The sequence below is a fragment of the Lingula anatina genome, chromosome 1, assembly GCF_051362555.1.
Source record: "Lingula anatina isolate TDL-2025a chromosome 1, LinAna3.0, whole genome shotgun sequence".
Lineage (NCBI taxonomy): Eukaryota > Metazoa > Brachiopoda > Lingulata > Lingulida > Lingulidae > Lingula > Lingula anatina.
The window spans coordinates 47,828,569-47,944,871 of record NC_141767.1 but is presented as its reverse complement, the minus strand read 5'-3'; the positions used below and the strand labels follow the sequence as shown (position 1 = coordinate 47,944,871).

The 116,303-nt window shown below is 35.3% G+C and overlaps 7 protein-coding genes and 1 long non-coding RNA gene across 19 annotated transcripts; 3 read left to right on the top strand and 5 right to left on the bottom strand.

Moving 5' to 3' along the window:
- Positions 1-16,428: 16,428 nt before the first annotated feature.
- LOC106151263 (uncharacterized) lies at positions 16,429-23,223 on the bottom strand. Of its 2 annotated transcripts, none has more exons than XM_013524416.2 (3): positions 22,464-22,782; positions 22,136-22,314; positions 16,429-18,638 (listed from the first exon to the last, which is right to left on the bottom strand). In XM_013524416.2, the coding sequence occupies exons 2-3, from the start codon at positions 22,296-22,298 to the stop codon at positions 17,473-17,475; spliced, it is 1,329 nt and encodes a 442-aa protein (XP_013379870.2). In that variant the 5' UTR covers positions 22,299-22,314; positions 22,464-22,782; the 3' UTR covers positions 16,429-17,472. The 2 variants fall into 2 exon arrangements, with proteins under 2 accessions (XP_013379870.2, XP_013379871.2); XM_013524417.2 differs by lacking the exon at positions 22,464-22,782 and adding an exon at positions 23,069-23,223 and having other exon boundaries at positions 16,430-18,638.
- An 8,450-nt stretch (positions 23,224-31,673) lies between these two features.
- On the bottom strand, positions 31,674-42,270 carry LOC106151271 (uncharacterized). 3 transcript variants are annotated; one of them, XM_087002063.1, is made up of 7 exons: positions 41,874-42,270; positions 39,871-39,945; positions 39,437-39,505; positions 38,962-39,012; positions 35,936-36,259; positions 34,711-34,782; positions 31,674-34,070 (listed from the first exon to the last, which is right to left on the bottom strand). In XM_087002063.1, exons 1-7 carry the CDS (start codon positions 41,995-41,997, stop codon positions 34,024-34,026), a joined length of 762 nt encoding a protein of 253 aa, XP_086858189.1. In that variant the 5' UTR covers positions 41,998-42,270; the 3' UTR covers positions 31,674-34,023. The 3 variants fall into 3 exon arrangements, with proteins under 3 accessions (XP_086858189.1, XP_086858190.1, XP_013379893.2); XM_087002064.1 differs by lacking the exon at positions 38,962-39,012; XM_013524439.2 differs by lacking the exons at positions 38,962-39,012; positions 39,437-39,505 and having other exon boundaries at positions 41,874-42,269.
- Positions 42,271-44,431: 2,161 nt separating this feature from the next.
- On the bottom strand, positions 44,432-54,620 carry LOC106151274 (fatty-acid amide hydrolase 1). 2 transcript variants are annotated; one of them, XM_013524450.2, is made up of 17 exons: positions 54,450-54,620; positions 53,548-53,661; positions 53,072-53,128; positions 52,709-52,795; positions 52,107-52,178; positions 51,601-51,662; positions 51,122-51,328; positions 50,852-50,892; positions 50,269-50,393; positions 49,828-49,956; positions 49,347-49,444; positions 48,904-49,000; positions 48,604-48,647; positions 48,309-48,348; positions 47,967-48,078; positions 47,399-47,538; positions 44,432-47,039 (listed from the first exon to the last, which is right to left on the bottom strand). In XM_013524450.2, exons 1-17 carry the CDS (start codon positions 54,534-54,536, stop codon positions 46,902-46,904), a joined length of 1,650 nt encoding a protein of 549 aa, XP_013379904.1. In that variant the 5' UTR covers positions 54,537-54,620; the 3' UTR covers positions 44,432-46,901. The 2 variants fall into 2 exon arrangements, with proteins under 2 accessions (XP_013379904.1, XP_013379905.1); XM_013524451.2 differs by lacking the exon at positions 54,450-54,620 and adding an exon at positions 53,932-54,102.
- Positions 54,621-59,106: 4,486 nt separating this feature from the next.
- On the top strand, positions 59,107-64,206 carry LOC106151272 (uncharacterized). Of its 6 annotated transcripts, XM_087002061.1 has the most exons (10): positions 59,221-59,305; positions 59,650-59,739; positions 60,188-60,337; positions 61,090-61,209; positions 61,755-61,859; positions 62,007-62,108; positions 62,151-62,225; positions 62,354-62,539; positions 63,360-63,476; positions 63,880-64,206. In XM_087002061.1, exons 3-10 carry the CDS (start codon positions 60,209-60,211, stop codon positions 63,922-63,924), a joined length of 879 nt encoding a protein of 292 aa, XP_086858187.1. In that variant the 5' UTR covers positions 59,221-59,305; positions 59,650-59,739; positions 60,188-60,208; the 3' UTR covers positions 63,925-64,206. The 6 variants fall into 6 exon arrangements, with proteins under 6 accessions (XP_086858183.1, XP_086858184.1, XP_086858188.1 ...); XM_087002057.1 differs by having other exon boundaries at positions 59,107-59,305; positions 62,007-62,225; XM_087002060.1 differs by having other exon boundaries at positions 62,007-62,225; positions 62,363-62,539.
- Positions 64,207-64,372: 166 nt separating this feature from the next.
- LOC106151273 (uncharacterized) lies at positions 64,373-86,265 on the top strand. Of its 2 annotated transcripts, XM_087002055.1 has the most exons (22): positions 64,373-65,724; positions 66,322-67,238; positions 68,851-68,901; positions 69,836-69,936; positions 70,192-70,417; positions 70,789-70,905; positions 71,347-71,397; positions 71,685-71,928; positions 72,088-72,185; positions 72,442-72,576; positions 77,614-77,720; positions 77,875-78,037; positions 78,595-78,727; positions 79,013-79,073; positions 79,290-79,373; positions 79,567-79,665; positions 80,380-80,487; positions 80,690-80,859; positions 81,096-81,308; positions 81,547-81,622; positions 84,376-84,498; positions 84,986-86,265. In XM_087002055.1, the coding sequence occupies exons 2-22, from the start codon at positions 66,329-66,331 to the stop codon at positions 85,136-85,138; spliced, it is 3,423 nt and encodes a 1,140-aa protein (XP_086858181.1). In that variant the 5' UTR covers positions 64,373-65,724; positions 66,322-66,328; the 3' UTR covers positions 85,139-86,265. The 2 variants fall into 2 exon arrangements, with proteins under 2 accessions (XP_086858181.1, XP_086858182.1); XM_087002056.1 differs by lacking the exons at positions 64,373-65,724; positions 66,322-67,238; positions 69,836-69,936 and having other exon boundaries at positions 68,849-68,901.
- LOC106151261 (beta-1,3-galactosyltransferase 1) lies at positions 86,102-87,465 on the bottom strand. The gene has a single exon (XM_013524415.2). It carries the CDS (start codon positions 87,188-87,190, stop codon positions 86,102-86,104), a length of 1,089 nt encoding a protein of 362 aa, XP_013379869.2. The 5' UTR covers positions 87,191-87,465.
- Positions 87,466-88,918: 1,453 nt separating this feature from the next.
- On the top strand, positions 88,919-93,441 carry LOC106151262 (uncharacterized). Its single transcript, XR_001237207.3, has 3 exons — positions 88,919-90,271; positions 90,668-90,817; positions 91,585-93,441. It is a non-coding gene; the product is annotated as an uncharacterized LOC106151262 (long non-coding RNA).
- Positions 93,442-93,534: 93 nt separating this feature from the next.
- Positions 93,535-115,950, bottom strand: LOC106151257 (HEAT repeat-containing protein 1-like). 2 transcript variants are annotated; one of them, XM_087002053.1, is made up of 43 exons: positions 115,800-115,950; positions 115,174-115,322; positions 114,752-114,968; positions 114,361-114,502; positions 113,945-114,046; positions 113,470-113,730; positions 113,127-113,212; positions 112,603-112,860; positions 112,219-112,326; positions 111,714-111,939; positions 111,324-111,416; positions 111,025-111,107; positions 110,611-110,813; positions 110,218-110,342; positions 109,882-110,061; positions 109,454-109,646; positions 109,011-109,165; positions 108,512-108,701; positions 108,092-108,273; positions 107,552-107,758; positions 107,006-107,248; positions 106,243-106,374; positions 105,140-105,393; positions 104,717-104,829; positions 104,341-104,462; positions 103,807-103,935; positions 103,441-103,659; positions 103,099-103,234; positions 99,804-99,973; positions 99,324-99,500; positions 98,766-98,909; positions 98,275-98,445; positions 97,806-97,990; positions 97,284-97,457; positions 96,939-97,023; positions 96,497-96,631; positions 95,937-96,041; positions 95,705-95,775; positions 95,457-95,554; positions 95,114-95,271; positions 94,605-94,763; positions 94,251-94,359; positions 93,535-93,798 (listed from the first exon to the last, which is right to left on the bottom strand). In XM_087002053.1, exons 2-43 carry the CDS (start codon positions 115,313-115,315, stop codon positions 93,710-93,712), a joined length of 6,531 nt encoding a protein of 2,176 aa, XP_086858179.1. In that variant the 5' UTR covers positions 115,316-115,322; positions 115,800-115,950; the 3' UTR covers positions 93,535-93,709. The 2 variants fall into 2 exon arrangements, with proteins under 2 accessions (XP_086858179.1, XP_086858180.1); XM_087002054.1 differs by having other exon boundaries at positions 115,867-115,928.
- Positions 115,951-116,303: the final 353 nt, after the last annotated feature.

The following is a 116,303-nucleotide window of genomic DNA, read 5'->3' as shown; positions in this document are numbered from 1 at the left end:
ATACCCCGTGGTCTCTCTACTTTTGGATGTATGCATTCCTTGTGACCGTTGCTTACCTGTTGCTTCAATTGTATCATTCTTCAGGAATCAAAGCAAAGAAGACACTTTTACTCTGATGGATAACTTATAGGGGTTAGGTGTATATTTGAGGTACACATTTAGTTATATATTATATAAAATTATGGTGCGTTTCATAAACCCTCCTCTTACCTGTTAAATATTGAAATTAGTCAGGCAATTCTTCATTGGCCATGCGTTTTACGTCATACTTTTTTGTAGTGATGATATTTTTCTCATTTGATTTTTCTATCTAGTATTACTATATATACATTTATATGCATGCCCAACAGGAGGACATCTGGAAGTATAAGCCATTATTCAACTAAGCTCACCAATGTTGACGAATTTATCAGTGTAAGGAATATAGTTGGTTTCAGGCAATTGACGTGTGCAGACCTTGCCATTTTTATGGTTTATATTATTTGGTTTTGAACATGTCTTGATGGATGATTTAAATTTAAACTGCTTCGTTGGTTTTGCAAAAAAAACTAATAGGCCTATTTGGTCATTGCTTTAATTCTATTTATTAACACAACAAAAGTAATTGGACCATCAGGTCTCAAGAATGATCGATCTGGATTATTACCATCATTTCAAATAATTTTGGATAATTGTTAGTAAAAGACCCTTCAATATACATGTATATGATTAATTCCATCAAAATCTCTACATATTAAAATTAAGAACACAAAATGATTGTTTTGATACAAAAATCCAAGATGCAATCACTTGTTCAATATTTTTAGACACCAAATTAAAATACTTATTGCCTAATAGACTTTAATTCAACCTGGTTTGGAATAATAACACAAATGTTTAAAACTTACGTAGAACAGATACTGATCCTAATTTTCAAATCAAATTATCTCGTTTACACTTCAGTAGCTCATGCCTTATGCGCCACCTTCAGATATCCCAGCAAATTTCACTAATAGTTTCTATGAATCTGTGAAAATTGAAACTTTCGTAGATTTTCAAGAAAATACCTGAAGGTTTATATTCAAGTAAGATCATATCTTAATCAAAACTTTTTTTATTTACGGAGAAAACTATTTCAAGTAGGTAAAGGAGCCATGCGGACAGGAAGAGCCTAGGGCGCGTAGTAGAGATAAGACTGTTTGTAGAATCCCGCTGTTAGTCGAGTATTGTGTGGGATTGAATGTTGACGCTAGCCGCTTTCTGATGGTCACTGTCATTTCGAGATGAAATAATGCACACTTTTTGACTTTTTTCTAATTTATGGGCATCGTTGGCGTACCATTTGAATTTTTAATTACAATGGCTGGAGACAAGGTGAAGGAATTTTCTTTCAAGTATTGCTTGTTTTGTTTTTACTCTAGCGGAATTTTATCCGTACATTTGGCGAATTTTTGTCAAAATTGTGAAAGACAATGTGGTCCACCAAGATTAAAACGTATATTATATATGACTTATGTCGAAAATGGCATTTAGTCCGGTGCGATACCGCTTCTTAGACACCAAAAATCTATAAGGCTAGAGTTTAGTGCCACCAACGAATAGGCCTTACTCAAGGTATTTTGATTTACGTGGGTACTTATTTATAATAATAATAATAATTTATTCAGCTTATTATGTTACATGTTAACATTGTTGGCTGCTTATGCTACTTTTAATGCCACTGTTTTTTATATAATATAAGAAAGAAAAGGAACTAAATAAAATGTTAATATGGCAGATACTTGTCTATCAGTATATACAGGTTAAAATTTGAGATGGGCGCATTTTGCCTGTGTTTGCTAATAGTATATATCGAGGTGATGCGTTAAGGGATTTGTCATTCTGTGAGTTTAGTTGGATGGAATATTGACTTGATTTGCATTGTAATGTTCATTACAAATGAATTTCAGTCCTCCAAAAGAAAAACAGGAGAAATAGTCAAAGGACAAAAGTATTTCCCCAACATCAATCTGGTTATATGAGATAGAACGGTACCATAGGCATGGTATCAGGCATGGTAATGTGATCAACGGTCCTAAAGATGATCCTATCATGTATACCGACCCCAAATTTTTTTTCAAGTCGTTACAAAAATTAGGGACCGATTTGATACGTTCCATTGACCAAACAAAGTTATGTGTGAAATGATACACTGTCACCCGAGCGATATATGCCAGAGAACTTTGATCATCAGCGAGTAGGTGTCAGTGTATTATTTAACATACGTACCGCGAGAAAGTTCCGCAATTCTTAAAAAAAAAAGTGGAATAGAGCGTATATCGCCACATAACGTCTCTAGATTGTATAAAAATAAACAGGGGTCTTTAACAAATGGCAGGTATCGTCTGACGCGAAGAACCTAACTGATCTGGCACTGTTACATTTATGTAAAGGAGAGGTTCGCACTATAAATCAAATTTACCGTCTTGATACAACATGTATTACCACGTCAGGGACTCAAATCGCTAAACAAACCGCAGGAACTGTGACTCCACGATCCTTCTGAAAAGAAAATGACTTGATTTGAGTTTGTCATTTATCACATTGGCCGCGGGATTTACTTTTACAAATAACTGCACAAATATGTATAAAATTACACTTCAGAATTACTGGTCTTTCCGGATCAAAATTTAATTCTTTAGAAAAATATAACATAGTATGGATGAAAATATGATAAAAAAAACTATGACTCTGATTATGATATTTTTTTTAATGCATTATTTTGGTGATAGGCAACTGAGATGCTTGTCCTATGAAAAGCTGTTTCGTCATAAATTACGCCTACGTCATATAGTCAACATAACGTAGAATACCCACTTAGCAATGTAGACACTTGTGTAAGGGCATTGCAATCCCTTTCACTAAACATAAACCACATCGGGGATATTTGTTTAGAAATACACACTAAATGACCATTGCTTGCCATCATATGCTTATTTTTGCATCACGGCTGGTATTCCTCATTTTTTCCGACTTGATGTCAAGTGTCTGACAACAAAATAAAACAGTTATTAGTTTAATTCTTATGTCAAGAGCAGAAGGGTCTACCTTTGAGTTATAAGAGTGTAAATAAATGATTCTTCAAAATTGGACACAATCATGTATTACTACTCTCTAATTTGTGAAAAAAACACACCCAGTCTAAATGATCGGTTAATAATCAGTCCCTTATAGACAGCACATAAACAAAAAAAGGAAGATAAGACTTTGCAATGGTCTGGGTTGTATCTTATCTGTTATCCACTCCGTTATAAAAATATCACAACAAACAGAACTTAAATATATACCTGGCCCTAGATACAGTCATAACTGCCATCATTAGGTTTGTTAAAGGTGGCAGCGAAAGGTTCTGAAAATACTAAGGAGAGATACTCAGTATTAAATGAACGAAGTCAGTTTTTCTAAACCATTAATTATCCGGGCTAAAGGGCGTTTTTGTTTATAAAAGCAGTAATGAAGGGTGGTCCACGCGATGATTCTTTCCGTAGGTTTCGACTGGGTTAGTCTATAAAAAGACATTCTGATGTAACTGTCAATTGTGCTGAAATCACTGGATGTCTATATTGTGAAAATAAACATATATATATTTTGTGGTTTTCATTTTTTTTTTTTTTTTGCATCATCAAATGCTGATTGCTGATATTTCCTTTAAATCGTCAAAAAAGACTTCTAATAAATTTAAAATCGAAATTTAAAATGATCCATTAATGCAGTAGCTTAAAATACAAAATATGATAATAATAAAAATGAAAAATAGAAATAAATTAATGAGAAATACCGAAGAAAGTAACAGTAACAGCAATTACATGAGTAGTTTTACAACAGTAGCCTTAACAAATTCATGATTTAATTTGATTAGGCTTTAATTTGATAGGGCCAATGTTTCCTAGGATAGAAAGTTTGAATTTTTAATGCTGAAATAACGTCATTCTTCTGACTGGCAGAATGTTTCATTAAATAAGACTAATTAACTCAAATCTGCAAACTATTATCTACAAAAACATAAAACTTATGACTACAATATTAAATTTTTTACCTTTTCGCTCCATGCATAAAAAGAGGAACTTTAACTATTGGATTTCATTTAAAAGTGTTTTTTCCATAAAATTAAGAGTCAAAACTTTTGTATTGATACAGCAGGCACTGGTTCTTATAATTCTACAATCCAAAACATAATGAAAAACCTCTAACATTTACGCAATTCATCTGACTAATTTCTATGTCTATGCAATCGTTAATGACACGATAACAGGTATAGTAAATTCTTTAACTCTTTGTAAACGAAAATATTTAAGTGTTTGTTGTATAATCAAAGTTAAGAGCATTGACAATAAGCAAAAACCAATTAAGAAAAGATAGACCAGAAAATTAAAGTTAATACCCTTCCTTAAAACTAATAAAAAAGTGAGAAAAGCACAAATGGATGCGAATGTTTTGCCTTACATAAACTCATATGGGAACCACTAAAATTGGCGCCACACATTCGGAGGCAATAATCGTAACAGTACTGTTGCCCATCTATGTCAACAATTTTTTCCACGATGACAAATAATATTACTGCTTTGATAACTGTTGATGCATAAAAAGAATTGAGGAGGGGCCAATTTTCCTTCAAGAATCAAGACGAGGGATTGATGTCATCTATTCGTACATTTCTTGATAAGATGTGCGCTGGGCACAACTTTGCCGTTATTTTCAATAAGCCTTGCATTCATTTTGTGAGGCGCAGTGTAATATGTGTCTCAATCTAAGACTCTTGATGTCAAAGCAGTTGGTCTATTGAACGAATTTCAATATCCTTAACCGCATGTAACAGGAAGAGTAAAATAGTATTTTGATTATTAATTAGCACAACCTTTTAACTATGGGAAATCTAGTGAAATTAAAAAAAAAACAAAAAACGGTATATGTTAACTTGTTGTATGTGAATTATAGCTTTTCAATTCCCAATGTTGAAGCTTGTAGAAATGCCACGATTCTTTTTTTTTCAAGTCGTGGAACCATACCGAAGCGATTAAACTAAACAATGGAACAGAGTTTCAAAATTACATGTGGTTTCAAAAGTAAAAAATAGCACTGCTTTGATTAAAAGCCCCTAGCACGTCAAGGTACCGAAATCAATAGTGGCGACTTATGACAGGTACAGATTTGTAAGAAAACGATGATGCGCAAGATAAGACTTACACATCTCTTTCATCTTTCAAGGTTAATAGTGTTTTATTTTAAAAAGATATTCTACACATGAAAAAAGAGAGAGAGTGTAGAATCATTGTTCGAGTTGGCCAAAGCACGCAACTACATACAATGGCCACGTCATTTCAAGCTACACAATCGCAGTTTGGGATTTTAAGCAAACCTATCAAAAACAGAAGAAATTCAATAATCAATGATTTATTAAATCGGGGAATTATTAAATCAGGGATTTATTAAATTGAGGATTTATTGAAGAATTAATTGGCATCAAACTGCCTCGACCGTTGTCCACTGTGAAGTGATAAAGATAAACTGTTGTACATCCCACACATACTAGTGCCATATATTTTGGTGGGGGGGGGGGGGGGTGGGGGGGGGGGGGGCAATCATAAAAAAGAGATCTCTGTAGTTTATGATAAACCATCTTTAAGATACAAGAAATATGTTTATTACCTACATAATCTTAGATATTTTGTTTTGTCAGATATTTGTAATTTTAAGATGGATCAAAATTTAAGACAAACGCAATGCTTTTAAATAATAAGCCTATTTTATAATCATTTTAATAAGGAATCAGCCCAAGAGTATCAGGGAGACAAGCTATCCATGCACCTAACTAGAATAAGATGAACTCTATGCACCAAATGACACGTACTCGTAACATAACACATGTAACACAGCTTTGTAAAGTGACATTTATATCACATAAATATTTTAGCTATTATAGATAACAAAGCTCATGTAAAGAAAATATAGAAAAAATATTCTACAGAAATAAAAAAAGTTTCTTGATGAGGAGTGGCCATTTTCTTTTCTTTTTCTTTTCTATATACTTATGTGACCAAAACGCTTGTTGCTACGATGACCCCCGCGCACCAAATGGCACGAATCAGGTAGGAAGGAATATTTCACACGAGGCGCACCTTTGAAACGGGTGCCAAAGTCAACGATTGTGAGCGTTTGCTGCGGCCTCAGCTTTATTGTTTTACCAACATGAAATGCATTCTTATGAAAGGAACCGATCTATGCACTAAGATACAGACCTATGCACCCCTCCTTTTTCAAAAACAAAATGGCGGAACAAATCCCCCTGTCTAACGAAAAGAAAAAAAAAAATAAATGTGTCTCAATGTACTGAAGACAGTATCTCAAGATGAACAAATAAATAAACAGTGTGATATTTTCTTCTCATATATCTTGTGTCACGGATTTTCATTTGTCAACTGGAAAATCCATACTGAAAAATTTTTCTTCGTTTAAACACTTAAAGTGGTGTAGCTAAAAGGTGTGGTGTGACGTAACGAAACAGTCCTGTTCTCAATCCGTCTTGGTCTCAGACTGATTCAAGTCTAATGAAAAAAATCTTTCTTTGAGTCAATAAAGATTAGATTTAGAACAGAGGCATATTTTTCATTTGGATTTTACGAGTATATAAAAATATTTATGCAAAAGAAGTATGATCTTATTCAAGAAAGGTATCACCTCACGAAACCAAAGTCAAGTAAGATCGCTCTTTGCCACACTTATACATGTATGGTCGCAAACAAAAAGTTTTGTTTGATTTAACATTTAATGTGCAAATTATAAAGGATTTTGCCTTAAAATATATCTTAACGACAACTTTCAAATTTATTAACGCAGGTGATTTTGAATGCCTTATCTTTTCTCGAAACTACGCAAGACGCTCCATGTCCGTGTTCTTGATAGAAAAAAAATTTTTGACGTTCATCGGCTTTTGCAACACCAGTAGCCAATTTCTTGCACCTATGTTCCACTAGCTTTGTGATGATTTTGTCAGTCGATCTGTTAGTTTAAACATATTCTATTTCTCTTTATTCGAATGACTAAAACTTATGTGACAAAGTAACAGAGTGATGTCTTCCTATAACCCTTAATCGTGAAACTGAAGATGTTTATTGATATTGAAGACATATTCTGAAGACATGTATAGTTTCATTCAGTTGAACTGTTTTGAGAAAGAAAAATCCGTTTGCCCCTTTTGAAATGCAAATGCTAACTTAAGACATGCACTTAATGATTTTCCATATCGTGACGTTCGTACCATCTAGAGTTTGAGTTGAAATGATAAGGTGTGGTTAGTGCAAATCACCTGATGCATTGTTCTTGCGCAATATAACAGGTCTTTTTGGCATAAAACGTATACAACAAATACAGTATCCAATATAAACTGACGTAAAGTCTTCCCGGCTAGTGGGACCTACATTAAAGTCTGCAATCAATTTGTTTGTGTTTGTCTTGCTTTCTATTTTTAGCGGAAATTAGATATAATCCTTGCTTTGAAAAGAACTCCGTAAATCTGATACATAAATTGTTGTTTTTATACCATGAAATTGACAATAATTGGTTCTCAGAAATTGGTTGTTATAATGAAACCACATTTGATGCATGACGAGGACCTCGACGCATTACTGGTTATATACTGTTACTTTATAAAATTGCAAGAAGTTTTTAACTAGTATTACCATGAAAATATAACACGATATATTACCATGGTTTTACTAGAATATAAAGAAATAATATTTTCTATATAGTCCGTTTCTTTATGCAAAAGGAGTAAAATCAATAAAAACTAGATAGTTAAACTATAGATAAGACAGCAAATAAATAAGTAAACAACATTTTTTCATATTTCAACGTCTGACGAGTCACTGTCATTTGCAAAGTTATGTTTTGTGCTCATCAAAATTTCTTGGGCAATGTGTAAAAGAAATGTCAGTACGTGTTCCCAAGGTATCTTATATTGTTCTTTGGGGTTTAAATGTTTCTTATCGCTTAAGTTATACAACAGGCCAACTGAGTGTTGACATTTATTCCATACCAAGATTCTCTCCTGTAATAATCTCTTGCATTTAGTCACAGGATCACTGTACAAAAATGTCATGAATTAGCATATCTGTGAATATAAAGTGAAAAGAATCCCCTGGTCCTGGTAGAGGGTACATATTGATGGTGCACCACATTTAATCTTATTTCAGAGTTGTATGGTATACATTTGTGTACGTAACGTTTCCATTGCCTTCCCTGTGTAGTGTCGCCCCACCCATTCAGGTGGTCTTGTTCCTATTCGGAAGCTTGCCCCCTGGCACTGATCGCCACGGTCCAGAAAAAAAGATAAGATAAGAAATATCAAAAACATTAACCGATCAATTAGTTGTGTTGTGTACCACAAGTAATATGTTTGAAAAAAAAATGCCAAATTGTAATCTTTAGTTTCTTGACGAAAGCAACTTTTCTCTGAGTAATCTAAATCATTGAGCACTTAATAATCGTCAATTCTTGTCCCTGTGACGTTAGATGGTATCATGGGTTATTTAAAAAATATATCTATGTTCCCTTAAGGAAATTGCCTTGCAAAAAAGAAAGTTGTCAGCAAAGAATACTATTACTAATGATTCCGGTTGTGCCTTTGGCGGAGTTGCATAAGTGCTACGTGAAGTGATAACATATCTTTTAGGCTTCTCAATTTTACATTTTTTGTTGCTTTTCCAATTTCCACCACTGTAGACATGATATACATCAGTGCGTTTAATCACATACAGACTTTAATTCTTACTAGTAGGCTACCAGACCTTTATTACGTATCCAAGGTTGGTGCTACATTGCTCCTTCTGACATTGTCTTACCCGATATTGCACAATATTGTGTGCTTTAATGGTAGAGAGCATGCAAGCTATTTATCAATTTACTGGCACGTACTGTAGATCTGAATCACTTTCGTCTCATTCAAAGTAATGAACGATGTAATGCGAAGATTGGCGAAACATGCCCGGTATAAGTTAGTTATTTTTCGGGGCACACTGCAGTTATTTCCCAGTCAGATACTGTGAAAAAGGTTTAATTTATCAGATCACTTCAGTGAGAATTGTGGCTTTTATGTATCATTCCATAAATTCAATTTTCACAACCGTGAAAAAATTGCAACGAGCTTGTTGGTTAGAGGTGGCTAAGCATACACCGTGGATTGAATTAGCGGTTTGATTTATTCCTTTACTTAAGGGCGATTACTCTTACGACTCATATGCAACATATGCTGTGGTTTTCAAAAGTAAAATTCTGCAAGTACACTTCAAACAAATTTCGGTCTGTGTCCAAAACATTACCTAAACAGCTTTGTTTTCTTTGGATGATAACCCGTTTGCGGCATCTTTTATAAATGTGGTCTCCCATGTAAAAGTATGCCATGTGAGAAAACACGCAGAAAACAACAATGAAAATAGAAATATACACATGTGAATGAGAAAAAAATCAGTGGTCAATACAGGATGTTGTACCTACGACCTTCAACAGATCATAAATTGAGTGATTGAAAGGAATGTGAGATGAAAAGATTTTTACAAATCGAATTTTTGATAATCGTAAAATTGTTTAAAAGCAGCCAGTTATATCTATTGTAAATCATTTTAACGTGTCATTGCTTTCATTTGAAACACTTTCGAATAATACATGCTTGAACAATCGTTCAGTTCGTATTTACATGGATTTGGATTGATTTTTTTAATATGGGTTATTTACCGGGATCCATGGTTTCTACGCCTTTTGGTTTCCCTAAAATCTTTTAGACATGCACCCATGCCGAGCACAGTATATCGGACACTGTTGCTTCCCCAGTGGCCCCCACCCCCTTTCAATTTAATCAGATAATGTTCCCCTCAACTTGATGCTCGGGTCAGTTGCGATTTGAACCACGCATTCACTTCAATTAAAGTATCAAAACACTTCGTATAAATGTCTGAAATACAAAAGACGGTACTACTATTTACGTCCGAAAACGTCTTAATTCTCTTCTCGGTATGGTGAGCAGACCGACCCACTATAAAAAGCATTAAGTTTAGCCAAGTTGTTTACCTAACAGAAAGTAATTAAATCTCATTACTTATGATCCCGATATGATTAATTTCCATGATGAATTCATATCTAAGTTTATTGGTTTATTCGATAATTGTTTTTGTAACATCGTATTCTTCATATGCTCTTGATCTAGTCCAGTTACTAAATTATGGGTGATTTTCTCTGGCTTATTCGGGGGCCGTGTTGGTAACCCCTTGAACTGTAACACTTGGTAATTCAGCACAGAAACAAAACAGTCAAACTCTCTCCCAACGCGTGTCCCTATGCATGATAGAATTTTCACCATCCACCTCTATTTGTTTTCCTGATTGAAAAATATGGTTTCGGTCTTTGATATAATGCAAGCCATCCATTTCGAAGGGCTGTTCGTCTGCTCCTGCCGGCGTATAAACAGAGTTGTTGTAAGAGCAATATTTTGAAAACCTGGCATTTTCGGAAAATGAACCCCTCTAGTTGCTCTTTTAATGTTTCAGAAGCATGTTGGAGTAAGCAGCGCCCGGTTGAGCTTGATTAATTATAATTAATATCACCCTACTCTCAGCAGCGTCTAAGTTTGCGTTCTAGTGACGATACACTCCAGCAAACGTTCAAAATGCTGAGAGCGCTAAGAAAACAGATCAAGTTTCAGTTGGCCGCAATGTTCAAAAGAGACCCGATTGGCTAACAAGGCTTCACAGTCCAGAAATAATGTTTAGTAACAGCGTGAGGGTGGAAAAAACTGCAGCAGCCACCACCGTTACGTGTACGTCAGAGCTCTGTTAACAATTGCAAATTTGTAAAATATCCGCCAAATCTACGACAAATGTCTTTTCGCCACTTTCACCAATCAAAATAATTATTACGGCCTGTGAAAACCCTGTTCCTCAACTTTTGTCTGCCTCGGACTGCTGTCTGATAATAAAAGCCATGTTTCCTGCCATTTTTCTTGCTCCTAAGGAAATGTTCAAGAGGTAGAAAAAATAGAAGCTCGCCCGTGTTCAAAAGAAACGTGAACAATTGTTGGTCATTTCCCAAATCAAGCAGAAAAAAATGCTCCCCTGTACAGGTAAATAAATAGAAGTGAGAAGGCTTGGTTTAGGGAGGGAAAATGCTTTACTGTAGGTCAGAGGAAATTTGATCATTTATGACTTTGAAAGTTTAGATATACCTGTCAATATATCGTTAAATAAACTAAAAAGAAAAGAAAAGAAAAAAATAGACTTATGGATACGACGTACATGAACAAAAACTAATATAATCTATTCCACTTTTCTTCCAACGTTTAACTCATTATGCAGAGTATGCCATCAAATTCTTAAATACAAAGGAACCAAAATACTTTATTACTTCTCAGGCTGTTTCAAAATATAGAAAATTGTAAATATTCAACGATGATGCCTTATGAAAATCAATTATTGGCTTTACCGGATAGAAAATAAACCATTAAATACGCATAGATAATGAACATGTATCTGTTAATTTGATCCAACCTGAGTTGTGTTTATTTCCAATAGTTTCTTGTTGGCATTGATTACAGTGTATGCTCAACGCTGTGGCAGCTTCCATTGGCCTTCTACAGCTCCATATGGAATCCATGATTAACAGTACAAACACTGCTGCAAACCATCTACCAAGTTTATTCTAGTTTGGATAACTTATTGGTCAAATATGAATTATGAGGGAATTGCAAGTTATGATAATATGCAACAAATGTTGAGTATCTGGACTGCGCATTGTTATTTCAGGTCTGAGTGCTTTCAGAAGGACCGGCTACCACAATCTCTGTCAACTCTACTGCAATAAGTACATTGTAATTCACCGACGTATCAAAGTTTTTTCTTACGAGAAAGGGCATGGGTGTCAGAGAGAAAACGTCCCATTTTTTTGCTCCTTGGAAATAAAATGTATCTATACTAAAGGTGGGAGACAAGTACCTTGTGACTCCTATACGTACCCCTCAATAATTTTTTTAGATTTTTTAACTTTATGTTTAAATTAATATTTTATGTTTGAATTCAGATTTTTTTCTTGACATAAAATAATGTTGTAGACTTTAACACACTATTTTGGCTATTTTGCAAAGTCAACACCACATCGCAAAGAAATCGACTACTGCTTTAGACCGAGTGTGATTGGTTGCGTTCAACGTGTCATATTCTGTATGAGGGTAGTTATTGACGTACAACTTGTGGTCTAGGTAAGGGACAGTCTGTCTCTATGTCCTGTATTCGATGTCTTTTACGTCTTCATTTTGTCCTAAACGATTGCAGTACCATTGCCCATTGGAGCCTGTGCGTGCGTCTTTCAGATGGCCCTCAACATGCGAAATGCAACGTGCGACGTGCACCATGTCAATTTGCACTTTGCTCGGCCTCATAGACGCGAAATTCTGAGCCCCGAAATCGACATGACGTTACATGTCGTGCTGCTTTGCGCCGTCATAACGGTAAAAATCCGGATTATCCGTGTACCATATATTCTATTTCTATTTCATCTTGAAGCTTAACCATAGCTGTGCTACTAATGAAAACCTGGAGATTTCTGAGAACTGAAACTAATTGTAATATTTGAACTCATAGCAGTTGCACCACCGTTCAAAGGTGACAATCTGAAATTCAAGATCTTAGCTAACCTTTTGGGTCTTGAATGATCAAAAAAGTTCGCATCAAGTACTATAATGCTAATTTCCATAACAATTAACGGATGCAAACAACATCACACTAGTTTTTTTTTCGCGCTGACATTAAAACAACCCCGCACAAAAAATTATACATAAATAGCGCACTTAACAACGATGGCTTTTTTTTCTTTTGTTGCAGATGTGGCACGACGTTTATGACTTACTTATTTCATTAAAGTTGATATCCTGTTATTGCATGCAATACCACTAAAAACGAGCTTCAATATGATAATTCTGAAATACTATGGCAAAGTAGGAATCATAACCTGGGTCTAAGATACCTTCAAATCTACCAACATTTTATTAGATGATTGAATAATTTGAAAAAATCATTGGTAAATAGCCTGAATTATTACTTCATATTATTTAGCTGTTTTCTACGGTAATCAAGAAAAAATATGTATCAAGTACACATTCTTAATAACAGGATTGTTTTCAGAAAAAGCTTTTTCTCCACTCCTGTTCATTACATAATCCGGGGGCGATGTGGCAGCCCACGATGTGCATACTACCAATCATCCATCATGCATCAAGTCGATGATTACAATGTTCCGTAACATTTTTCAACGCAGATTGTTCAATCACTGAGTCCAAAAACATTTTCAACGAGACTAGTATCTGCCTTACGAAAGCAATTTTACATCCAAAACCCCAAAGGGCACATAGGTATCTCCGGTGAGTTACATGACGCAACTGAAGGATCGTTGAATCAATAAGAAAAGGCGTACGAGAGATGAGAATTCGGTTCCCATGCGAAAACAAGGCATGGCTTGATTTCACTGCAATTTTCTCAGCAACTTTATCTGTTTAACCCCGTTGTTTAGTTTTTAACGTGTTTTTAACGTGGTCTATTTCGATACTTACCTGATAAAAGGCTAATGAGAGGGTAATTCTAATGGAATTGATCAGGCAAATACATGGCTCATTACATTACGTAACAGCCACATCAAGACCTAATTCCAAGCATTATACGAAATGCTAAATTGCCTGTTAACGCAAAGCTGCAGTGTGTGGTTATTACGTTGTGAAATGAAATCGGGGAAATGGACACCTTGTGCTAACGCATTGCAGTAATTGCATGTATTATATAAACTAAAAATGGAACCGTTTTCCCTCATCGGGACATATTCTCAGTGGTTCTAGTGAAACTACGCTATTCTCTGCATTTTAGAATTAACTCATTGTTCATGGTTGAGCCCATGTTTTTTTCTGAGGTGGCATTTTACATATTTCATACTTTATATGAAAGCATTAGTCTGACCGTCCAACTGTCTGACTGTCCGCCCGTCTTTCGATTTAGTTTGACTCAGACTGAGCACACCCGTTGACAGGGGGTTCAGGGGTTCAGAAAAAAAATTTTTTGGTCAGAAAAGGTCTGCTCTGAATCAAATTGATCTAGGTTCTACGCCATTTCTCAAATTGGATCAAATAAGGTGCATAAAGTTTTTTCGTAATAAAGGGCCCCTCTTTGAAATTGCTGGCTACAGACTTCGTGAGTTATGGCGGCCGCTATCGAAAACACTGAAAACTGTCAGGTACGCCTACTTTGTATCCTACTTCTTAGATGTTGGCCAAATTGTAAACTTAATTATAAATTAGTTGACGGCTTTTAAGCTTCCACATGCGTCTTCGTTTACTTCGGACTTGAATATTTAATAGCTTTGTTATGTAATTGCTCTTGGCCCATTATGCAACCGAAGTCTCACGGGCAGGAGTGATTGAATTGAGAATTAAGTTTAGAGATTTTGATTTAGTAAAATGGCCTATTGGTCTTTGACAATCTTCATTTGGTCAGTGCTTCGACAAAGTGGTTTCGATTAACCTGCTGCATTGGAGGGTAAATGCGTCGAGGTTTTTAAAGTCAGGAGTTTATAGCACGTGTTTGAGAATGTTCCAATGTTATATTTTCTATGTCTTAAGTCCCCGCGTAGCTAAATTTCTTTCCTAATCCAGACCTTTAAAATGATAAAGCCCTCGAATAAAAGCACATGGCATCGGTATTTCCTTCTAATATGTCAGGCAAACATGGTGGTACAAAAACTCCAATACAAGTGCAGGGACAGGAATTTTTATATTCATTGCTAAATTTGTGCGGATCCAGACAAAGTCGAGCAAGGATTCGTGCTTTTTTTCTCGAGAAAAAGCAGGTTTGGCACAAAAATCCCGGATCGGTTCCTTCCTTAAAACAAGCTTCGTTTCTAGTCTAAGTTCCCGCCTCTTGTATGTTGTTGGAGACCGTCAGTGGACGTGTCCGGAATGTTGTAATCTGTTCAAAACATCGGACTTGAATTTCTGTCATTGTATTTTCTCATTTTCGATAACCTATGAGCTTTTTCTTAATTCCAGATTGTAGCATTACGAAAATACTGCACTTGCATTATAAATGTATACCTGTATGGCATGATCTTACATGTGTGTTTTATACGAGCCAGGCCTATTTTACACTAATACTCATCAACTACGATTCAACTTTCTAATGTGTTTATTAATCAAAGGACAGCAATAAATTATTAAATACTGTAAAAAACATTTCTAGACCCCCCATAAAATAATTAAATGAAATCCACAAAATAATAATAATAATAATAATAATAATAATAATAATAATAATAATAATAATAATAATAATAATAAAAATAATAATGATAATTAAAGAGAAAGTTTTTGCAAGCACTGAAGGATATGGATATTGCTTAACATGGTTCAAGTAATAAACAACAAAGAGGACTTTAATTTGAAGACGTTCGTAATAGCAGGAATCCTATGTAAGATACCCCAAAAGTAACATATTTCCACACGTGCCTACAAGGCTTTATTTTGTTTTCAGAACAAACTCGGCACTGTTATATGGGCTTACAGGCCCCATACCTTGGCTTTTTAATTAGAACAATCACCTGTTTAGCAGATTTTCCAAGATGCTCTTTACACCATGTTTCAACCAGGATTTGACGGTTCGATTTATAAGCGGTCTAAATAGCGTTGGCAGTTCTTGCTGTAAACGAGGCAGCACCCAAGAAGCATTCTTTGCAAGTCGGACATGAAAACTGTTGCAAAGTTTGATGCAGTGTTTGTTTTGCTGTGCGGGAACCTGTTTGATTACAATAAAGAGGGCTAACGTCACTTAGATCAAATTGAATTCGAACCATTTGGCCCTAGTCTGATCACGGCCCGGCGCTAGAATACACACGTATGCTATGTTTTGAAACAATATTTAACCTAAGGCAGAGGAATTCAGACTTCTTATCACTACAAAGGATACTTCGTGGTGCCCTGCAGTTTTAAATGTTTCAGTAAAGAGACCAGAAGTGTTATGATAATTCTGTTTGAACTCTTTGTAAATATCTATTACAAAGGACGCCCAGAGTTGTTGAAGACCCAAGTGAAGCACTATGTGAAGTTGCTTTCAAATATTTCCGTATTGTACCTCATGCAGCTTAGAAGAGCCTCGGTTGCATGGAGACAACGTATTTCTGATCATTTCCTGGATTATATATATATATATATATATATATATATATATACCATGCTGTGTTTATGATGATGAATTTGTTGACTAATGCACGGATTCTTATGTACCAATTCAAATTCCACTTAAATATGTATATATAAATACATTATTTTTTTGCTTCGTTATTTTTATTTATTTATTTATTTATTATTTTTTGTCTGTGTACGTTTCCTTCACAGAGTATATGTTTCCTGAAAGTACCTATGCAACCTGTCATAATTCTGCCTATAATAACCGTATTGCTCTTTTCTGACACAGTGTGTCCTGATGTTAATCTGATGAAATTCGTGCTTGGATAACAAGGATTTGAATTCCAATCTTCCAGCTTGATGTTACAGATTGACATTATCTACAGATCAAGAAGACTCATTACTTAAGCGGTGTCAATGCATTTCCCTTTAAAACATACTGTTTTATTGTCACCTTATATCAGACATTCAGTTTATATGTCTTTATATATATACATATGACAAATATATGCTATTATATGTCTTATTCTGCAGTTGAAGAATATTTAAACTTCGCTGAAATTTAGTGATCGAAGAGATTGGAAAAATCTTTCTCGTTGTACCAAATAAGTGAAACTAATGTTTGCATTTTATCACTGAAAAACGAAGCTTTTGTTCAATCCTGCAACAAAAAGATTTATTGACTCTCTGCATGGCTTTGACGTTATCATATTACGGCATCAAAAACGCTAATCAAACGATTCCATGTCATTGCTTTTTATTGTGCCCCAAAGAACCCAGAATTTAGTAAAATAAGTTTTATATTTAATGCCAGTTCAAAGCAACAAGGCAAAATGTTTGCAGCTCTTTTAAACAACCTGCGTCGGTAGATGAATCCATCGAACGCATACTGCGCCACCTATATGGTACACGACTAACTATCATTTGCGTTAAACCATGACGCTCTTATCACTTTTAACTACATAACTATATGTAATTTACAAAATAACACTGTACATATATGTATATATATATAACAACATATATAATCCAATACTGTTTTCAATAATAGGCTAATGTCATTGGCATCTAATTGAATTTTGCCTGTTAATCTTTTAATTACTTGATATGATTTAACTTTTGAAAATTGCTCAAAATTATCGTTCCTTTTTCACAGCTAAAATGTATGATCACATGAATGTTTTCAATACAAAAAATAATGATATGGAATTAACCCCCTCTTTGTCGTAAAATGAGTTCCTGGGTATCACAACTTATTACACTGTACTCTTTTTGCCGAAACGCATGTATCGTTTTTCGTTTTTGGCTGGTTGGTCTTTTTTTCCAAACCTCATGTACCTTTTGATTTCTGATAATTCTTTATCTTTTTTGCCAAATCTCATGTAACGTTTCTCCTCATTTTCGGTATCTGAGTCACTCTTTTTACCGAATCTCATGTATCTCTTTTCAGCATCATTGTCGTCCGCCTTTTTGCCAAACCTCATATATCTCTTGATGGCTTCTGATACGTCCGTCTTTTTGCCGAAGTGCATGTATCTCTTCAATGCCTTTTCGAAGTCTGGATCCATCTTTTTCCCAAAGCGCATGTATCGCTTAACTGCCTCCTCGGCGTCATCATCATCATCAGCATTATCCGACCTCTTGCCAAATCTCATATATCTCTTGTCTTCTTCTTGCTGCTCGGCAGATTTCTTTCCAAACCGCATGTACCGTTTGTCTTCTTCTGGTTGGTCGAGGGATTTCTTGCCGAAACGCATATATCTCTTGTCTTCGTCCGTTTGTTCCATAGATTTCTTTCCAAATCTCATATATCTTTTTTCGGGGTCTTCTCCATTGGGTTGCGACTTCTTTCCAAAGCGCATGTAACGTTTCTCCTCTTTTGCGTGAGTTTCTGGAGCCGAATCCTCAGTGGACTTTTTCCCGAAACGCATGTACCTTTTTTCGTCTCCTTCGCTGGATTTTTTGCCGAACCTCATATATCTCTTTTCACTGTTGGGGACTGCGGCTGATTTCATGGTGTTTTCTTTCGTTTTTGATTCGGTAGCCTCTTGTTTGACTGGGACTGACCGCTTTGAAAGATGATGGGGTTCGGCCGATCTTCCAAAGCGCATATAATTACTCATACCGCCGCTATTTGGGGTCCTCTTGTTGTCTACTGATCTACCGAATCGCAAATAGGCTCGTTTGCCGAATCTAAGATATGCTCTTTTGTTTTCGTCGATGTCATCAACGCCAGGCCATTCAGCACTTCGACCAAACCGTAAATATGCTCGTCTTTGCCGTGAAAGATGTGGGGCGAGCATTCCAACGAGATGTTCGAATTCCTCTTCGTCATCTTCGTCGTCACCCTCGTCTTCTCTTCGTCCTAGTCGCAGCTGGAAGCGGTGTTTCGTTCGCCACATGGAGTTGGAGTCGTCTGGTGCTAGAAACAATTAAACGTGAAAGATTAAGTTAACACAAGGGCATGTGTTTTGGTCTATGAGGTTAAATTCGTAATTTGGCCTTTGCATAGATATGTAATAAATCCATTTTCAAGTTTGTGTCAACATCATTATTATTATTACATGTACATGTATTTTCATTAAATTTTATATATAAAAGCATATACAGAAATGGTGGCAGGATCATCGCTTGCTGAGGCAACCAGAATTTAATTTGCTCTTTTGTTTAGAAATTCTGCACCTTCTAAACATCGGGTGATTTCGAGTTTTTATCTATTAATTTTTTTAACCAGTGAAAAGGTAAACGTTTATGATTTCTCCTATGCTTTTAACGATGCGATTTTGTCTGAAGGTAGCTTGCGATACACTAGTATACTGTCCTTGACTGGGTGGTTGCCATTTCATAGGTTGTAGAATTTGACATTCTCATAGACACATATTGACGATATTTAGAGACAAAAGTCAAGATAATTGTTCAATGAAAATCTTGCAAGATTACATTCCCCGAGTGTATAATTAGGTTGTCAATACCGGCCGTCAATAGTTATAACTCATCAGCAACTATGAATTATGTATAAACATATGCTTGACACATTGTTCCTGGTATCGGACATGTCATAGTGATTTGTATCGTAATTCAATGAGTCAGAGCGTGAATGACATACTCCTAGTTTGCACTATAGATATGCATCTAGATTATAGTACTATGCTTTTGTTCTGATTCCAGCATTTATCAGTACTGGGAAAGCACCATATGTGCTGCCAGCGTTAGGAATACCAGGTCACAACGCACCTGTAGCTGGACCAAGAGTGTTTCTGCTTGATTTCGTGACCCATTTCATTGTTAAAATAGGTCTATATTTTGTCGGTGTTTTTTTATTTTCAAAACGTATCTACTTCTTATTACTTTGGCCTAAGGTTGTCCTTTAGACGTAGCAGATAACAAATAGTCTAAGTCATTCAAGGACAGCTTTTTCGTTTTCTATCGTGCCGTTTTCTCTTTGTTGCCCTAAACCAGTGCTACCCTGAGGATATTTCTCCATCAACTTAGCGACCCAGTTTGGGAGTTAGTTTAAAATATATATGGCAATCACAAGAGAATAAGTCGTTGTTTGAATTCGTGGCGATTTATCATGAGAAAACATTTAATATGTGTATTCCCCTGACACAAATGCAATGTTTAAGATATTTCCTTGTACATTCTTAGTGAGTCATAACACACAGAATTTGTGTTGAGTCCACATAGAAAAGACATCAGTAGGATCTACGAAACCCATACAATTTGAGAGTAATAAGTCTTTTAAAAAGCTTGTTTTACTTCAAATTCTAATACTCACGTAATTATAACTTTTTTCTCTACAAATTTTGCTGTTGTTCAACATTTTCATTCTTTTGCCTGATATAACGAAAATGTGGTTCATATTTGTACCTTCTCATTCCTTGATACGTTTGGATTATGGTAGAGGATACCATGGGGTTTTCATTCCGGTTAATGATCATCCTTAATGACAAGCTAAAATTTGTTGACCCAAGGGGGGAAACTAAACAGTGAAAGCAGGCTAGCATCTCTTCCCCGGCGTATTTAATAGCGACCTTAACTTAATTTCAATCTGGGCATTTGCGACCGTGGGAGGCTCAATATTTGATTTTCATGAAAAAAGATTGAATAAACTATAGGACCTTGCATAATATGTATTGATAGATGTTACTAAAGTGACACAAACACTGCAAATGTTGTTGAATCTCTGCGGACCAGTAGTGGCGTTTTATCCTATAAAGAGCAACCAGAAGTGCCATATTATGAAAGGAGACTGAATATCGCCCGTAAGTTCCCCAATGTAATTTTAGTCATTGGTTTTACTATCAAACATTGCATTTTCGTATTCCCTAATCGTTTTTGCGACCAAACTTAAAATTCGTGAGTTAATTTGAGAATATTTGCTCAATAAACTTTTTTCCTTCATAAAATAAACAAAAAAAGAGCGATGTTAATTGGTCCCATGGTAAAAGGTTAAAAAGTTCCATAACGAACGAAACATACAAAAAATGTGATAAATTGTTAGGTAAATTCAGTTTTATGATATTTCCATCATGAAACATAATAACATTGAGCGTGTGGCGCGGAATAGGCAGCTTTCCTAGAGACGCTAAAAATCAATGCACCATGTGGCGAAGCCTATAATCGTGTAAAATACGTTATTTGAAACTATTTGGAGGTTACAATTAAATCATCAGGCCTCGGACACGTATCTAGTGACCAGCATTTTCCTCTTAATCAAATCTACACAAGGGAAACAACAGTTCACATTACTTGACATCGTCCAAGACAGTAGCGAGTATCACAGAAAGGTTTGAGATAAGTTTGGGATAAGAAGTTTAAGTCGACTTGCATTGAAAACGACTCAGAAGAATACGGACATTAGTTTTATTCACAGTTTATATCAACAACGATATATCAAATCAAAATGATTCAAGCTAAAACAGACGACTATATTCTAATTGAAATCTGTTCACCAAAACATAGGAAAATGTTACACGGACGTTGTTCTTTAAGAGATATTTCTATTAAAATTTTATCTTCGTTTTTGACCGTTGCATACTAGTTGTACGTTTTTGTAAGGGGAAAAGAGCGCAACGGAGAAAATATTCAATATTTTCAATCCAGATTTTTGCTTGTTTATAAGATTGATAAATGAGTTATTAGGCTACATAGAGTTTGGAAAGTCGCAAGTTCGGGAATTTTTTTTAAGTAACCCGATATGCTCTCTTAAGAAGGGAATGATAGCTGCAGAAAAATAAACGAGCTGCAATATAATTTATATAACGTTTTAAAATAAGATATATTAGTTTGGTTACGAAAATAATGTATAATATATAAAGGTAGTTGAAATGCAAATTATGAGCCCTAATCTGTTCATGTAGAATCCAATACTCGTTCATGCTATGGAAAAAAAAGGAGGAAAATTTTGAAAACAGACACCGAAAGATAATCGAATAAACACAGCCATTTAAAGAATTAGGGGATACAGTGTGTGAAAAAAAAATATATTCCCGAAATCCTAGATTTAATGAAACAAACCATTGTTCATCTACCAAGATGATCTTGCACTATGAAGAAATGATAGCACGTGCGTAAAAACGTGCATTATAGTTGCTGACATTTCTCTTTTCATTAGTGATTTCCTTATCTTACAATATTTCAGTTATTAAAAATTGGCAAGAATAACCAAACTCAGTCTTCTTGTTCCACCCTAGCTTAATTTATGTTAGACTTTGATTGGCTGAAAACTAAACCTTTCGACAGAACATGTATATACAGCCGCACAAGATGTCTGCTCTGTGAGAAAAATTAAAACTTACCAAAAGGATTTTTGTTGTAAAGGATTCTAGCGTTTTCTTTTTTTCAAAGAGAATCTTTTGTAGTTTTTATTAATGTGCACAAAAATGAAATCACGGCACCGTTTTATGAGTTACATACCTTGGAGGTCGGCTGAATCTTGAAATTCTTGCAGACGATTGCAGAGAGCGTTTAATTCTTGCCCATAGTTGCATAAGAAATTTCCATAGCCACTACATCGAATCAACTGTATTTGGTAGAGTGCGACAAAGGCAAGCAAGAAGATCCGCGAAGAAGTTTTCATACCTTATTATTCAGTCCTGAAAAGGGAAAACATTTATAGCTGAATGCATTGAGAATGAATAATAGCATCACGGAATTGAAGCATAAGCAATATATTGACCCTTTCGGTTCTTGGCCACAACTTACATCTGCAGTATCATACCACTGTCAGGATTTCAGAACTTACCTGAACCTTATTCACCAAACTCTTACAGTTTTCAAATAATCAAATCTTCGTTTTCACCAGCAATCTGTACTTGCATTTGTCCAATCACCAAGTAGCGCGCATTTGCTATATCTCGGTCAGAATAAGATTAAAGTTCCAGCAAAACGAGCAAATGCTCACTTAGCGAAAAATGATATCTGATGGTGAATTGATCATCAATATAAGCAAAGATGATCATTCTCTTCAGCTTTAGATTGATGATCCTTTTAAAGGCAAGTTGGTGACTTTTCTGTGCAATTGAATTAAACAGTAATATTTATGAAGAAAAAGGAGACACTGGACTGAAAATATTCTAGCGCATGGGATTATATTTCGTCTACAACAGTTTCCGAACATTCTACGCAAAAAATAAAGCATACATGATGCATATAGGATTTCTATATTTTAATTGAACTCAACAGTTATTAATTTGTTCATTTTAAGTTACCAACCGTCAGTTAATACAGCGATTTTAACTTCCATAAAAAAATTCCCAGTGACCAAGAAAAAAAGAAAGAACCAAAAAAGTATTCAAAATCGTGAAATATCAATTCACTCAAAAATATGAACCTGAGCTATCCACCTACCGTGCGAGGATGAAAAAACGAATGCCAACCTTCTATGGACAAGCTGGGGGTATTTCCAAGCTTAAAAATAGTGCACTGCCAGAGTCATACAGATTCGTAGTTTTGTCACCTGTTGGTTGCCGATTTTCCTTCTGACTGCTCTCAGTTTGGTGTGCGTCTGCAGTTTATACCGCCACTGGCAATAAGTTAATTATTTAGCTCCCCTGTGAGGATGATAATCATGCAGTGCGCAGACGTCACAGGACGTTATCTCAGGCGGAAGGACCGTCAAACTCATTAGGTCTGAGTTTGTCGATGATTGCTTCATCCAACAGTTGTCATCTTTTATAAACCAGACACTCTGTTTAGCAGCAGATGACCAGCTGCATTTGGGAAATTGTTTAACTAACTTTTCTCTTTCCAAAATATTTTCAATAATAACTATTCCAATCATTGAACAATAATTGATCACCCACAAAAACGTTGTTAAAAGCGATTTGGTCCCGAGGTCTCGCACTGATTGTCAGGGAAATAGCAAATATGTAATTACTTTTCAGCAATGACTGTGCCAGTTTCGATTTATAACGGCATCTGTTGCGTCATTTTGAAAACTTGTGAGAGAGAGAGAGAGAGAGAGAGAGAGAGAGAGAGAGAAAATATGGGAAGGCAAACAATTACAACAATTATAAACAGTACAAACGGAAAAGGTACAGAAATTAAAAATTTTTTGCTATCCTGCCATTTGCTATACCCCCATAAGAAACATATTATTAAGGAGGTCTTATCTCCACGTCGGGTTTGATTCTATCCGGTATGGCAAATACTATGGGCGTTTGCAAAATGAAAGGTAAAGAGTATTTTGAAAGGCACGTGTAACATATTCGTAATTGTGTAGGTGTATCCCTCATGTGAACTAGCGACAATTCTGTTTCTTATCGAAATTGATTTTTGCAATTTCATAAATGGTGTTACATATTCTTCCCGCTGAAACAGAGACAAGAAGCGAAGGCGTATTTAATCAATTATCAAGTACCATGAAAACTGAGCTGTTTGTGACCGATAAATTTTTCAATAATTGCTGCTCGCATCTGCCCCGTTACGTGCGACAGGCCGACCTTTTCCGATACTCCTAGGGAGGTGCATGTTTGAAGTAAATATCAGTGCCTTTAATTACTTTTCTGTATTTTAAATACAATTTACCCTTCAAGTAGTGCCATGAAATTATCTGCAGTGGCCCGTATTATCTTTCCTATATCTATTCAATGAGCGTCCGTTCGAAATTACACAATAAATATTATAATTATCTATTTAACTTAGAGATAAAGTTAAAAACACATCGTAGTAATGATGTAGTTACCATAATGAATATTGTAAAACGCCAGCCTGTCCTTAGTTTTCCCTCTCACTAGTAAGTGCACACTGGCCAGGGAAGTAATAAATAGTTTTTCATAACTGTATTCCATCTTTTCTCTTCTTTTCCCTGCTTTGATAATACTAAGTTTAATTCATTAGAAGATTCTGCATTGCCAACGGAAATTTATCATATACACTTTACCTAAGAATAATATAAAATTCCGTTTTAAGGTATGTTTTACAATCGTACATTATATTTCCATACCAGTTTTAGAACAAAACTATTTGTTATACATGTATTGTCCATTATGCAATATTTAGTATGAAGCGTTATTCTCATAACAAAACACATTTCACATGTACACGATTGAGGCAAAAATAAATGAGTCAGTCTTTTGAAGGCCACCTACATGTAACATTAAACTCATTGCATAATCTTACATAACATTTGCCTTAAAAACGTCTATCATGTAAATTCCTGGTCGCTTTGTAACATTACATAAAAACCCAAGTGATAATTACGCCAAAAGCCATAAAACAGACTGATTTGTGTTTTAAAAAAGGACCTGAAAATTAAAATTGGTTGATATGCTAAAAAGAACAAAAACAAAGTAAACCATACAATTTCCCGACTTTGAGATAAGAAGCGATCAATCGGAGATCAGGCACTTAATGATAAATCATAATGGCGCAAAAGAATCAACCAAACAATCAATCATCAAGACTACAGACGGTACAAATTGTGCACTGTTATCTGTTTTTAGCAAAATAAAGATGAGATAATCTATCAATTTTAGATGAGTAGGTGTTGAAAGAGCTTTATAAGAAGGGCTTTATAGTTTAAGAATATTGCAACCCTTCGCCAAATACTCCTTGTTTACTGCCTTACATACATTCTTTTGGATAACAGATAAATCTTCAGTGTTCAGTGACTAAATTAATTAACATTTACACATATGTCATCTTACGGGTGAAGTCATAATTGCGATTTTGGGGTAAAAATGGAAAAATCGGTTTCTCAAATATCTTCTTTACCTGAGCATCCACAAACACTGTTTTAACGCCAATTTAATAACACCATTTAGTACTCAAAAACCCACCAGCGATTTTTCTTACTAGTCTTAGTTCAGATTTTGTTGTTGATAACGCAAAAAAATGTCTTTGTTTAATGAAAATCCGTAACATAACTCCATAACAAAAGCATTTAGATCAAAATGGCAGGACAGGATTGTAGCCCATACACTTGCGGTCAACTCTGCCAATTTTTGTGATAAAATCTTGTTTAGGGAAGACGTTACGCCCCATTCCGACTGCTATCTCACCTCAAAATAAAAAGGTGTTAAATTGACGATTAAAGCTTTGACTTGTCTGTGCTTATGCATTGCAACAAGAAATATAATCGACGATATCTTATATTTTCGAGGAGATTTTATTGTTTTAAATCCACACAAAGATAGAGGCATAATTGAATAATTAGATGCAGGAAAAACCTTATTTTTGGTATCTGGATGATAATAAAGGGTTACAATATCCTTAATCATGTATCAATCATCATAATGTGGTCAGTTCTATGGCCTATGAAATGCTATTAGGACTTGACGTCATTTCATAGCTTGAAATTCCTTTCATAATACTTATATATATATCTATATCAGTGTGAAAGCTATAATATCTCTTCTGGCTCTCAGTGCTTACAGTGCATTGTAACACCGCTGTTTCCGAACAACGTTGCGTGAGATCGTTCATTTGAACAATCGCTCTTTTGGAAGTTAAAATTGACACAACCACAGTTGAGTAATACCCATCTAACTGTTTGCCTGACGGCAACCTCCATATACGTATACGGACGCTCAAACTTCATACAGGATTGAAAAAAATTCTCTTTAGTAATATAATTTGTCAATTTTTATTGAATTTTGCTGTACCATTTTGAGCCTTTTGCGTTCTTTCAGTCAAGTCAATCTGCCCATTAAGAAAACAGAGGGTCATCAATGGGGCTTCATTGACCTCCTGCACAGACATTTGGTATCGTGGATGTTCAAAATGGTCGACATGCTTCTTTATATCTGTCATTGGGGTTACACTCTGTGTCAGTCAACAAGTAAATACAATAGAGTAATTCGTATAGACAGATTTAGCAAAAGTTCACCATGATTGTTTCTGAGTGTCTCTGACCATCCGTCTATCTGTACGTCTGACTGCAGAACCGTTTGGCAATCTGTCTGTTAGTCCTCCGTTTTGCCTTCGTGTATGCCTCTCTGTCCATCTTACTCTCTGTCTGTATATATTAATTGCCAGTCTCCGTTTTAGATAATATAGCAATGAAATAATTTTATCTAGGCTATTGCCGTGACGCGACCCTGAGTACTGGCTAACCCAAGAGATTTATTCGCTAAATAGCATTTCTAAATTTGACTGATGATTTTCACTTAAAGCTGTTCATTTCTTAATCTAGAAGGAAGATTAGCTGGTATATTTGGCATGCGATGATGCAGAAAAACAATTTTTACTTTATCCCAAGAGTCACACAGCGTTTCAATGTAAAATAACGACTTTTTAAAGATTAGTTCCTTAAATGGTTACGACTCCTTATTGAGGGGTAGGATGAATTCAAGGGGGGGTCATCAATGATTACACAATAACATTGCGAATCTGCCCTTTCCGTGGTCACATTCTATGAAACACAGACAATACGAGTAATCATGAGAAATGTCGCTTTTCTGTTTTGAATTTCAATATGAGTGATAAAAGATGCCCCAGTGACAAATAAAGAGATGATCTTAGTGATCTTCTATCCTTTGCCAAAGGATCAGGAACAGGGATTATGGGGTGATGTGTGACGCAAAGGGTGTGGAGCCTTTTTGTTGTGTTTTCACTGATTGAGTCACGGGGATGGTGGGGTGGGGTGGTGGTCTCCCCAAACATCTCCAAAATGCCGAATCCAGCACATTACTCGCTAGCCTTGTAATATCACACCAGAACGTTCCGAATCAGCACATTACCTAGAGTCTGTATTGGTTTTAACAGGTCTAGTCGATTGTATAGAAGCACAGTGTAGATGTAATTTTGTGAGAAGATTACGTTTACAGATAGGGAAATCCAAACTTCCCCTTCGAGATTCGATTCCAAAAGGGATTAGTTTTCACAGAAGCATTGTTTTGCGTGATGAGTTGTTGAGTTCAGTTCGACTCATATTAGCTACGACTACATAGATCATGTCTTCTGCTTTAGACATTTTTAAAGATCTTATAGATCAGAAAATCATTCCTGGTCTAACTTTTAAGAATGGTGTATACGTTTTTTTCTCAAAATGTTTTTTCGCGCATCATCTGAAAATATAAATAATAGAATGATATTGTGAAATACAACATAGAAACAAAGACAACAACTTTTGTATGAAATTAGTAGATGATAAGCCTTCCGCTTGCTTTTGATTGATATCATATAATATAGTGGATTTCGTACACTTAACACAGCAAATATGAAAATTACTTTATAGTGACTATTGAAACTGATGATGGAAATGGTATTCTTTTTGAAAATAGAGCTTGGAAGAAGGAATCTTATCATAAAATAACTATGAAATGTTAGTGATATACAGTGAAAAAAGGCAGCCCAGCGTGCCATCCGGTCGCTTTTCTTCTTGTCACAGCGATGGCTTTGTTTGCTTAAACACGTATGAACATGGAGAACATTTGAATGAGGATTTTATAAACCGAGGAAAGGGGTCATTCAAAGGAAATCAAGCTGTCGGTAAAACAGAACAGATGACCTTTTCCTGGAAACTTTTATTTATTTTCTCGGGGTGGGGACCAGTGTAAACAAAATGCAGCCTTCAATGATGAAAGCCCAATTGTCTGTGTCGTCCGAAATGCACCATACTTTGCCAGCGAGATACAATTTCCATAAACATGTAGATCCTCTTATGCCCTTACAGGTCGTGTTCGGCTTGGATAGGGTACGTGTCAATTATGACGATATCCAGTGTAGTTATCTTGAAACCAGTGTGATTGATAAACAGTGGTACTATGACCATTAACTGCCCATGGTTTTAGCTAGAATTGTGCTAAGACGAATGATGCGAAACGTTAATCATCAGAGCAAGTTACGTTAAATTTTATTGGCTTCCTAATACCACAGTGTGTCTTGAGAAGGGAAAAGCTCACAACCTCAAACAAACTAGATGAACTGAAGAATCGGAAGAAGCAGCTGTGAAAAAAGAAAAATGAACATTTTGGAGGCGTTCACCCACAGCGTTCCATGTATATTTCACAATGTAAACACGTGCTACCTTTATTAGATGAATTTATTTGTTATTTGCTATACTTAATCTAGTTTGTCTTATCCATCTTCCTCATGCCTTAGTGTTTTCATATTATCTACAGTATTAACTTATTTGATTTAGTAACTGATGTAATTGTTTTTAAACTGCACAAATAACTTTATCAAAATACCATATTTAGCTTTTCATAATGAATATTTCAAATCGTCCTCTAGACTACGCCTTCTTTTTTCATCTCCAGTATTATTGGCCAGGGAAGTAATAAAGATGCATTATAGCATACAAGCTAGCTGCGCAAAGCAAATGATAAATGTGCTAGACACCCAAGCTCCGATAACACAATTCAAAGTTTAATATCTATGTACAAATATAGAGAGAACAAGAATTTTGATTGTGACATTTCCTCGCTTAAAAACAAAAGAAATAAGAATTTTTAACTGATGAAAAATGATAAAACCGATTTTCTTTACTAACCCAATTCATTACTCAACATTCTGAAATTAACACCTGGATGTGACGTCTTCCACGTGGTGAAATGTCCAACTGCGAGATGACAATTGCAACACCTAGATAAACGATAACCCAGAGATAAGAGGATCAAACTTCTCTTCGTAGAAATTAATGATTAACCTAGATAGGTTTTAAACTTATCTTGTACATGTTACTCTTCATCAGTGCGCCTAGGCCTTTTGTACATACGTATGCTTGGAAACCAATAGGATTATTTTTCCAAGAAAAACTATAACGCAGTTACTAACGTGCAATGTGTGTTCTTTAAACCGAAAGTTCAACATATACATCAGTCTCGGAATGAAATGGTCTGTGTGTGCCTTTAGTAGTCCTAAATCGGTTAACATTGCACCTTTACCCAACCGACCTTGAAAATTAATTTATAGACCTTTGTAACTATTTTCATATTTGTACCTTCAATTGACAAATGATTATTTCAACGACTTATTCATTCAAAATGCAAAGTAAACATCACAGAAATATTTTAGAATTAAAACTATTTCGTTAATCGCAGTGGTGATAAAGACATATAGAAATATATTTATAAAGACAGAGTATTTTCAAGTATCATTGAAGTTTACATGACACCTGGGTGAAAGAACTTCAACTGAGTACAAAATGTGTGTATTGGAAAATTACAAAGATGAATTATATTCGAGGGGGCAGGGCTACACCAATTAATATTAATTATTAAAAAACGGTACCTAAACCCAAGTATATTATTTCCCCTCATGTCTTGCATGTCCACTATTCTAAAAAGAATGGTCTCGTAGACGTCTATTATATAATACCATAATAAACAATAAGCTAGACATTCATAAGGTCAATATTGATTTTTTTTCCAGTTTTTGCTGATCTGTTTTGCAGCTTAATTTACAAAAACCTAAATCTTTTTGTTGATGAAAAGAGTAGCTGGTATTGGAGATTGAATTAAATATAACTTGCTCGCGAATGTTCACTCTTGATATCCCATATATATCATTAGCAACAGGCGGCCTTTCAGGTAAGGATTTAATTAGTTTATACCTACAATCGTCTTTTTCTCGTCAAAACTACCGTTCTCCGGCAGTCTTTGGCTATCTTCTTGGAGCCATTTTTTATCTGTTACAGTTTTTAATCTTTAGTTCCTTTTTCCATCCTAAAAAATTATTAAGTTCCCCGTTAATTTCTGTTTATAAAAACTGCTTAAGCCCAATCAGGGACGCGAGTAACGGTAACAGGAGAGTCTGGAGCGGCAATGACTTGAGAAACGCGCCGTCATTTTTCGGAGTTGTCGGGGTGGGTTTTCTACTTTGTGTCGTATGAGATCCGGTAGTAGCACTCTTACTGGTGGTGCCTGTAGTCATAAATTTCGTGGCGGTTGCTTTCGTTACAACTTCGGTGGTCATACGCTGAGTTGTTTGCGTCATTGTGGTGGCCTTGCGTGACGTTTTGGTAGTAGGGGAAGCCGTTGTGGTTGACTTCTGGGTAGTTTGGGTGGTCTGTGAGGCAGTCGTAGTTGGCATTTTGGTGGTTTGGGTAGTTTGTGACGCTGTCGTGGTTGGTGTCTTGGTAGTTTGGGTAGTCGATGACGCCGTCGTGGTTGGTGTCTTGGTAGTTTGGGTAGTCGATGACGCTGTCGTGGTTGGCTTCTTTGTAGTCTGGGTAGTCTGTGACGATGTCGTGGTTGGTGTCTTGGTAGTTTGGGTGGTTTTTGACGCTGTCGTGGTTGTTTTCTGAGTAGTTTGAGTCGTCGGTGTCACAGTCGTACTTTTCGTTGTTTGAGTCGTCGGTGCTGGAGTAGTGGTAGAGTTATTAGTAGCGGTTGCTATGACATCCAGAGCGAAAACGGAAACGCACAAAAACACAACTGTAATCCTCATGTTCATGTTTAAAACAAAAAGAAACGCGGTCTTATGCCAAAGTATACGGTGTAAACGGTCCTGGTGGTTTTAATGACACCTGTTGATTAAAATGTTTGAAGTGATCTTTAGACGCCCCTACATTTGTATAAATACCATATGACCATGAGTATGGGCTCTTGACCCACATTATCAATCCAAGTGCAATCAACTATTACATAGGATTGGTGTGTGATAGCGCTATCTGGCTCTGTTCAGTAGGACCATCACTGTCCACGTGCAGTCACAGCAGTGGTGGAGGAACATTGAAAGCTGTTATAGATAACAATAGAATACCTGACAAAAATGGGGCAATCGACATGCCCGTCTTTGGTTACTGGTATCGTTGTAATATATTTTAACGGAGCAGCCATGTTAGTTCTCTTGTAGTTATATTAGCTGTGTATATCTTACACACAAGTTGTAAGAAGCCATAATGAGAATATTTGCTTCATCGTCCTTGTAAATATAAGCGCGAGTTAAGTTTACATCGTGTTCAAAAATGTTATTCTTTCAGAGAAAAAAGCAGTTTCTTTTTTCACTTTGAGGTTACTTTGTTTGACTACAAAATAAAAATATGAATGACAAGAAAGTACTATACTAAGAATACAATCATTTTATTTTAAAAATACTAGTCTATATATACAAAAACTGATCATGAAACAGCCTGACTTCAATGTTGACTTAACCATACAAACTCATTACACGAATTTGGTACTTCTCAAACTTGAACCTATTAAATAAAGACACATTTCAAAAGACTTGGGTCTTAAGCAACGTGTTCTGCCGTTTCAGTGACTCTCTCAGCACCCCAAGTTTCAGATAGTTATTTCATCAATCTTGACTTTACTTTGGAGCAGTCAAGTCCAAAACATTTTAGGATATTTCGCAAGAAGGTACTTAACCCAACTTTTACTTGTTATTTAGCCCAATTGAAATCAGATTTGAAAACCTTTAAAAACCTCGTGAAATGGACATTTGTTGTGTGCGAAATGAAACTGATAAATATTGAAAGTCGGGGTGCTGATGGAGAAACCGTCTCTATGATCCGTCAAACATTTAGTAAATAAACACAGTTTATAGTAGATGGAATTTACTTGAGACATGTCAGTTCAAAGGTCCATTTGAGACAACCCGGTCATTTCCGTATAGGTAATCAAATTAGTTGATTGATCTACGAAATCACCCCAGATTGTCCAAATGTTCACTGGTCATATTTTTCCTTTTTTTTGGACGGAATAGCTGTCTTTTTGTGCAGTTATGGCAAGATTTTCACATTTAAAAAATTAAACAAGGAAGACTATGGTAATCATGCAAAATCATAAATACATGTAATTGAAAATTGAGCAGTAGTGATAAATGTTACCAAATGATTCCATCGGGAGTTAAGTTCCATCACTAAACTGCAAAGCCCTTCATACATGTCCACCTTGAGATAGGTATCAATCTGTACACCATATAGAAGTTGATTGTTTTAACCTATATAGATACACTGTATATACACTTGCACTTACGGCCTACCCTAGATACAGCCTTGCACATGTCCCTCCCTCTATATGTGAACTCCATAAACCCTGGGCTCACGCTCACATAATTTTTGTCTTAGGAATTTTCCTGCCCAAATTACATTTACTCAGTGAAATCAATACTAAGTCATTTGAGATAATTTACATTTCTAGGTCACGTCGATGGCAACTTTGTTTTTAAAAAGATGTATATGTTAGAGTAAGCCCAGGTGCCTAAGAAATGCCAAGACCCTATGATTTATGATCTGACATGATTGCACAGAAAAATATTCTTAAATCATAAGAAAAATTCTACAACTAAAAGTTGCTAATTCATTATCTATGTGATGAAATGGTACCTAAATCCAAATGTAATAAGTTGAGTCATATTATGCAAGGCTTTGCAGTTGCCACAATGGAAACTATTGTTAGAAATAGGTAGGACTGTAAAAAAAATCAAAAATTTCTTAAACTGCTTTTCCAAAACAATCTATGCCCCTGACTGTAAAACTGTCATTTCCGTTATAAAGCTAAAAACTGACCAATTAAAAATGGAGTAAAAGAAATACGTGTTAATAAGTGTTACAGGACTAGATAAGGAATAAGTACCTGACTAAAATCTTCTTGAAATTAAAGTTAAGAAATAAAGGTATAAATTAAAAGAATTTCAAAACTGACTGAATTGCTAGACCTGAATATTTTGAAAAAATATTGGAAGTTGACATAGTCCAAATATAAAAATAAATGTATCTTAAAGATGCGCCCAGAAATGGGAGTCACAAATAGTAAAGTTGTTTAAAAACAGCAGTTACAGACCAGCCCAAAGCATTGTTTGGATAGTTAGTTTTGCAGACTATAAAATGATTAGAAAATATGTACATAAATCAATGATATTATGACTGTAAATCTACTCTAGAAATAAAAGGTGTATCATACATGCGCAGTATAAGCATTTTAATGAGATGTGATCACAGTGGTGAAGACGCCAACCATAACAACTATATTCATAATAATAATAATACACCATGTAATTGGCATGGTTGAGCTGCTTAAATATATATATGTTCATATTTATGTATATACTTACACACAATTACAACTTATATAAAAAATAGAGTCTATCCTACATATTTTACATATGCCATGTTTAAACAATGGAAGATTGGAGGGGGGAGGGCCAAACACTACATTTTACCAAAAAGGGTTTTATTCAGCAATAAGGGAGTAAAATGTTTGCTCCTCCGCCTCTGAAATTCACTGGGACTGTCTCATCACAACCACAAGATCATTTTATTCCAGTTCCTTTTTCTTTTCTTTTCTTTTTTTTTTTACTCCATCTTCAGATGTCTTTAGGCACACAAGCATGTTAACGATAGGAAACTATTTTCTGTGTCAAGGTTTGAGCAGTTGTAAATGTCTATAAAAAGTCTATACTTAAGGGAAGATTTATTCTGCAGCTGCTTGTTGTTGTTCACTATCTGCTGGGGCAGCTTCTGAAATAGAATAAGTGTAACTTTAGAGAAAAAAAAGGAATATAAATTTCTTTGTAAGTATGCACCATCTTTATGCATTTCAAGATAAGAGATGCACTGGTGCATCTATTCATTTTTCTAAAAAGATTTAAATGGGAAAAAGTTCAATTTTGAATATTCCCAGATTTTCAAAAAGACAAAAATGAAAGTATTGCACAATAGGGGATTCAAAAATAAAGCAATGTTCTAAATTAAAATCAAGGTGAAACATAGTCTGATTTCTCATCAGCCTCAGAGAATCCAAACACCATTAAATATTTGTATTGACCCCTTTGTAGAGATTATATACTTCTTTCAGCAAAATCAACAAGCCACTATGGATATGTCTATATAGTTAGGGTAAGTAGTAGTGCATATACTACTTGGTCTAGTAAATAATGACCCTTAAACAGAATGATACTGTTAAATCTTGTATCAATTATGTAATTTTTGCTGGCCAAAGAAAAGCACAAATGAGAAGGAGATGTTTGGTTAAAAAAAATTAATCAAAATCCTTCAACATTGGTAACAGGGGAAGAGAAAGGGTGTGATACCCTTCCAGCTGTTAGTCCATCTACTGATTTAATTACTTTAGAAAAGAGCATTTAACAGGACACTTTACCTTCAGCTGGCTTTGCTGCCTCTCCCTCCTCAGCAGGTTTCTGTGCTTCATCTTCAGCTGGCTTCTGTTCCCCTGTAAAGAGAAAAAAAAAACACAAATAAAACATTGGTTAATTCTTTAACTGGACTGCAAACAAAATGCAGTGAAAAAAGAGAACTACAAAATTTTAACAAACTTTTAATGTAGGTAATTAAGGTTACTGCCAATTTGAAAAATTTGTAGCAAAATGAACAAAAGTTGGAAAATATAACACATTATTATCGGCTCACACTAGCCAACACGTCTTTCCCCAAAAGCTAAAAATTCATTATGGCTCAGGAATTGAAACATCAAATTCATTGCTTATCTGATACTGTTTCCAAAATATAACAAAAATGTTAAGCAAACACACATAAAAATACTAAAATGAAGTGAGCTGATGCTACTTTACTATATGAAGTAATATCAGTTCCAATATTAAGCTTCTACAGAATTCATAGTACCCGGTAACATGCATTGATTTCATTTCCCTGAATTTCATCATGCATTTTACTACTATGTACTTGGAGCTATATATATAACACAACAAATCTAAAAGGTAAAATGACACAGGTACTGATTTAAATTTACTCCCATCACCTGACATAAATCACTAAATCTCACTTAAAATCTTTCAGACCACCATAAAAAGGAGAAATAAAACACAACATTAAATTTGAATTAAAATTTCAGAAGGATTTACTACAATTTGTACCTGTAGAAGTACCCAAATAGATCTTGTAATATTCATGCAGGCATGCATTTTTACACTGTGCTATCAAAGGGATCAAAAGAAATGATGCCCATCTTCCAATAAACTGGGATCAAATACACAATTGTACCAACAGCAAAACCATCCACCAAAAAAATCATAAGAAAGAGGTAATTAAAGAAACAATTTGATAATGAATAAAACAAAGTGGGTATTTGATCTGAAAGCTGGATAAAACCATCATGCTACATGCAAAATATGTCACCATTATAAGAGGAATTTCTTATAGGTTCATGTAGAGGGTTGAGAACTCAAATGCGACTGAGCACCTAATTTTTTGTTAGTCTGTTCTAACTATTAAAAGTGCAAGAGGTAGGATATTTGTTGGGATGAACAGAAAAATGTCATTAAGAGGTTGAATGATGCATTATGGTCTAGGTTTGACTACAGCGGGTGATTTCTGGGATACATGCAGAGGCGGCACGAGCATGTCACCTTCACTGGGTTCAGGCTGCACGTCATCTTGACACTCCTGAGCCATGATCCCAGTGTCTGCCTCTATGGATGGTGGCAGTATCACCTCTTCAGCTATTTTAGAATCATCTGTTTTATTTTCTACAGTCACAGATTCCTCTTTATTTTCATCTGGTTTCTCTGAATCCTCTCCAGCTTCCTCTTTATTTAGTTCAACTACTTCGTCTTTTTGTTCTGGATTTTCAGATAATTCTTTTTCCTCAGGTGTCTGCTGAGGACAGTCGTCCACTGGCTCAGTGTCTGTTCTATTTTCATCTTCCTCATTTGTTGTCACCTCTGTACTACCTTTAATTATGTTGATAAGATGAGGGGTGGATATTAATACTGGTTGTCATGGTGTACAATAAAATGTAGACAGATAGACAAGAAGTGTATATGAACATTTAGAGGTTAATAGCGTTATCAGAAAAAAGTAGTAAGGAAGTAAAAAGAATCTGACCTATCTTATATCAGAGGGTATGTTCTGTTGGATGGACACAATTGTACTACATGTACATACTAATATCTCATTTAATATTTCAATATCTAAAAGAGAGTTACTTAAATTTGCAGAATATAAATATCAAGCTTATGAATGTTATTAAATTGCACTATTTATTGGATAAGTATTTTAAGGGGACTGGTTAATGAGGTGCATAAATTACCAAGTTGACAAATATTAGAATTACAACATAACAGCTTCCCAAACAACTATAACATGACATGAATTTTCTAAAACAATGGCAGTCTATAAATTCTAATTGATTCTGCACTTACATTAACCTTGTTGATAAAATTATCATGTGTTATTCACTATGATATCATGTTGATTACATTATACAATAATGGATCAATAGTAAGATTAATTAATGTTTGTAATTGTAATTGTAATCTGTCTCTGCCCAACATTGCTCTTCGTATGTGTTAATAAAATATCACACCTGAAGCATGTCCCTGACACATTTGATTAATTATGTGCTCTTCAGTTATGGCAACGCTGCATTCTCATATGACCAAACAAACGAATACAGTGACAAATCATCACTAAAGCATTATCATGCTTTTCTCCCAATTAGACATCAAATTTAGTTGTGCCAATAATGCAGACTATTTTAATACATTGTATCAACTTAGAGACAAATATATGCGCAGTGATACATCATCAGATGCCTTTGAAGCATACCTTTTTAATTATATGTAAAGTTCATTATGGCAACAGCACGCAATGTTTTATTAAATATGAGCAACCCAGACAAATACAAGTGCAGCATGGGATATATCATTAAATAGCTCTCATGCATATCCAACCCACAGTGGGTATAATTTTACATGTAAACATTCAGAGCCAGACTGTCATTGATGGCTGTGTCAATACCCTCCCTTGGTTACCTGTATACAAATCATAATAACGTGGACAAGAGCCTGGCTGTTATTGGATCACGGCCTTGGTGTTTGTACGGCCTGATATGATCTGTTTGGGATTAGGCTCAGAGGGGGATTTTTACAAGTATCCACTCCAGAAATGGGTATCCAAGGGGGAATGTGTTATTAAATAGGTTCTTTTGGTTTTATTTTACATTTATCTTCCTTGGCTACTTGTTTTTTGTCAGGCATGTGGACATGGTTTCATATTCTATGAGATAACATTGGAAAAAAATTGCCAGTGTTTTGATATGTTTTGTAGAGTCTCCTTGTTTTAATGGGGTTTACATGGTGGAAGTGATAAAATTGGAATTACTAAATATATCTTGTTTTAATGGAGTTTACTTGGTGGGTGTGATGAAATTGAATTAATAAATGTTCCAAGGTACCAGGTACCACTAAGCACATTATTAACCTAAAAAGAATCTAATAAATGTGTGGTTATTTCCAATAAGCTAATTACTATGATTGGTTGGGAGGAATTTTATGACACACAGCAAAATATTTCACTTGTAATAACTACAAATGTACCTTTTAATAGGATACTTCATAACCAATTTGATTTAATCATCCAATACAAGTATGTGTTCAAGTGTCTATCTCTATGAAATATTCAGAAACATTTTTCTTGATTGATTTCTTGGAGCCCAATATTTCAATGGCAAAACGTGCAACTATGGCAAGTGCCATTGCACTCTCCTCCACAGGAATGGCAGGTTTTGTAAGAACACCAAGAACACAAAACAAAACTGCCAAGCTGTATTTAAGAGCAAAAGAAAAGGATTTTAGCTAGCATCTAAACTTGAATTGATTTTGAAGAGAGCTGATCTCAATTTTTGTATCACATTATAACTTTGGGGTATACATGTATAATACTCATTGAACAACAAATAACTGACTTTTTCACAAAGCACCAACAATTAAAGTACGTATACAGTCCAGTTGAAATGGCTTCACTTATTATGACAGTAACTCTATGTAACCATTGGGGTTCAATATGTTTTCTCTCTTGTCCAACCCACTACCATTTGTAATGGAGTTTTCTGGCATGCTACAGGTAAAATATGGTACTGAGTTAGGTAGCCACAACTCAACTGTAAAAGCACCTTTAGCATTTAAAATAATAATAATAAATTAACACATATATAAACAAAAAATAAAAATAAGTGCATGCATCAGTATAGAGAAAATGTTAGGAAATGTTCACATAAGGACAAAAATGGGACTGGACTAAACAACCAGACTGTCTTGAAATTGGACTGTAAAACCTTCCTTTGTTTGGGGACATCAAATAGACTATTTTCAGTCTATGTTAGGTGTTAGATGAACACAACTGTTTTTGCAGAACTATTTGATCTGGGACTAAGAATAGGTGGCCATAACTCAAAATGGTTATTACTGGAGTTTAATGAACTGAATCATATACAAGAAATAGTTATTCTAATTATCTATCACATGTCTTACTGCTTGTATCCTGATAAAACTGAAAATTGTCATTATTATCATCCTAAAAATAGTCTCAGATGTGCAAACAAAAAACAGTTGTGTTGTTGTACTTTGGGTCAAATTCTACAACATAAAAGTACCTTCTGTTGTCGTTTCTGTTTTTTCCTCTGTTGCAGGAGCAGCTGTTTCACCTTATATTTTTGAAAAAAAGCAATTCTTAGGCTAGTAAGCATTATGGCTTGGCTAATAACAAAGCATTATTGTACCAGAAATTGCAAGTTAAATGCTTAGATTATGCAGTTTGAGATGCGTGTTAATAAAAGCACTAGCAATTAAATATTGGTCACTGTTAGTCTTGTAGTCAATATCCCAACTATGGTGAAAAAAGTGTAATGCATCCCAGTTCTTAAAAACAAAGAATATGTTTTTTTTGTTCAAGTTGAAACATTTCTGTTTTTTAAAAGGAGAAAATTTTAAATCAAAAAGAAGGGAAAAACTGGATGAATCACTTGCATGTGCACATACCTATTTGGTCCAATTGGTTATGTATTACAAAACACTTCTCACTAAATATTTTCATTAACATTTGCACATTATATGGTGGTTAAATCTTACCACTGGTTTCTGTTGTTGCTGCTGTCTCTTCTGTTTTTTCTTCCGTAGCAGGTGCTGTTGAAGTGTCACCTTTAATTGGCAAAAATTGCATATGCAAAGCTAAATATGCCACACAAAGCACATTATCATGAAATGCTAACTGGCACCAAGCCTATGTGATTGCTGCATAAGCATGAAATACGTAACAAATTATTGACTGAACAATTACAGAGATCAATGCAAGATGTAAAGCAGTGAAAGTTAAACTATGCTTGCACAGATTTGGTTTGTATATCATTTTTAACTCCCTTGTCATAACTCCATACACTCCCCTTTTTAACTTCTTTGTCTGCTACATAAGAAAAACATGGGGGAAGTTTCTGAAAAATTTCATTTTCAGTTATTTGATGTATTGTTGAAGTAAACTGAAAGTAAAATAATTCTGATGATCTTACCTTCTGTTGGTTTTTCTTCGTCTTTCTTCTCTTCATTCTCTTTATTGATTTGTTCCTCTTTTGGAGAACTTTCCCCTGCAAATTGAAAGTAGAATACAGTTGGTGCTGTGTGTATTATTTTCAAGTTTGTTGCATAAAATCTGATTGCCACTCACTCTGGCCCATTCTCAAGGTCCAAAGCACTGGTGGATCCATGAAATTGGTGAGATCAGAGAGGGGAGTTTTAAAAATATTTGCATGACAATTAAAGAAATAAGATAATCTGGGGTGGGAGAAGGGGGGGGGGGCATGTGTCTAAAGTGCCCCATAGGCCTACCATGCTGGGGCATCTAGATAGTCTGAAGGTCCATTGGTCTGAAAAATGGTAACATTTTCCTAATTTTTTAAATCAATGGTTTATTGGTCCAAATGTTCACTTTAGAACATTTGGACCAATGAACATTCAGACTTTTGAACCTTCAGACTATTGCTACAGCCCCACTAGGGATGGTCAAATTTAAGCTAAGAAGGACATACCCCATGAAATGACCTTCATACTGGATATTTGTTTGTTGTCTTGTATGAGAAACAACTCACAAAAAGGTACTAGTAGGTTAACTATTTGATTAAGCTTTAACATATTTAGGATCATTTATTTTATTCCAGGTTTTAAGCTCAAGATAGATCCACTCAGATTGCCACTTAGAGTATTCCTGATATTGCCTTAACATTAATGAATGGGCCACAGATTTATATAAGTTTTTGAAAGAACAGCATGAACCAAACTGAATAAAAATGTATAATCTTAACACCATATTATACTTAATCAAGGGCAATGATACAATGTTTGTATTGTTGGTCAAGATTATAATCCCTGCATTATCTAAGCCTCTATTTGCTCTTACACTGATGTCCAATAAGTCAATAATATGAACAATGCTGAGTCTGTTATTCAAACAACCAGGTAAACAGACTGGTCTTTACTATAAATTTATAAGAATCTTTACTTAATTAGTTATTGATAAAGTTAACAAGTTATTTTAGACTTATTCAACAAGTTACATGAGCTTTGTTTTATTTTCTTTTACAGAGATTTACAGAGGGCAACTTACTTCTCTAATTAATCAGAGTGTTACATTTATATTCTACAAAGACTTGAATAGCTCTTTTAACTTACACCAAAAACAATCAGCTAAAAAATACAAAACTCACAAATAATTATATTTTTTTCTGATTTAATAAAATCTAATAACATTTTAATGTCATCATATGTATCTTATTCTTATTTCCTGACAAACAAACAGATACGAATGTATAACAGGTATTTGTTGTAGTTACATATTCGATCACAACAGCAAATTCACGGATGACTGAGTCTGACATTGTAAGAGCACACCTACCAGACGTGTATCAATGCTTATGCTACCTGATCTTCCTTAAAATAATCTACAAGTGAAAGTTGGATGTAACACTCAGAAAACTATATTTTATATTCATGTAATGGAATTATAGTGTTAATTGGCTAGATTTTTATTGAATCCATTCACTTCAAATACCTTTGTTTGTACTTTCACAAAAGAGATTTCCTATGAATGAAAGGTCAATAAGATCAATTTGGCTGAAATCGGTTAGGTTTATTGAAAAATGATATATACCGCAATACTAATATGCTCAGAATGTCTGAAATTACAGTCTGAAGATATCTTCTCTGGAATAAATTTAGTTTCTCTACTACATAAATTGCTCTTGGTTAAATCTATCTTTCAACTAGGGCCATACATTTGCATAACTTATCAAATCACATTAGTAACATATGGATATGAAAAAAAGAAACATAAAATTAAATTATAACAAAGTAACGTAACAATATTTTCAAATAAAATTATTCTTGGATCAAAACAAGGTTTAGTGAACACTCTCTAAACCCTGACGATCACTTGACTTAAATTATAGCACTCTTCCCAAGGAATTTAAGATTTTTATGCTATTTAATTAGTAGAACTTGATGAATTATAATTACAAACCTGTCTCAGCTGTGTCTTTTTGTGGCTCTTCAATGACTTTGTCCGCTGGCTTATCTTCGGCTTTTGGTGCGGGTTTCTGAGAGCCACCAGCGGTCTCTGTATTCTTACTGTTGTTACATCCCATGATGAATAAAATGTCTCCTTAAAAATTGACCCAAAAACTGTAAAGGTGAAGGATATCCCAAAATCAGCGGCCTTAATCGCGCTTTAATTAACTGCGTCTGAAAACTACTAGGCTCAAGTCGAAATGAAGACAGGACCCTCTTCAGGCACACTTACTACGTGTTTCGATACACAGTCGGAATGGACTGAACAAGCGAATACACGGATTGAATACACAGATTATTGAGGGCTGATTTGATATTTACATAGTCCCGAACAACACCATAATGTTTACTCGTTACCACTGGCGACGGTTGTATCGAACAACAGATATCACTCCGCTTTCCTTTTAAGTATTAATTCGAGATATCGGATACTTCGGTCATAAAACTTCGACAAACTCAGGCACAAAAGGAAAAGGGAGAGTAATAAGAGTTACTCAAGATGTGACAAATAAATTACAATTTGATAATTAGATTACCATGTTGTTAAGCGCATGAACATCATTCTGAAGTGAGAAGGTTTTTCACTACGTCAGCACGTGCGGTGTTTACCTGCAGTATCCCTAACACCACACGGAGTTTTAAGACTCAGCTTTAAACTATGTCCTTGGATTAGATTTAATTAATTTAATTCTAGTTTAATATGTAATTTATTTTTTAATTGTATTAGGCAATTTTACGATAACACAGTGCCAGGTTTGGTTGTATAGTAAGTTAAAGTGCGCCACAAGCGACTTTTTTGTGGAGGACGACATACAGAGAGCAACCCCATTTTATTATTTTTCTAATTGATACGCAGCTATGCCAGATACGAAAATGTTAACCACCTGACGTGTGTTTTAAAAAGGTGAACCTAAAACACATTTTAGATAGGGATTTGACAAATTCTTTAGGTTGGTACAAAGATAAAAGGGGAAGATAAAATAATCTAAACAGTCTAAACACACACAAACAAAGTAAAAACGGGGCTCCATTAACCCACACAAGGCCACTATTACAAATTAAATTAATAAAATTAATAAAATAAATCACATATACACAAACCTACTGTGGAAGCTGCAATGAACCATGATGGAATGACGGGAGACGAAAAAAAGGGATTTTGTAAGTGCCTGTACGGGTACCCTGCATAACATGTACTGTATATCCCTAAGACATATTTCACCCCCCTGAAATAAAGAAATTAATACCCCTAATCAAAACATTTAGAGCGCAAAGCGTAGAAAAAATCATGTAACATTGAAGACACATTGCTGGTATCAAAACAAAACGAGTTTTGTGATTGAAAATCATTACGCATAATAAATAACTTTTTAAAAAAATACATCAGGAAATATGTCATATTTGAACCAATTTAACGTCACTAAATCGGGGAAAATTAGAAACATAGCTTTAAAAATCTGAAAAATAAGACCGGATAAAGGCTTTAGAACTAATGAAATGGGTGAGGCTGACAGAAATATTATTAACGATCCACTGAGAGCTTTGTCCCATTACCTACAAGTTCAATTAACTATACAGTGTAGGTCTACGTGGCAAGTGTGTTGTGTGTACAGTGTGTACGGTGTCTCTGATTTTAACAGGTATGAATACCCAAAAAGTCTGCGAGCTGCACGCATTATTAAAAATAAAATAAAATACGTTCTTTATAGATGGCTATTTTGATCGGGTCGACAGAAATGGTCGCAAATTAACAAATAATATGTGCATCTAGACCTATGCATCGAATGGATGGAGTCAGCATTAGTCTTTCAAGGAAAATATTGGAAACATTGTCAAAATACGTTTCACGTCATATCTGATCATTTTTACAATTTCACCATCTTATTATAAATTTACACGTTTTAGCATTTCGTATTTTCCATACATCTATTGATCAAAAATATTAAGACTTTCAAAATAGACATAAAATGGTGTCTTCCATTAATTTTTTTAGAATGCATATATATGAATTCCGTAATTGGATTAGTTTGCCTTCAAATCCAAGTAGTATTTAGTGACTTTCTTATGTCAACATTCACACCAATTCATTCTATTTTGTACTATCGATTCCAATAATTCACAAGAGTCGCCTATAGAAATATATATGAATTCTTATTGTAATAGTTTATTTCACGTTCATCTAAGGCCAAATGTCCTTGGTCAAACTGAATTACCGTAGCAAATTACCAATAAGATGGTGGACACAGCACATGCGTATATATGCATGGGTGAAAGTTGTAAAAACTGAAAATCCTGCAAACGTATCGTGCATTTTGCATCGTATTTAGACCAAATAAAAAACAATCAAAATAATGACTGAAAATCCTAAAATTAGACATAATCCAGAAAACTTTCACCCATGTACATTTACCAACGGCTGGTTGTGCCCGAACGCATCTGTGGATAAGGTCAACGTAACAATACGTAACCCACTTCACTACATAACGATCAAACAACAATTGGTTATATTACTATTGTTTTACTCAGACATAACACGCATATTGATTTATTTACCTTCTTTTGTCATACATGACGTCATATGGCATAGACATATATACTGTGTACGTAATGCTGTATTCTGAATCGATCACCTTGGTGTTGGTGATGAACCAAAATCATCCATGTATTCAGAGTATTGATTACTTAAAACTTTAGATCTACAAGTGGAAGAGCTAAGGACACTACCTTTTGTACTGGCTAGAACTTCATTGTCGACTCATGAAGTACAAGACTAACTTGAATAGTAAAATTGTACTTTACTCAATTGGTCTGATTTTTATTTTTATGATTTTATCTATTAGCTGTTGATATAAATGATTAAGTCTGCACTCACTGCTTGTTTTATGTGACATTTCCATTTAGCTAAGCAAATGCCTAAGCAAAGAGTAAAACATCATACTACAAAATGTACATATTTCATTTTCCTTGCTGTTGATTTTTAAGCATCAAAATTTTCATATTTCAGCCTGAATAATTATAACACTTTTACACTTGATGACAGATAAAGTGTCTGTCACATAAAGGGAATAGATGCATGTTGTTGTTGTTGTTACTGATGTGATCTGAAAATGATAATCTGGATCTAGGGACAGATCCAGGATTTAAGAGAGGGGAGGAGAGTCGGGGGGGGGGGGGGGGGGGGGGGGGGCAGTGATACAGAAACCTAGTAGTGCAACCCTAGAATTTTTTCTAAATTTGAGAAATCCAGCTGCAAGCTCCACAAATCACCCCCTCCTTTCAACCTTCTCTGACTGTAAACCTCTGTGCTTTGTCCTAACACCAACCATCAATAACAGATAGCAAACATTTACAAACAAAACCATGGACAGGTTTTACCTGTACCTCAGGTGAAGGCACGTTGCCAGGTATAATCAGATGTATGTGGGTGCTTGCAAACAAAAGATGAATAGAAATGTTACAAACAATGTAAAGAGGGGGAAAACATAAAGTGACATACAATGTTACATACAGTTTGTATGACGTAAATCAATGAATTTTAATATTCTGTAGATTCTGAAGTCAGTAAGTATATAAATAATGCTGCTGGGAACACTCTACCTGTGTCTAGCCTTTTACAATAATTAAAAAATACCCATGGCACAATCTTTGTAATAGATCATCGTACATCACATCAATAATTAACAAGCCTCTGGTAATACTCCAATAGTTCTGATGTGATAATGATATGCAGTATTTAGCACTTGTACTTTTTGGTTATATTCTATTGTGTTACACAGATTCTTGTAAACAATCCTTCAACGGGTATGTGCTGCTTTGCCTATCAGAAAGATTTATGTGTAATGTGAATTAAAAACAATGTTTGATCAAGTTGATGGTGGAGGGCAATGGTTCTTTAATCCTCTTAACATTCTCTACAAATGTTTGTCTGGTCACTTTATATTTGGCTTACAATTACACAAATCTAAATTATAATGATAAGTTCTTCCTACAACTGCTGAAAATCAGAGTTTTTACCACTCCAATACTTCAATGTCTCACATGAAACCTGCATCATGGAAAGGTATGTCTTTATATAAAATAATAATTATTATACATATAAAATTATTATTATTGTTATTTTATATAAAAAATGCAACTATACTTGTTTTGGCAGTAACACAGACAGGCAGATTTTAACCTGAGGCTAGCACAGACAAATTAACACAGAAGGTGCAAATGAAATGAAAATTTTGCCTAGAAATAAAAAAGATAATTTATGAATAAAGTTACTTAATGCTAATTAAGTTGGAATGTTGGTTTTAGCATGTGCCTCTCTAAAAGACTTGAAAATCTATACTGCTATCAAAATCTTAGAAGAAACTCAACAACAAGGTTTCCTAGTTAATGTATTGAACAAAACAACAAAAAATATTTAAGAAATGAAAAAATATATATCCAATCACATAACAAGAAACATTGTATTCATATTTTATGTTACCATACATATCACCAAAATGCATTACACTGTAAATGCACTCTGAATTAAATCAATATTTTAACAGTATGATGTGTAATCATAGAAAATCTGATAATTATACATTGCCTGTATTCTTGTACCCTTGTTCACTTTTTTTGCAGAAACAAAATCTAATCTGTTCTCATCTGCCATTTATATTCCAAGAATATTTCATCCTTAGAAGCTTCTGTTTCTTACACTGATTAACCCAAGATGACTACTGAATAGAAGGCATATCAGGCCATCAGATGTATTGAATATGCTTCCACATAGTTAAAATAAAGTGCTATTATTATAAGTAATATAGTAATCACATTATAGCACTGTGAAATTAAATTAATTAACAACTGACTGCTTATGATCAATGACAACAAGACATTTATAAGCATAAATTCAAACCACACCTGCTTTCATAATTTTCTTGAAATTCATGCTTCAATCCCTTCATCATTTTAAACCATTTCCCTAATTCTACCCAATACTATCCTAATACTCTTCCATTTCATCATGTGCATATTGTAGTCCCTCTTGTAGCTCCTTCATCACACGTAGACACAGCTCCTCTTGGAATGGTAAGGTAACACATTGCACAGCCACGGGGAGACCTTTGCCACCTTCACAACCCTGGGGAAACAACAAATGACTGTCAAACTTAGTCAATACTAAGTTTTCAGGGATTTACTTTTTCATCACTATTTCTGCTGACCTTTAAGTTAGTAGATCTACCATAATACTGTATTACATAAAGTGTCTTTAACATATTAGTTTGATAATGTGTGAGATAACAAAAGTATTTTATAAGTATTTTAAAAGAGGACAGTTGTAAAACAGAGTGGATTTTCAAATAAGGATTTCATCATGAAAATCTTGAGGCATTAGTCAGCTTTCCTGGTATCATGTAATAATATCTGTCTGTCACCAGTGCCAAGTACTGCATTTAACTCATTCCAAATATATGCTGTTAGAGTGGCTGCATCAATTACCTTTTTCACAAGTTTCTGCCACGTATTAGGGGCCTTGTAATTTTTCAGTTCTTCCATGTCAGTGGCAGTGACCTTAGTAACAGGGACAACCCCAGCTGGAAAGTTCAGCACATTGTACAGTGTACAAAATGCCATGGAGGCTAAAAAGAATAATGTGAAAGATAAAAAACAATGGCAGAACATGGATTTATTACTATAAAATTCCAACAATGTTTGATTCGTTAAAAGAAATTCAATCAGTGGGCATCTCTGAATTTTTGGCACAGCCAAAAATCTTGTTGGGTATCACCTCAATTTTGTCAGAATATGAGACTAAAGATATTGCTATAACCTTCACTTCAATATAATTTCTTGTGGCTGTATAGGAACAAGGTACAGAATGTTGAACACTTAACATCAGCTAGAGGTTGAAGAAATGAGCAAAATTCATCTTTCTGTCAATGGAGCTGTTAGAACTGTACTGTGTCACTGTATCTACCAGTAACTACATTTGACTCTACACACCAATACTGCTGAAATACAGAGATAGGATATTTTAATAAATCTGCCCACAAGATAGAAATCTTACCATGAGCTCTCCCTGGATAGCCTAGTGGTAGGGCAGGAGCAGTCATGACTGGGCAGATAACAGCATCCATCTCATAATTCTGCCAATTGTCTTTAAAATCCATCTTCCACTTCTACAAGGTACAAATCTCTTGTCAAACATGTAATCCATGATCTATATAAATTATCTCCTCTGTGTGTGTGTGTGTTCGTGTGTAATATCTAAAATTATGTCACTGTCCATTCATGAAATTTTACAGAACACTTTGAAATTTCATTTTTAAAATTTTTGTTATGTACATTTTGATTAAACGGTAAATCCATTTATCTGAATAAATGACATTTAACTTATAGCCAAACATACCTCTACTTTGGTGTTGAAATTAAACCATTCATAAATAGACCTAAAAGTAAAAATAGTTTACAAAATATTTACAGCACATCTTACATCATAGCAAATATATTTTATAGTAGTCAAATGTCATCCTGAAAAGCCATTCGCTGTTATGTTACAGCAAAAAAGGGACACAAATTAGTCTACAAGATTGGTTAAAACATTTCAATTGCTTAAATATAAATTTTTAACCTTGAAACTGTAAATTGTATTAAAACAAGCTAAAATTCTGAAATTAACAGCTTCTACAAAAAAATTCCTCTACCTGAAGGGCTTAACTGCTAATAACATTCGGCTAGCAAAGCAATCCTGAAAATCATACCAAAACAATGGGCATAACATCTCCTAGGTACTTATTAGAGGATATCAGAATGCATCCTCTATCATAAAATAATCAATTAATAAAATCAATGATGTACTCAGTACTTCCTTCAGTATGGGTTTTGGTTGTACTTTAATACAGTGAATAATTTTACATAACACATTGCTAAATTGACTTATAGTTATTGTAACAAAAATCATAACAATATTTGAAAAAGGTATTATTTGATCTTTTTTAACTTACAAATGGTTTTATGAAGAATGATATAATCCTCTTTAAGAAGTAAGGAAGCCTAACTGAGTGAAAAACTTGCATACACTGATCTATGACATCCCCTTTCCTGAAAATAAAGAGATTAAATATAATATCATTTCAATATCCTGATTTGAATTCAGGTAAACAAACAAAACAAATAACTTAAAACAAATTTTGGACATAGAAACAACCCACCAAAGCAAAAATAGAGAAAAAATGTTATCTAATGCTACACTTACAATGTAATAAATCAACAATGCAACATGCCGATTCATAACAGGAATTTTCAGCAGGGAGATGAGTGTCAGTGACCCGATGGGCTGGTCACAAGACAAGTCAGACAGCTACATATTTGCTGGCAACGAGTGAGATAAATTAATTCTTAGTCCTCCTCTACACTTCAGTAAGAGGTTCTCTACCTGTGAACTTACAGCATTACTGCCAATGATTCCCCATAGTCAGCCAATATGTTTCTGCCATAGTAGGTAAAAAGATTATCTTTAACATTTGGAGGGGTCCATGGAATGAGCTGAAAATGTAGGTTCCAACTTGTTAAAGAAAGAAAAATATGTTAATGTTCAGTTCAAAACTACTGGTGCTTTTAAAAATAATGTGCATGTATTAAAGGGATAACAATGGTTCATTTTTGCCAAAAACGGGATTTTTCTGGGGTAAATGACAATTTTACCACAATTACGTATAGTTTATGAATCCATTCCCACGAAATTAGTCCATTGTTTTTTTTCTAAAAAAAATTATTTTTTGTAATTATCTCTTATAAGAAAAAAAACTGCAAAAGTTGATCTAAGTATAACGTTATTTAGTACAAATTAATTAAAAACATAATTTACAATTAAATTAATAAATAATATGTAATGACCTTATATCAATGAAATCCTCCCATACAATTACCTTATGGCCTTTCTGTTCCAGCACAGCCTTAGCAACCAACACAGCTCGCTGACAAGCTGGCACTGGTGTTATAAAGTCTTCAAACTCAGTATAGAAACCTATCTTCAGTGGCTTGGTACTTTCATATATCTGAGAGATAACATGTAAAACATTAAAAAATATCTTGGAATTTTCCTTAACACTGTAACATAAAAAAACATTACCAGAAGCAAGATAAACATGACTGCGAGATGTGCAACATCCTCCACACAACTGTTGATGATTGAAGATTAGTCAGCAAAGTTTTAATCTGATGTCTATTAAAGAAACTTTATCCACTGTACAGACTGTGTGCATGGGTCACTTAATGTGAAAACAAGTGACCAGACATGTGTAAAATGAGATTCCTAAAAACCTACATGACAAGAGTATGCATCTGGCTTAATTTTAGCTGAGAGTTACCTCTGACTGGAAAGGAATGGGAGGTACATATGGATCCAACTTGAACATGTAAGGACACAAGAGTGCCTTCATCATAATTGCCAAGCTATCTACATCTTGTCCAAGAACACCATAGCAGGTGCATACTGTAATAAAATATATCATAAATATATGTTTAAATGTATGTTAAAGCAAACTCCAGACTCAACTACTCCCATGCCATGATTAGGGAATATATGTTCTGTAGATTTTTTGTTCTGTATATCATAACCTGTTATGGTATTATACTATACTGGTGTTAAGGAATATCATTTTCATAAGAATGCATGGCCATTATGTTTTACTGATGAATGTTGAAATGAATTCATGACTAGGGCATAAACAATGTTTTATTCATTTTCACAAAGCCACCCACATTTTTGCTAGACTTATTTAAGTATAACAAATCTTATATTAAATGTATAATCCTAAAATACAATATCTGACAAACATAAATTTGTAACATTTGGCCACAAATCAATGAAATAGATGAAAACTTCGTCAAATTTACTAAACAAACTATTTGCATTTACTCAAAATTTGTCTGTGGACTTTTTGAACTTACACAATTTATTTCCAGAATAGAAAGGGGTATTTCCAGCAGAGCTAAAATGTACAAAGGGTTAAAATTTTAACTTTGAACAGTAAACCAACTGTGATCAAAATACAAAATCCTAAAAACACAGTACAACTAGTTAAAAGTCAACAGTTCACATGGAGTCAAGAACATTTGATTCTTATATTTCTACAGGTTTTATTTATGGAATTAAAAGGAAAAATAACGTAATAGATTAATCTTTTGGAAACTTTCTATTGCTTCCCATTTTCACCTTACCTTATCCTAAACCAGGTTGGTTTAAGCCCATAAACTCCGCAGCATGCAGCAGGTACTCTCACACTGCCCCCTATGTCTGTGCCTATGCCTACGAGAGAGGCACCTGACCCTACGGCTGCACCTTCGCCACCTGAGGAACCACCTGGTGACCTCGAGGGGTCATGGGGATTCTTTGTAGCACCAAATATTGGATTAGAACAGTCATACCTACAAAATACAAGAGAATCACACATTACACAAGATAAATATTTTTGTGTAAAACAAAAGAAAATTATGATGGTTACATTTCTTTTCCCTTTCTTCTTATCCCTATGACCTAATCTCTTATGCCTATTAATATCATGATAATTAGGCATGATACTCCTTAGCAGGTATTCTTAAATACTAAAATACCTATTTCATTTTAATTGTTCATTTTAAAGTTACAAATATACTGCTTTGAGGTATAAGTAGGTATTATGTTAGTACTCAGTACTTACGCCAGCATGGTTTGAGGAACATTTGTTTTAATAAAAGGAATAGCACCCTGTTTCTTCAAGACCTGTAAATAAAGATTCAAACAATTCCATTTAACTCAACATAATTGTCTAATATGTAAAGACAAAAACTATTAAAAGAATTCAAACAAGTAACTGCTGTCAATTCTATGCTATGTGTTTTGTCATGTGTTGTGTACATGCACAGTAAATGCCTCCAATTCTTAGACATCTAACTATTGCAAAACACTGCATTATTTCTATATTTATAATATTCAGTTCAATAAAATACAGAGAACATCCCAATTCAGGATTTAGATCATCTTAAATCAATATCATAAAAAGCAAATCAAAACATATTTAAGAAACATATCATATTCAAATTTACTGACAAATAACAGTATTATATTATATTATATTATATTATATTATATTATATTATATTATATTATAGTGAAAACATGTTTTTAGTAACTGGACTGTTAACTTAGTAGAATAAAAGTAAATACTTTGGTAAGCACAGAGTTTTCTTCCCATGGTTTGCCTATCCAGTTCACCAGACCACAAGTAGAGTCATAACCCTATAGAATAGAAAAGTATATCTGTGATGAAATTTCAAATTACTTAAAGACATTACAAGTGATAATTCTCCATACTATGCCAAAATAAACATTAAATAATTCTTACAGTCTTAAATATTCTAGGTGCCAGTGTAAAACCACAAGCTGAAAAATCAGATCTCTTTACCATCCCAATCCTAAATTTTGCTAGTTTGAGGCTTTGATGAAGTGCCTCAGTGCTGCAGACTGCTATATATATCAAAATATCAAATAATCCAGGTGTATATTTTCAATAAAGGGACTGGTTGGATCTCCGTTGCTTCTCTTGTTTTTGAATAGCTTGTTATAATGTCCTGGAGACCATTATTGTTACGTCTTTTTAAAGAAATGAAGTCACTACCCCAAAAAAGATATTTTCTATAATACATGAAAAAGCAGGAAAAGTAAATAATGCTTTAAATGCCTGAAACTTATCACAAGTTAAGTGCTCGTGCAATTCAAAAGATACAGGGGAAAGACATGCACATCAGAGTAAAAAGTGAATCCTCTACCTTTAGTCCAACACAATCTTTAATAGTGACAGGCAAACCATGAAGAGGCCCCTTCTCGCTAGCTGTATCACAGGCCACTGCATCATCCTGTAACCAGAAGCTGACATTCAAGTACTAATGCAGATAATTAGCCTTAAATACATACCTGTAGCCAGCAATTTTAATGGGGTTAAAATCGAAAAATTTTATATAATATAATCAATGCATATTTTTATTTACATATACATTACTCATTACTAGAAATGCTTATGTACTGTTGTCGGTGTTACATGTATAAGAATGAAATGGTCATAGGGGCTATTTAACAAAAAAAAAAAATTTAAAATACCCCACAGCAGAGGCTTTCATTTATCTGTCATGTACCTGTGCTTCCTTGATAACAGCAGTGATGAAATTGAGGTCTCTGTTCTTTTCCACAGCCTGTAAATTTTAAATTGAAAAAAAAAATTATATCATTTTATATTATAGATTATTATAAACATTACAGATTTACAGACGTTTTTTTCAACAATGCCCTCCCAGGATAAATAAATCCTTCTAAAAAAGCTTGAGCATGGGGTGCCTATTCACTATATTTTTACAACTATACCAGATACAAATACTCAATAGATTATATATGGATGTGTCATTAAGGCCAGTATTATACCAATGGATAAAAAGATTTCAAACTGAGTTTAAGGAGGAAAATATTACACCTGCATTGTACACAGTGCATGATCAGTGTGTGTGAAAGGTATCAGCAGCTCTGTAAAATTTATCCAAGTGTTGAATAGGTGCATAATATATATACTGTACCAATATTTCACAGACACACACACACACACACACATGTATATTACCTTGCATTGAAAGGCCTGTAGCACCTCTGCAGATTTCAATTCCCCAGAATTGAGTTTCTCCAGTAGCACTCTCAATTTTAGTCCAGTTATCTCCTCTATTCTCTCCCTGGATAACTGCAACAACGGAAAATAGGGATGTTAACAGTTAAGGTACACATTTATTCATCACTATTTATATGCTTAATTTACATGTTTCGTGGTAGTTTTTCATCTGCTTTAAGTCAATCACTTTCCTGTCTGTTGTTATTCCTTAGGTCTAGTGTAAACATGAAAAGTAGTCAAAATCTACATGTGCAGAGTGCATTTCTAAAAGGGTCAGAAGGTAAAAGCATTTTATGGGTTGTCCACGAGTATTAGTCTAGCACAAATATATGTAACCAGTACCTTAGACATAATACATTCGTAATATTGTCCATGCCGGTACTTGTGCAAATACTTGTAAATAGTGCCTTTATACACGTTTTATAACTACATGTACTACTGGTATATTGTAAGCACTACCATATACGTGTTCAAATTACTGATAAATGGTGCTAGTCCATGATTTTTCGTTCTATTAGGGCCGACTGTATCGGTGCCTTTGGTAATGTAATATATCGGTCAAAATAAATGAAGCAACACGGGAGTCACTGATGATGACCATCAATTAACCCAATGTCGAAAACTGGTTAATATCTGCTACAAGTAGTACTGGTACAGTATGTGCAGGACCCCACGCCCGAATACTGGGGCCTAGTTAACGGGCTCACAGGCAAGTAAAGTGTGAACAGCAAAACTATAAAGTAGGTTTGCCACCGTAATCTATTTGACCACGGTGGAACTCCTTGGTTATGACCCAATTAGACATTGGCCGTGATTGGGATTTCTTCAGCGAACAGGTGGGTAGACGAAGTGTCACATACGTTTTCCAGTCTGTTCTCCAAGATATTAAGGTCTCTTTCAAGTTCATCTCTCTTCTGTTGTCTTTTTCTGCTGTTATGATTCCCCATGACTTGATTTTCGCTCCATTTACAGGTATGAGTCCATTAGATAAGACGACAAATGGAGGAGAGCTAATGAACTTTAATCCGTGACCGGTATCTTACGCCTCTAACACAATCGTTACAGAGACCCTTTCAGTTATACAGTGCGAGTGCAGTGCATCAGCGGTGCGTACAGTCGCTCTGACACAGACCGCGTTCTACCAATCGTCTGTTAATGATGTGAGTTGTTAGCCCCAACACTACGGGAAAAAAATATGTTACTTTTGTAGTATACCCCCCTACCCTGTAAATTTCACTTTTCAAACATTTTTTTTTTTACATTTTCTTGTTAATCTATGTCAAACCTGTTTAAATAAAATACTTTTTTTTGTAATTACCTGTGGTCCTAGGTGGTCTCTTTTCGAGATTTAATCATGTTTAATCCAGCCCATTGAAACACAATGTGGGAATCTACCATGCATCCGCAGTCAATAACTTGCCGCGATGACCATTATTATTATTATTATTATTATTATTATTATTATAAAAGAGGTAACAGAGTATTGGTTGTCCGAGATTTGACGAGAAACTTATTTTTGTTATGTTACGCCACTAATGAATTGTCTTAATTACTTTATCAATGTTACAAATTAGCTAGGCCTGTATCAAGCCTTATAGCTATTATATAGGGGTAGGCCCTATATATATACTACATTTTTAATCTTTTTCAAAAGTTATAAATACAAGGAAATAAAAGAAGAAAAAATATTTTATCATCACTACTCATTGCTAAATACGTTTATTTTATACTGACAGTCAATGAAAACGCACCATTTATTTATCAAATAATATTTTAAGTTCCTTTGAAACATTAAGAAAATAACAGTTTTCGTGTGAAATATAACCTATTATTCAGTCAAACAAGGTGACTCTCTTATGATCAAACAAGTGCATTTGTACTCGTTTATATGGTTGGAAATCGATTCTCGGTAAAAAAAAGTACAAGAAAGTTTTCTGATGCGTTTTCATTAACTGTCAGTATAGTATACCAGTATATACCAGTACCAACCAGTATATACCGGTATATACCAGTACCAACCAGTATATACCAGTACCAACCAGTCAGCCCCGACTACATGTAGTTCCTCTTACAAGTTTAATCGTTTACGAGCTTCTGCGTACCCTCTGGTCGACAACCAGGCATTTTAATTGCATCATAATTAGTAAGCTTGTCAACTGTCAGCTTTTGATATGATCTAAACCACTCGTGGCGACCATAGTCATACTTATGACATCTATTGTCACCGAAGTTAGTAAGAAAGCCACGGAAGGGTGTCACAGACCAGGGAATTATATCCGATATAATTCCCTGCACAGACTAAGAAAGAAGATCGTCTTCCGGAAGACTCAGACGATGGCCTTCATCCGCCCATGGTCCCCTAATTGCACCGCAAATATTCCTCGATTATTTAAACTAGAGGCGCCATACCCATAAAGCGATTAAAACAAACATTGTAAATATTTTCAACGAATACGATGTCGCAGAATACATCTTCCTCTCTTTTACATGCTTCCCAGAGAGAGTAAACTGATGGCGGTTTCAAGTCATTACTGACCATGAATATACGTTCTTGTTATTCAAGGAAACATAATATAGGCCTAGCTAGGTCAAGTTTCCCTATATTTTACATAATTTCACTACTTTGTTGTAACATATTTTACAGTTCTTTATTGTACCTTCCGTATTGTGACAGCAGTTACAAAACGTTCATCCATTCTAGGATCCCCACAGGTACATGTACATGTAGGTCCATTCTATTCATACAAATCTAATCTAACAAATTTCGTAAGGTCCTAACACATGTACACGTAATAGTATTGCTTTGTTTCTCTTTCGTCTGTCGGAAATCATAACGGTTCACAACGCATTATTCAATTAAGGGTATTAAAACACGAGCAAGTTATATTGCGCAATCACTTCGAGGGCATCATCTTGAACATCGTGTTTTTTATTTAGTCTCAGTATTAGATGTCAGACCACTTGAAATATATTTAACATTTTCTTTTCATTTTCACGCACTGCATATCTTAGTTAAAATATACTCTGATAAAAGATGAAAACCTGTCAAAGGTACAGTGTATACTGGTAGTTCGGGAATAGAGGGCAGCTTAAAGCAAAAATAAAGTATTTAATTAAAATAAACATTGACATGTCATGGTCGTCGTACATGTGCATGTATATCTATGGCATTAAAGTTAGAGTAGAATTATTTCGTTTCAAAATATAAAAAAAAAGTAAGCCCTTTGGTCATTAAGACATGGGGGGGGGGGGGAGGGTCAAAGTTTTTATCTCAATGCCTGGTGGTAAGTTCGCACCCAAACTCTTTTTATAGATCATTTTTCGAAACAAGAACCTCCCTAACGACATTTTTATTATCTTCCGTATCTTTGAAATGTTCGTGTCTAACTTCTTCTTATTGTATGTTATTTTTTCTGCATATTATAGAGCCAATATGCTTTAAATGAATGCCATAAATATGTATATGTATAACCAATGTAGTTTTAATGCAAACATTGCCAGAGTACATGTACATGTAGTAGGCCTATGTCTTGAAACTAGGCCACCAAGCTCAAACACTGAAGTTAGACCTGGGTCCAAAATGTGCCAGCTTGATATGATCTAGGACGCTATAGATATGATCAAATGCACCTCAGTGGTCCACCCACTCCAGACAAGAATCAGGTGCGAATGTGCGAGGCTACTGTCAATGGATTTGATAAGGATTCAAGCATCTGGTTTCAAATAAAAACTCATATAGAATGCTGGTCTTAAAATTAACTTAAAAGGCCTGCATAGAAAACACTTCTCAAAAATTATGTTTATCACCCAAACCAAATATAGAGGTGCAATTGATGTCACAGGCATGCTCTTAAAATGATTTAGTGCTCAGATTGCAAACTATGTCTGATTATTTTAGGGTCCCACGTGAAGAAGTTTATATCAAAGTTTCACTCTCCTGGAACCATGATAAATAAAAAATAATTCAACTTCTATCCCAAAAAAGGGAACATGCGTTACTGTCACAAATACAAAACGTTCAACTACGAAACGTTTTACTCACTTCGAAAATTCAATCATCACTGGATTTTGTTCTTTGATTTATCTCCAACAAGTATAACCTTGTAAAAAATTATAATAATTTTCTGTACAGAGCAATTAATTGTCTTTGGGCTACCGGTACTTTATAATTAGTTTGCTTGTCACTGAATATTTAAAAAACTCGGAAAATACACCCTACCGACAGTAAAATAAGCATTAAATAAATTATTTTTCCCCTCGTGCTCCAAATATTATATAAGAAATGTCAAACTATCATGGAATCACAATATATTTCGGTCAGCAACAGAAAACATTGTTTTCTCTGCACACCAAGTACCTAATCAAAATGAAACATTGTAACAATTTTTCTAGGGAACATACGTTACCTAGTATTAGCCATGACACAAAGCCCCTTGGGTTATAGTTTTTTATATTTAAAAAAACGTCCTGCCTAGACGTCATGTCTAATTTACCATGACTGAACCACTACAAAATATATCGGAACGTGGTATAAAATTAAAATTAAATGACCCGGAACTTACGTTACTCTTTGCGTAATGTAAAAGACATAGTAAAAATCAAAATTTTAATTTAAATTGAGACAGTCGTGGATTTTTGTTCTATACACATATATGTTTTAAAAACTGAATACAACTTTGAATTCATTCAATTTTATTTTTTGACACTTCAACATGTGAAATGCATCTCTATATTGGGTTTGGGTGTTATACGAATTTAAGTTCACTTTGGTCGCGCATTCATGTAGGCCTTCATTTTCATCTTCATCATCTTCTTCTTCCTCTATCTCTCATTTTCTCTCAGTCAACATCTCTTTATACTTCATACTGTCTTAATAGTCAGATTAGCATGTCTTAAAACTAGGCCAACAATCTCAAACACTGAAGTTTGACTTGGGTCCAAATTGTGCCAGCTTGATATGATCTAGGACGCTATAGATATGATCAAATGCACCTCAGTGGTCCACCCACTCCAGACAAGAATCAGGTGCGAATGTGGGAGGCTACTGTCAATGGATTTGATAAGGATTCAAGCATCCTTTGTTCTGACAAGAGCTAGTTTCAATATATATTTTATTTATATATGCTGCATTTATTATGTGTTCGTAAAGAACCTCTATTTGAAAATAAGCTTGCCCTGTCTCTCTTGTGACGCAAAATCATGCATGCACTTAACCTACCGCAAAAACAACTTGCGATGGCATCTTGATTACAGGTATACTTCCTGATTGTTTCAGATATGCTGTTCTAAATGTAGGGATTGTGGGGTTAATTATTAGGTTCCATGGGTAAAGTTCTAAGAGACCGCATGCTGCCAATTCTTATCAAAGGTGTCATCTACCAGTACCATTAAAATTGCTACATTCACCATGTAATTATATAGTTACGTAGAAAAGCATTGAAAATTTTGAAGATACCTGACTGACGTGCTTCTAAAATAAGCGCAATAAGCAACCCACGACCCACGGTCCCCACGGCAATTAAAACAACCAATTAGCAACTGGAAGGGTATAAAATAAGACGAAAATGCCTTATGCCTTAGAGTGCATATTCCGAAAGCGACAGGAGGATGGGAAGGCAAGTCCTACGATGCGCACTTGCGCTCGTTCTTATTAGCGTAGGGATTGCCCTGTACATCGAAGATCATGACGAGTCCGACAACAAAAAACCTCCTAAAGGTAAGCATATAGCTTTTCGTAATTTATATATTGTTGTTTTGCTTTGGAAATGGATTATGCAGTTCAAAACTTACAACTTCAGGGAAAATATCCTGAAAAATAGGCTTGCAACTATGAATTGTAATAATACAGAATTTGTGCTGGAAAAGCGTCGCGTTCACAATAGAAAAAGAAGCAAAATAAAACGTAAGTGAGTGCATTTTTTTTATTAATGTAAAAATAAGGTAAACGTTATATAACCTTGGTTGCTGCAGAGCCGGGCTGATGAGCGTAAAGAAATGTTAGTCCAACTCATTTGTACATATTCGATTTTCTAATATACTGGTATGTGACTTGTTTTGCAGATTTGGTATCGATCACTCATCTTCAAGATGACCCACCTAGCCGTCCCCCAGGAAGACCAAGACCACCCTTAAGTCCCGCGCCAGCTCCGGGTAAGTAATTTTTTTTGTCTAATTAGAGTATACTACTGGTATATCAAAAAGGCAATGCATAGGTCTCTGTCCTGGTCATAACGAGCATCATTACGAAAATAACGTTTGAAAATGACAAGGGCTACTTGAAGTAAATTACGTCCTAGAAATATTATTCTTTGCATGTGTCTGGTATATGAAATATAACGTGAAAAAATATCGAAAAGAAAGCCCTTGTCATGAGTAAAAACCATTGGCATAAGGTTAACAGTAATTTGAACAAATGCGAAACAGTTCGATCAAAGAGTTATGTTTCATATAACTATTTGGTTTGATCAAGCATGAGGTTAGCAACGCATCCATTTAAACGGATACTTATTTTTGTCTTTAACAAGCTTCATTCGGTCAGAAGACCGTGCGCGGCTTATTTTAATTTAGTATGAAAGTATATTGTACGTTGCTCATGTAGCAGGAGGCCACGATCCCGAGTATGCTGCAGGCGGCAGAAGACCTGGTAGAAGGCGTCCTCAGAGGAGGAGAAGACCCGGGCATAGGAGTCCTGGAGAGGGTAGTGGTGATGAATTGGAATCAAGACCTAAATCGCCTAGACCTAGTCAAGGTATGTTATTGATAGATTCTGTTGAAGCAAATATTATTTGTTCTATGTCAATTTCATACAGATTTAAATTATTTTTCGCAAAAAACCTCTCACGATTTATAATGAAATAGTTAATTCAATTGAGCACAGTATGGACAAATTTTCCACCTAGACCCTGTAACGTGACAGAGTCCCCCATGGTAGGAAGTCTGCTTCCCATTCATTTGTGCCGGTTAGCCCCGCCCTATAATTTGGCCCACTTAGGTCAGGCCACTCTAACCAGTATAACTAAATGGAGGGCGGACTTTCTGTTAAACGGGCACTCAGTTTCGTTACACGGGTCATGGTAAGTTCCTAAATTCTATCGAAGCAAATTTTTATTTATTTATTTATTTATTTATTCAAAGTTATGTTTACACAGATTACATTGAAGACAGATTTCAATATGGTTATTGAAAGTGACTCTCAAAATTTCAACAAAAGTTATCTCTCGCACACAGGACATTTGGTCTCAATTTCACCATTTCTCAAAATCTAACTCATAATAGTAAAGGGTCTTTTTTAAACAATCCTGGATGTACAAAATCTAATCACTGTATTGTTAGTCCATTTTTGACCTATCGCAACTTTCATCAAAATCTATCTTTACCTTATTGAGAAAAGCTGGTGACGAAGAGACAAACGGTCGTGAAAACATCCACTTCAAAAGTGACTTTCAAGGAAATTATGTCACTTGGGCACAGGTATTATAGATTAAATTTAAACATTTGCAGGGAGCAGAAGACCCGGTGGAATGCGTCCTCAGAGGAGGAGAAGACCCAGTCATAGAAGTCCTGGAGAGGGTAGTGGTGATGAAATGGAATCAAGACCTAAATCGCCTAGACCTAGTCACGGTAAGTAACTGATAGATTCTGTTGAAGCAAATATTCTTATTTATTCAAAGATATATCTGTGTCAATTTCATAGAGATTAAAAAATTACCTCTCACGAAATAAAATGAAAAAGTTAATTCAAGCACAGACCGTATGGACAAATTTTCCACCTTGACCCGGTCATGATAAGTTACCGAAATTCTATCGAAGCAAAATTTCTTATTTATTCGAAGTTATGTTTACACATATTACATTTAAAACAGATTTCAGTGGTTTTTGTAGTGACCTCTCAAAACTTCAACAATAGTTAATTCCTTTGCACACAGGGCATTTGGTGTCAATTTCACCGTTTATAAAAAACTAAATCATAATGGTGAGGGATGTTTTTTAAACAATCCTGGATGTACACAATCTTAGCACTGTACTGTTATTCCTTTTCTGACCCATCCTAAAGTTTTATCAAAATCTATCAATCGGCGGCTAAAACATCCCCTTTAAAAGTGACCTTCAGCAAAAGTTATGTCACTTGGGCACAGGTCTTATGGATGAAGTTTGAACATTTGCAGGGAGCAGAAGACCCAGTGGAATGCGTCCTCACAGAGGAAGAAGACCCAGTCATAGGAGTACTGGAGAGGGACAACCTAGACCTAGTCCGACTAGACCCAGTCGCGGTAAGTTGCATATAAATTCTGTAACACAAATATTGTTTTAATTTCAGAATTGCATTTTAACTTATTTGTATTGGCTACAATATAAATTGGCTCTTTTAAAGCAGCACATGGAAATTCACTTGCGCACATGGGTGTTAACATTTGCAGGGGGCAGAAGACCCGGTGGATTGCGTCCTCAAAGGGGGAGAAGATCCGTTCATAGGAGTCCTGGAGAGGGTAGTGGTGATGGTTTGGAAAGCCCTAGATCACCTGGAGAGGGTAGTGGTGATGATTTGGAAAGCCCTAGATCACCTGGAGAGGGTAGTGGTGATGGTTTGGAAAGACCTAGACCACCTGGACCTCCTGTACCGCCCAGGCCTAGTCATGGTACGTACCTTATAATTTCTGTTGAAATAATGGTTTTCAAATTTTTCAAATTAAGAATCGCATTTAGACTACTTGTTTGTATCGGCTGCAGTTTGAACGGCACATGTGTTAAATGTAAAATTTGTTAGCATTTGCAGGGGGCAGAAGACCCGGTAGATTGCGTCCTCAAAGGGGGAGAAGATCCGTTCATAGGAGTCCTGGAGAGGGTAGTGGTGATGATGTGGAAAGCCCTAGATCACCTGGAGAGGGTAGTGGTGATGGTTTGGGAAGACCTAGACCACCTGGACCTCCTGTACCACCCAGACCTAGTCATGGTACGTACCTAATAATTTCTGTTGAAAAATGTTTTTGATTAAGGATATTGTTACCCATCGTACATAACTCCTTATTTTCTGCCTTTCATACATTCTTTTGGGTAACAGATAAATTTTCATCACGTGACTTAATTTGCAAAACACAAATGTTAACCTACGGGTGACGTCAATGGGTAACTGCAATTTTGGGGTAAAAACTGAAAAATCGGTTATTCAAATATCTCTTTTACCTGAACACCCACGAGCGCGTTTTAGCACCGGATTAATTATTTATTTAATTACACCATTTAGTACTCTCAAAACCCTGCCAACGATTTTTCTTTAAAGTCTTAGATTATAGGTTTTTATCGTTGATATAGCAAAATAATGCTCTTGTTTAATGAAAAGCTGTAATAAGGGGCTCATAATTCCATAACAAAAACATTTAAACTAAAATTACGGCACGGGATTGTAGCCTTTACACTCTGCCTATATTGTACTAAAATCCTGTTCAAGGACGAAGTTACGCCCCATACCGATTTCTATCTCGCCTCAAAACAGAAAGGTGTTAAATTGACGATCAAAGATTTGAGTTGTCCATGCTTATACATTGCACCGAGAAATGTAATCGCCGATATTTTATATCTCCAATGGTTCTTTAATGTTTTGAATCAGCACAAAGTTGGACGCATTATTGAATATTTAGATGCAAATAAAAACTCATTTTCGGTATCTGGATGATGATAAAGGGTTACAATACCCTTAACTCAGGATCGCATTTAGACTTTTTTCTTTCGCCTACAGTTTGAAATACAAGGGAAAAATTTGTTAATAATTGCAGGGGGCAGAAGACCCGGTGGATGGCGTCCTCCCAGGAGGAGTCCTGGAGAGGGTAGTGGTGATGATTTGGAAAGACCTAGACCACCTGGACCTCCTGGTCGGCCGAGGCGTATTCATGGTACGTAACTTTTAATTTCTGATGTTTATATTAATTAATGGTTTCTATTAATTAAGGATCGCATTTAGACTAGTTTGTAGCGGCTGCAGCTTGAGATGACGGACACATGGGTAAAATTTGGTCACATTTGCAGGGGAAAGAAGATCCGGTTACTCGATGAAAAATAACTGTATATTTTTTATTAGAAGACACCACTTATGATAAGTTCACCAAATTCAAAATAAGTCAACGATTCAAGAACCAAATCGGAAATGAACAATTCCTACGTTTTACTTTATCAACCCTCCGAATATTACTATTTAATGTGGATCTTTCTCTTTTTGAAGAAGAAACACTATCTGCATTATTTTTTTATGTCATTCTGTTTTGTAATTAACTTTCGTATTTATTTTCTTTTCAACAGACTAGAGGACAAAAGCGGTCCAGCCAGGAAATGAAAGAGCTATAACGGACAAGATTTACCAGTTGTACATAATCATAGAAGTTCGTGCATTGCTTACTGTAATTTGCAATTTAGTTAAAGGAACTTGTGAAGCAAACAGTAACAGGACTGTTAAAATGCACATCATAAATACGTTTTGTATACAATCTGTTTCATTGTGCACTAGCGCGAGGTACCTGATGTAGACAGTAATAGATATCATTAAGAAGCAAAGTAAAATTTTATATGATTTTTGTATGAATTTTTTACCTAACAGATGACATTAAATGTTTATAAATATAAAAAGTACTCGACTCCTGAATCTTATTTAATTGTCTAAGAACTGTCAGGCCATCTACACCAATATTGTGATCGAAGTAAGCCGTTTTCGTGCCAGCCTTCTGATTTTCCTTAATCAAATACCAATTATAAAACACAATGCCTCGTTTTTAGAGAAATCGGAGCTAAAACATGGGGTCTAATTTTAAAAAGTGTTATATCGGCTCATATCCGTCCTTTTCAAATGAAACTCCCGCAGTGGAATTCAGCTCAGGGTGTCGACATTGCATGCGAGATTAGAAGGAAGGTGGGGTTAACATTGCATCTATACTAATGAGAGTGAAAATCTCTGCGATGGGACTATCTTCGTAGGGCTTATTCGCAGTGAAGCTTAAATTCTACGTAGAATCGATCGAACTCCACATGACATCTTGCTGAATGCAACCAGCAAGGTACATTCGCAAGGCTGTGCAACAGACTGTTAGGCCTGTAAGTAAGGATCTACTATCGATTTCTGATGTGAAAATTGTATTTTGGATTTCAAACTGATCTCCTTCATCTGCACACTGTGAACACCGCTTTTGTAAACACACCAATAACTATTTAGTACAGTCTCATGCAAAGGTAGGCCTATATTTTTCAAGGCTTTCTTCTGATTTTCCAGTAAAGATGCCAATAGGGCTAAAACGCTTTTTTTCGATGGAACAACGAAGTTAGGGGGTCATATTTCATAAATAAATAAGTAAACATGGGCACCAGATTGTAGTTCACACCCTTACTGTCAAAGATGACGATTTTTGCGACAATATGCTCCTAAGGTCCAGATCGAGTGATATCGTAAACCGAAATCATTAACTTACACCAATTTGCAAAGCAGATTAACGATATGCGTTGGGTGGTGAATGAAACAACGAAAAAGACAATTTTTGCCTTGTGTGTAAATTCAGTGCACTAATGTCTATATAATTATTTCACACAAAGGAAACTGGGGAAAGCCATTTAGATTAATTTAGGCCATTAAACGTGTTTTAGTTGGGATGTGGGTAAGGTAGCAGGTTGTAGGCCTATGCCCTGAATTAAATAAAGGCCTACACTGTAGGCCTACCAGTCGGTTGATTAGGCTACAGTACAGCACACATGCTTTTAACAGATCAAAATGTCTCTGTACCCTAGTAACCTTCCCGAAAATTCAACCATATACTTCGTTGTCATGTGTCAAAGTCACTTATTTGTTACTGTAAACCATAAGTCAGGGAATGAGAGGTGCGGTGCCTGCTGCTATACTACATGCACAGCCGTTTGTGCCATTGTGCGTACTGAGTAATTCACTACTGTAGCATTAAAAAGATATGAAAACTTTTTACGTGCGTTAGTCCTTACGCATGTACACACGAGATTGTTTTGATTTTTGGATGATGCTACTCGAATTACTTACCAACAGATTATGCCAGCATTTTGCACAACAGGGCATTTGTCACCTTATATTAACTAGAAGCAGGGCTAAGGGATATCCACTGAAAATAGCATAGCTTGATGTGTCAAACTTTTGTAAGTAACTTAAATGACTTGAACTAAATAGTGAACAATGCAAGCAGCATTCCATTTTCCAGTGTGCCTAGCAGTTTCTTTATTTCAAATTTCGGCCTGTAACGTAATTATTAATTAATTAATTATATGTAACGTAATTATCGCATCGGCAAGCAGGCGTTATACTGAAGCAAAGCCGACTACAGTGTACTAAGTGCATTAACATTTAGGTACATGAAGAGTATGCCCCCAATCTTATACTAGCTAAACTTAGTATACATGTACATACTAGTACAAGCACAAGTAGAGTAAACCTTTGGTTTTCAATGGTTTTCAAAATTCAGTAATAAAGTAACTTTGATAAATGTCTCTGCACGTGTGCATGCATAAATTAGTTTGTTTAAATACCGTAGAAATGATCTCAGCTGTCATTACGCGATATACGGTACTTTCAAATGTTCCTGAAGTTTGTTTTGTAAAATATTCATGAAGATAAGATTTTGTCACTATATAAAGAATGAATGAATAATGAAAGAATAAAAATACAAAACTAAAAAATCGTGAGTTTTCAAGAAAAGTAAAGATTTACATTAGATTTTCATTTTTACATTACTACAGATAGAAAATGCTGTCAGGTATCAAAAAGAGGAAGGCTCCTCATCCGGCTGTGGCAGAAGCTAGGAAACAAAGCAACACCAATGATAACAGTGCCAGCATGAAAGAGCTAGGATCAGCTTCTACATCAAAGATGTCAGAAACTCTGGACTCCTTTGACAATGAGGTCGCCTTCTTTTCTGATCTACATACTGGTAGAAATGGTGTTCCTCAATCTCCTAGAGCCTCTTCAGTTTATGGTCAATATCATCTAAATTTGGACATAGATGATGCCATTCCACAAACTGTTTCACCAAGAACAAGGAATGTTTTGTCTAAAAACACTTTTGCAAGTCCACAGCATCATGGTAATAATGTTAAATTGTTTGACAGTGGACCATTTAATGATGTCAGAATTCTTAAAGATGCACATAAACATAAGCATGGTCACAGTGTTAATTTTCTTAAAGAAAGGGTCACACCAGATCAGGAAATAAAAGATATCAATGCAGATGATAGTGAAATGAGTTGTAAACAATGTCAGGGTGTACAACTGGATACTAAAGCCAGGCAACTTCAAAATGACCTACCAGTCTCTGCATATGTGGAGCACAATGGCAAGCACTTGCCCCGACATGTGCCATACGGGTCCCATGGTCAACATCCCACTTGTAGACAGGCCCATGAAGGCCATTATGTTGGTACAAAGCAGATGATTTCTTCTCCTATAACTCCAACCCACAGTCATATACATGTTCCTGATAGTCAAACCTTGACGATGGACAATGGCCATCCTTTTCCTGGTCTTTTGACCAACGCCAGAACTGACCAGCCAGTTTTAGATTCTTGGGAGGTGAAACCAGTGCATGCATGGACTTTCACTGATGTCACACAGTGGTGCTCAGCTTCTGAGTTTTCACAGTTTACACAGTTATTTGAAGGTGAGATTTTATAAACTGGGTACTGATTTTTTTAAAAATCTTTTCTTTTTCAGAGATTTATCTGTCTTAAGATTAGCTTAAGACAGATAAATCTTGAGCTGATTTATCTGTCTTGAGTTATTGGTTTACTAATTATGTACAATGTAGAAAGAGAGGTAGAAAGTGTGTGGAATCTTTTTTTTTTTGGCCAGTGGCTGTTCTTGATTTCTACAGGTATTATAAAGTGTACACAAATCATTTGACAACACATTTGAACAATTTTAAGTGGGAGGTGAATTATAACACTCCCTTTCATTATCAAGATGGACGTAAAGCTTAATGGAAGCCTAAGGTAACTTTTGTGCAGTCTGCTCTCCACGTCTTCTCTGTCGAGTGGTGTCATTGATGCCAAAAGTATATAGGTTTAAGTATTGCCATGCATGCAGGCCCACACACACATGCAGACCTTTACTTAAGAATGCATGCACAGAGACCTGCTAGTGCTTATTTCATCCTTACCAGTGAGTTGAATGATTTTCGAGAAAGAGACTAACAATTGGAATCATGACCTCTGACAAAAGTTTTCAAAATGCCTATAGATACATACACAACAGTGCTAGAGATGTTTGTTTTAAGTATTTATTTCAGAAGTGTAGTATTTGAGGATTTGATAAGCTTTATAAGATATAATATCTCACAAAGCTAAATAATTTGAATAAGAAAACATCAAAATTACAGAAGGCTATTGTATGGGATTGAAATTTGAGAGGAGCAAAAACAACCTTTTTCACAATTCTTTGTTAAAATTGGCAATGGATTTGGAAAAGATAATACCTAAGATCAATATTTTACTGATGCAAGTTAGAAAACCATTAGTTTGAAAAAAGGACAAATGATGTTATGAAAATTTGATATATGTTGAATTTATGTTTTACAAGTACTCCACAAAACTTGTTCTTTCAAAGACTTGAATATATGTTTATAAAATTGTAGTAGGAATGGTAAAGTAGTTTATACATAAATATATATATATATATATATTTCCTTATGTTTACATGTACTGAAAGTTAAATTCAGCTGTGTTAAAACCATGAATAGATACATACCTTCAGTTGCCAGGCTAATTAGTTATTTATGGCTTCTGTATGATAAATTTGGCATTCAGCTCACAAGTTATTCCTTATTAAGTGTACAGCACAGTGAGTTTTATTGCACTTAACATTGGTATCAAATCCATACCCTCTGTTCTCTTCCCACAGACAAGGAGCCGAGTTGCTTGGAAATGAGAAATGAAAGTAATTTGAGGTTCAAGAACAGCTCACATCTGGGTGCTAGTTGTTACCAACTTAAGATTAAACAGCTTTATATTTGTGTTTATTAAGTACAAAATCTGTCAAAATATTACAGGTTATTGTGATTATTTTTCATTTAATTTAGTTTTATGGAAAGTGTTTTGATTGGGTTAGGCGACACTATTATCTGGTTTTTAAAATTAATCAGTATGTTAATAGCCTCAGTTGTATTTGGTTGAGACTAAGTCACTTGGAGTAGGAAGTCAACCTTTCACGGAAGCAGACAGAAAAGTAGCACTGGATTTGATAAGTAAGCACAAACTTGCCATTCTTTTTCCTAGGCTGTGGTGTTGATGGCAAGATCCTCATACAGATTACCATAGAAGACTTAGGTGAGTTTGTTGGGGGAAAATTGGACTGCATTTTTCTTAGGGCCGGGCAGTTACTTAATAATGCAAATTAACATATACTTTCCTTCAATTAATTTTTTGTTAAAGCATTATATCCCACAGAAATGGAAACATTTGTGAACAATTAGATTTCTGCACCTCAGATTTCTAGAGTTAAATTATCAATAATCAAGATATGACTTCTCTGAAAAAGTGAAAGGATTCCAGGCTACAAAAAAGGAGGGAGTAATATTTCTGTTGTAACCCCTAGATTTGCCTGTGTATCACCCTACATATATTTGAAATATCACTTCTTTATGACAAATATTATTGGCCAGCCTTAATTCTCATGGAGAACTGTTTTGAAAATCAGTGTAGTAAAATATATATTGTATGGTAATTCAAATATTTTTCTTATGCATGTCATCTTTTGTCAAAAGGCAATCAACTAAATTAACAAGAGCAAAAAGTAGACAGAAGATGATTTTTAGCCAATATATAATTAATTTGATTTTTCATGGCATAAAACAAACAAGTGTCTCCAATCTGTGGTTTGTAGCTTAACACTAATAGACGGTACATGTATTAACCAAGTGTATGCAATCTCTTTGTCTCAGATTTCACTCACATGGTAAATTTTGTAAACCTCAAATTACTGCATGTCAGAGTACATCGTTGTGTGCATTGTACTTGATTTATGTTGTACAGTAGTTTAAATCAGCATGTCATGAATAACACTCACTGGTGAATGAATCCTCACCTGAGGTGCTTAAAATACTACTTGTACTGCTATAAGGTAAACATATTGATGCCAGCTTGAATTCTATGACATGAAAATGTTGTAAATTGACTGGGAGGAAGAATATGTATGTTAACTCTCTGATAACTAATTCTTTTAAAATTTTTTGTTGTATTGTTTCCTTTGGGTGCATTCTAGTTGAGTTAGGTGTTAGTGATCCTACGTTAGGACAGAAATTTTTGCATGCCATTCAAAAATTGGTGGAGGAACATCCTAACAATTCCTGGGGGACTACAGAAGTGAGTATAGGGGTTTTATTACAGCGACTGTTCCCCATATGTCCTCTTCACTCACAACAATTATGATATATAACAGCATGTTTGACTCTGTTTCCCCCACTAAAATAACTTTTCCATTAATTTCTTAGTTCAGTGTTTTAAGATAACTCAAGCAATGGGAAAGATGTTTATGTGCAACTGAAATGGAATGACCATTTCTAATTTTTCTAATTAAACATTTTGTTTCATTAGACATTGTAAATAATATTTTATTAGGGGAAAAACAAATGGCAGTTCAGTTTGAATGAGAATTTGTTGCTCAGTGATGCCCAAAAGTCACAACCAACTACGAAAAAAAATCTAGAAGGCAACAGTGGAAGCAAAATGCCTCTCTTTGGTGCTGGCAGACGGGTAGTTTTAGGGCGAAAGCGTTCCAATTCAGCAGAAAACCTGAGTTTTGAGAATGAAAGACGAGCAAGAGAACAGAGAAGGAAGAGTGCTGGTGAGAATATAATAGTTAATTTTAAGAAACTTTTATAATCAGTGTGTTTCATGTAGTTTTGTGAAAAAGGATCAGCTTCAATTGGAGAATTAATTGATGACTGTTAATTTTGCTTGCTTTTGTTGTTAAAATATATCATTAAAATACAATTTTTAAAGTATGTTTCACATATGGACGAAAAATAATAATCTAAAGTTCATCTTCAACAAGCTTCATTATGTTGACAGTTTATTGACTCATCTTCAATATTAATATTCGGTATAATTCAAAATGGATATTTTGATTTATGTATGCATAATATATTACATGTCATATTATTCATGCTGTTGAAACTTTCTTTATATATATATATATATTTCATTATTATGCAGGTGATGTTCTCACTTCTGATGCTAAACTACTAGCCCCGCTTCCATTGTGGACTAATGGAGACGTACTGAAGTGGATGGACAGTGTGGGATTGCAGAAGTTCAGGGCTGTATTCAAAGGTAATACTAGTACACTTATAATGGCAAATTATCTGTCCTCCTGAATTCCGCCATTTGAAAGCACCCAGAAGCAGTGGCTCAGTTATTATTGCCTGCCAAGCAGAAGTGAAACATCCTTCAGCAATAGAATAATTGTGCATATGTGTATATTTCTTGTGATATTTTCTTGTGTCAGTACATAAATGATAGTTTTGAGTGCCTATAGATATGAATTCATTTTATACTCACAAAATTATATTGTTTGTCTTCTTATTATTTATTTTTATGAGACTTAAAGACAAAATGTTTGTGTAGGGTGCAAAAAGTGAAAATCTATTTAATAGTATTTATTTCTTGTTGGTGTTTATAGCAATGGTTTGTGTATTTTTCCTCTTTTAAAGCACTAATATAAGAACAAGTAACCTTATTATAATGATAGAGTTTTTACTGTATATTTTTCAGCAAAGAATATCACAGGCAAGGAAATTACTGAAATTAATGCAGATTATTTGGGTAAATAGATTTAAACATAGATGATTCTGATTTTTAAACTCATACATTTCTTTTTTAAAGGCCTTTTGCAATATATATATTTTCCTGTTTTTGTAGCAATTTAGCTATAACCATGTGGCTGTCATAAGAATGGCTCCCCTTGGTATTTCCAGATTTAGTATTGGTATCAGTATATGAATCAAAATCACTCAGATTCAATGCGTGTAGTCTTAAGATATTCCCTGTCTACTGCAGCTAAAGTAACAGCAATATATTTTAATGGAATATAATTGGATTTTTATTTTCAGAAACACTGAGCATTCGGAGTTCAGTTGACAGAGAAATGGTTCTCTCAAAACTTCAGAAACTCCAACAAGGTGCCAGAAGTCTTTCCTTTGACAACTTACAGGAGGCATACTTGGCTGAAGAACAGATAGAGGGCGCTGCTGTGGACAAAAAAAGTAGTGTCACATTTTTGGCTCCTACAGTGGCACCATCAGTATTTAAGAGAAAGACTGCTAAGATGCCTGGAGAAAGAAGGAAGAAAGGAGGGTATGTAGGAGAATGTATTTGCATGTTTCTTATCCAGTTTTGATCATAAAGTAGATGTAGGTAACTTCTCTCAAATACTAACATGACTGATGTACTGTAGAATGAATTAGCTAATTTCTATTATATCTTATTGTTGAACACCCATCCCCTCTATTTCAGGTTCTCGTGGCTCAAGGAAGCCATCTCCCCTCTAAGGTTTGGGCATAAACAAAAAGAATTTGATGTAATACAACTGTGGCATGACATAACTAACTCAGGTACTCATCATGAAAAAAGTTACGATACTGTAAAATGTGAATCAGTCTTTTATTTCACAAAACTTTGAAGGGTTTATCTAAGTAAACTTAGTTAAAATTTTTGATTTTTCCTTTTGCTTACAGTGCTGTTTTACTAAATTATTTTCTTTTTTACCTGAAATGTACACAGTTTTTAGCATAATTTTTAAATGATTCAAATAGAATTCTGACTTGCATTCTGTGATGGCTGCTCTAATTATTGTGCCCACTTTTCAAGGCGCTCCAGCTGCTGTAGCTATGAGGGTTCATGAAGCTGCTCCTTCTGTGGATATTGTGAGGAGATTTTTAGAGCAGAATGATACAACGGATGACCCAAATCTCTTCTGTATTGTTGAAATGAAAAATGGTGAAGGTGAGATAAAAAAGGTGTCAGATTGTGCATGTGTATCCAACAAAATACAGATGTGGGTGCATTTTAAGAGCTTAGGTATTATTGTACCACCAGCGTTAGCGCTGGCGGTACACATGGTTTCGGTCCCGTCCGGATCGTTCCGCCGGCTCTGCCGGCTCCGCCGGACGGCTACCGTTACCGCTTCTCCTCCTAGACGGTAAGGGCCCCCGTACCCATCTCATGGATTTAGGTCACCTATAATCTCAACTCGTTCCACGTAAAATTTGGGCTTTGTCGGTATTTGGGGTCTGGGTGTGGCACTCATTGCAATGCACCCTTGTCTAAAAATGGCAAAATTAAATGCTAATTATCTACCCTACGGAAGGAGTTATGGGAAAAATTTCTATAGACGGCTTTCCAAAAGTCATATGTGTAGATTTCAAATATACCCTTGGATTTGACCTTTGACCTCTACTTCAAGGTCAAATGGGCCAAAATTTTCAAAAAAATGAAATTTTTTACGAAAAAATTTTTTTTGCCCTGTTATTCAGACACCACACAGACTTAACCAATAATATTATTGGAAAGTGTTACCCTTCAGGTCATCTTTCATCTCCATGAATTTGGGGTCAATCGGTGCATTTTCACGGGAGTAGCGGCCATAAGATACCGAAACTGAAAAATGTCTCTAATTCGGGAACCGTTAATGCTAGAGACCCATTCTTTTTTGCATTTTGTAGAGCATGTAAAGCCCATGTAAAGGTGGTCTCGGTTTTTATGTACAGACACAGATGTGTCTGTACATATTGCCATCACCTGCGTCTGTCGTCGCCGATGGCGATGCCGATGGCGATGCCGATGGCGATGCCGATGGCGATGCCGGCGCCGTGCACTTTCCTTGTAAACACGATAAGTGGAGGGCAGTTTTACTATTTGGCTTTATATTTACAGAGCTGATGAATATTCATAAAACGCAGGTCAAGTTCGAAAATCAGCATGATCGGGCCATTATTGTAGAAGTTATGCTGTTTTTTCACTTTTCAGCATATTTTTCACATTTCCTCAGATTCAATTCTTAGGCATGTTAACAGTCTCATTATTAAACTAATAAGATACGTAAAAGTGTTTGTTTGACATTTCCTGCATCTTTACAACATCATTACTTGATTATGTAAAAATGATGGTAAACTTGTTATCGTGTATTGTGTAATAAAGTTTAAAAAATGGAAATAAACTCATATCATTGCAGTTTGTCAGATTCAATCATCTACTATGTTCAGAATCTCAGAATGGAAGAAATTGGACATTTAACACTGCTCTGTTGATATTTTTCCCATCTCATCAATTTTCTTAGTTGATCGTAAATGGCAGTAAACTGTTTATTTTGTTTTATGTTAAAAAAATTGTTAAAAATGAAAAAAAAAAACCATTTCAGAACAGTGCTGTCTTTGTTTACATTTTGGCATTTTCAAGTTGTGACTTTGAAGTTCCATGGGCCTGAAGACCTTTGCTAGTCACATTTTCTGAATATCCATGATACTAATATTTTATTATTAAAAATTGATGGTCATTATGCTGTTAAACATTATGTAATATTGCATCAAAATCTGAAAAAATCTATTTTGGGCACTGCTCCCATGATGACCATTTAAGAAAAACCATGTCACTTACTGTTCTCAAACAGTACAGTAAATAAGTACAGATGTGTCTGTACATATTGCCATCACCTGCATCTGTCGTCGTCGCCATCACTGTCGCCGTCACTGTCGCCGGCGCCGTGCACTATCCTTGTAAACACGATAAGTGGAAGGCAGTTTTACTTTTTGGCTTTATATTTACAGAGCTGATGAATATTCATAAAATGCAGGTCAAGTTCGAAAATCAGCATGATCAGGCCATTATTGAGGAAGTTATGCTATTTTTTCACTTTTCAGCATATATGCAACACTGTAAACACATTTCAAGGAAAATCGATAGGCCTGTTGTCATGAAACTCACAGGAGTAATCGATCTTACTATAACACAGGTCAAGTTCGAAAATCGGCATGATAGGGCCACTACTTTGGTAGTTATGCTGTTTTTTCATTTTTCAGCATATATGCAACACTGTAAACACAATATACGAAAAACAGATAGGCCAATTGTCATTAAACTCACAGGAGTGGTCATTTTTGCTAAAACGCAGGTTGAGTTCAAAAATCAGCATAATCGGGCCATTATTTTAAAGTTATGCTGTTTTTTCACATTTCCTCAGATTAAATTTTTAGGCATGTTAACAGTTTCAATTTTTAATTAATAAGATACGTAAAAGTGTTTGTTTGGCATTTCCTGCATCTTTACAACATCATTACTTGATTATGTAAAAATGATGGTAAACTTGTTATCATGTATTGTGTAATAAAGTTTAAAAAATGGAAATAAACTCATATCATTGCAGTTTGTCAGATTCAATCATTCACTATGTTCAGAATCTCAGAATGGAAGAAATTGGACATTTAACGCTGCTCTATTAATATTTTTCCCATCTCATCAATTTTCTTAGTTGATCATATAAAAACTGTAGTAAACTGTTAATTTTGTTTTATGTTAGAAATTGTTAAAACTGGGAAAAAATTTCAGAACATTGCTGTCTTGTTTCCATTTTGGCATTTTCAAGTTGTGACTTTGAAGTTCCATGGGCCTGAAGACCTTTGCTAGTCACATTTTCTGAATATCCATAATACTGATATTTTATTATTAAAATTGATGGTCATTATGCTGTTAAATATTATGTAATATTGCATCAAAATTTGGAAAAAAAAAACTATTTTGGGCACTGCTCCCTTGATGAACATTAAAAAAAAAATGTCACTTACTGTTCTCAAACTTACAGGAAAGAAACATGGGACTAAAATACAGCTTCAGTAGGCAATGCAGTCTGTTTGGTAATTCTTACTGCCAGTTAAACGTTTTTTTTTTGTTTTTTTTTTTTTGTAAAAATTTAATTTTTCACATATTTTCAAGGTGTGACTTTGAAGTTCCACGGGCTTGAAGACCCATGCTAGTCACATTTTCTGAAAATCCATGATACGTATATTGTATTATTAAAAATTAACGGTCATTATGCTGTTAACCATTATGTAATATGGCATCAGAATAGAAGAAAACACAATTTTGGGTGCTGCTGCCATGATGACCATTATGGGAAAACCATGTTACTTATGATTGCCAAACTTTCAAAAAAGAAAAAGAAAAAAAGAAATACAGGACTAAAATGCAGAGTTGGAAAAGCAGTCTAATTGGCTTCTTTTTCTGGAAGTTATACATTTTCAAAGTGTGAACTTGTTACACATTTTACTTACATTGGTATTACCTGTTGAGCATAATTAAAATTTGATGTTGAATTTGCAGTTTAACATAATGTACTTTTGCATCAGAATTGACAGTAGCCTATTTTGTGCATAGTTATTTCCTGTTTTTTGTCTGTACATTTGACAGCTTTGCTGCCTTGTTTTGTATTCCATACGGTTTTCGAGTTACGCTCTATCAAAAAGTACATATTGGTGGTAAAAGCAAAATGTGCAGTACGGTAATGGATAATAAATTTTGAACTCTGGAAAAATAAAACATAAGGCTTGGCAAAGCAGACAACTTGTGTTCAAAAATGACATTATTTCATCAAATTTGAACTTCTGAAACTTCAGAGCACCTCCTATTTCAAGAATTTTGACCAAAATGACATTTTCTTTATTTTAATTAATTTTTTCTGTACGAAATTTAAGGCACATTATGGTAACTCCAAAATTATAACATCTAGTCCCTTATATCTCCAAAACTGGCAGAGATAGGTCCATAGTTACTATTGAAGTTGAATAGGAAGTCATATACTGGCAATCTTACTATGACCTTGAAATTGACCTTTGACCTACTTTTCACCATGAACTGAACTTTGCAAATTTTTCTTCCCTTTTATCTCCAAAACTGGCAGAGATAGGTCCATAGTTACTATTGAACTTGAAAAGGAAGTCATATACTGGCAATCTAAATGTGACCTTAAAATTGACCTTTGACCTACTTTACACCATGAACTGAATTTTGCAAATTTTGCTTTCCTTTTATCTCCAAAACTGGCAGAGATAGGTCTGTAGTTACTATTGAACTTGAATAGGAAGTCATATACTGGCAATCTAAATGTGACCTTAAAATTGACCTTTGACCTACTTTTCACCATAAACTGAACTTTGCAAAATTTGCTTCCCTTTTATCTCCAAAACTGGCAGAGATAGGTCCATAGTTATTATTGAACTTGAATAGGAAGTCATATACTGGCAATCTAAATGTGACCTTAAAATTGACCTTTGACCTACTTTTCACCATGAACTGAACTTTGCAAATTTTTCTTCCCTTTTATCTCCAAAACTGGCAGAGATAGGTCCATAGTTACTATTGAAGTTGAATAGGAAGTCATATACTGGCAATCTAAATGTGACCTTAAAATTGACCTTTGACCTACTTTACACCATGAACTGAATTTTGCAAATTTTGCTTTCCTTTTATCTCCAAAACTGGCAGAGATAGGTCCGTAGTTACTATTGAACTTGAATAGGAAGTCATATACTGGCAATCTATATGTGACATTAAAATTGACCTTTGACCTACTTTTCACCATGAACTGAATTTTGCAAATTTTGCTTTCCTTTTATCTCCAAAACTGGCAGAGATAGGTCCATAGTTACTATTGAACTTGAATAGGAAGTCATATACTGGCAATTTACTGTCACCTTAAAATTGACCTTTGACCTACTTTTCACCATGAACTGAACTTTGCAAATTTTTCTTCCCTTTTATCTCCAAAACTGGCAGAGATAGGTGGGGGTCTATACGAATGCGCTTGCTCCAGCTGGTGGTACAATATTTGGAGGCAGTATCGCCTCTCTGATCCTCTAGTTAATGAAATAGCATTGAACTTGAAGATATGTTTACAAAGAGTCACCATATATTAATTTCTAGGAGTGTCAAAAAGTGACCTTTATGTCCACATTCATTTCTTTGAATTTCATCTGAGCACCTATTTTTCAGAGAGTGAGCTAGGCAGGTATGAGTGCCCTCTGGCAGTACAGAGACAGTGGTCTGTGGGGATGCCACACCGATTTGAACTGAAACAGAGAACAGGCAAACCTATAAAGGTAAATTCTGAGTATAATTTTCAATTAAGAAATTAAAAAAAAAATAGCCCAGGTAGTACACATGCAAGCATAAGCAAATGTAAGAAGTCCACAGTCTTTGCCAAAGTTTATTCATATTTGGTTTACATTCATATTCCACTGCTTTTATGTGTAGGTAATCTGCAAGATCACAGGACTAAAACCCAAAGGCAAAACAATCAATGTGTCCAACATGTCCACATGTGCAGAGGTACTGATAGTGGCACTTAACAAATACAACATGAGACATGTTGACCCAGGACTCTTTTGCTTGTTGGAAATTGATAAAGACACTGGTGGTGAGTTGCACTTTCCTAAAGTTTTTCATGGCACCTACACACTCACACACACACGCACATGCACACACACATGCACACGCACACACACTCTTTGCACATGGAGAAAGTCAGTTAATCCTTTGAATGAGCAATATGTATATAGCACATTGCTCCATTATAATGCATTGAGTACATCGAGTGTAAGGTACATTATGGCACTGTTCACATGAAAAATCTAAATTCTAAAAATCCAAAAATCCATTGGCGGTATCTAGTGATCACAATCTGTGCCCCGAATACCCCATGGCGTAATTAACTAGCAGAGCGAGCGCGTTACTTCCAAAGCTGTAATTAATTCTCGGCTGCGCTGGGAGGAGATTCTGACACCTTGACGCATGCGTGCATGTGCCTAAGTTGCTTTTTGAAATTAAATAAATGATGATAAATTTGTTTAGCAATATTTTGAGTATCCTTATTTATCTTAGGATCTTTCCTATTCAGAATCACATGGTTTGGCAATACATTGATCCTGATATTACCCATGCCCTATTTGTGATTAGATAAATCTCTCATTTCAGATGTGCAGTTAGTGGGAGAGACTGACATTATTGCAGAGTTAAATACAGACTCCTTCATAGTGTGTGACAAAGCCAACATGGGGATGCAGATCCACTGTGGAGCCCCACCCAGCACATATACCTCCTCTTCAGGGTGAAGTAGATTTTCTAGAATAATTAATTGGGAAATGTTCATTAAATGTAAATGTAATATTTGAAAATAGATATGGTAAGCTTTGAAGGTTGAGTTGTATATAAGTGTGCTTTAACATACTACTTGTGCTTTTTCACATTTATGTTGCATTTTTTGTGAACATTTTCTTTTGGAAAACATTGAAAGTGATTGTTTTGATACAAAAATCAATATATATCTTGGTGTACAAATGTGTCTGTATGAGTCATAAGTGGTGATGATGATGTTCATAATTTGAAATTACAGAGGTGTCAGCAGAAATGAATCCATGCTGTCCAAGTCCTCTGGCAAGTCCTTTGCTTCTGGAGTAAGTACATTGGTCTAGATTCTTACACTTTTTGCTTAAACAAATTTCAATTGATGCAGTGTGAATGATAAAAAATATAGTGTTTATATTTATGGTTATTTTTAGTAACTGGTTTCAATTTTTCTTGTTAATTTTTTTTGAGTAATTGCAATGTCTAATAGATCCATTTAACACAGAATGTGATTTATTTAGTGTATATTATTTATTACTAAACAGGAGTCCAGTTTGGTGTCATCTAGTTCCGAGAACAACATGAAATCTAAATTGGAAATGGAAAAGCTTCAGTCCTTAGAGGAAGAGGTGAGGGGTAATTTCAAACTGATTACATACATGCATCTCCGCATGAAGACAATTGTGTATGTGTGCGTGCATATCACACACACACACACACACACACACACACACACACACACACACACTCTCTCTCTCTGAGGGAGAGAGAGTTTCTAATCCAATTTGAAATGACAACTTACAACCTTTAATTTTCTTTCAGATGGCTCACATTGAAGCTTCCATTGATGATTACTCAATTGAGAACAAAAAAGGCCTCAGAGAAGTAAAAAACATCAGCATAACCAGTGAAAACTTGGAGGTATTTATGCTGTCTTGGTGTTAATTACCTACAGATTCATAAAAAAGGCCCTTTAGCATGTTATAAATTGGCTGTTTGTAATTGGAATGTTACAGAATAAATAATGAAAATAATAAAACTACCAAAAAGTATTAATGTTGTATGTGAGATAATTACCAGTAGTGTGCTTTATAGAAAAGAAAAAGATAAATCTGTTACTGGACTTACAGTGTCATGCAGCACTGATCTAACATTGTGGTCAGTACTGCTGAGTTTCAGTGGAGAAATCAACACCAGTGACCAATCACTGAAGGGGTTAGGAAGACTGAGATTTAATCTATCCCGAATCTGGGACCTGATCCTCAGGCAAATATCTAGCTGTCAGACTTGCCATGTGACCAGCTCATGGATGCAAGGCAATTACAATGCAACATTGTGATCAGTACCACTGATATTCAACAGGGCTGGTCACATGACACATCATACAGCCTGGTATCTGCTGGAGGGCTTGAGATTCAATCTATCCCACATCTAGGACCAGGGCGACAGATAGATACCTTGCGGTCTGACCTGTCATGTGTGCTAGATTAATCTTTTTCTATTTTCTTTGCTTTTCTATTTTTGCGTTAATGTTTTATATTGTGTATTTAAATGAATTGGATGTGAATGACACTTTTGAACACAAGTTGGTCTTCTAATATTGATAATATATATGTATGTGTTTATTCATTCAAGTTGTTTCAAGAAATAGAACTGATGAAGAGCAGTCTGGAAGAAAGAGACGGTCTAATCCAAGCCTTGAAGGAAGAAAATGCGAGATTGAAGCAACAGCAGCACAGGCAGGTAAGGGACACAATATCCATGTAGAAGAATGGTTGTTTTATAAGTATCTGTCAGTATGCTGTGGACCTTTTTTTTACAAACAACATGCATTTTAGTGTAAGTACACATTACAAGGAATGAAGTTTTTCCAGCCCTTAATCCTTACTGTGCAAACAGTGTGTTGGAGGCATCTTGGGTTTGACCTTAAAGATTTTTCTTTCAGGAACCATCCCTGTATAAGTTCTTGTCTAGAATAGACAGGTATCAAGTGATGGACACTAAGATCACCTGCTCTCTGTCAGACCTACAGCTGGTAGACAGTATGGCAGGTGGGGATGGAGATGGTTGCCTTGTGGTGACTAATGCATGTGGGAGTCTGGAAGAGGGCGACATGTAAGAGATGATTACATTGTTGTAAAATTTTCTTTGCTTAAGACTGGATAATGAAAATTTTAAAAACTCGTGTTTTTTTCTTTAAATTGGTGATAAATGTTGGATATTATACCCCAGTTTAAGATTGTCTTTGCTTGCTGAATCTATTGCTTTATACATTTATTTCATTTTATCAGTTTCAAAAAACTAATTAGAAACCTTCTATTTTCTTAAGATTTGCTTGGTTTTTTTTTCAGTATATTAGAGATAGGTGGCAGAAAAGCCTTAGGTATAACTGAAGGGAGCATCAACCATCTGGCGAAAACAAATGACAACTTGTCCAAAGAACTGGTGTTTCTCAGGCTGCTGGATGGACAGACTGACCAGGATATGGTTACCAAAGATGCTGGTATACTGACCAGTGTAGATGGATCACCCCATCAGTTGGACTTGACTGCTGAAGTTGAGCGGTAAGTAACTGTATGCTGTACTGTAAACATTTGATATTTTACCAGAAAGATTGAAATAATGTGCAAATGGTTATTTTGCATAAAGAGTAAAAAAATGACTCATCTTTTGCTACCAATTATTAATAATTAGATTTAAAATAGGTTTCATCAAAATATTTTGACAAGGTGGTGTCTTTTTCATGAAGTGTTTGGATCTTGATAACTGCCTTAAGTACACTTGATTTATCTTGTGTTGTAGGTTGAGAGAAAGAGAGCGCTATCTAGTGGGAGAATGTTGCAGTTTACAGGAACGTGTCCAATGTCTGCAGAGAGAGGTACAACTGCAGAAACTATCCACGGATACTTTGGTGGCAAAATTTGTGTGATTAGAATGATTTATTTTCTAAAGGAGAAAGATAATTAATAGAAAGATAATTGGGTAAAAGATATTAACAACATAAAACAAGCAGATCAATTTTTTTTTAATAAAAGAAACAATCAGAGGTAAGCAAATATATATTTCAAAAATGGTGGAATCAAATCAGATAATCATTATGGGCTAAACCAGTAAAATTAGGATAGTTGACCTCTCTTACCTTGTAGATAGAGAACAGGGGTTGTGGTTATGATTTAAGCTTTAATAAGAAAATAGTATGTCTGCATGTAACCATATCTTCCATAGTTAACACCACCTTTGTCTGCACCCTTCAGCTTTGCTTGAATAATTTTTGTACCTAATTTTATGCTGCTCAGTGTAAAACATTTTGTTACCAAATAGTTGCTTTTAAAGTAGTCTTAATTATTGTATAATTAATGCATTATTTTGATACTGTTAAGATGTTATTGTTTTATGTATCATTTCAACAACATAGTGGTTTGATTTATGTACATAAGTTTGCTATTATGACAATCATGTTACAAAAGAAAGAAAATTTATATAAATAGAAAGCAGTAGATGGATGGATTTATTGTTTGATGCTTCCTCAGTTTAAAAATATTTTAAGCTTAATTAATGATTTTTAAGGTGCACTTAAACTTACTTGATGTTGGTTTATATCAAATAAGAGATGTTTATTGCTGTATTTTCTTCCAAATTTGCCTTTTTTGGGCAAAATTGTATGAACTTGCCATTTTGAATCTCATTCGTCATATACATGTATTTGTTGTTTTTCTTTTGATTTCTGCACTTTTGTGCACTTTTATTTTTATGTGAAAAGCTCAGAAAAAAATTCAGACACTTTCTTACCATTTTACACTTGTTATTGTGAACTAGATTATAGATGTTACAGTTTTGTTCATCAAGTCACATTTTTGTTTTAGTCCAGTAGAAAGCCTATTCTTGTGTATGGTTGAGGGTTGATTTCCTTTTTTTCTTTAGATTGATTTGTTTTTACCTAAATGTATATATGTAAAGTTCAAAACCAGAGGAAATAACCATGAATGTAGAGGCTATTGCTAAAGCTTGGACTTAAATACCCAATAAATTTTTTTTATATTAAAAAAGTGTTTCATGCTTCAGCTTTCCCCCATAAAACCATTATTATTTTTATAGAATATGGTGTCAGAATTAATATTTTCCATTTTAGTTTGCTACTATATCCATACTGCGATATGCATAACTAGAACAAATGTCTGATGTGTGTCACATATCAGGTATAGTAGTTGTTTTATACATAAATTGTTTTACACAGACCAGCTCAGCCCTGGTATTAATAAGAACTTTCTAGTCCTGGTTTAATTTGTATTACATTGGTTGATCATATTGTAAGTATGAATTTATTTAAACAGACCTATCCAGTTCTGGTTCGATAATTTCATCAGGTGTCAATACAAACTGATTTTAAAGACCTGTGGACAGTTAACAATGGTATTCTTGGCCAGCGACAGGCCGCAGCGGTGTTTGATAGGTTTCTTGTTGTTGCTGAGCTAAAAGGAGACGGACAAAGTGATATTTGCTACCGAGGTGAAGCATATAAAAACAGACCCAGATTCGTTAAATTTTTAATACGTGTGGTTTTTTTCTACCTGTGTCTGATAGCCTACAATAAGTGCTGGTCAAGTTGGTCAGGCCAAATGGGGTACAGGGCGAAGAAAGGTAATAATAATAATAATAATAATTTATTGAGCACTGAAATGTTTTTACATTTAGAGGCTCTCTAACTACTATACAATATACATACGAAAAGATAGTAATGATAGTAAGTAAATGAAAGAGAGAAAAAAAATTATACTTATATAATGTTACACAATATACATTCTCTTAATATGCAGGTGAGATGCATGAAATCATTTGTGCACTTCCAGTTAATTACGTTTTTTCATAATTTTACTTACAAAATTCCCTACTGCAATCGCACTCTGCTCAGTGGGTGGGTTTAGAATGATGTCAAGCTGTTTGACCTCGTCTGTTAGACCTTGCAAGTTTACAATATCTGATATGCATGGCATTAATGAAGATGTACAAATCATATTCTAAGTCTTCCATGCTCAATCACAGCGATGAAAAAAAAAGTTCTCACACTTGCTACACTTGCAACCATCCTGAATCCCATAGTAAATTGATGTCGACTTCTTTATCACGTGAAGTTTGTAAAAAAAACTGGTTGATCACATTCAGCGTTCCATTTCAGGGGAAGAACGGTGACCGCAAGTCTGTAAAAGGGAGTTAAAACCGCTTGTTGGTCGGGAAGGGAGGGGGGTGGGGTCCTAAAGTTTTCCTTATTATCTCTGCAACATTGAGAATCGCCAGTTTAACACCCTATATATACGGTTTTCCCTTATCTGCGCTCATTTTAGTTGCATAATGATTTAATGATTGTTTAATTTCAGGAAATCAAATTGAAATTTATGACTGTGCAATATTATGCAAAAATATTATAGAATCCACATTAAACAAGAAGTTGACCTCATGCTTTATATTGCTTTATATGTGCTCCTTTATTATTTTTTATATTAGTTCTTGGAAATTTAATTGTCCATTTTCGATATGTCCTTGGCTTTGCAGGCATGTTTATACTTTTCAATAAGCAGAATAAAGTTAATGCTCATTGTAGCATTCTCACCAACACTAACTGATAAAATATTTCAGGTGTCATCAGCTGAGAACCAGTGGAAAACATTGAGAGATCTATTAGTGACTTTGAAAGACCAAGACCCTATGGCGTTTTTGGTGTATACACAGCCCTCAACTGGCATCACGTGTTTGCCGGAGGTAAATCATCAGAGCCGATTTATTTGAGATAACACAATGTTTCCCGTCAGTGGGTTTTGTTTTAGATGTACCAGAATTTTACATGCAGCTAAAAAGCCGCTCTCTATACAATCTTTGTTGAAGGTCGGATTTACAGACTTTTCCGAAAGACAAGTCAGCATTTATCTGTTTTCTTAACGATGTATTGCGTCTAGTGTCCTAGTTTGTTTCGCTATTATTTCGTACTATGATTACATAAAAGGTTGGCACGTGGTTTATCTGCAGAGGCATCAACACTTTAAGATCCGCCCTTCCTCTCCTTACCGTTCCATTGTGAGTTGGATTACACATCATGACTTCCAGATAGATAATTCAATTCAACGTGTGCAGAGCACTCGAGTACAGAAATTGCAGCTATACTAAATATACAATTAAATAAACCAGTATTGGCACTTTTCACACATTCTTTCTTGTAAAACAATTTAAAAACAGAAATATTCCGCTTCAGGAGGAGACACCACCTGCGCACAACAGAACTCCAATCAACTCCCAGCTGTCAGTGGTATCAGAGGAAGGGAGTATTATAGAAGAAATGGAAGACCCAGACCAAGTGTCCCTGTCCGATTCCTCTTCTGTTGAACCTCAGGAAGAGTGGTGCTAGTCAGAGGTTTATAGTAATAATTCATAAGAAATTTATTTTTGAAAGTGAAACAATTGGTCCTTGACTCTAGAGTGTATTTTCACTGTTTTTGCAGTTAACAATAGCAAACTGGATGATATGCAATGTACTGCATCAGATAAAGTGTGTTTTAAAAGACGGTGGCGGTCGCCAGTTTGCACGATTTTCACCTAGAACTTAATGTGTAAGACGTATTTGTGTGTGTGTGTGTGTGTGTGAGTGTTATCGAGTTGCCTAAATGGTATGATTTAATAGCCTTCAAACCAAAGTCATTCAATTAATTGATTCAACTGCATGTATAATGGCCGTTGTTTATTCTAGTCTCGATGTTTGCTGTTTGTTATGTAGCGATTAAAAATGAGTTTCCCCAACGCTTATTTTGGCATTAAATTAAGAAAATAATGAAAATATGATGCTGCCGAATTTCATACGGTACGTTTTTCGTTATTATTATTATTCAGGTAAATTTGATTCAGCCTTTGGTGTGTTGTTTTTACTTCTTTTACAAAATAAATAAATAAATAAATAAATAAATAAATAAATAAATAAATAAGGAGGTAAAACGAAGATATGCTATTATTATTATTATTATTATTATTATTATTTTAACATATTTCACTTGGGTTTTACACCCATTGACCCCCATACCGGAGCTTACTTGTACGAGTTTACTTGTTGCCCACGACAAAGATGCTCTTATGTCAATGAAAGAGCTTTTAATCACATAAGGAGTAACATGAAAACAAAGTCGCTCCATCTGTATCTCGTTTTCTCCTCGTTTCGGACACGTACGTTGAGGCACTGCAAAAAAGTTTTGGTTAATTCCCTTCTTCGTGTTTTTTCTGTCTCTTTAAGGTTATATTCAGCCGTGAACGGCGCATCTGATACTTTAACTTATGCGTTGAATTTCTCCTTGGTAAATTTTCTGATCATGTTTTTTCTTTCTTATTGTCCTTTTTTGGTACTTTTGTAATGTATCGATGATTTGCATGCCTTTTCTTTGGTCAAATTTCCATTCAGTATTTTCCAAACAGCGAGCGTAGGGGGCCTGTGTATAGCGAAAGACTGTAGTAAGCCACATTTATTTCTTAGTATATCTTCATATTTAATATCAGGCATAAACCAAAAATATCGTCCAGTGTTTATCAATTTTATGCCATGTTTATGTGCGAGGCTTGCTAAGTAGACATCTTCAATGAATAAATGTTGGTTCAATGAAGCGGAGTTAAGTATTTTGATCGCACCTAGTGAAAAAATCGACGCAAATCCTGAAATGAAAGGCGGATATGTGGATGGTCCATATTGTTCATGCGACTGGTAAAATTTACTGTTTGGGTCCCTGTGTGGTCTGCCAGGACGAGTAAAAAGAAATCCGGAAAATAAAGTTGCTCTCATACTTGGCGGAAGTCGTGTCAAATAGCCAACAATTTCTCGCATGTTCGTTATTACATCGTGTCCACACCTAAAGACAAACTCCGCACCAGGGCAATAATCAACCGCCCAGCGAAAAGCCAGGATGGTCTTGAGTGTGTAATTCTTATATGAATCCTCAAAGTCAATTTTAATGATATCTCCATATTGTTCACTTTCTTTGATAATTGCATTCTCCACTAGCGAATCATTTGTTTTTCCCACAAAGAACATAGTTTTAATAGATTTTCCCATGTGTGCTTTTACACTCCCACAGGTTTGACGGTACATGGACCTAGTCTTTGGATCGCGTGGATCTGATATCACCAACACCAACAGATAGGCCGATTTCTCTTTCCCTTCACATTGTTTATTGATGGCATACTCAAAGGTCCTTATGTGATACCAAAGGTAGGATGCGTTTCGTTCTCGAAGCAGGCATACATCTTCCTCGACCAAGCACGATCCCTTGAGACCGACAGACGCGTGGTGGGTCTGGGGCTTCATTTGTGTCCCATTTTTCACTGTATGAATGCGATGACTAGGGCCTTGACTCCGTGCCCTGTTTTGATACGTAAGCATAACGAAAAGCGCAAAGAATCCCCACGAAAACAGCAAAATCATTTAAAAAAATGACTTCATGCGTAGCACCATATTTGATCTATATATATAAAAAAAGCATGCGAATCAGTTTGGTGTAGTCCCAAGAAAGCCGTAACGAATATGTCCAACACTCAATTGAATGGATTCTAAAGAAATAGTACAATACCCCTTTCTCATAGAATTATAAGCTTCAGGGAGCTATAAATAACATTTTAAGAAGCAAGATATAACCCAAAGCAATGACTATAAAAGTATAATCACACACCAGTTGTCTGCAGAGTCACGTGAAGGGGTTCAAGACCTTAAACCACCACTCCGTAAGCAATTTGACCCAAAAAGCATACATTTATGTACAACTCACGTTGATTTAGGCCTTGAACCGTGATGGGCTCATGAGATTCCAAATAGGCCCATGAGATATATAATTCTATTCTTTTCACTTTTTTTTTTTTTTTTTACAAAAAATGACACAATGACTGGCCAAAAACTATAATTGGACAGTTTACAGGGTGTCCATGTATAACCCTAGCCCATTTTTATGTGTTCATGTGTAGGTTTAATCTTAATTCTTTTTCTTTGGGAAGGGGTCCATAATATACCTTGTATCATAATCCATTTTAGTATAACCTCTGGATGTTTAGCATAGCTTCCGCTACTAAACAGTTTGAAGATTTTCTCGATTATTAGAGTATTACCTCGACAATTCTTTTAAGAGACATTGTGTGGATATGAAAGAGGACTACAAAACAGTATCTCAAACTTTTTTCATAAGGTGTGGTTCGGATCTTATCTTCAAAGTCGTTAAATGAAACTTTTTAAATGATTTTTTGTCTACTGTGACTTAAATATGACTCTCAATATGATTAAAAAAATCTGAGATACCGTTTTTTCTGATCCCCCCAAGAAATTCTAGATCTTCCAGCGAAACCTTTAAAGGGCATGTCAAGTAATGAAACTAGATTAAGTAAAATGTTACATAAAATCTTTGTTGTTTTCTAAGCACAGGACCGGCGTGCAGCAAGAAGCCAACTTCTTACCAAGTACAATATATATAATATTGCATTATTCTCTCACATAATTTGCCACACGTCTCAATTTAGGTTCGGTCGATATTTAAATGATTGTTTTGCGTATGCAATCCTCCGGTCCTGTTTTTTCAGATAATATTGAACTAAGAGCATTGAAATCCACAGACGGCGAACCGGGTCTGCGTCCCAGGCAAACAATGGGCCGGTATGCAGACAGGAGTGTTTGACATCGGATAAGCGTTATATGTAGGGTAGGGTAAATCTCAAAAGTTTTCCATAACAGATATTTTCTGAGGCGAAATTTGATGCTGAACACAAATATGGCAATCATTTATTTATACAACAATTATTTAGGTCGGTAAAATGACAATTTTCAAAATGGCAGCCAAAACGGCCTACCTAGAGTTTCATCAACAACAATTAAAGGTACTATAGTGTGTCATATGTCTTTTCCTATGTTTAGGGATTGTGGAATCCATTTCTGGTGTTAATACTGAGATTGGTACATTTTACAGTGAGTTCAGTTACCATGTATGCTGACAGTTAACTGTCAAGCTAGAATGAAGAGCCAGAATCGTCGATAATGGGAACCATGACCCACCTCACTCGTCTTGATCAATCAAAATGAGGAGTGATAAGATTTCTCAACATCTGTTGGATGGAAATTATAATGAAGAACCAATTATCCTTACCGAAAGGTGAATATTTTAAAATTATTACAGTAGGATGGATGGCACACCTTTGTTTTACGAGTATGAAGCCGAAAGAGATCCCTGTCATAAGCTGAGGCCAGCAAAGAAGTTTCCAAGGAAATCTCCAATGCTGGAATCTCCAAAAATATATTTTTCCGTTCTTTGAGAAGAACATTCCCAACAGAAGTATGTTGGATTATAATATACCTGGGGAACTAACGAAGCATTAACTGTCTGTGAAGTGCAAGGGTTAAAAGTGATGATATACGTAAGTGAAAGAGTTCAATCAAAACTTGACAAAGATTGCTTATGATATAAGATTCATCATATATAAGCACAATGCTTTTTATATGTAGCGCCAATTGCAGTCATTATGTTGAAAATGTTCTCAAAGAGAGGAAAGATATTCATGGACATCCAGACATTGGATATTTCCTTGGCAACTTCTTTGCTGGTCTCAGTGCATGATAGTGATTGCTTTTTTCATGCAGAACAAAAATATTCCATCCATTTCATTTTTTAATAATTTAAACACATTCACCCTTTGGTTGCTTGAGGTTAGGATAATTCTGACTCTTCCTTATATTTCGCATGCAGCAGAACTTGAGATATATTATCACACCTTGTTTTGACTGACTGAGATCTGGCTCTTCCGTTAAGCTTGACAGTAAACTATTAACCAATAAGGTAACCAAACTCCATATAAAATGTAACAATGGTAGTGTTAACATAAGAAAAAATATGTTAACAACCCCCTAAACATAAGAAAAAGCATCTTACAAACTATGGGTCCTTTAATTGTCGATGTTGAAATTCCCGTTAGGGCGTTTTATCTGCCTTTTTGAAAATCGTCATTTTACCAACCTAAATGGCTGTTGTGAAAAAAAAACGTGTTTTTAGTATGATTTTCTGCCATAGAAAACACTTATCAAAAATTTGTGCCCCACCCAACCCTATCCAATGCAGGTATATACATGCCTATAGTTACTACAGTTACCGTATAAGTAGTACACATGCTTTATATGCATTTCCAAAAATAGTGAAATTACCGACTAAAGAATGGCCCCAGCTCAAATTTCTCACCAGAAATGAACTTTTTGACCTGTTCCTTGAGAGATTTCAAAAAAAAAAAAAAAGTTATTATTTACCTTACCCTATTATAAGAAGGGTAACTAAGTTTACCACGTTAGACCATATTAGGTAGGGCTCCTCAGCAAAACCCACTCAAGTGTCCGCAAACACGGCTCGCAGGACGGAGAATAATGCACATTATATAGATAAGTGGGGTTTTAGTTCAGCTGACGTACTGGAAGGACCCTTGTTACAAGTGACTGGCGTTATGCTCTGGTTCCCTTAAATCTCATACTCATTTTCCAATACAGGTACGTTATTTTACTTCAACTCTCGAATATAATATGGAAATAACTATTTTAAGGAGGAATGCAGGTTAGGTAGATGGAACGCCCACTGCATGTTTGTAATGTTAATTAACGAGCAAAATCCATTATAATGTTTTGTTTTAATAAATTTTGAATGTAGACTACCCCTACAGGTGCCGCAATTGTGTTTACAGTAAGTTCACTAACCATCATAATTTATAAATGTATACCAACACTGCTGAGCTGACTAGGCTGTGGAAACACTCAGCAACTTAAGTACTATTAGAAGTAATCAAACGTATTTTTAAACCACAAAGATGTATTTGTTCGACGGGTTAATTGATTAAAATGACTCTCCTGTGCTGTAAGATTGTTATTTCTTTTTAATTTTCTTCACAGATTGATGGATTGAGCAATCGATGAACAAATTGAACAACATAAGACGTTTCTCTTTAGTGCCATTGAGCAAGTCTTGCCATCTTTCGCCTATGTCGATCAAGTTACATGGGTCGGTAGAACAACAAATATCGAGCTCAAACATTTTCTCCCGTAAGTAAAGATGTGTGCCATTTTATCGATTATATTTGTTGATCAGGCAGCTAGTGACCATTCAAACTGACCGATATTGATTAAATACCTGGGAAATTATCAGAAGTTCAGTGAAAAGTATTTCTTTAATTGATGTTCTAGAAGTAGTACGTAACATGACCTCCTCATACCTGCAAACATCTGAGGCGTCCACGATATTAAACTAGAAGGACATAGGTTACCGTATTTGCGACATCTTCTGGACCTGAACCAACCTGAGACGATATGCGGGATACGAGGAGGTTGTCATTATAATTTGTTAATTCAAAATAATGGGTTACTGGGGAGGTCGGTTCTTTCGCTCCCCAAGGCGAGTTAAGAAAATTATATTTTAGTGTCCGTGTAGTTCAGGAATTAGGTCCAGAAAAAGGGAGGGGTTATAGAGGCAAAGGGTCGGGCATTCAGTTCCTTTCAATATCTTATACTCTTTGCTTTGCGTCTGGTATGTTATGTGCAAAACGTTGTCAGAGATTTTTTTCTAGAAAGTAGAGTTTTGTAGAGTAGGTATTTATCTAGTCAGAGCTTCGTCAGCGGGCGTCAACACTGATTAACGACACGTGTTATGTTATCTGCGTCGGGGCTTTAAGCCTTGTACTCGCTATGCAGGATAACTGATATGATAACCTTTATAAAGTCAAGCTCACCACAAGGCGTATATGACAACCATTAGGGCCCATTTTATTTGTCAAATGCTGCAGTCAAATATAGTACTTATTCAACCATTACAGAATGAAGAAACGACCCATGACTCTAAACCAACGTCGACAGAATTTCCAGGAGTCGTCCAGAAGGGTGTCCAGATGCTACCGCCTGACCATCACCATTCATGTACTCCTTTTGCTGGCCATCCTCGGGACACTTGGGATGGCATATTTAGTGGAGAACAAGGAGAAACTGCCCGCGGTCCAGAATGGATTAAGTGGGATGCGTTCAGTGCTTGACAGTTATGCACAGGAGCTCGGTTTGTGGAAATGAGTAAATGGAAAATTGTCGCATCGAAACTTGAATGGGACCATCCAAACAGCTGTGCACAGAACAGTTTCAGACTCCAGGGGATGGGGATCTAATTGGGGGATGGAGAACAAAAACTTTTCTTCCCGTTCAGACAGATGGGATTTAATCCTCGCCCATGCGTACATGAGAAGTTCACTTCATGACATAACGGTTGACAAGAAAGAGACGGATAACCTATCCCAGTATCAGGGTAAATTTCTTTCCTTAAAACGAGTGGCAGCGTTGGGACAGGAATCTTCATATACACTCATGGTATGTGCTTGTCTACCACCATAAAGCAGGGGTGCTTTAAGTAAACCAACGAGAACCAGCGCAAACAAACGAGGCACTTCTTAGTAGACCAATGCCAGAGCTTGGAAGACCAAAGTCAAATGATAGGAAGGCGTTAAATCGTAAGCAAGCAGATACTGCCAGACCATAGAACCAGGGTAATTCGGCACAGCATGATAGAGTCATTAGAAAGGTCCAGACGATAGGTATAACAACAGTTGGCAGTTTGTCACCAGTAATAAAAATATATTAATTTTGCTTTCCAGCCACACTTTTTGGCAGGACCTATGAATTTGTTTGATGGACTCTAGGTATTACATAAGACGTGCGGTGGATAAACCCGTAATAGATCAATTACAGTAAATAGTAAAACCAGTGTTAGATTATTTGAATATGTTCCCTTACCTTCCCGTGTATTACAAAATCGCGATATTAATAAAAAAATAAATAAATAAAATATATATTGGTTGTCATGTTAGTTTGGGGTGGAGTAGAAGTAATACCCGCGATGGCAACTGTAAAAACCACGAGTATATTGCTATTTTATATTTCAGTACAAGAATATCTCAGTATTTACCACTTACATGACGGCACTGTTCTTCCCCTACAATTATTTGTCCTTGTCCCGTTGTCGTCTGTGGAGCGTTGAACTCCAGAATTTGTAAGAGCGTAATACCCCCTTTACACTGGACGGCGTCCTTTCTGCGTCCTCTCTGCGACCATGAAATTTGGCAACGCTGTGGTCTTAATAAGGAGGCACGAGCATGGATTTTGTATCAGAATGAATGCTCAATGAACAGCAAGTTGCCGGCACGTAAAGTATTATAATTTTTTAACTCTCAAATGGGGTCGGACTGCTGGACGCAGAGAGGACGCCGTCCAGTGTAAAGGGGGCTTTACAGATATAATTTTCACTTTTTTTCGTGGTCACAACGCGACTAAAAGGAAAAGCACATTTATACGGTACTGTGCAGTCTCTGACTAATTTGGATTTGAATCATTGAAATTTAGCCGTAGAGCTGACAGAGAACGACGAGAGATAACGTAAGGGTAGGATCAATGAGATGCGACTGTATGCAGCAGCTGTTGAATTTTTGTTGCAATTTTTATACGTTTTATACAGAAGCCACATTTACTTATTACGAATCTGCATAATTAAGGTGCTTTAATTACCAGGATGATGCATCCAGCAAAATGTACGCATGTCTGATGCACTGACATATGAACCAGAAACAGGTCATATTCCGTTTTTGGAATATTGCATTAAAATGTTATAGGAGTAGCAAGGATTAAGTAAGCATTGCTTTTTTTTTTAACATCCGTATTAATTAGACACGTGAAAATAATGGTCATTTGTCAATGCACGCAAACTAATTCAATTCTGTATAAAAAAATTACGTTTTTGGAAACTTTATTGTATTTTAATGGATATCATAATGAAAACTATTTTTGTTAATTTTTTGGAACACATATAATAAAAGTGGATAGAAAAATGTCAGGTATTCATGCAATGTATTAAAATGTGCACTGGAAATCTGACAATCATGTTACATCAAATTCTGGTTTGGCTTAAAAGTATTTCTGTATAGGTTCCCCAAGAACCTTTTCCATCTGTGTTACGACTTCTTGGCACTTGTGTTCTACTTCTTCTGATTCATCTGGAATTAGTAAAATTTTAAGTTTAACCTCTTACATTATCAATTATATGGGAAAATTATATCAAAGATGGTGGGAATTGTATTTTGTTTGAAGATCTTTGAAGTGGTAAAAATTGTTCATGATTTAACTTGATACAATCTCTTCTTGCCATGGCGAAGTCAATGTTGCATTTCATTTTTTTTTCATGAATCAATCATAATGCAATGATTTCAGAAAAAGGTTTCAAGCCCCAAAATAATTTCATAATTACAAATGGCTAAAATAGAAAAAGATTCTTTCCAATTTCAATTTAAAGGAATGTTTATTTTCCAAATAAACTATTGATGAGACATGTTGAAGAGCTGTTTACAAAAGCACCTGCATCATGACTCACTCTAATTTGGGTCTTCATATACCAAAACGTGTTTGAAATTCATCCCAATATACCATATGCAGTGTATGAAATCCTTACCTTCCATGAGTTCAGCTAGGAAGGGGATAGTCTCTGGAAGTAGTGTCATATATTCCTCTCCCAGTTTGGTATTGAACTCTTCTATCACCCTCAAAGCTGCAAAACGAACCTAAAAAGAAATGTCTTCGTTTAAATAAAACCTCTAATACCCTATAAACCATGCAATTGTAGGTGAATGCAACATATAATAGAAGCATAGTAGCAGTAGTATAGTGACATAAGGGTTCAGTAATCATAAAAGTAAAACTTGCAGTTTTGACAAAATCAGTATATATTAAGGTCTGTTTCAGAACTTGTAATCAAAAACCACTGATAGGCATTTTAGACATTTCCAAAACAAGTCCACACATTAACCTTTGCTGAGATATTCCTAGTCTTCAACAAAACTTGATAGTTCAGAGGTTTCCACATCCCATCATCCCCAGCTGCAATGGCGAACTGGGCGATACACGGCACCAAGTGGTCGTTAACTCTGGACTCATAGCAACCCTCACCTCCTTGAAGATTTTCAAGCTGCAACAGTTGAAAATGATATAATATGAATATATGTTCAATAAACAACGTTCATTTCCCCCAATATTAGGAAAACTAAGTGGGTGAATTTTTCTATGACTAAAAGCAAGAAAGGCATATTTACAGACATAAAGCTCAATAACAAAAATAAGCAAAAAGATTAAAGGGAATATAAGAAAATTAGGGACAGTTTGTAATCAGTTTTCAGTTTTTTACAAAGGTGCGGCAAGTTGGCTAAAAAAAATAAAAATAAAATAAAATAAAAATGCGGTGCATTCAAATAATTGGTTAATAGGACTCAGGAGACAAGATGGAGAGGAAGAAAACAAGGTACATAATCAAACTCTTACCTGGTCTGCCAATGGCTGCATGAGTGTATCAAACCTTTCCTTGTTGAGAAAGCCGTCTGTATCATATAGGAATATTTTGTGGAGACAGTCCAGCACATACTGTAACAACTGACTCGCCTTCTCTTCAGCACGGGGATCTTCACCAAAATATGGCTCAGCTAGAAAAAAAATTGCAGACTGGTTTTGCAATTTATCAAGAAAAAAAAACAACAAATGTTTCTTCCTAAAAGGTAAATTGTGGAATAACATGAAAATATCTAGAATATCTGAATAGGTTTTAATGAAAATAACAGTAATTAAAAAAAAAAAAAAAAATGAATAAAAAAATATTCCCTGGTTTTACCTGTTTTATAGGTGTTATTGTCATTCAATATGTTGGCAGAGTTCTTCACAATGTGTCCAGCAAAGAGTGAGAACAATCCCTTCAATTTCTCTGAGATGCTGTAGGAAATAAAAAAGAGAGCACTACAAAATTCATCTGCCAATTAAAATTCCAACTTTTTGCATTGCACAGACTCATATTAAAATGTGAAAACATAAGACAAACATTTGTAGAAGACTTAAAATAAGACATGAATAATAAGAACTTACCCGTTTCCCAACCTATAGAATGTGATCAACCTGTCTTTAGTTGTCTCAAGCCTGGTAGCCCAGTCAAACAGCTATTAAAATAAAGGAGTTGGCATTTTAAACTAAGCAGATATTCGCAGTTAGAGAGATCTGAAACTCACATATCTGTTTATCCTTCAAACTGCATACATGATAAAAATTTGTTGTTTTATTTATGTTGTATTATATTTAAGGTCTATCAACTCCAACATACCTTGAAAAACATAGGCCTGAATGTTGCCTCTGATAGTCTCATTATCATAGCAATCACTGGTTTTATCACACACTCTTCTATTTTAAGGATGTCTAGCATTGGCAACTGAAAGAATAAACATTTTGCTTTTCCGAGTCTAGCCATTTCATTTTAAAAAAACATGCAGACTGATATCAAACTTTATATTCAATGTACTACAAATGTTTCAGATTATTTCAGACAAAACCTGTGGCCCATGCTTTTGGACAAAAGGATAAGTCAGTTACAAATACTCCTTGTCCACTGTATGTGACATACAAGAGCACATTAGATCTTGCCTGTGCCTTGCTATCATTATGTTCCTATTATGTCACACACTGTGGAAGGCCAGTGTTAACTAGGGTTTATTAAGTCTTTTTCTAGATAAATTAAGTTTTTGAATCCTGCAATTCATTACTATTAATTTTTTTACATCAAGAAACATAACAGGCTCTTGAATAAAATGAAGATTGTAATTGGACACCAAAACAAAATAACACAGGAAATAGTAATCAGAAACAAAAAATCTGTTATGCGCATACATTCTGGTTATTCATTCTGAAATCCAGAGCAGTGAGGAAGAAGGTAACAATCTGGTTGTGGTGGCTATTCAGGTCATCTTTACTCATGCTGGACAAATGACCCTCCATGATGGACATCAAGGGGATGATACAAGACTGGAATGAAGATGAAGTTAAACATTGTCAACAATCATCAAAGTCTATCCGTGACAGTATACATATTAATTTGACCTAATTTGACACAATTTATAAAAATTAATATATTTTATATAACCTTATTTAAAATGTAATTAAATGTGTATGTTTATATCAACATATCAGTGTTCTAACATGGTATGGATACAGAATCCATTCATACAAGCAACATGCATTACCAAGAAAACAAAGAATTGTTAAGTTTTTTAAAACTCTTATCTGCATGACTTCTCATTCAGGTTATTTCTGTTCGAGTTCACATCCTCACCTTCTGCTGCTGCACCACACCATCATAGCAGTGGGTTACAGCTGGCAGCAGCACTCTGGGGGCTATAACTGTGGACAGATTGTGCCTAGAATAACAACATGTACAAATCACTTTTTCTGTATGAGGCACAGAATTTTATATGAGAATAGAACTGAAGATATGAGGCAACATGTAAGGAACTACCACTTAACAGAGCATGAATGCCAGAATTTTGGTCTTTTATGCCTACATACAGTACAACAAAAATTAGACAAAGCATTTTTAACAGTTAAAACATCATTTTATCAATATATTTTAATATATCTTATACTAATAAAGTCAGTTTTATATCATATAGCAACACACCTGACAGCTCTCAGTCTCAGATGCAGCTGGGACTTGTGATGGTCTTCAGACTCTAAGCAGGACAGCTGGACCACCCTGAGCAGCACCTCTTCCAGGTATGGACTGAGAAAATGTGGCAGGCTCTCCACCACCTTGTGGAGTGTGGTCACTGCACTCAGCAGCAGCAGGTCATTGCTGGCAGGTAACACAGTACAGGGGATAAATTACCAACATATTTAATATGTTTTAAGAGGGATTTTTGGCAAAGTTAATATATGAACCAGCTGAAGCTGACAAATAGTATTGCTCAAAACCCAATTTAAGACAGAAAATGTGACACGTTCCCTCTTTTTCAAACATATGAAAAATTCAAAATAATGCAAGAAGTAAAAAATATTTAACAGCTAAAAAATATAATTTTTTCAGATTGTGTCACAATATAATATATACAACCTTGTGAAACAAAGATGAAAGATTACATCCTGTATGATACAAATCTCCATAAATACAACTGCATACAGTATAATTTACAATTCCACTCACCTTAAAAGGTTTTCTTCATTCTGTAGCACCTTGAGTAAGCCAGGCATGAAGCGTGGAAGGAATGGGATGGCATGGGCTTTCAGCACACTACACAACTCTGCCAGCAACAGCAAAGCACTGGCAGACACGGGAGACGCAGTGCTGGCACCAGACTCCAGAAAGATGGTGGTGCTCAAAACAAAAAGCTGGTATAGAAAGAGGAGATATTGCGTGAGCATTATGGTCACTGTTACAAGAGAACAAATATACAATTAATACTAATCTAAATTACCCAATGAATTGTTTTTTTCAGAATAAAGATTACAATTTATAGAATACATAACAGTGTGATCAGAGCCTTGCCTTTGGAGTCAATTTTATTCTGAAACTGCAGTTTAAGTGAATCACTAAACCAGCTGTTGAAAGATAATCACACAAAGATAATCAAAATCTGACTGATGGCAGACTACCAAAGAAATCCCACTTCTACCTTTGTAAATGCTGCTGGACTGTTCTTGCCTAGGCATTTGCAGAGTAACTTTAGGCTATAGAGGGCAGTCTGACGGTTCACAGCTTGCTCCTCTCCACCATCACTGTCTGTCAAATTAGTTGCTGCGGCAACTGACACCAGCTTGTCAATAAGGTTGAGCAGTGCAGATTGCTAAAGGTAGACAACAGATAGTATTGCAAACTAATTTAAAAAGAAAACTTACAAAATTTGTTTTGTGAAAGTTCATCAACACAAGGTATAAGATTTTCTTAAACAATGGTTGTAATGGTTGGAAACTTAAATGCCATCTTTGAAACCTTTACAGGACCAAGAATGTTACTCAAAATAAATAAGTTTACAAATAGCAGTTATACTATATGCAGGTGCAACAGTTAAAAGTTATTATTCACAATGTTATCTATAACAAGGCTTTTGAATAATAATTTTTTTGTCCACATTTTCCTCATTTTCTGAGAAATACACTGACAAACCTCTTCTTGTGTAAAAGGAGTCTGTTGTTGTTGTAGTTTGTTATTCAGCATATCCATTGCCTTCCTCCTCACTGTGGCCAACTCATTCTGCATCAAGCCAGTCACCACGGTAACAAAAACATTGCCTGGCAACAGTGCATTCACCTGAACATAAAAAAATTGTTAGATTGTTTTCCAGCACAAAGATAATCAAATTATTTCATAGTCCCATTTAACAATCTCTTTTCAACAAATGTCACTTAACCATACAAGGGACTTCAGTTGTATGATAGTTTCATTTGGAGACAAATAGTGCCTTTATCCTTTCAAATTGCTATAAAATTGTATCTCTATGCAAAGTGCATGTAACAGATGTCATTAATCCTCCATTCGACTTAATCCAAGTGAAGAAATATGAGGTTTCAAAAATATATTCATTGATTATTTCTGAGTTTTTAACTTGTTGGTGTGTGTTCATAAAGTAGTAGAAAAATATTGTTTGTTTTAGTCAATACATCTGAGGATCTCCATCAATATACTGGAATGGTACAACCACGTTAAAGTGGTGAAAATATGCACCTTTTCCAATATATCATATCCCTTGTGCAACAAAGCTCTCCAGAACTTGGCAGTATTGCTGTGTGTGTGTGCTTCCAGACAGTGGGCAACCTGAGTGATGTACCTCAAGTCTTCTTCTAGAAGAGTCTGATACAGAGGTTGCATGGAGGTCACATCTGTCTCCTCTAATTCCACAAGCTATGAAGGTAAAAAACTTCCATAATAAAACTCTCAAGGAGGTCATCATCTCTGTTGTATGATTTCACAAGCTATACATGCTGGCATAAAAATTTTAATCTATCTTCATCTTAAAACATTTAAAATATGCATTTAAAAGAAAAATAGGTAAATAATTTTTTTGAATGTCTTTTCCATCTCATTCCTTACAATCGAGGTAATATATTTATTTAATACTTTAAAACACATTCAACTTTTAAATTAAAAAAGATAAAATATAAATAATTTTAAATGCATTTTAATTCTGCAGTGAAAAAAAGGTACCTGGCTGATAAACGTCTCACTAGAGAGCAATACACTGATAAAGTTTGCTAAAGTGTACTTGAAATGTCGCAGTTGTTTAGCAGTGTGGGTCTCTGTGTCAAACAATTCATTCTTTGTCTTCTTCTTCGTCACGTTTCTGGGTGTTCTTGTTTTTGAAGTTGTAGCAGTATCTGGAGGGAAAAATATCAGACATTTTATAGGAACAAACATCCCAATTCCTGATCTCTTACACTTCTTTAGGTTAACATATTTCATATATAATTTGTCTTATAATGTCGGCAATGTTTCCTACAGACCGTTTACTCTCCCCCGTCCCCAATAGTTCTATTATAAAACTAGAGGATCAGAGAGGCGATACCGCCTCCAAATATTGTACCACCAGCTGGAGCAAACGCATTCGTATAGACCCCCACATACACAAAATAAGGGACACAGCCGCCAGTTTTGTGCTTGACAAGCTGTAAAAATGCAATCAACAAGAATTTTTAAACTATTGCAAAAAATATATATGGTACAATCAAATTTAAGTTCTTCGTAAGGTAGGTCAAGGGTCAATTTCAAGGTCACAGTAAATTGCCAGTATATGACTTCCTATTCAAGTTCAAGAGTAACTATGGACCTATCTCTGTCAAGTTTGAAGTTAAAAGAGAAAGAAATTAGCAGAGTTCAGTTCATGATAAAAAGTAGGTCAAAGGTCAATTTCAAGGTCACACTTAGATTGCCAGTATAGGACTTTCTATTCAAGTTCAATAGTAACTATGGACCTATCTCAGCCAGTTTTGGAGATAAAAGGAAGCAAAATTTGCAAAATTCAGTTCATGGTGAAAAGTAGGTCAAAGGTCAATTTCAAGGTCACATTTAAATTGCCAGTATATGACTTTCTATTCAAGTTCAATAGTAACTATGGACCTATCTCTGCCAGTTTTGGAGATAAAAGGGAAGCAAAATTTGCAAAGTTCAGTTTATGGTGAAAAGTAGGTCAAAGGTCAATTTTAATGTCACATTTATAATGCCAGTATATGACTTCCTATTCAAGTTCAATAGTAACTACGGACCTATCTCAGCCAGTTTTGGAGATAAAAGGAAAGCAAAATTTGCAAAATTCAGTTCATGGTGTAAAGTAGGTCAAAGGTCAATTTAAAGGTCACATTTAGATTGCCAGTATATGACTTCCTATTCAAGTTCAATAGTAACTATGGACCTATCTCAGCCAGTTTTGGAGATAAAAGGGAAGAAAAGTTTGCAAAGTTCAGTTCATGGTGAAAAGTAGGTCAAAGGTCAATTTCAAGGTCACATTTAGATTGCCAGTATATGACTTCCTATTCAAGTTCAATAGTAACTATGGACCTATCTCTGCCAGTTTTGGAGATAAAAGGGAAGAAAAATTTGCAAAGTTCAGTTTATGGTGAAAAGTAGGTCAAAGGTCAATTTTAAGGTCACATTTAGATTGCCAGTATATGACTTCCTATTCAAGTTCAATAGTAACTACGGACCTATCTCAGCCAGTTTTGGAGATAAAAGGAAAGCAAAATTTGCTAAATTCAATTCATGGTGTAAAGTAGGTCAAAGGTCAATTTAAAGGTCACATTTAGATTGCCAGTATATGACTTCCTATTCAAGTTCAATAGTAACTATGGACCTATCTCAGCCAGTTTTGGAGATAAAAGGGAAGAAAAGTTTGCAAAGTTCAGTTCATGGTGAAAAGTAGGTCAAAGGTCAATTTCAAGGTCACATTTAGATTGCCAGTATATGACTTCCTATTCAAGCTCAATAGTAACTATGGACCTATCTCTGCCAGTTTTGGAGATAAAAGGGAAGCAAAATTTGCAAAGTTCAGTTTATGGTGAAAAGTAGGTCAAAGGTCAATTTTAAGGTCACATTTAGATTGCCAGTATATGACTTCCTATTCAAGTTCAATAGTAACTACGGACCTATTTCAGCCAGTTTTGGAGATAAAAGGAAAGCAAAATTTGCAAAATTCAGTTCATGGTGTAAAGTAGGTCAAAGGTCAATTTAAAGGTCACATTTAGATTGCCAGTATATGACTTCCTATTCAAGTTCAATAGTAACTATGGACCTATCTCTGCCAGTTTTGGAGATAAAAGGGAAGAAAAATTTGCAAAGTTCAGTTCATGGTGAAAAGTAGGTCAAAGGTCAATTTCAAGGTCATAGTAAGATTGCCAGTATATGACTTCCTATTCAACTTCAATAGTAACTATGGACCTATCTCTGCCAGTTTTGGAGATATAAGGGACTAGATGTTATAATTTTGGAGTTACCATAATGTGCCTTAAATTTCGTACAGAAAAAATTAATTAAAATAAAGAAAATGTCATTTTGGTCAAAATTCTTGAAATAAGAGGTGCTCTGAAGTTTCAGAAGTTCAAATTTGATGAAATAATGTCATTTTTGAACACAAGTTGTCTGCTTTGCCAAGCCTTATGTTTTATTTTTCCAGAGTTCAAAATTTATTATCCATTACCGTACTGCACATTTTGCTTTTACCACCAATATGTACTTTTTGATACAGCGTAACTCGAAAACCGTATGGAATACAAAAAAACCGAGACCACCTTCAGTGTTGGGCTTTACATGCTCTACAAAATGCAAAATAGAATGGGTCTCTAGCATTAACGGTTCCCGAATTAGAGACAGTTTTCAGTTTCGGTATCTTATGGCCGCTACTCCCGTGAAAATGCACCGATTGACCCCAAATTCATGGAGATGAAAGATGACCTGAAGGGTAACACTTTCCAATAATATTATTGGTTAAGTCTGTGTGGTGTCTGAATAACAGGGCAAAAAAATTTTTTTTCGTAAAAAATTTCATTTTTTTGAAAATTTTGGCCCATTTGACCTTGAAGTAAAGGTCAAAGGTCAAATCCAAGGGTATATTTGAAATCTACACATATGACTTTTGGAAAGCCGTCTATAGAAATTTTTCCCATAACTCCTTCCGTAGGGTAGATAATTAGCATTTAATTTTGCCATTTTTAGACAAGGGTGCATTGCAATGAGTGCCACACCCAGACCCCAATACCGACAAAGCCCAAATTTTACGTGGAACGAGTTGAGATTATAGGTGACCTAAATCCATGAGATGGGTACGGGGGCCCTTACCGTCTAGGAGGAGAAGCGGTAACGGTAGCCGTCCGGCGGAGCCGGCGGAGCCAACGGAGCCGGCGGAACGATCCGGACGGGACCGAAACCATGTGTACCGCCAGCGCTAACGCTGGTGGTACAATAATGCCTTAAAAACCCTCAATATCACAACCACTGAGATGTTGACACCTGCCTTCTTCTTTATCCTGTGGCAACTTTGCCAGATACAGGAGTAACTGATGACAGCAGACAACCTGGACCCTTGGCGAGAAATTGTGGACCACATGGAGACAGAATTCAATGTCTTGGTGGACATGTCCTGCTGGAGGCTGTAAGATATAACACAAAAAATCTGATATAAAGCTGTATATTAACTGTAAGTTTCCTGACTATATAAACTTTAAAACCCTATGGCGTTTATTTGTTTCATTCATACGCAGTAATGGTTAAACACACACTTGTGCATGCACACAAACACACACAGAACCTGCAGTTATACAGTCATGAACCAAATCATTTGGTAACAAATAATTACCTTATTTTCTTGCTCATCAGTTTTCTGTGCCCCTTTTGTGATATGGCTCTCAAGCATTTGTACAACCATGATCCAAAGAAACTTCTCGGTCCCAACTGTTTCTGCGAGCTTTGTGAAAAGAGGCAGACGGCGATGGTCTGGTATATGAGGGCTGGCATCCACGAACACTCTCAACACATCAGACACCACATGCTGCACCTTTTCTTGCTGTTCACTTGCCTGTGTAAAATTAATCAGCTTGTAGTGTTTAACAAATTCTAACATTTTAGAAATCACAACAGTGTTTAGTGTGTAATTAAAATTCACAACAGAATTAATGCCATTATTTTTTTGTAATGTGGACATATCATATTTCTTTTCTCCTACCTTTATTAGGGCTGGTATGACAGTTTCCAATGTCTTTGTGATCACCTGGAAGCTGTAGGCATCATCTTGTCTCATGATGTTGGCCCCCATGAACGTAAACACAGCCATGATGTTGTGCAGCACATGGTCCTGAATGGCAGACATTTTCTTATAAACCACATTGTTGAAATATTCATCAATAAAAGAGCAATGCACCTCCAACTCAACTCATAGAAATTATAAACAAAGAAGCAGATTATGATACCTAAAAATCTTCCCAAACACTGTTACAAGTTTCAGGCTTTAAAAGATTTAAAGGCCTTTCCAAGATATAGCAGTATCTGGAGGAAAAAATATCAGACATTTTATAGGAACAAACATCCCAACTCCTGATCTCTTACACTTCTTTAGGTTAACATATTTCATATATAATTTGTCTTATAATGTCGGCAATGTTTCCTTATGTTTCCTTTCCTTGTCTTATAATGTCGGCAATATATATATATAAAGCTGACATAGTCACAGATCCAGATCAGAAGCACCAGTCATACTTACAGGAAACAGCCCAGCAGCCATGCTGAGCAAGAGCAAAGCATGCCTGTGTGTTTGAGGGTTATCTGAAGAACGGATGCATTGTACAAGCAACTCCACATTAAACTGCTTTTCACTGACCAAACCTAAATCATGGAAGAGGAATGAACAAAGCCGTGAATAAACTTGTATACCTTATGTGGAATATGCCGTTTATATATCCACCTCAGATTTCACAACAGTAACTGAACTCCAATGTGTTCTATTATGTTAGCTTTAATAATTAAATTTGAGTCTTATAATTTCCCTTTAATAAAACTCAAATTCACTAAAGCATATATTCAGATTTTACAATGCCACATGTCTAATTATGTCTATCTCATCTTTACAAATCACTTACTTTCATCTATTGGCTTTCCATCTGGTGATAGTTTCTGACAGGCATGAAGTATGCAGGACAACAGCAATTGTTTTACATACTCTGTGCTGCTTGTGTCATCCACCTCAAACAATCTACACAAGAAAATCATAGAAAAATATCAGCACTGATGAGTTAATTTTTTTATTGATAGCAAGCAAGACAAGCGAGATATGGAAAAAGATTTGTAGGCCTGTAGGACGTCTATGCACTTGAGGTCTGTGAGGTTGTAGCAAGGCCATCTGCCATACCATCCATTGTTAAGGACCAGTATGGAAAATTTACCAAGCATTTCTTCTAGCCACACTTACAGTGAATAACGACACAGTGTCAAAATTCAAAGCGGAGATGGCATTCTACGTCTTAATCAATTTAAAGGTTTCATAGGTCACTTGTGTAACTCACTTGGAAATCAACCCAAAAAATATTGGTATCAGAAGATGGATGTTCTTCACTTTCTTCTTATTCTGCAGCATCTCTAGGATGAGTGTAACCCTTCTCCATCCTCTTCTCTCCATTGGAGCAGTATCTTCTTCAGAAGGCACATTTGGACGCGACATGCGCCGAGCACGTTTTGCCTCTCTCACAGTGGAGACAGCCCCGGCTTGCTGGTCCAGTTTATTCAGCTCGAGAGCAATCTGCTCTGCTTGCAAGGAGAGCTGAAATGGAAAAGAGAGTGCTGAATTCTGCTTGATGAAGTATATTTGTATACTTAAATCCAATTAAATCTTTACTGCTAAAATGTAAAATACAATGACTAGGTGTATCCAACATTTAAGGAACAGTGGTTATAGCAGCTTTAAACAGAATCTGTGTAATCTTATATTTGCTAGTTTTGCAATTCAGCAAGCGAAACTAGTGAAACATTTAAGAAATATCATTCTCAAATCTATTTCTAAACAATCTAACCAATGCAATATAACGATACACAAACCCTAAAACTCCACTTGATGAGAGAAAATGTAAAGCTTGCAACTGTGTTGAGGATGAAAAACATTTCCTCACAGAATGCACAAGATACACTGTTGAGAGGCAACGAATGCATGATGAACTACTGAAAATCAGTGTGGTGGGTCTAGATGACAGTGATCAGATATTGTCAATTCTCCTTAATCCACCCTGTCATAAAAGTCTCAAAGTAATAGCAGAATTTGTAAAGACTGCTGTTAAAATACATAGTTCACCTGAGATCTAGTATATCACAGCCACTTATTGTCAACAATGCTGTGAATAGCTTAATTAATTAATATTATAGCATAATTTGCATTAACACATGTATAATTTAACATACTACATATGTAAACATATATAATTGTATATCCATATATATATATATATATATATATATATATATATATATATATATATATATACTGTGTAAATATTGTAGTCTAGAGAGCCTGCAAATGTATTCACATCATTTAGTGCTCAATCAACTTATTATTATCTACTGCTGTACACTTCATGAAACCAACTTTTTTCTCTATGCTTTACAAAATAATTTATACCCCTTTCAAAGCCTTGGTGACCAAAGTAGCTGTTGCCACAGTGCTGCCATCTGTCCACAGGTCAATGAGTGCACACAGTATCAGTTGTTGTACATCTGCACTGGGGATGGAACTGAAGAACTCCTTGGTGACCTGTTGAAATTATAAAAGACAATTTAGCAAGATAAATGATTCTAAAGGAACAAGTATAAGGATATGACCATCAAAGCAACAGTATGCTGAGACTCTCACAACTTTTTTACTTCATTTACATTATCAAGCTGTATTATTTTTATCAATTTTACAAAAATTAAATGCCAACAATTTATACAAATCCATAACATCAGGTGCAATACACTAAATCACACATATCAACATATTTCTTAGAGAAACTAAGATCGCATTCACAATGAGTTGAGCCAGGCTTTACAAATCCTGGGGACTAAATATGGCAGACGTACATGAAATAAAAACCGCCTAATCTTTTAATAGTCTCTCCGCCTCTCACACGCCTCCCCACACGTCGTCCCTGCGGGGGGACAGTCATTAAATCTCGGCTCCATTGGGAAGACACATGGAGAGGCGTGTGAGAGGCGGAGAGACTATTAAAAGATTAGGCGTTTTTTCTTTCATGTACGACCGCCATATTTAGTCCCCAGGATTTGTAAAGCCTGGCTCAACTCGTTGTGAATGCGATCTAACACATTAAGTCCTATACAAACCATTCTACTATCTAAATTAAAAGTACTATTCTCAGAACACAGTCATAACAGAATTTACAAACCTGTTTTATAGCCATTTCCCCTGGTGCAAGTTTTCCAGGACATACCACTTTGTCAAGCTGCAAAGCTTTCAAAAACAATTTCACACTCTGATCATTTCTTGCCAGGAGAGCAGACGTCTCTGCGTTAAACTTGGTCAAGATCAACTCCAGCGAGGTGGCATCATTAGGAGACAAATGGTGTTGTGTTGTGGATGCCCTATGCAGAATATCCTGCATCACTGGCAGTAGTTGGTTCAACATATCCTTAATAGAAGGAGATATCTTGTGAAAAGCTTTTTATTACTGAATATGCTTATTGTCAGATGTTATTTTATAGTTTAGCATATTATTTAATAGTTATCTGTATGCATAATAAACGTAAAAAGTGAGCTTTAATGTTTGCAGCATTCTTTACATCCAAGGTCTGAAAACTAACTGTCATCAATCACAATCAGAATTGTAGAGCTATGTCCTACTGAGCAAATTTCAATGCTTTGTTTCACTAAAGCAACTGGAAATCTATTATCTGGGGACAAGGTAAACATTACTCAATAAGGAACCCCTTACCTCACTGTGCACCTCCTTTAGGCATTTCAGCAACCCTGTCACCATATGTCTAGGAGTCTCCTGGCTCACCACACAGTGTAACAGACTTCCCAGAGCAGCCTGGAGCAGCCCTTTCTTGGCTTTAGACTTTTCCTTCTTCTTTGGGCTTAAAAGCTCCCCAGTTTCATCTTCAGCCTTCTTTATTTTTGAGAAGAGGACTCCCAAGGTCTGAGAAGAATGAAGTGATTTTTTTTTCAAATAAACGAGACATTGATTCATATGGAACTACTGCTTTCCCAGGTTTTAGTTAAAGACAAATGTAACAAATTTTCATATATATATATGTATATATGTTCTTTAGTAGTCTTTCTCACAAAAAATCCTATTAACAAACTTGTATTACACATGGCTTGACCTGCAATTAAAAACTTTACCCAAAGGCACTACTTGAAGGAAAAAAAGAAAAATATTAATATTACATTCTCTAGATAGCAATTGTGCCACATTACCCTGTTAAAGAACTTCAAGACTTTTATGAAATTGATGTAAAAAGCACCTCACCTGAGACAAATGGTGTTGATCAGTGATTAGTTCCTCCTTTGCATGGACTAGCCTACTGACCACAACCATATATGGGCTGGCATCTGCAGGACACTTCTCTTTCACTGCCCCCAGGATCATCAAGGCAGCCTCACGTACTGGGGGATACACCGAAGTCAGGGATACCAGCAAACTAGGGATTACTAGAAATAATGCAGAAAAAAATACAACATATATATTAAAAAATACCAATCAAACATAAATGCTGATATTACATCCAAAATATCTAGAATTGTTTGTGTACTAAAATAAACACATAGCAATTACAGATGTCAATCACTTCATTTACAAATATATGGTGGTCAAGATGGGAACAGTGTATAAAGCATTTATGTTATTGAATAATTTCCCCTCGAGAGGTATAACTACCACTGTGCTTACCTGGAGATTTGGTGCCCATTAAAGCAGCCATATCTGCCTTATTGTCCACACTGGAGAGGGCAGCACAGGCCACTCTCAAAGCTCTGGCCTGGGTGACCGTGGTCAGAGACGTGATGGACATGTCCAGACAGTTAGATGTCCAAAGCATGGCCAGGAATTTAAACAGAAGGGATAACTTGTCAAACTGGGTCTGGAGGAAAAAAATGAAAAATATTTTTTTACATTGCATATCATGATAATCATGGACAAAGCACTTACTCCTCAGTTAACATTTAAGTCTTTGATTAAATTATCTTAATCTGATGATCTGTCTTCAACCCACAGCAATAATGAAAAATTAAATGTATCTTCACCAAGACTAAGCACTCAGATCATTTGCCAAAAAGGTCCTAAATCTTCTATTAACATAACATGGAGAGCTGGGTCATTGTTTAATACGCCACACATACAACTTGACCTAAACAGACATGCTACCATCACCAAGACTCATTATACTCACCTTAAACAACAGCTGCAACAGACTTTCATAACACTTCATGTTTTCCTGTTGGTCAGAGGCCAGGGCTGTGGTCAGCATGTCAAATATCCTGGTGCACACATGGAGGTACAGATCATCACCTTTCTTCTCTGGGTGGATTGCCCACCAGTGCTTGCCTTGGAAACAGCAAAATATATGCTCAAGGCATGACAGAAATAAAAACTTTAAAGAAGGAAAATGAATACTAAGAAATATATATTATAATTAGAATTTATCTTCTAATTATAATGAATACTAAGAAATATATATTATAATTAGAAGATTTCTTCGTTAATTGAGCTGCATGCATCTAAAAGTGGAGTTTTCCAATCTTTTTCAGTTTCTGCCCTTTCCTTATAACTAAGGCATGATTTTCAGATACACAAAACAATGATACAAATATTTTTACTTTTGATGAAAATTACCTGCCAGTTGTTTGGATATCTTAAGAGAAGAGATCAACCTATACATAACCCCAATAAAGACACCCTCTGGAAGCCCTTTGTTTTCTTTAACTGACTGGATGAAATTGCTGTACAGATGCCTCTTGCTCCCGAATTCTTTCACTGCTGTGGTTAGGTCAAGTGGAGTTGCTTCTACATTTTTTTGCTTTGGGCTCTTTAGGAGAAAATGTCACAAACAATTATATTTTAAAACTTTATAAACAAACAAATTGGCCATTAAAAAAATTAAATTATTACAAAAGTCACCTGCCTTAAGAATGTTGAACCAGTGAAGTAAAAAAACATCTTTCATCCCCGCTTTGAGCACTCCAGTGAAAATATTCCTGTTATAATTATATCACTTCCACAGTAGACTGACACTATAAGAATATCTTTACAATTGTGCATACTTTCTTGTCACCATTCACAACTTTCCAGTTCCTAAGCAGCACTGCCACTACTTCCTCAGCTGCCTCAGTTCCCACAGGACCACTATGCTCCATCATGGCAGACAATGTCATCAATGTGATGAAACTAAGAGAGGTTTGTAACTTTTGGTTTGCTGCCTTGTGGTTCACAAGCACCGTTACCTAAAATACCAGTTGTAACAATGATGTATAAGTGCCATATATATATATATATATATGGATCCACATTTACATCATTTGAAATGCTAAAACAATTTGATTCAGAAGATATAAGAATGTATGTGCATCAATATTTGTTGAATGTTTATGTGTACATACCCACTTTCTTCTTTCTGCTGCAGTCAACCTACACAAAACACTGCTAAGGCCATCTATCAAACATTCATTTAAGTCAGCTACTGCTTCCAAAGTCACATTGGTGCCAGGAGCCTTTTTACACCACACTGAAAAACAAAAATATTTGAATGTGCACCATTCTAGTGGTTGATATCAAAACAAATACTATCTTTCTGATGTAAAATTTTGCTTATACATTAAACAGAGATAAAAATAGAAGTAAAAAAAAATCTTTCTTAAAATTTTGTTAATAAAGTTCATGAATTGGTGTTTGCATGGTAGATTACTACAACATATTTTGGAGCAAACCAACTGTTAAACAAATGATAGATTTTTCCTCTCTCCCCACAAAAAATATACAAATAAAAAAATCACCTTTCTTCAGGTCTTTGAATAAGGTATGTTGTGAAGCATAAGAAGACTCCAGTACAGTCCTGGCCAGTTCTACGGCCTCCTCCTCAGCCTGGGTCACTAACATATGGGGCAGAAGTACCATGGTCATGGATGTATCCTTGCTGTGGTCACCCTTGGTGGACATGGAGCATATTAACTCCAAGGTTGTCTTTAAAGTTGGTCGCCTGGTAGATTACAAAACCATAAATGACAGATGTTTTTTAAAATAATATTTGTCTTTCTTAATTTTAAAGTTTTATTATACTTTATATTTTGATAACCCCTCTTTTTCTGAGACGTAAATAAAGGCTTTACTTTCCACAACTATGAATTTAATTATCAACATAATAAGCATAAATATCTGCATTTAGCCTATCTATAGATAAAGGCACAAACCATTTGGACTTTACATATCCCTTCTGAAGCACCTTCTGTAGAATCTCAAATAGTTCAGTAGGGGGAATGATCTGCCATAAAATCTAGAAAAGAATATTTTTATTCATTATTATTACAAATGTGGGACTGCATGGTCACACATTACAACATTTAGCAGCTGCTGCACCAGACAACAATATTGCAATCAACCTGAAATTCTTGTAAAAATATCGGACCCATAATTCTCATCACTGATATAAAAGGACATTGTTCATTCATAAAAATTTTTTAATATCTGTGTGTGACCACAATGTGCATACCTCTCCAATTTTCAGCACTGCCAGTACAACCATTGGTTGGTCATCCTGCAGCCTGCTGACCAGTGCCTCTTTATAAAATGAATCACACTGTGCCTGGAACATTCAAACACAATGTAAGAACAACAGACACAATGCTTTGCATACTAACCAGTTAAGGAAATGTTTGCCCAGGACATTCAGAACTATTGTTTATCTTGACAGTTGAAAAAAATGAAAAATTTCAAGTAAAAAATTGAACCAATTTTGTTATGTGCAAAAAAGTACATTTTGAAATGTTGAACATACTTCTCATTTCTATGATGCTTTATATACATATCAGGAAAAAAGCCTGTAAAATATTCTTATAAATCTACTAAATATCTCAAACTCAAATAAATCAAAGAGCCTTACTGTCTCTACTGTGAGTTTCTCTGCCAGATGTGTAACAGCCAATTTTCTGATCTCCTCCTGGGGGTGGTTTAAACTCAGCAAAAGACTGGTACTGGAGTCGGGCAGAATCTGGTGCTTCACAGAGGACAAGGACAGGGACGCAAACTGCTCTATGTAGCCCTGGACTACTGAACCATTGTGCTTCTTTAGTCCTTCTTCCACAGCCGTATCCATCAAAATAGGATACCTTGGGTGAAGGGGGAAAATGAGTTTCATCTGCCATGATGATTATTGTGACAATATAAGTAATTTCGTTTCCTTATGCAAAGCACCATAAATGATTTAAAACACTTGGGAGGGTGAAAACCAGAATCATTATTTAGCCCCAAAATCAGGGAGTAAAGATACATCTATATATGATCAATCTCACTATTTATTGAAGAAGGTTATAGAATGCAGACATCAAAGATATCAAACATTCAGCACTTAAAAAATCTACTTAGGTATAACCAATAAAATATTTCACCTCTGTTCTAGCACCCGCACCACCCCCTTCATCCTTTCATTAAGTGAGGCAATGGCATCTTCACCAGCTGTGTTTTTTCTAAATTTGATGTATTCATCCAAGAGAGACCTTTCAAAAAGTTGAAACCACTTTTTTCATTTTAATTTTGAAAAATATATATATTTAACATTTCTATTAGTTCTTTTCTAAATACATAATTACTTATTATGTATATATCTCAATTTCCCCACAATGACATGGAGAATATCAAAATATTTGTATTGTTGGATAACTTCAGACAAAACTTCACAGAAGATATACAGAATAAGGTGATCGTGAGCATAAATTCCCTAGTGCACTAACATATATACCTGTTTACAATTGCTAACTTTTAGCATAACATACCTTATAACCTGCTGTGCCAAAGCAGTCTTCAACTGGACATCCCCCAGTAGACCTTCCAGGAGGCTGAGATAGGGGGGCGGTCCATGCACAAGCTCCTCCCCTCCGTCACTGCTGGTTGTCATGGTTGCAGTGTCCTTGACAGCAGCAGGAACCAGTTTGTCCAGGAAAGGGGACAGGAGAGAGTCCAGGATGTACTGGGAAGAGAGCTGACACATGGACTGAACCAGACCAGGCAGCTTACACAGATGTTTGAAACTTCTGGAAATAAAATGTTGACAATTTAATTGATGATTGTGCCACCTTGCTTAGAAGACTTACCATTTTTAAACTTGACCTCAAAAGATTGGATATTACTTAAAGTGTTCAAACCTTGGGTCTATCAATTTTCCCTATGGTATATCTTCTCTACAAGAGAGCCCCTTTTCAATTGTTTCACTGGGTTGATGAAAAAAAAAGACAACTTCTATATCCAGTATTCAAGTAAAAGTATGTTTGCTTCCTGCTTTTGCATATTCTTTACTTACTTTTTTGGTATTTTATCTATTTTCTGTGACTGGAATATAACAGCAACACATGCAAGTGCCTCGCTGCTTAACTTAACAGGAACATGCTAGAAAATCAAGTTATTATCATAAGTATTTATAATGAACATTAGTGACCGGCAATAGTCCTGTTTAACCAAATGATAATTTCCCCTTAAATATCAATACATTTTACAACTTAAACCAACTGTGACAGAGTAGTTACATTTTGCTAAGGAAAAATAGCTTTGCAACAGTTTTAAAAGCCTATCATTTCTACAAACCCTTGAACCTTGCCTCTTTCTACTTATTACACTGACTAACCTTAGTCAAGATACTGACTAACCTTGGTCAACACAGGCAACAGAGTTGTAAGCACTTCGGTCTTCAGTTTTGTCCTGCTGGTCAACTGACTGGCTATCATGTAGGAGGCTGCTTTATAATCCACACTCTTGGACTTCAGCCCCTTGACCAAATGTGGCATCAGCTGTGCAATGAGACTATCCGTGATGGGGTCACAGTACTGCAGGGCACCCACCACAGTGGATGCGTAGAAGGAAATGACTGCTCTCAGTGGGGATGTTGGACTGTGGTCTGTACCATGAACCTTCAAAGTGAAAGCAAGGTGTTTAAAAAGCTGAATTACACCAGTACGGATAAGCAAACAGAAAAATATTTAGAAAGGAAGTCAACTATTTCTTAACTCAAAAATAGGAGTAATTCATTTTTTTAGCTTAATCAAGATTAGAAAAATTTGATTCATGTCATCATTTGAAATCCATGGTCATTATCACAAAGTATTAATTTCTCAAATCACTTACTTTGAGAAACTTAGGCACCATTTCACAGATAAAAGTCAGAAAGCTTGGATCCTTGTAGCAGTGAGTTATCACAGTGGATCTGGCAAGTGGAACTCCAGGTTTCTGGAAAGTCATCATTTAGAAAAAGTGTAAAGAAAAAAACTAAAAAATGCATAAAAATAAAATCATCCAATTTTGTCACAGGACAACAATCACCATATTTCCCAATACAACTCAAACATTAGCTGCACTTGGAAAAGTCTGATAAACAAAGCAATTTTCAGACATTTTCAGTTAATCCAACTTGTTCTTAAACTTTAATAACAAGTTCAAAAAGTGCATAATGCCATTTACCACAATTTTATTTTCATTCCATTGGGCAATCCTTGAAAGTATCATTTTCTTTATCAAAACTGTATCATCAAATTTCCACTGACCTGAATCCCCTCTATCCAGTTCCATCTTGATGTTGGATCAGACAGCTTGAGCAACTGTATTACCCTCACAAACATGTTGGTCTCATGGTAAGGTAGGACACACAGGATCAAGTTGTCCACATTGTACTGGTGAATATGGTACCTATGGATAAAAGGTAACAAGGGATTCAATTAAGCAACTTGAAATATTCATTTTTTATAGACACAGCTTATATAGACAATAAAATCTCTTATTATTTGAAAAAAAAATGATGATTATACACTGATATATTATTCTGTACAAATTTCCTTTATCAAAGAATATGAAGAAATATCCATATAGTTTTAGCCACCTAAATAAAAAAAAAATACAATACAAAGACCACTACATATAATTCCCTTCTATGTTTACCTATAAATCAGCCACTCCATTGCTTTCTGAGCAGGTCTAAGCAGAAAGTAAGGTGAAACACAAATCAGGAATTCTGATATCGTCTGATCCAGTTTGTCATTCACTTCTTTTGTCTGGACACTTCGTTCAAAGGACTGGGATGACTCATTAAAGAGAGTGTCTTCAAACTGTTGGAAAGCACCATCTATATTTTCAAGTTCTTCTAGACCATTTATTCCTGTAAACATAAATATATAACAAATGTTTCAATGAAACACTTGGACTGTATTTAATACTAGTACATGCCATATGGAATGAGCTAGCATGAAGAAAAATTGATAATTTTCAAAACAGAGAATATTATTATCTTGGTATATAATGCCAATTCTTATATTTAATAAAGACTAACACTAATGTAGATACTATTTATTTCAATAATTTACCTAAAGCATAGTAGGTTTCTCTGTCAAGGTTTGCTGCCTCCTTGGGATCAAACAGCAGTGATGCCTTCCTCTTGTCTTCACCTAAGACAGTCTGTGTAAATGGAACAGCTAAACGCTGCAGCTGTTTGGCTAGAGATGTCATGGTTCACCTGTAAGTAAGTTGAAAAAATTGTTAATTAAGAAATCTGACAAAAATGGGCAAGGGGAAATTGGTCTTTTACCACTAGAATGGGTACGAAAGAACATCAAATTGGCATAGGAGGTAAAAACTTTTTTGAGTAGCAGTACATGGATAAAAAGACTCTTTTCGAAAACAAAATATTGGAATCGGGTCCCAGTCACAGGAGTTGGAATTGACCTACCGTACTAGTTGTACCATTTATTTGCATACCCCCTTCAATCTTATTAAACTGGATTCACCATGGCACGATAAACTATGCGTAGGCACCCCTATTTCACGTTTTCTGATATGTGCCAACCCATAAAAGATATAGCATAGCGCAACCCAACTTCTGGACATAACTCAAGTTCCAGATCGTTTTAAGGCCTAGAGTAGAACCGTAATCCAGATTAAAGCCCATAGGTGAGCCAGAACAAAAATAAATCAAGATAAACAAAAAACAAACCTAAGAGAGTCCACCTTCGGAATAAGTCTGATACATCAAATTAAAAATGAAACGCCACAAATATTACACGAAACCATAGGAACTGTGTCCTTTTTCGCAAGCCATGTGCTTTCGCCGTTTACACGATAGCTCTATAGATGGCGCAACCTTCAAGAAGAGACTGTCTCTGTATTTAGACCATATATTTATAAATGCAGAAAGGATCGACGCCGTCCAGTGTAAAAGGGGCTTATTAAAGAAAATACCAAAGACAATACCAGAAAAAACGAAGACAGAATTTGATGAAGATAAAATGTGGTTCATGTCAACAAATAAGTCAAAATGTAAAAAAAAAAAAAAAAAAAAAAAAAAAAACGTTCGTAGTAAAAAAACATAAACGCTAACATAATTAAAGTGAGATTTAAAAAAATTAAATAAAATAAAAAAGATAACTTGAAATAAAAAGGTTTAGAAGCAATTGTAGTATTTTTGATAATGAATAAATAAAATGTTCCTTTTTATGAT

Coding starts and splice junctions, on each gene's coding strand:
- LOC106151257 (XM_087002053.1), bottom strand. CDS start 115,315: ATGACATCTCTAGCCAAACAGCTGCAGCGTTTAGCTGTTCCATTTACA. Junction 113,213..113,469: donor TGTTGCCTGTGTTGACCAAG/GTTAGTCAGTAT, acceptor TTGATTTTCTAG/CATGTTCCTGTTAAGTTAAG. Junction 99,501..99,803: donor GTGAGACGTTTATCAGCCAG/GTACCTTTTTTT, acceptor TTACCTTCATAG/CTTGTGGAATTAGAGGAGAC.
- LOC106151263 (XM_013524417.2), bottom strand. CDS start 22,298: ATGAAAACTTCTTCGCGGATCTTCTTGCTTGCCTTTGTCGCACTCTAC. Junction 18,639..22,135: donor AGATTCAGCCGACCTCCAAG/GTATGTAACTCA, acceptor AATTGTTTCTAG/CACCAGACGACTCCAACTCC.
- LOC106151261 (XM_013524415.2), bottom strand. CDS start 87,190: ATGATTTTGCTGTTTTCGTGGGGATTCTTTGCGCTTTTCGTTATGCTT.
- LOC106151272 (XM_087002057.1), top strand. CDS start 59,197: ATGGGAAGGCAAGTCCTACGATGCGCACTTGCGCTCGTTCTTATTAGC. Junction 59,740..60,187: donor AAGTCCCGCGCCAGCTCCGG/GTAAGTAATTTT, acceptor TTGCTCATGTAG/CAGGAGGCCACGATCCCGAG. Junction 60,338..61,089: donor ATCGCCTAGACCTAGTCAAG/GTATGTTATTGA, acceptor AAACATTTGCAG/GGAGCAGAAGACCCGGTGGA.
- LOC106151271 (XM_087002063.1), bottom strand. CDS start 41,997: ATGGGATGTAACAACAGTAAGAATACAGAGACCGCTGGTGGCTCTCAG. Junction 39,946..41,873: donor AAAAGACACAGCTGAGACAG/GTTTGTAATTAT, acceptor TTCAATTTGCAG/GGGAAAGTTCTCCAAAAGAG. Junction 34,071..34,710: donor GGCAGCAAAGCCAGCTGAAG/GTAAAGTGTCCT, acceptor ATTCTATTTCAG/AAGCTGCCCCAGCAGATAGT.
- LOC106151274 (XM_013524450.2), bottom strand. CDS start 54,536: ATGGGGAATCATAACAGCAGAAAAAGACAACAGAAGAGAGATGAACTT. Junction 49,445..49,827: donor TGGAACAGAAAGGCCATAAG/GTAATTGTATGG, acceptor CTACATTTTCAG/CTCATTCCATGGACCCCTCC. Junction 48,648..48,903: donor CATTCTTCATAAAACCATTT/GTAAGTTAAAAA, acceptor TATGATTTTCAG/GATTGCTTTGCTAGCCGAAT.
- LOC106151273 (XM_087002055.1), top strand. CDS start 66,329: ATGCTGTCAGGTATCAAAAAGAGGAAGGCTCCTCATCCGGCTGTGGCA. Junction 72,186..72,441: donor GCATGACATAACTAACTCAG/GTACTCATCATG, acceptor CCACTTTTCAAG/GCGCTCCAGCTGCTGTAGCT. Junction 78,728..79,012: donor ACATATACCTCCTCTTCAGG/GTGAAGTAGATT, acceptor TTGAAATTACAG/AGGTGTCAGCAGAAATGAAT.